Source organism: Lutra lutra, chromosome X, assembly GCF_902655055.1.
Source record: "Lutra lutra chromosome X, mLutLut1.2, whole genome shotgun sequence".
Lineage (NCBI taxonomy): Eukaryota > Metazoa > Chordata > Mammalia > Carnivora > Mustelidae > Lutra > Lutra lutra.
The window spans coordinates 15,245,316-15,389,494 of record NC_062296.1 but is presented as its reverse complement, the minus strand read 5'-3'; the positions used below and the strand labels follow the sequence as shown (position 1 = coordinate 15,389,494).

General features: G+C 45.1%; 2 protein-coding genes and 1 non-coding gene across 12 annotated transcripts; 1 reads left to right on the top strand and 2 right to left on the bottom strand.

Moving 5' to 3' along the window:
* The first annotated feature begins 3,961 nt into the window (after nt 1-3,961).
* On the top strand, nt 3,962-25,127 carry CD40LG (CD40 ligand). 2 transcript variants are annotated; one of them, XM_047716943.1, is made up of 5 exons: nt 3,962-4,041; nt 15,629-15,760; nt 19,358-19,412; nt 21,239-21,301; nt 24,021-25,127. In XM_047716943.1, the coding sequence occupies exons 1-5, from the start codon at nt 4,033-4,035 to the stop codon at nt 24,395-24,397; spliced, it is 636 nt and encodes a 211-aa protein (XP_047572899.1). In that variant the 5' UTR covers nt 3,962-4,032; the 3' UTR covers nt 24,398-25,127. The 2 variants fall into 2 exon arrangements, with proteins under 2 accessions (XP_047572899.1, XP_047572898.1); XM_047716942.1 differs by lacking the exon at nt 3,962-4,041 and adding an exon at nt 13,601-13,796.
* Nucleotides 25,128-35,679: 10,552 nt separating this feature from the next.
* On the bottom strand, nt 35,680-134,324 carry ARHGEF6 (Rac/Cdc42 guanine nucleotide exchange factor 6). 9 transcript variants are annotated; one of them, XM_047715549.1, is made up of 23 exons: nt 134,038-134,324; nt 133,409-133,834; nt 132,142-132,225; nt 101,129-101,213; nt 98,832-98,956; nt 97,468-97,669; nt 89,010-89,080; nt 74,602-74,696; nt 72,060-72,155; nt 70,511-70,633; nt 57,587-57,725; nt 54,644-54,703; nt 52,489-52,635; nt 49,408-49,494; nt 48,542-48,620; nt 47,616-47,758; nt 46,587-46,724; nt 45,074-45,094; nt 43,683-43,776; nt 42,534-42,623; nt 40,626-40,725; nt 38,924-38,978; nt 35,680-38,123 (listed from the first exon to the last, which is right to left on the bottom strand). In XM_047715549.1, exons 2-23 carry the CDS (start codon nt 133,571-133,573, stop codon nt 37,983-37,985), a joined length of 2,340 nt encoding a protein of 779 aa, XP_047571505.1. In that variant the 5' UTR covers nt 133,574-133,834; nt 134,038-134,324; the 3' UTR covers nt 35,680-37,982. The 9 variants fall into 9 exon arrangements, with proteins under 9 accessions (XP_047571505.1, XP_047571503.1, XP_047571504.1 ...); XM_047715547.1 differs by lacking the exon at nt 134,038-134,324 and having other exon boundaries at nt 46,587-46,712; nt 133,409-133,588; XM_047715548.1 differs by lacking the exons at nt 45,074-45,094; nt 134,038-134,324 and having other exon boundaries at nt 133,409-133,588.
* A 9,219-nt stretch (nt 134,325-143,543) lies between these two features.
* Nucleotides 143,544-143,650, bottom strand: LOC125092481 (U6 spliceosomal RNA). Its single transcript, XR_007124943.1, has one exon. It is a non-coding gene; the product is annotated as a U6 spliceosomal RNA (small nuclear RNA).
* Between the last annotated feature and the right edge of the window lie 529 nt (nt 143,651-144,179).

Sequence of the window (144,179 nt, the reverse complement as noted above, 5' to 3'; positions counted from 1 at the left end):
CTATCTATTTATTTTAAAGTTTTTATTTTTAAGTAATCACTACATCCAACATGGGGCTTAAAGCCACAACCCTGAGATCAAGAGTCATACACTCTACTGATTGAACCAGCCAGGTGCCCCAAGGAGCTATTTGTAAACTCATCTTGAATCAGAATATATAGATGCCCTCTTGTAGGTGACATGAGAAGTCATCCCTAGAAAGTAGCTATTCTTTGCCTGGGGGTAGGGGTGTGGGTGGAGGAGCAGACTGTGGAGGGACAGAGATTGAGAAAAAAATAGGATCCCTTCAGCAATGCTGTGGCCTTCTGCAGGGCACAGAGGCTTGGCTTGAACAAAAATGTTCCTAGTAGCAGAAAATACTTCTAGGAGGCAGCTTTCATTTGTCATATTCATTCAAGGAAAATGTACTGATCACCTACTCTATGCCAAGCACCATTCTCAGGGTTGGAGATATTAGTGTTCAGGGAACATGACAGGCAGCAAGTGCTGTCCCTATGGATCTTACATTCTAGAACCTGCTACTGAACAGGGTGTCAGGACCCTGAGTACTAGTCATAGTGCCATGAGTTGTTAGCCATGAGACCTTGGACAAGGTCTTTAACAGCTCTCTGAGCCTGAGAATTCTTACCAGTCAGAGGGGATTGAGGTTGAGTGGGTGGATGGATATGAAAGTATGCCCTGTGAGGAGTATCAAATACCATATAAATATATGATTTTGGGGCGCCTGAGTGGCTCAGTGGGTTAAAGCCTCTGCCTTCGGCTCAGGTTATGATCTCAGGGTCTTGGGATTGAGCCCCACATCGGGCTCTCTGCTCAGCGGGGAGCCTGCTTCCTCCTCTCTCTCTCTCCCTGCCTCTCTCTGTCAAATAAATAAATAAAATCTTTAAAAATATATATATATATATGATTTCACTTTTGTCTACCCTCATTTCTGTGGGGCTTTTAGGGAGTGATTCTTAACTTTGGGCCTATGAGAAATGAAGGTACCCTGGGACTATTTCTCTTAGACCGATTCTGTGAATGCACGAGAGTACTAGCAATCCAAGATAGGTAGGTGAATAAATAGATGACAGGTAGATAGAGGCACATATCTTTTACCCAAGTAATGCATATTCATTGTGGGACACTTAGAAAATACAGATAAGTTAAAGCAAGTAGATAAAAACCTTCCAGGATTTATTGCTCTGAGACGAGTCTGGTGGGACCTTCCAGGCTTGTTTCTCTCTGCATGTGCAGACCAGTGTAGAGCATAATCTGAGTGGTCACGCAGTCCTTATGCTTGAGAGTATGTCCTCTGTTGGTGAGCGTCTTTCTCTTCATGTCACGACTGGCATAGCATTTCCCAAGATGGGGTCAACTTTTTCCGTACAAGAGTTGTATTCGTTTCCAATGGCTTCCATAACCCTACAGCAAACTTGCGCACTCCACACATAAGCTACCACGAATCAGGTCGCTTAAAACAACAGATATTTATTCTCTCACATTTCCGGAGGCCAGAAGTTCAAGGGCATCAACAGGTCCCTGTTCCCTCTGAAGGCTCTAAAGGAAGAATCTTTTCTTGTCTCTTCCGGCCTCTGCTGGTTGTCAACCATCCTTGACGCTACTTGGCTAGTGGCAATGTCACTTCAGTCCCTGCCTCTGTCACATTGCCATGTTCCTTCCGTGTGTGTCTGTGATCAAATTATCCTCTTCTTATAAGGACACCAGTCATTAGATAAGGCCCAGCCTCATTCAGGATGACCTCATCTGAACTCAACTACTATCTGCAAAGTTTCTGTTTCCAAATAAGTTCACATTCACAGATTCCAGGTGGACAAGAATTTTGAGGGGGATGCTATTGGACCCAGCACAAGTGTCAACCCCATTGTTTATCTGAACATGCCTCAGATGTGGTTGGTTCTTCAGTGTCACAAGAGCAGTCTCAGGGTATCCATGACCCTGTCACAATACCCAGGGCTTCCTGCTCCTCTAAGGCAGAAAATATCTTGGTGTCAAAATCCTAGATTGGAGGGGCACCTGGCTGGCTCAGTTGGTAGAGCACACGGCTCTTGATCTCAGGGTTGTGAGTTCAAGCCCCATGTTGGGAGTAGAGATGACTTGTTAAAAATCCTTGATTGGATTAGATGCTGGATGAGACATAGATGTGCTCTGGTGGGAGCTGTTCTAAGTCTACACTTAGCAAGATGGCAACATTCACCAGGGGACATTGTGAAGGAGAAAAGTTCTCAACTCCATGTATTTGCAGGTGAACCTTGAGTCACAACCACTCTCAAAAGTGTGGTAATCGTTTCCAATTATTAACTTGTGGGCAAAAATTAACATGGGTGCAGAGAATAGAAGGGAGCATACAGCTCATTTCTTTGTTAAAATTAACATATAATGTATTACTTGTTTCAGGGGTACAGGTATGTGAATCATCAGTCTTACACAATTCACAGTGGTCGCCATAGCACATACCCTCCCCAATGTCCATCACCCAACCACCCCAACCCTCCCACCCCCCTCCACTCCAGCAACCCTCAGTTTGTTTCCTGAGATTAAGAGTCTCTTATGGTTTGTTTCCCTCTCTGGTTTCATCTTATTTCATTTTTCCTTCCCTTCCCCTATGATCCTCTGTCTTGTTTCTCAAATTCCTCATATCCGTGAGATCATATGATAATTGTCTTTCTCTGAGGATTTATTTTGCTCAGCATAATACCCTCTAGTTTCATCCATGTCATTGCAAATGGCAAGATTTAGGTTTTCTGATGGTTGCATAGTATTCCATTATGTGTGTGTGTATATATATATATACACACAATGGAATGAATATATACATATATATACATATATATGTATATATATATATATCACACATCTTCTTTATCCATTCATCTGTTAATGGACATCTGTGCTCTTTCCATAGTTTGGTTATTGTGGACATTGCTGCTATAAACATTGGGGTGCATGTGCCCCTTCAGATAGCTACATTTGTATCTTTAGAGTAAATACCCAGTACTGCAATTGCTGGGTCATAGGGTAGCCCTATTTTCAACTTTTTGAGGAACCTCCGTGCTGTTTTCCAGAGTGGCTGCATCAGCTTGCATTCCCATCAACAGTGGAGGAGTGTTCCCCTTTCTTCGCATCCTCACCAATACCTGTTGTTTCCTGACTTGTTAATTTTAGCCATTCTGACTGGTGTGAGGTGGTATCTGACTGTGGTTTTGAATTGTATTTCCCTGATGCCGAGTGATGTTAACACTTTTTCATGTGTATTGGCCATTGGATGTTTTCTTTACAGAAATGTCTATTCCTGTTTTCTGCCCATTTCTTGATTGGGTTATTTGCTCTTTGGGTGTTGAGTTTGATAAGTTCTTTGTGGACTATGGATACTAGACCTTTATCTGATAAGACATTTGTAAATATCTTCTCCCATTCTGTCAGTTGTCTTTTGGTTTTGTTGACTGTTTCCTTTGCATATAGCTCATTTTTAATTAGTACTCATAGGTGCTTTGGGAACACTCTCAACTTACATAAGTGGAACTATGGAAACAGTCTATTTTTGTCATGATATTTGCACTAACAGTGTATCACAAGGGTACTTTGAAGCCAGTAAATATAATTCTGTGCCAAAATTTGTTAAACTACTAATCCTAAACCTTTGATACAGCCTTTCTGCTCCTCACCCCACCCCCATCGTGATCCCTGACATCTTACCATTTAATTGAATCTCTTCACCTCCTTTTGCACCCCCACTCTGCCAGGAAAAAAAAATGCTTCCTGCCCTGGTATTTCCTTATTTATATGCAGATATGGTTGGATGTTCTTTGGTGGGCTGCTGAGTCAGAAGCCTGGATGGGCCAGCTGCAGTCTTAATGAACTGACTCAGGAAGGAAGTGCTAACAGAGATGGTGCACTGTGCACTCAGTGGGTGGGAGCTGATGGTGCCTAGAAGCCCTGAACCTTGTAAGGGGCAGCCTGATTCCCAATAAAGAGCATTGGCTGGAAGTGTGGAGCCCCGGGCTAGTCTGGTCTCTGCTACTAACTTGCTGCATGACTTTGGTAAGTCATCCCCTTTCTCTGAACCTCAGTTTCCCCACTTATGAAAACATGCTGCCGGCCCTAGGAGACCCTGCAGGAGAACTAGAGGTCCTCTGAGTGAGGTCCTGATAAGAAGACAGTCTCCTGTGGGGTTATGGAGGAAATGGGTTAGGAGCAGAAGCACTATTTCAGAAAGAGCCCCAGGAGTGAACCACAGTGGGGATCAGAGAGGGACTTCTCAACCCTAGGGTCAGAATTAAAGAGGACAGCCCGGAGAATAGTAGTTATAAGTTGGGGAGAGACGGAATGAGAGAGACAGGAGAGAACCTGAACCTGTGAAGTCAAGAAGAGGGGTTGGGTAGGAGTAAATAAGAGGGGCCCAAGGAAATGCTGTGGGGTGGGGTCTTGAAGCATTGGACCTAGGGGCCAGCCTGCCAGAGTTCTGTAGCTCCAGGGGAGATGCAGAAGGCTGGCTAAGTTTGGAATGAGGGAGGTTAAAAATGGGCTACAACCACAGAGATAAGCCTTAGATGTTCACTCATATCAGGCTGATCTCTGAAGGAAAATGGGTGCTGATAATATATACTCACTCATAGAGCACTTGATCCCAGAGACCCTTCACTCTGGAACAAAGGGGATTTTTTTTTACTATAAAGTCTTAATATTCTCTGTTCTACCTTAAGGGCCCATTAGAAGACACTGGGGTGCAGTGCAAAGCCCAGAGCAGGGTTTTGATCCAACATGATCCAAAATTCCCTCAGGGCTCTAACATTATCTCTTCCAGGAACCTTCTCTGACCCTTTCACACTTCACCCTCACTCCTCCTTCGTGTTCCTAAAACCCCATCTACTTGCCCTATTGTGATGCCTCCCCAGTTGACTCCTTGCCTTCCTATCTCCTAAACTATTTGTTCTTTCTTTTTCATTTTGGCTCCCCAGACCTATCAGAGAGACTAGTGCTTCCTAAGTGCTGGGCAAATATTTGCTACATGAATGTTGACTACTTGGTGTCAGCCACAAGACACCTCAAGCAGTCCTGCCATAGAAGACAATGGGAAAACCCTTGGGAATTATACCAAAAGATGTCATGGGACTTGTGTCTTTCTGCTAGACATACAGTAGGAAGGAGGTGTCAAACTCATCCAAGGGGTGCAACAGCATCCAAGAGCCCAGTTATGACTAGAAATTTCTTCTAGAATTTTCCTCAAAGCAGGCTATTCCTGTTCTTTGGGGTTGGGGAACACAGCAGGGAGTGAGGGGACAGAATCTTGCAGCTAGAATACAATTCTAGGGGTTTTAATCCTTAGATCCAGAAAAAGAGGAATCACTTACCCATTCTCTGTCATATACTAAGCTGCCGACTACCTCAAGATGAACTTCTCTCCCTTGGCCTCTTTCCAGGCTTGGCCAGACAGGTAGAGAGAACACTGATGAACATTTGGAGCAGATTGCCTTATGTAATTTTCTCATCTAATTCTCAGGACAACCCTATGAAGCAGGAACTGTTGTCACCTCTGGTTTATAGACAAGGCAACTAAGGCACAAAAAGGTTAAATAGTTCAGCTAAGAACCCACAGCAAGAACAGACTAGAATATCTGCTACCAAGTTCTGGCTATTTCCATCACCCTCATCTGCCTCTCATTAGGATTGTGACATCCAAGGACTCTTCTGTAGTCAAGTTAATGGCATTATTATTTTCAAGTAATTGTTTTAGATGATTGTGTTCTATATTTTTAAAAAGTGTTAGCAACAAAGAGGACATGTGGGTATCAAATGAGCCCAGGCAAAGATGTGCAACATCATTAACCTTTAGGGAAACACAAATCAAAATTATAATGAAATAATATTATAGACCTGTTAGAATGGCTAAGATAAATAATACAGATGATACCAAGTGCTAGTAAAGATAAGGAGCAACTGGAACTCCCCAGTCAGAACTATCTTTGGTGATAGAGAGCAGAATAGTGGTTAATCTTGTGAGAACTAGAGGTGACTGAGAGAAGACAAAAGGGGGGTTTCAGTGGTAGTGTAAAGGTCTACATCTGGGTGATGATTACAATGGGTATGTTTACTTCATAAAAATCCATTAAGCTTATGGTCTGTGCATTTTTCTGTATGTAAAGTTTTACTTCAATAAAAGTTTATTAAAAATAAATTCTTAGGGGCGCCTGGGTGGCTCAGTGGGTTAAAGCCTCTGCCTTCGGCTCAGGTCATGATCCCAGGGTCCTGGAATCAAGCCCCTAATCAGGCTCTCTGCTCCTCGGGGACCCTGCTTCCTCCTCTCTCTCTGCCTGCCTCTCTGCCTACTTGTGATCTCTGTCTGTCAAATAAATAAATAAAATCTTTAAAAAAATTCTTATTAACATAAAATATGTTTATTGTAAAAAATAATGCAAAAAGTACAGAGGTTGTAGAGCAAAGAGCAAAAGCTGCCTCCCCACCTCCCACATCTACTTCCCAGTGGTAATCAGTGTTACCTGTGTTTCTTGTCCATCTAAGCATACAGATAAATATAGCTTTATTTTTCTTACACAAATGGGGAGTGGAGGCAGAGTGCCCACAAGTCAGAAACAAAGAGTGAGCATTTGTCAACAAAATTCACTTTGGGGATCTGGGATGGAGATAGGTGACTTGTAGTTAACAGAGATTGAGGATTCTGGTCACACTAGCAAAACTAATACCTAAAACCAGGCCAATATTCCAAACATCCCTGTCACCAACATCATTCGTCTGTGCTGGAGATGATTATCCCCAACCCCCTCCTACCTCACTCCTCCTGAGCTTTTGGAGTGTCAGAGTCAATACAGTCAATGAGAAGATTACTGTAGAATGAAAAGAATTGGAAGATTCTGAACTAGAAAAGCCAAAGTAGATGGACACTGAATGTTGGAATTTGTTGGTAGAGTGCTAGAAGCCAGGATTCAATGTTATGACAAGTATCTCTTCTCCTAGGGAAACTTCCCTGATATTTTTTTTACCCCAGCCACCTGCTAGGTACTCCTTCTTAATGTTCCCACAGCAGTCTGTGTTCTTCTCTACTGTGGCACTTCTCACATTGTTTTATGTTTGTCTGCTCAGGTATTGGTTGGCTGCTCTGAACTGGGAGCTCCTGGCAAGGTAGGGACTATTGTCTTTATCTTTGTATCCCCAGCATCCAACTTAGCACCTGGCCCACAGTAGGCATTCAGTGATTGTTGATTTGAGCAAATGAACCAATTGAAAGGAATGTCTCCTGTAATTGTTTCTTATCAATCTAGCCAACAAGGACAGCATCTGGGATGGAGGCACCAGAGAGCACATCATATCATCTCTGGCTCTTTGCTGCAGTTCTACATGGAGAATCCCACATGGGGCAACAAAAATTCTCAAGGCCAGATAGGACTTTGTATTGGAAGATTTAAAATGCAATATCTGGCTTTGAAGAGGATGTATAACACAAATAATTTACTGTGCAATGATAATGGAAACTTTCATTTTCTGTTGACTAATAGAAAATAAACAATGACTTTTAAAGTATTTTCCTTTGAGTGTGATGTGTTTAGGTTAACATGTTTACTGTTCAGTGTTTTTAAAAAATGTGATTTTTTTTGCCTTCCAGATCTCATAGAAATGTCTGAAAAGCAACTTTATTTTATTTTATTTTTTTTAAAGATTTTATTTATTTATTTGACAGAGAGAGATCACAAGTAGGCAGACAGGCAGGCAGAGAGAGAGGAAGGGAAGCAGGCTTCCTGCTGAGCAGCGAGCCCGATGCGGGACTCGATCCCAGGACTCTGGGATCATGACCTGAGCCGAAGGCAGCGGCTTAACCCACTGAGCCACCCAGGTGCCCCTGAAAAGCAACTTTAAAAACAATGAATAAGTACCAAGCTTTTTGTTGCAGCATTATTACCTTTTTAAAAGATTTATTTATTTACTTGAGAGAGAGAAAGATGAAGAGAGAACAAAGGGAGAAGGGGCAGAGAGAGAGAGAGAATCTTCAAGCAGACTTCCCCCTGAGCTCAGAGTGGGACTGGGGGCTCAATCTCCCAGCCCATGAGATCATGACCCAAGTGGAAACCAAGAGTCAGATGCTCAATCAACTGAGCCACCCAGGTGCCCCTGTTGCAGCATTGTTCAATACTGTATGACTGGGAACAACCTAAATGTTTATCAATAGGGAACTAGTTAAATACATTGTGGTGTGTCATTATACAATGGAATACTATGCAGTTGTAAAAAGAGGGAGAGAGAGGGAGAGAGTGTATGTAAAGCACTTTGCTGACATGGAATAATCTCCAAAATATACTGTTAAATGAAAAAGCAAAGAGGCAGAACAGTGTATGTATACTACTGTGTGTAAAAAGGGTGAAAGAGAATATGAACTTTCTTGAATGAGCAGAAAAGCATCTCTGGGAGATACAGAAGAAACTGACACTGGTTGACCATGGAGGACTGGGAGAAAAAGGTGGAAGGACGACTTTACATTGCACAGTTTTTCATATCATTTACCTTTTTAACCATGTGACTGTATTATTTGGCCAAAAATAAATGTAAAAATAATGAAATTGCAACCATGGGGAAACAAGAAAAGGTGACATCAGTGTGAAACAAATTTTGAGTGGTACCAACAAGTAAGAAAGGCAATGAACTTGGACTAGAAGAGAAATCAGAGCAGAGAACATTGCAATTCAGAACTCAGAGGTAAGAGTGGGTTTTCCCAAGGAAACGCCAATCCCAGAGACAATGAATGCAAAGAGCAGGGGTAGGCTGAGAGGTAATCATTATGGTAACTCTTGATGAGTTGCAGTGGAAACAGCTGGGACAGGTGGGCTCTTTTCTCTCTCTCTCTCTCCCTTCCCCCAGGAACCCTTTGTCAGCAGCAGCATTTGGCCTTTGCCCTCAGGCTGAAGTGCCTGAAGAGGGCTCTAGGGAGGATGTCAAGACCTCTGCAAAAGACAGGAAAAAGAAAACAAAAGGAAAACCAGCATCAGTCAAGAGTGAAACCCTCTAAAGGGCTTCACCCCCAGAGAAAAGCCCTCCTTGCTTTATCAGTTGTGGGGGTCCCTGGCCTTCCTGCCTCTCCACCCACATAACCTAAAGGGAAGCCCGCCTGTTGACAGACTCTACCCACTGAAAGAGAACCCGCAGTCAGCCCTCCCATTCCGGAGAAAGCTTTGTGGGGGGAAACAGATCAGTACAATTGCAGAGGAAACCTATGCTATCTACCCATAAAAATAAACTTGGTTTTTCATACATAAATATGACCAGACAACAAAGGGTCATCAGACATTTGAGGAAAACCATCAACATGAAAGAGAAGGACCAAAATAAACAAAGGGAACTGATGCCAGAGGAAAGATAACTAGAAGACCAGAAGAAAACGTAAATATATTCTAATTTGTATCACAGAGGTTTGCTAGGGCTACTCCATCAGATTAGAATGTTGTACAGCTCCCCTTTTGATCTCCTTAAGAGAAAATTCAGTAAATTGGCAGAGATTTTACTAATTCCTTCCCATGTGTCAGGAAGCAAAGATTCTGCGATTTTTTTTTTAATTGTCTCTTTCCACTAGGAGCTAATGGTAGGGAAATCGAACAAGTCAATTATGAGGTAATGTGGCAAATGCTTGTCTGCTGGGAGGGGATGTCTCTTCATCAACCATAATGAATAAAGGTTGGGGGGTCGGGCACGTGCACAGGGAACAGCTTGACCAAGCACAGTACATTTAGGGGAATAAGCCTAGTTTGATATGGCTGATACTCAGGGTTGAGCAGGACCAAGTTATGAGAGATGAAGACAGAAAGGTGGACAGGGAACAGATCACGTTCTGTGCTAAGAATTGAGGTGCTGTGCTCTAGGCTATGGTTTCCCAGACACGTTCAGGGAAGAGTCTGCGCTAGGCCATTTGTAGAACAAACAAAATGGTGATATATTTAACTCTTTCGTATGTACTGGAAATAATTTTCCTAGCAGAAACTATGACTGTGTTCTAGGTTATCAATATAAAATCACAACCACAAGCATAGTCACACCAAAAACAAACCGTTGAAGTTTGATCCATTGTTTTTTGAACTTTTCCCTTGATACTTATTTGCTGCAATTCAATCACTAGCTCACAGGAAAGCGGTAGTAAAAAAAAGGGGGGGGGGGACAGAGATTTCAGAAAATTTTGCATAAGAAAAACTGAAAACTGAAACAATTCAATCCATTAACTTCCTTCTTTCTGTTAATGAAGAGAAAGATGGTCAACATTTGACTTTGGATGCAGGCATTTTTGTGCACTCCATAGATCTACAGATTTCTCGGCAACTAAAGTCAAGAATCACTTCCGGATGCCTTAAGCAGCTGAAGATTTTCAAAGGGAGCCCAACACCAGGGGCAAGGTCACTCCTTCTTGGAGGAGAGACAGGTATGGGTCATCCTGACCCAAAGCTTGTTTGTTTGAGAATCAGAAATCAGAAAATAGAGCCCAAGTTTGAAGCTGGAAAGGTAGCCAATTGTTGTAGAAGACCAGGCAGAAGAAGGACGGAAGAAAGACAAGGTTTCAAAGACAGAAGTTCAAGCTGACTATTCTGGAGCTAATCCCAATCCTGTTGAACATGCCAGGGCACTCTGTTGTTCTGTTTCCCTGCGTCTGGGGCAGAGTCTTAGGGGATCAAGTCAGATTAGATAATAAGGTCACTTACAAGATTTACCATAAGAATTATATGTTATAATAATTCTTAATTATAAGAGTTAACATTCTTCTGGTGGTATGAAGGTTGGATGGGGTAGGGCAGGAAGGGAATTAAAGAGAGAAATTAGGAGAATGCAAATCAGTAATCTAGCAGAGAGGGGATGTGGGCCTGGACTCCGATGTCGGCACGAAAAAAGTGGTGGCGTCAAGAAGCTTTGGGGAAGAAGAACCCATTGGAATTGGGGAGGAATCTGGGCAAGAGAGAGGGAGGAATCATGGACGGCTCCCAGGTCTCGGACCTGGGCGATTAGTTAGGTATAGAAGCATCGTACTCCGAGATAGGAAGAAGCTTGAGGGAGAACAGGTCTGGGATGGAAGCTGAATTAAGTGCAGGGCAAGCAAATGTGAGGTGGCTTTGGGCTATCCAAGTGGAGATGTTCAGAGGTGGCTATACTTACAAGTCTAAAGTTCAAGGTTGTAGTTACAGGTCTGGGATTTATCACAACGAAGGTGATAGTGAAAACCATGAGAGTGATGGGACTCTCCTAAGGAAAACATGTAGAATGAGGAGTGGAGGGGGCGCCTGGGTGGCTCAGTGGGTTATAAGCCACTGCCTTCGGCTCAGGTCATGATCCCAGAGTTCTGGGATCGAGCCCCGCATCGGGCTCTCTGCTCTGCAGGGAGCCTGCTTCCTCCTCTCTCTCTCTGCCTGCCTCTCTGCCTACTTGTGATCTCTGTCTGTCAAATAAATAAATAAAATATTTAAAAAAAAAAGAATGAGGAGTGGAGAGGGGGTGGGGGAGGGGAAGTGAGGATGAGGAGCAGGAGCACCAAAGTTTTTTTTTTTAAAGATTTATTTATTTATTTGATGGAGAGAGAGATCACAAATAGGCAGAGAGGCAGGCAGAGAGAGAGGAGGAAGCAGAATCCCTGCTGAGCAGAGAGCCCGATGCAGGGCTCGATTCCAGGACCCCGAGATCATGACCTGAGCCGAAGGCAGAGGCTTAACCCACTTAGCCACCCAGGCGCCTTAGGAATACCAAAGTTTTAAGGGGAACAAAGGAAAAGAGGAATCACACAAAGAAGTATTCTGAGAGGCAAGGGGAGAAAGCTTTCAGAAGGGGGACAACAGAATCATAGGGTAACAGACGAATAGAAAGATCACTAGAAATGAACCCTAAAAAGTATTCAGCCCAATCTATTGAGATAATCATGGTGGAAACCATTTTGGGGGAATGTGGAGGGCGGAAGTTAGCCTGCAGGAGGCTGGGAGGCAGGGAGAATGGATGAGAACTCTTTCTGGAAGGTGGTCACGTGAACAAGTACTGACATTGTCTGCCTCTCTGTGGTGGTCCCTTCAGCGTCCTCTGTAATTGTATGAAACAGGCTTTAGGGAAGTCCTCCAGCCCATTTTAGCTCTCGTGATCATTTTCCTTCAGTGGAACTCAGGTTACTTGTCTAAGAACTGAAGCTTCTGACCTGACTGATGAAAGTTTATCACGTGCATTGAAGCCACCTACTTGGCAGATGTAGTGAAAAGCTCCCCAGCTCTGGGCCCAGGACAGGATGCAGGCGCGTGGGAGGGGAAGAGAGCAGGTGCTAACAATACAGAGAGCGTGCCTACCAGAGCATTTTGTTACATTTCCTATTTGTCTCTCAAAACAATTTTATAGGAATCACCAAAGTGATCTTATCATGGTTTCTAGACCAGGTTGGACTGTGGGGTAGGGATTTCCACGGCTGCTTTTGTTTCAAAGGTGATCTGATAAGAGGACACAAAAGCCATTGAGAAATGCATAATCCTTCATGCCTCAATGATTCAGTTCATTGCCAAAACTTGGGGTGTTTTTGATGTTGCTGTTGTTCTTTTGTTTTTTTACGAGTATGTCAGGAGGTGGCCATTATTTGGAAAACTCATTATCTTTGGCTAAACAGATCCCCCCCAATTCAGGATAAGTCGTTGGTCTATTGCTTAACATGTGTCAAAGATCTTCCATGCACATTTTTATTTGGTCTTGGCCACAGCCTCTGGGATAGGCAAGGCGGGTGCTACTACCCCCTTCGGATATGGGGAAACAGAGACTTGGAGAGGTAAAGTGATTTGCTGGAGGTCCATAGACATTTGTTAGTAGAGCAAGGACTAGAGCCTGTTTTCTCTATTCCGAGCCATTCCATCAGCATCAGCAATTATCTGACAGATGGGAACAGTATAGACAAGCAATTTGGCCAAGTCAATTGAAGATTCCGACTTTAACCTTGATCCCGGAGTTTAGGAACCATTTCCTTCAAGACCCTACTCCTCCTGGCCCTTGAGGAATTTATTTTTTCTTGAATTACCAGTCCAGCTAAATTAAAAAAAAAAAATAACTGTCAGCACTCCTTTTTGCTTCATGCCACGTAGACTTGAAAAGCTGCTGGGATTTCATTGGGTTTGAAGATGAAAGAAGTCTCAAGAAGCAATAAGCCAGGGGTATACCAGTCATAAAATCAATCCAAACTTTTGTTGACATTCGCTTCTTTCCCCGTATGCCAGGTTCCCAGTTTGTATTAGTAAGACTGAAATTGAAATAAGTCTGTTGCTGGTGGACACATTTGTCACTTTCCTTGAAACTGGTGAACCCAGAAAGCTAGCGATAGGAAAATACTGCCATTGTCTGTTAAGAAGTCTATGACATTTCAAGGCAAGAATGAATGTATGGAAGAAGAGACTTGTTTCTTCTTTACTAACAAAAGGGAAAGCCTGGAAGTGAATGATATGGGTATAATTAAAAAAAAAAAAAAAAACCTTTACGTAACTTTTTTGCTGGGAGAGAAGACTACGAAGCACATTTTCCAGGAAGTGTGGGCTGTAACGATTGTGCGCTCTTAACTAATCCTGAGTAAGGTGGCCACTTTGACAGTGTTCTCATGCTGCCCCTGCCACCTTCTCGGTCTGAAGATATCATTTCAACTCTAACACAGCATGATCGAAACATATAGCCAAACTGCTCCCCGATCTGTGGCCACCGGACCACCCGTCAGTATGAAAATTTTTATGTATTTACTTACTGGTTTTCTCATCACCCAGATGATTGGGTCAGCACTTTTTGCTGTGTATCTTCACAGAAGATTGGACAAGGTAAGCTGAACCAGGCACCCTGGTTAACTCAAACGGGGGGTCCTTACTGATTTGTGGGTTGAATGGTTTTAGGTCTGCCCAGATGATGGACCATGGTGGGAACCCACATAGCTGAAATGGTCTCGCGGCATTATGTTTGTCATCTAGTTCGTAAGGTCTTCTCTTCTTGTCTCTGGTCGAGAGCTTGGGTTCTGGAATCAGACTGGGTGGGTTCAAATCTTGACTCTGCCCCCTCTTAGCTCTGCAATCCTGGGCAAGTTATTTTATCTTTGCCTGCCTCAGTTTCCACATCTTAGAAACGGGGAAGATAATAGTACCCACCTCGTAGATTAAATGAATTTAGCCTCGTAGCCAGCTTAGACCAGAACCAGTGAAGAGGGAGCACTAGGTGGGCATTAGCTATAATTATTTGCTAAAGTCTTGCTTAAAAAGTAAACTTGTTTTTCTGATGGAGATGCCTTTTTTTCCCCCTTTAAATTGCTAACTAGAGAAGGAAAGTAGGAATTTGATCTGAAACTTCCTAGTGTTTCAGATTAGCACAGACACGGATAAGTCTGGAATTTACAGTCTTAGAGTACGAGTTGCATGGTCTCTATACCTCTCCAAGCACTGACTGCTGCAAGCTGCTCCATTTCCCTCTGAGATGTTTTACTCGCTTAAGTGGCTGGACTTACAGGAACAAAACAGTAGAATAACTTAGGAGGTAGCTGGGTGTTGTCAGGAGAAAGTAACTGTTGGGATTCGTCCCATTTCAGTGTGTTTACCCACTTCCACTGAGCGGCATTATTGGCTGTACCAACAGAACATCATTCATACATGAAACGGAGAAATTTGACGAATTATCTGGCTGTTGCTATACATCTGGGTGAAGGGGTTGTCGATGCACAGCATCTGGAGATTGCACTTTCCCAGGGATGATTCAATGCCGTCTGTTGGGATCCCATGCTAGAATTAACACCATTATTTTCATCAGGATAAGGAGGGGCAGTGAAGGTTGAGGCAATGCACTGGGTTGCTCAGATTTGTAGTTGAGTAAAGAGCAGGATTCGGGGTCTGGTTGTTGGCTTGTGTTTGGCCTGGTGGGCTCTGTCAATCGAATGCCTGGACCCAAGCCTCTATGGGGAGAAGCAGCGACCACGTCTTCCAAAGCCTTGAGGTGTGTTCTTAGGGACAGTGGAAGCCGCTGGCTAAGTAGCTTTTGTTTTGAATCTAAAAATTTCATTTTAATACAAGAAAATGGCCCCAAATCAGTTTATTACACAAGTGAATTCCATACATTTAACTCGTTAACTTTGGGAATGAAAGATGGTTTCCTTAAAAATGCAAATGTTTTCCACAAATACTAAAGCTAAAAAGAGAGAGATGTAATTAGAACTCAAGTTAATTGACACACACTGCAAATTAACTGCTTTTTATAAAACACTGCAGCACCAGCTAAAGTGAAGTAGGCAAATGAGCTCAGTGGAAAACGAGTTTATACACTGGGTTCACAATGACTGATCCTTACAGAGCAATGAGGAGTACGATCATTCTCGAACATTGCTGCTATAATACATGGACGAAATGTACATTTCGTAATAAAATTTTGTTAGAATAGCTGTGATTTCTAGCTAGAGTTTCGGGTAATAGGACATTTTAATTGCTGGCTTTTGTTGATTTTTTTAACGGCTGATACCAAATAACAATAATCCAGTAAAATAACTTTTATTCCCCATTTATATCTGCAAAATCCTCCTTCTGTTATTGATGCCATGGAAGTGATTGTGGAGGGAGACATTATCAGCCACCTTCTCCAGAATTATGTTCTCACGTCCCTGTTATTTCACAAATAGGTAGAAGATGAAAGGAATCTTTACGAAGATTTTGTATTCATGAAAACGTTACAGAAATGCAACAAAGGAGAGGGGTCCTTGTCCTTACTGAACTGTGAGGAAATTAAAAGCCGGTTTGAAGCCTTTCTCAAGGTAAGGAGCTCAGTTGTTGATTAAAGGGTCGTTGAAACTGTTTATTGCTTTTGCTAGGTTGGGAAATAAACGCTGACAACATAGACGTTTTGTAGACATACATACATATGTGCGTACATACACACATGGGTATATGTATCCAATAAAAAAAAAGGAAAAATGAAGCCAAAATCCTACGTGAAAGGGAAAGAAAAACTGGAAGTGTGCACATTCATAAGAATGTTTTCGAGAGGAACAAAAGGAGTCTCTCTTGGGGATACTACCCTGTGAACATTTATGAAGCACACCGAGTTTGGCTCTTGGTATTTTCTTACCTTTCCATCCAAACCTTGCTGCCTTGTCACTACGGACCCATGGTCGGTCCCCATTTCCCAGGGGAGCAAGGATCACTGGATGGCCCCAGGGTCGGGACCTGCCTTTACTGAGGGCAGTAAGGATTCCTGAAGGCTGGGGAACAAACACTGCTCTCATGACAGAATTTCAAGTGCCATGAAAGTGAAATCGTTCCCTTTACTTGTGAGGAGAGCTATGGGGAAAGGGGGATGGACTTTCTCGGTGCCGCTCAAACCAGACCCCACGGAACACCACTTGCTCATGAAGTCCGTCCACTGTAGGACTGGCCAAGCCCTGAGGCAGACAGAGGCCCCAGCAAGGAGTCCCTGTAGTCGCCAGGGCCGGTAATAGGTACAGCAAACAAGCCTTAGAGGATTAACTGAGGATGCACTTACGACATGAATTCCATCATCATGTACAAGGAGTCTAGAATGTTCTTTCACCTGAAGCAGAATATCAAACAGCCTTTCTGATTGTTTCCCCTCTCAGAACACTGAGTAGAATCCCCCGGGCCCTCAGCTCACTTTGGGGTCATCAGTAAGAGGCAGCTCTCCACATTGAAGGCAGCTCGGTGCCAAGCTACAGGGGGTCGGGGGGTAATCTGGATAAACCAACAGCAGTTATTTCTCCCATATAAATAATCTATCATTTAACCCAGGAGTAAAGGACTTAAGATCTTATTTCTGAGTTTATTCTTGTCCTCCAACGGTAAAGACGCTAATAACCTCTTCCTGGGTCCCCTAATGGAAATCAGAAGGCAGCCCAAATCTGCTGTTGGCTTTCACATTCTTTACACTAATCTAGGTTTTAGATGAAGACTCCTCTTCATTGGCCAACTCATTGGAAATGAGTTAAGCTTTTCTGGTTGTCCGAGGACTCTGGCCAATACCATAGGGTACTTGGGGGGGTTACAAATTTAAATGTGAAGAAAGCCACTTTAAGAACAACAGTTAATAATTCAAATATTTATTAGATATTTAATGTGCTTAGCCTTGCAACCTCGGGCAAATGGCTTCCCCTCTCCGGGCCTGTTTACTCATCTATAAATGAGAGAACTCTGTCTTACTGACAGTCTTATCGTTCAATGGCCAATTTCTAATAGTTCTATTTCAGGTCAGATATATAAAACTTCCCAAATCAGCTACCCAGGATAGGAGCAAGGGCTCCTTGGGCTTGCCTCTCTGCTTTATGCTTGCATGAGCAAAGTGACAGCTCCCAAGTTTCATATTCTAGAAAGGCAGACCTTCTCAGACATGTCAACCAGGGTTCCTGACTTAAGGCAGAGGAAGTCCCTCACCTCTACTGCTCCCCAGGGCGGGATCCTAATGAGTGCCATGTGTCGCAGAGTCCTCCCGTGAAGACTGACTGACCCCCTTTCCAATATCCGTTCTCCCAAATTTCTCATTCTAAACCATATTTTGGGCTTTTTAAAAAAATCCAACTGGTCACCTGTAGAATAACCCCAAAGTGGATTTTAGTATTCTCAGCGAGTGTTAGCAGGCTTTCTTTCTGGGCTTCACTGTCTGACTGGGCCAGAACAACCAAAAGGTTTGAATTTGGGGGTTCCAAATCATAGGTCTTGAAGGGGTCTTAGAAGTCACCAGATCCAATGATCAACCCAGGGCCTCAGTCTTCTCTCCATGGTCCCTAGCAAGTGGTCATCAAGGTCCGTTTGCACAGCTCTAGTGACGCCATCCCACTAGACTAGTCAGTTTCAGGCTTGTCTGCCCCCTCGAGGACTGAGATGTCTTTGACAGGGGTCGACACATTTCCTTTTCAAGGTAGAGGCCAACCCGTCCATACCTGCCACGTAGACTCCCCAGTAAGAAAGAAATCACTTATCTGAGATTTTCTGAATTTCAACTTTGAAAAGTCTTTCAGTCAAGGTGGGGAGTGAAGGAAGGGAGGCAAAAAAGGGCTCTGGGGAGTGTGGCTGAGGGAAAGTTCGCAGGAAGACAGGGCTGGGCACATAAAAGACAAACTTTGCTGACTTCACGTTTTCATTTTGGCCAAACCCTGACACCAGCACAACCACGTAGCTGAAAAGTATCTCAACCTCGATCATCACACTCCATTTTTGAGGAGACACTAAATACTCATTTGTTTACTGGGTGTCTCACAAACATCTTCCTGTCGCCGCACTTTCTCAGCTCAAGTGGAAACTTGAAGACCTGTGGCCCCTGGGAGCATTTCGAGGCTCCCTGGTGGGGCTCTGAGACTTACACCCTCACATCTGGCAACGAAGCTGAGCCTCCCCCGGGGCGCTCAACAGTCCCAACACTAATTCCTTCTGGGGAAGGACAGAAAGGGAGGGCGTTGTAGAAAACTTGGAGTCCAGGAATGGGAAGGCGCGTAAGACTTTGATTATCAGAGGGGAAAGTACTACTGTGCTTGGCCCTTGTATTTAGAGTCCAAGGTGATGGCGTAAGCTAGGTCGACCTCTGAAGGTGATCTCAGAGTTCCTGCTCTTGGCTTCAGCCTCAGACTTCTTGCGTGACCGTGCGTGATCTTCAAAATGGCAGCCGAATCCCTGATTCCCTTCCTGCTTGTGCTGATGGCCGTGCCTGTGAACTTCCCCGGTTGCTAAGTGAAAAGAAACCACTTAGGAAGTGTTGCATTTGCCTTTGAACACCAGCATCATCGGGAGATTACCTGAGTTTCCTATATGCTGATTATTCTAAATATATACAGGCCACACAAGGCAGCCAACTGCAAGAGAATCTCCCTCATCCCGAGGACAGGGATAAGACAATAAAAAATGCCTGAGGGTCTGTTCATAGTCTGGAATTTCTTCCCAAGATCAAACGTACTATTACTCTTTCCTAAGAGATTTCAAACCAATTTTATTCTAATAGATACATCCCCTGCTTTATGTTTAATAATAGTCCATGTACCAGTTCCCAAGGTAGAAACATCTCCCCATTCAGCATTATCTGTCAATACCCATCAAAGGCAGGGAGGCTGGGGTCATAGGAAGGGTCAGCGTCACAGCCTCCAGTCTGGGGAGAGCCCTGCACTGCAGATAATAGGGCCCCGATCCTGCCTCCAGGCTCACCCCTTGGGCTTTCTGGGCTGTCAGCTCATCTGTCAGTGCCATGGGTTCCCAATCGCTACGATGGAATTAATGACAGGATCTAAGTCCATGTGATAATCCTCACCAGGAACAGGCACTAGAGTCATGACAGATGCCAAACGAATGATACCTCCAAAACCCCACACCAGGTTTCCTGTCAAAATGACCTTTTGCACTGATTCTCATTTTAGGACATAATGCTAAACAAAGAAGCGAAGCAAGAAAAAAGCGTTGCGATGCAAAAAGGTAGGTTGCTATTTATCCATTTTTGTGAGCACTTAACACCTAAAAGGAAGCTTTGGGCTGATCATGCTGAACAACCCCGTTGTTAGAATTAGGGAACTTGGAGCCCTGGAAATAAAACAGGACTACAATGGCAAGATTGACACCTTCTCTAGCACCTGTGATTTGGAAAGGCTTAGTATGGACCCATGTATGGGGAAGGCTGTGTTCCTTTGAGGCTGACAATACCAAGTATGAAGAAATGTCACTCTTTTCAATATCTTCATCAAAGCACCATATGGCCTAGTGCCCCCCACAGAGGATAAGATGACAAGAAAGTCATTGCTAGCATTCATTGCTCAGTGATAATAGTTTTTGGCAGAGAACCATGCCAGCGGAGGAGCTGCGATCAAGGAATGTTTCTGTGTGACAATGTTCCATTCTTTGCCCTGTTCTTGATGTCAGAACATGTCAAACATCTCAGGGTTGGAAGGGATCTTGACTGGAAGGCAAGGTTCTCAAACGCAGTGCCACCCACAGAGCACAAATCTTCACAACCATCTGGTTTCTGATCCAACATGCCGGGGCACCTCCTAGCCCATTAATCATCCTGGTCCAACTTTGAACAATTCTAGTAATTATAGTAAGATTACTAGGCTACTCAGAGAGAAGTCTTTCCTTCTCTGGAGTTGAAATTTATTCCTATAATCTCCACTCACTGGACCCAGTCCTGCTCTTCGGAGCCATACTAAGTAAAATAGAATTCTTCTAGATAGCAGCTGTCCAGATGTTGAAAACAGCAATCATGGCCGCTGAGCCTTTTCTTCTCCAGGTTAAACCTCTCCAGTGTCTTCCACTGTGCCTCCCATGACACTTTCTGGGGCTTTTTGTCTCCCTATTCCTCTTAGAATTCAGCACCCCAAACACAATAACAATGCCTGGAGTGGCAGATGAGTGTTATTCACAATGTCAATGAAAACGATGTATGGCTTGTGCAAACTAATACCCACAAAGAAATATATACATACAGAGATACAGAAATCATTTTCGGAGGCCAGGAGTGTACTCAGAGCTCGCTTTAACTGTTGCTCTGGATACAAGGGTCATCCAATCTCCAGGACATTTTCATCTTCAGATTGTAAGATATGCTGAATGGTGCCATGTTGTCTGTGACTTACAGTGAAATATGAGGAAATGGGTGCACGTGGGTGTTGCATAGCCGTCTTCAGGAAAAGGATCAACTCAACACAACTGGTTATCTAGGTCATGCGATTTGATTCAATATTTATAGGGAACCTGCCAAGTGTCTGACAGCAAGCTCATTCCTAGGGAGGGAAAAAGGAAACTTCCACACAGGCTCTGAACACAGAGTATCAGCACATCTAATTAAAGAGCAAGGCTTTTACATGAGAAACAACCCAAGCTAGGCACAGTAGTTTGGCCAGTTGCTTGACCACATCAGATGCTGTTGGCATCATACCAGTGAAGTGTGCTGACACCACCTTGGGGCCCAGTGGGACTCCCAATGGACGGGAGCTGTTTCTAATGGCAAGATTCAAAGTGTGTTTCACGAAGACCCGGAGTGTTAGCCTGTGTCAATCTAGGTAAAGTGGAGTTGGGTACTGAACGCCCATTAGAAGAATGGGGTCAGTGCAAATAGCCCATTCAGTTGTTCAGATTCTAGAAACCAGCTTTCCCCGGGGACGGGGATTTCGGACCGTTGCGCTTTTCCTGTTGCGTAACCTACTTAAGCCGGGTCTCTATGACAGAGCTGTAGAACTAGACCAGATTGTTCTGTGGGCAGTGTTGCGTTGCTTTGGCCTGACAGTTGGCTTTTGGTTTCATTCCAGGTGATCAAGATCCTCGAATTGCAGCCCACGTCATAAGTGAGGCCAGTAGTAACACAGCGTCTGGTAAGTCGAAAGCATCTGAGCTGGTCACCCAGGCAGGAAGGCTGGGATGCAGAAGCAGGGCGGCCTAATGATTAGGCTCCTCTCTTCCTCTGGGGCCCAATTTACCAACCCACCCCTACACCTCTCATATGCTGGGCTTTGTCTTCAAAGCGAGCTCAGAGGCACAGATGGGACTTGAAGGGACAAAAGGAGATGGGAAGCAATCCCGATGTTCTCATTACGTTCTTGCCCAATGGCCGATTCTAAATGATGAATTGCTGGGTGGAGGGACCATTATTCTGAGAACACAGAAGAGATGGCAGGTAGTGACCTCCTGGCTGGGAGCATTCCTCATGCTAACCCCTCTTCGCTATGTGTAAATGGGCCTCAGGGGGTACTTCCTGCCATCTGTCAATCCCTGTATGATTAACCCCAGCCTCGCGGGGGCCAACCTCAGGGAAATTAAAGGTAAAATCATTCTGCAAAGATCAATAGGCACCAGGACGTTAGATTTTCCAATGAAGTAACAACAGACAACATACTGTCATCTTTTCAACTCTGAACGAGTTTATTTCCATATACGTTCTGCCATCATTCTAGCTCTTAGATCTTTTTTCCCAAACCTGTACCTTGAGAGAGTTGGTGCCCGAGAATGCGTCGCATCTGATAAATGGATGGAAACATGCCCGCAAGCACAAAACCCCCCTCGTTAGATAAATGCAGTCTGAGGGCATCAGAGCAGTCTTGGAAAAACTTAGCACAGTGCTCCAGAAAGGAGTTCTAAACAGTGTGTGTGTGTGTGTGTGTGTGTGTGTATGAGAGTGAAACACACATAAAACGAGAGAGATAGACAGAGACAGAGACAGAGAGAAGAGGAGAGACATACCCCCTCATCTCCGAGGCAGCTTGGGCTTCTCACGGGGTGTAACACATACGTGGTTGTCACAGATGGTGATATGGAAGGAAGAGCACTGGATAGGAAGTCTTTGAACTGAGATTCTGGAACCATGAATTACCACTTGCTAGGTGACCGTGGGCAAGTCCCTTTGCTGCCATGTCACGCTTGACTTACTTCCCAGGGTGGCTCTCAGCATTCAGTCAGCTAATATGGAAGAAGGTTATGCTATCACGGGCCAGACAAATGTAAGGTGCTATTACTTAGCTTCCTTTATGGTAGTTTGGATGTCAGAAGAGTCGCAGAAAGCCCTTCGTTAATACCATATTTAATAATCCTGCCAGGTAGCCGTTCTCAGAAAATACACTTACGGGAGAACATTCCAGCTGGGGTGGTGTGGCCAGGGTGGCAGTCCGCATGACACTTGCATACGTGAATTGCATGACAGCAACAGAGACACCACTTAGAAGAGTAGTTTTCTGCTGGGGTTTGGCCACCGGCAAGGAAACCCTTGCCCTTGGGTAGATTTCATGGCGCTCAGATTCTGCCAAAAGATCCCAAGATCAATATGATCCCAGCATATTTCGGTCTGCCTCACAGGAGGTCTGAAGGGGATAAGGTGTGAAGACAAAAAGATTCCTCACCGCCCCCCCCACCCAGTCGCAAACGCCCCACTCCTGGTTGGTCACGCTGCCACAAGCTTGACCTGCATCCCACAGCAAGGACAAAGATTAGGTAAGGATATACGAAGATAACCCTAGTGGACTAAAAGAGAACTTCCCCTTGGCTTCTCAAATGGTCTGAAAATGAAATCCTCATAAGGAAGTGTCATTTCTGGAGTGGTCCGGAGGGCCAAGAAATGTTAGACGTTTCAGGATGTCTTTCCTGTTCCCAAAGAATGAGTCTCAACAGCTTGACTCTCACATTGTGCTCGATGGCCAAGTAGGAATTTTAGAAAAGGGCTCAAGGAAGCAAATGATTGATACTTTCACTTCTCCCCAACCCCCACACCCAGCAGTCTAGCTCGCTGTGGGAGCTGAGATTTGAAATCGGGTGCACACACTACCTTTGAACCCACTCAACATCTCCACCAAGAAAATGGCAGACCGTTGGTGGGTACTCAGGTTTAGCCACAAGAACACATGTACTTTCAAGTTGGTGGCGCCCACTACAATGGAAGATCAAAACACACAGTGAAATGACAGGTTCATTTTCATACTTCCTTGCCTAATTTTAGTCCTTGCTGTGGGAGGCAGGTTGGGTTTGCGACAGCATGAGCAGGTAGGAAGAAATGGGGTCTTTCCTTTTGTCAGCCGAGGCTGAGCTACACAGCCGGGCAACTCTTTGACTTTGTAAAATCCAAGGCTGGTGAGATGACAGTGTTCATATTAGCAAGGATTTTGTCCGAATGTCTTGTAGGTGTGTGTAGTTTAGGACGTGCAATTTTAAAACGCGCATCTGAAGTTCAAGGGCAAATTGGCTTTAAATGCTTTAAAAGGAAGAAGGAAACTCACTGTGCCCGGTTGCTGTCTTTAATCTTCAAAACAAGTCTCCGAGAGACGCTGTAATACTAGCCCCGTGTTACAGATGAGGAAATAAAAGCTCAGGGAGATTAAGTGTCTGGGCGTGAGCGTGACTAAAGTCTGGGTGGGAAATCAGGTCCATCCAACTGTGAAGCCCCCTCCGATCGGTCAGAGAACTGAGGGCGGGAGGGCTCCATAAGCATCCCCGGCGGCCCCCGCAGCCGCGTGTATAGGAAGCCAGGATGGAACATTGAACTCTGTTCTGGTGGAGTGGGAACCATGCACGCTTAGCCTCACCATGCGCGCTCCCTGTCTGTTGCAGTTCTGCAGTGGGCCCCGAAAGGATACTACACCCTAAGCAGCAACCTGGTAACCCTCGAAAACGGGAAACAGCTGGCCGTGAAAAGACAAGGACTCTATTACATCTACGCCCAAGTCACCTTCTGCTCCAATCGGGACACTTCGAGTCAAGCTCCGTTTGTAGCCAGCCTCTGCCTGAATTCCCCGAGCGGATCGGAGCGGGTCTTGCTCAGGGCTGCAAACACCCGCAGCTCCTCCAAGCCTTGTGGGCAGCAGTCCGTCCACTTGGGGGGCGTATTTGAATTACATCCCGGTGCTTCAGTGTTCGTCAACGTGACTGATCCAAGCCAAGTGAGCCACGGGACGGGCTTCACGTCTTTTGGCTTACTCAAACTCTGAGCAGTGGCCCCTCGCGGGCTGCCAAACAGCAAAGCAGTTAAGACCACCCCCTGATGAACTGCCTATTTATAACCCTAGGATCCTCCTCGTGGAGAACTATTTATTATATACCCCCAGGCAGGTAGGGCTGCGGTAAGGGAACGCCGGGGCCAGTGAAACCCCAGCAGGCCCGTTCCATAAGGTTTCTGTTCTGGAAGCAGCGGCCCCACGCATGCAGACACCCAGAGAGTCCCGTGAAAAGACGAGACCATTACGTACAGACTGAATTCTGAGTAAATGGCAGATCATGAGTCAAGTTTCATTTCGTTTCTTTGCATGCAGTGTCTTTCAGCGGATAATGCATTTGATTTCCCAGTGAAGATGCAGAAGGGCCATGGGGAGCCTCAGCTCGCGGTCAGTCCTCGTTGAGCCCGGGTCCCCGTGGCCCCGATGGAGGGGGCAGGCTCTAGAAAGTCTGGTGCAGCAGAGAACTGAAAAACCCTGCCCCCACCAGCCACCCCGACACTCAGGCTGTTGCTAATCCGTTATCTTATTTCAACCCTGTCCCGTCTCTACCACTGTAGGCGGGAGGAGGGAGCAGAGGCGGAGGCTCCAAGGCTGCCCACTCCTCCTGAAATGACTGTATTTAAAGGAAATCTCTCGTCTCTACCTGCAGTCTCCATTGTTTCCAGCGTGAACTTGGGATGATCTTGTTATTTATTTTTTGAATAATAAAGTGCCCTTAACGTTATTGTTGTCATCTAGCACCTAAAGCCCTGGGCCAGGTGGGGGCGGGGGGGGGGGAATCTTTCGGAGGGATCTCACCTTTGTGATGGGTTCCCAAATGTGGTTCTCAAACTTCTTGGACCACAAAATAACTTGGCGACAGTCCCCTCCCTGGCAGTTTGCCATAGGCTTTGGTGGATGATGTGAAGTTTGTTCGGTGAAAATCAACGTGGGTCTTTCTTTCCAGCCTGTTCTGGAAAGGCTGCAGGGGAGCAAAAGAGACTTTTTGTTCTTGATTCATTGCTGCTGAGCCAGGCAGGAGGGAGGGCTTCAGTGAGAAGCAGTTGCTTATCTTTTTCAGAGCTGTCTAGGTGGTTCTACCTCGGGCAAGAGGAAGTGGAGCGGGGACAAACTGGTTCCCCTGTTCTTCCACGGAAGCCAACAGAGCTATTCTTGGTCACCTCCAAGAAACCCAGAGTAATTTGTTCATCCTATCAGTAGAGTGTGTTGCTTAAAGCAAACCCCACAGGTTCAAGCAGAAAAATACCACTGTAGAAATAAGAAAGGGGAATGGGGGAGTCCGCTGTGGGAGGACCACACAACCCCTTCTGGGCTGAGTGACTTTGAACACGTTCTAGCATGAATTTCTAACACAAGGCTGAAATAATGCTAGTTGAACTCACTTGGCTGCATACCATCTTCAGTGAGAGGATTTTGGTAAGAGCAGAGCTGACACTGGGTGATTCAGGGACCCATGGATAGTTTGTCCTCAGTGCTGTCTTGTCCTCCGGAGCGAAGATTCTTCTACAGCTTTGTCCTCTGCACGGGATGCTTGAAGGAGGTGGGACAGCGGCCATGGCAGCCAGGAGACATGGGTCATGAGATTCCCATAGGTATTGGGGCTCCCTTAGGAAAGTCAGGACCCCAGGTCAGGCTGAGAAGAGGGTGTGGCCCCGCCCAGAGAGAAGGGACAATCCATGGGCTGTGACTTTCCCTCCCTCACGGTAGATGAGGGCCCACTTTGGGAGTACAGTTGGACTTGCCCAGCTCACCCTGTTGAGACACGGGGGTGGGGGTGGGCAAGAGGCATTACCCCTTTTAGGGTTCCTGCGAAGGGAATCCGTGTCGAGCCTGCACAAAACTTGTATAGTCTTCGTATACTTCCACTCTCTGATTTAAACATCGCCCTTGTACTTCGCCTTCCTTCTTCGGACATCGTATCTCCCAATTATCTCTGCCTCTGGCAACCAAGTTGCTAACAATATCTGTTATCAGAATGAATGCTAGAGATACAAAAACTGCATTTTCCAGTCTGTTGCTTCTGCTCTCATGCTTCCTACTGCTCGCTAAAAGACACCTCCCATATCTCCCACCCAGAACTTTCCCTGCATGTCAGCTTCACCTAGCCAACTGCCTTCAACCTCTCAGATTACTTCCTCATGAGGTCACCTTGCGCTTTCCAAGAACTTCAGTCCCATCCTTCACCCTCTTCTCTTCCTGTTCTACATGCTCACAGCGTGCTGTCTCCCCAACCCTGCCTGCTCATGGGTTCAACGACCACCTTCCTGCCTTTAGTCCTGACCTGCCTCCTGGAGTTTGTCCCCTCAAACCTGAAACATTCAAATGGAACTCCTAATCTTTCCCCCCAACACAATGAGGTCCACTTTCAGTGTTTCCCATTCCAGAGAGTTCTAGCCTCTTCTGCCCTACTTCCCAAAACAGAAATCTGGCCTGACTTCTCACTGTCCTCACTCTTGTGTCCAATCCTACCAGCGTAAATACATCACCCCTATTTCTTAAATAGCCCTTAATCTACTTCTTTCTATCTCTGCTGCCACTCTCCTAGTCCACACTACCATCATCTTTCTCCTGCCAGCCCCCTAGCCCGCCTGCCTCTACTCCTGCTCCCTCTCATTCAACAAAATGAAATCTTAAATAAAAGTCTGATTTGGGGTGCCTGGGTGGCTCAGTTAGTTGGGCATCTGTCTTCGGCTGAGGTCATAATCCCGGGGTCCTAGGATCAAGGCTTGAGTCAGGCTTCTTGCTCAGTGGGGAGCCTGCTCCTCCCCCTCCCTATATCTCTCCCCCCACCCCGCCATACACACACACACACACACACTCTCTCTCTCTCTCTCTCGCTTGTTCTCGCTTTATCTCAAATAAATAAAATCTTTTAAAAAAGTAAATACAAGTCTGATTTTTCCACTGCCCTGCTTCATCATCTCCTGCTAATACCTCTCTCAATGTCTTAAGTTCCAACCCTCAGTTCCGCTGAGCAAGGCTACACATGCTCTCCCCCCTTGGGCCCCAGGCGTGCTGTTTGCTTGGAACCCCCGTCCCCTGCCCCCACTGCACCCTGCACTGAGCGTCACAGCACTCGCCAAAGTTGAGGTTTTTCCTACTATGCTGTGAGCTTTTAGAGCAAGAAGACCTTGTCCTGTTCACTTGTTTGTGGTGACTCCAGTGCCTGCCACAGAGCCTGGCGTAGAATTGGTCCTTGATTCATTGTATGAAGAAAAAAATGAATGAATAAATGCCTCTGCTTGCAACTCGTTTAAGTAGTTCATGAAATAACTCCGTGCGTTGGTTAAAGCACAAGTTTGCAATACTGGAAAAATATTTTATGTCAACAACGCGTATATGATAAAACTGTACTCAAGGAATAGAGAATGACTACAAATTATACTGTAGATAAGAATACATGAGTTCTTTTCCTGGGGCACCTGGCCGGCTTGGTCAGTGGAGCATGTGACGCTTGAGCTCGGGGTCATGAGTTCGAGTCCTATGATGGGTGTGGAAGTAACTTAAAAATAAAATCTTTTAAAAAATAATCTATTTTCATTATATGGTTCATGATAGTTTGTAAAACAGTACATGAAGTTGGTCCAAACTTCACTTGAACTTAAAGTTGTTCTAGTAAGTAATGGGGACTTGAGTACTTATAATATTTTGATCGTAAGTTATCTAATTTCATCCCATTTTTATAGACATATTACTTTTACCTTCCATCTAAGGGTTTCAGGGAGGGGATGCTTGAAATGACCAATGATTTTTATTTCCAGACAGAGAAAATGAATGAAGTATGAAATATTACCGTCACTGTTACTTGGTAGGAAGCAAATGTCTAAAAAAGGCAAAGTTGTCAGTATGGGGCACCCCAGTTAAAGGAAAACAGCATATAGACACCCCCACCCAGGCTCCAGGAGGGAACCTATCTGGCACTGAATTTGACTATTTCCACCCGCCTGATACCACCGTGTTGCAGGCTACACTGTTGTCTGAAGTAACAGACGCAGAAACCCGGGACTTGAAGCTAAGTAGAATTTATTTTTCTCTGTGAAACACATCTCCAGTTAAAAAAACAAAACCAGGGGCACCTGGGTGGCTCAGTCAATTAAGCATCTGACTCTTGATCTCAGCTCGGGTCTTAATCTCAGGGTCATGAGTTCAGGTCCCATACTGGGCTCCATGCCAGACACAGAGCTGACTTTTTAGATAGATAAATAGACAGACAGACAGATAAAATGTTTTTTAAAAAAATCCCCAGAAAAGGGAGCCTGGGTGGCTCAGGTCATGATCCCAGGGTCCTCCGATAGAGCCCCACATGGGGCTCCCTGCCCTGGGGGAAGCCTGCTTCTCCCTCTCCTTCTGCCTGTCTCTCTGTCAAATAAATACATAAAATCTTTAAAAATAAATAAAACCCCCAGAAGTAGTCATTGTAGTGTAGTGGTCGCATCTGGAGTCAGACAGACACCTTCCTGACCTAGGCTCAGCCATTTTACCAACTTTAAAACCATGGCAAATCATTTCTCCTCCTCTGAGCCTCAGTGTCCTCGTCTGGAAAGCAGGGATGATAAGAATGCCTGTTTGGCAAGGTTTGTGAGGGTTTAACGAGATCGTTCACAGGAAGTCCGCAGCAGCGCCTGCTCTCTGGAACAGGAAGCCATCTTAAAATGGTTGGGACACCTGAGACCCAGGAAAACAGGACTTGCCCATTGTAGTAGACCAAAGACCACATCCAATTTGAAGAAAAGTAAAAGAAAAAAAAAGCCAGGGTAAGATCACATACCTAACATTACAGTAGATTTGTGTGGAGCAAAGACTCTTTCTTACAGTTTCATTGTCAAAAACATTGAACCATTGAAGGCTTGGGGTTGCCCGGTATTTTGGTTGTCTTGAGCAGTTCCACATTTAGCATATTTAGGAAGGTTTCTTTCTTCTTCTTATTCTCCTTTTTTTTTTTTTTTTCCATTTCAGGGGTAGAGTTCAGTGATTCATCAGCTACCTATAACCCCCAGTGCTCATTCCATCACGTGCCCTCCTTAATGCCGATCCCCCAGTGACTCCTCCCCCCTACCCACTCCCCTGCAGCAACCCTCAGTTTCCTGGAGTTCAGCATCTCTTATGGTTTGCTTCCCTCTCAGTTTTCATCTTATTTCATTTTTCCTTCCCTTTCCCTGTTGTTTTGTTTCTTAAATTCCTCATTGTTGGTGGGAATGCAAACTGGTGCAGCCACTCTGGAAAACAGCATGGAGTTTCCTCAAAAAGTTAAAAACAGATCTACCCTATGCTCCAGCAATTCCCCTACTAGGAATTTATTCAAAGGATACAAACATGGTGATCGGAAGGGGCACATGCACCCGAATGTTTATAGCAGCAATGTCCACAATAGCCAAACTATGGAATGAGCCCAGATGTCCATCAACAGATGAATGGATAAAGAAGATGTGAGATATATATATATATATATATATATATATATATATATATATATATGGTTTCTTTTAAAAAAGACTGTGATCATTGCTTCCCGATCTGAAGGACATCCGCACACAAATGTACCCCTTCCATGCTACACTCCTCTGAGTAACCCCACAGGCGACTCGGCAACTCTCACGAACACCAGTGAAACATACAGTGGGTGCCCCACTCCTGGAGTTACATTGAATTATCCTTCCCACTTTTCTGCTAATGTAACCCCACTTAAAGTCCAGTAATTTTTCTGTCACAAACTCTATTCCTAAGTTTAAAGAGGTTATAAACCTCTTTGAAGGCCAATGTGCAACCTTTAACTCAGATTTTTTCCCCTGATTTTATTTTTATTTATTTGTGAGAGAGAGAGACAGAGATAGTGGCAGAGAGAGAGCACAAGCTGGGAGGAGAGGGAGAAGCAGGCTCCTGGCTGAGCAGGCAGCCCAACTCAGGTCTCGATCCCAGGACCCTGCGATTGTGACCTGGACTGAAGGCAGATGCTTCCACAACTGAGCCACCCAAGTGCCCCTTTAACTCAGATTTTATACACATTTCTCGTTACTAGGTGTTTGTTTGTTTGTTTGTTTTTTAAATCCATCCACACACCCATCCAACACTGATGGACGTTATGCGCTCTGTGCTAAACAGGAGACAAATGCGATCCAGTCCCTCCCCTCAAGGAGCTTACAGTCTTCTGTATAACAGGGCTGCAAATGTTTGAAGCCTGGGGTCCACGCTGCAGCGGGGGTTAGGGACCCGTGTTGCACGTGTTACATGCCAAGGACACAAACTCAGACGAGCAGGGGAAGGCAGGGGTCAGGAAAGGCTTTCTGGGAGTGGTGGCACAGACTGAGGATGCTGCGGGGAGGAAAGGAGCCCCCGAGGGCGAGCACAGAACACACAAAAGCATAGGGTTCTGGGAGGGCCCCCCGGAGGGCCTTGTGTGGGAACTGGTCTTGGTGTATGGCCGGCCACACAGCTCCTGAGGAAGCCCAGTCTAGGAAGAGGCCCAGAGCTCATTTGGCAGCAAGAAACTACCCTCGGGCCTGCTTTCCCAGAGGGGCTGGCTCCACATGGCCCCTCGGGGCAAGTTGTGAGAAGGTGGCCAGGAGGCTGGGCCACAGGCCAGACCCTGCAGGCTTGGAGGCTGCAGACAGCGTGGGCCTCCAGTTGGCTTCTGCTGTAGACACTGAGGCAAGTTTTCACAGGTTTCCCATTCAAATTATTTGGAACATTTGCTCGTTCAACAAATATTCATTGAGTAGGTACGATGGGCTTGACCCTGTACTAGGCCTTGAAGTGACACAGATGACAGGAGTCAGTCCCTTAACATTTCGTGTGGGAGATGACCCAGGCAGGGTAAGCACAGTGCGATGACAGGAAAAGGGCTGTTGGAGTCTGGACTCCCTGAGGAGGCAAGACTAGAGCTCACTTTTTTTTTTTTTTTTTTTTTTAGAAATTATTTCAAAGTTAGAGAAGTTCCCAAAAAAATCATAAAAATAACAGTGTACCTTTTTTTTCCTGAACCATTTAAGGTCGTGGACTTCATGACCTCAGGGAGCATTTCCTAAGAATAAAGATATTCTTCTTTATAACCATAGCACAGATGATTCCCCAGGAACACAGGGTTTGGATTTTTTCCAATAAATAGAATAAAGTACTATAAATGTATTTGCTCTTCCTTGAGATTTTCTTAATAACATTTTCTTTCCTTTGGCTTACTTTATTGTAAGAATGCAGCATAGGACACAGAGAATGTACAAACTATATGTTGACTGTTATCAGCAAGGCTTTCAGTCAACAACAGGCCATTAATTTAGTTTGGGGGCGGGGAGGGAGTCAAAATTATAGCTGGATTTTTGACTGTTGGGGGGTCGGTGCTCTTACCCTCAGATCATTCAAAGAACAACCATACACTTATCAGCTTCCATTAATTGGACATTGATACTGAGCTACCATTTGTATCCCAATTCCATTAAGTGCTATAGTAGTATCTTTTTGATCACTTTGCCCTTCCATTATAGGATCCAGTCTGGGGAGCAGGTACCAAATCTAATTGTTAGATCTCTTTAGTTCCTTTTCATCTGGAACATTTCTACAGCCTTTCTTTGTATTTAACGACATGGACATTTTTGCCTCAAAGAATAATCTCTCCTCCTTAAAAAAAAAAAAAAGAATGTTCCTTATTTTGGGTTTGTCTGATGCTTCCTCATGGTCAAGTCCCAGTGATGCTTTCCTGGATGGCAAACCACATACATGATGTTGTGTTCTTTTCAGCGTATTGTATCTGGAGGCGTATGATGGCCATTTGCCTTTCCTCACTGATGTGGATTCCGATCACCTGGTGAAGGAAGGTGTTGTCTAGTTTTTGCACTCTATAATTACCATTCTCCCTTTTGTAACAAGTAAGCAATCTTAGGGGAAACACTTCGAGACCATGCAAATATCTTTCTCATCATCAACATTTTCCCCTTTATTTAGCATCTGAGAGTCATTTTTGCCTGCATCAGTCTTTAGTATGGCGGCTGCAAAACGAGGATTTTCCAACTCTGGGGTTCCTTCCACATTTACCACTCAACACTCAGCACAGTCATGCAAACACAAACTTACCCTTTCTCCCCTCTTATTTATTTATCAGCATGGACTCATAGATGTCTACTTTTTTCAATGTTTTCTAAATCATTACTATCCTTATTTTGGTGCTCAAATTTACCTTTATTTGGCAGGTGGAACCTCTTCAAGTTGGCCCGTGTCCTTGAGATGTGGGCCTGTCAGCTTCTTTTCTTAGCATTCTATTACTTTCTGGCACAACAAGATGTTCTAGGCTCATCTTATACCTTCCCTGCTTTAGCCATAGGATCAGCCTTTCAGTACAGAGTGTGTTTAGAAACCAAGTTCTGGGTTCTAACTGTGTTCCTGAGAACACAGTTCCTGCTCCTAGGAAATATGTATGAGAGTGTGTGTTTGTGTGTGTGTGAGAGAGAGAGAGAGAGATGTATGTATATGTATATATGTATATATATATATATGGAATATAACATATAAACATATACTAATAACTATAAATATATATATTTATACACAGACACACAAAAGCTGTCAGAGTTAGCAAATAAAAATTCTGGATACCCATTTATATTTGAATTTCAGGTAAACAGTGAAAAACTTAGTATAAATATATCCCATGCAGTATTTGGGACATGATCTGTATCAAAACAGTATTTGTTGCATTGCTAAAATTCAGCTGTTTTAGGTAAGCTCTACACCCAACATAGGATTTGAACTGGAGACCCCAAGAGCAAGAGTTGCATGTTCTACCAATAGAGCCATTCAGGCACCCCAGCTGAAATTCAAATTTAACTAAGCATCATGTATTTTATCTGGCAATCCTAACATAGAGAAACATACATAGTACATACATATAAATGTACACATAAACATGCAGAGACACACATATATACATGCATTTTAGAAATCATGAGTTCACATTGATACTTGAGCTGACTCTAAATGGAAAGGAAAGAATTTGCTCAATGGACAGGGATGGGAAAGGGATTTTAGGCAGGGCAAAAGGCATATTACAAGACTTCAGAGAAATTCATGGAGATTATATTTTACCATGTGGTGGGGAGTAGCAAGAGATTATACTTTTAAACAGATGAATGACATTGACTTCTTAGGTAAGCATGTTACTGGCACCAAAGAGGACAGACTAGAGAAGGCGACAAGAGGCAAGGAGACGCATCAGTCTGAGGGAGAGATGATAAGTGCCAAAAACAGGTGATGGTCAGGAGGATGGAGATGAATTCAGGAGATACAACAGAGTTAAAAATGGTAAGATTGGATGACCAGCCTTATAAAGCGTTAATGTATAAATTGATACAGGGTTGAGCGAGAGGATGGAGCAGAGGATAATGTCCATTTTCCTGACTGGGGCAACTAAGTGGCCAGGAGTGGAATGGGAAACACTGGAGGAGCAGATCTGGGAATGGAAAGGAGTCGTCCAGCTTTGGACATGTTGAATTTGAGCTGTGTAGGACATCTAAGCTGGACTGTCCAGGAAGTAGCCGCAACCATTGGCCTGGAGCTCAGGAGAAACATTGGGATGGAAAAATATGGATATGGGAGTCACCTTCATTTTGATCAATGAAGTTATTGGAGTAGACGAGGTTGTCCAGGAAGAGGCCATAGAAAGGAAGGGAAGAAGAAAAGTGACAGCAAATGTTCAAGGGACAGGCAAAGGAGACAGAGCCAGCAAAGAAGACAGGGGTGGTCAGAAAGGCTGAATGAATGCCAGAAACGTTGGGATCAGGAAAGCCAAGGAAGGAGAGTCTTATCAAGGAGGCGAGGGTCAAATAACAAGATAGGAACTGAAAAGTGTTCCCTGGATTTTTTCAATTGAGAGCTCATTAGTGACTTCCCAAGAGTAGGTGGCTGAGGTAGTAGCCTACTTAGCAGGTGCCAAGCACAAAGGAGAAAGCCTGGTGGAGAGTATGGATCCCGGAAGTGGACAGACAAGGGTTTCGAATCCCAGCTCCACACCTACTAGCATCTTGTTCAACATCTGTGCCTCTGTTCCTTTGTCAGATGGGGATGACCAATAGCTCACAGGGTGGTTGCAAGGGTTTCCTAAGCTCAACTATACAAACACTTGGGAGGGCCCAGCCCACAGAGGTGTGATATTACATCGACTGCTTCAGAGTAAGAAACATCAACCACGAAAGGCATCCCAAGCAGAGAGGTAATATTTGGTGTCTACAAAATCATTGGTGACAGAAGCTGAAGTCAGGGGACTAACATTGGACTCATGGCTTCAAGGCCATTGTACTGTAATTATGACCCAAATCTAGTTCAGGAAGCTTCTGCTCTCGCTCCGTCATGATCACTGCCATGACCATCTCCCACGCACAAGCTGTGAGTGGACACACTGGAAGCTAGCGTACAGAAGCCACAAACACGTCTCTGGGACGGCCCTCCAGCCGCCAAGCCCCAGGACAATGGCCTCTAGCTAATGTAAGCCTTCCAAACATCGTGCAAAGGTGTTTCATTGACAGAACTGAAAATGTATCAGAACGCACACTATATCTCCACACCCTAGCTGCAAGGGAGTCTGAGGGTTTTTTTTTTTGTTTGTTTAAAGTCTTCCAGGGAGAGACACAAAAGGGGTGGGAAGGGTGCTGAGCAGCAACAGATAATATCCAGCACATCTGTCTCAAGGTGGAGCAAATATTTTAATCTTGACGGCTGACACCAGCATTCCAACTGTGGTCAAATGTAGGCTATCGCTGGCTGACAAAATCCTGATAGTGGACGGAAAATGGTGTGCGAACAGTTCATAGGTTGGGACCAGAAGGAGAGGGGTGGAGAAGTTAAGGAAGGTTCTGTCTCATGACATGAGTTATCTCTGTGAAGTGGGGAGCAAGTGCACCTGCCAGGGGACCCGATGACAGTGGACAGCTCATGAGTACATGGGGGAGGAAGCTGCCACCCTGTGAGAAATCTTTCTGCACACCGGCTAGCAAAGAAGGAAAAGGAAAGAGAAGGGGAAGGAAAGGGAAAAGAAAGGGAAGGAAAAGGGAAGGGAAAAGGAAAGGGAAGGGAAGGGAAAGAAAAGGAAAGGGCAAGGAAAGGAAAGGGAAAGGGAAGGGGAGGGGAAAGGGAAAGGGAAGGGGAGGGGAAAGGAAAAGGGAAAAGGAAAGGAAAAGAAAAGGGAAGGGAAAGGAAAGAAAAGGGAAGGGAAAGGAAAGGGAAAGGGAAGGGAAAGGAAGGGGAAAGGGAAAGGAAAGAAGAGAAGAGAAAAAGAGAAGAGAAGAAAAACACAGGACTTGGTTTATAAAGCACTGTTATTCTTATTTATTGAAAATGTCCATTTTAAAAGTCTTCAAAATAAAAACAAGTTAGAAAATCTGAGCTTGTTTAAGAAGGGACATGACGGAAGAGGAACTAAAAAGCCTCTAAGGGCAGCGGTTTAATTACAGGGTGACAGGAACCCACTTACAGAGTATTGTAAACAACACACCTATGGAGACACTGGTCTCGGGTGAACATGGCTTCATTTCCTGTGTAGGACTGCTTAATGTGTGAGCACGGAGCTTCACTACCCACAGTACCGAGGGCCTCTCTTCCGAAGGGCCCAGTTTCAGAAACATGCATATGTACACGTCACTTTAAAATAAAGACCTTTCAATATTGTAAGCAATCCTATACCTTATCAGCTAAAGTATTTTGTAATCACGAAAATGTTCCCTATGGATATAGCTGGTGCATTTACTGCAAGCCATTCATTAACCACAGGTGGGGCAGATGCTCAGGTCTGCGTTGGTTGTTCATTTTTAGGTGGAGGACGGTGTATCTAAGCTGCTGGGCATAAAAACAGAACACCGGCCATTTCTAGAAATCTTCACTCCTCATTCTGAAGATGGCTGCGTGCGGTTGGCTGATGGCGGTCTGCCGGAACCGTCCCCTTTCTGCGGACAGTGTCATTTCTGCCGTGTGGCAAGCAGTCAATAGCCCTGTACCGTGGAGCTATGGGAACTTGAGGCCCCCCCCAGTACTAGAAAGAAAAAGAGCTTAGCGAGCTGGGGGATTCAAGCTTCAAGTCTGATTTCTAAACGCCATTGGCAAAACCCACATTTAGAGGGACCCACCAAATATATCTGGAAGGCGACCTTGACCAGTCCATTGGCCCTTTGCCTCTCTTTCCAGTGATCTGCCCCACCTGCCCGACTGCACCTGTCTTGGGGAGAGGGGGCAGTGGGTTGCACTGCTCTGTCCTGGAGCCTCGTGCCGACTTCCGTTTGTGCCAATTTGGATGTGTTCTGTTCTTCTGGGACCCTCTTCTAAACCTGGTTTACCACTGTTCTAAATTTGGAGACACTCACAAAGGGGACTGTTGGAGTCATCGAGCAATGTTAGTAGACCAGCTCCAAACACCGAGCTTCACCAGCAACCAGCACACAACCACTGCCAGGGGTAGGGGGATGGACGGGGGGGGGTCCTTTCTTTCTGGATATACAAACTCGACCAACAGCACATTTCTGCAAATAATGCTTCAAGTCCTACTCAAAGAGGTTGATGAATATTACAGCTTCGCACTGCATACCTGGCAGAGCGATAAAGTGATAAAGCAGTCTACCAGGGCACGCTATCTCCTCAATGCGTATTGTTTTGAAGGATGAGAGGTTCACAAGTTGAAATATGTCATGTAGATGAAGTGACTGCTCACGGTCTATATTTTCAAAAAGTAGGCAAAGTGCACACGTACAAGTTTACACACCGCTTTACACGGTTGGCTAAAAAGCACTGGGGAAGTAGAAAACTTACACACGAGGCAGACAGTGAGGGGCAAAAACTATCATGCACTGGGCAGGGATGGTCAACTCTGCGGCAGATGGGCAAGATTGTCTACTACAATTTGCTAATGGGTCTGGTGTTGGCAAGGGTGACCGGGGCTTCTGCCCCATAGAGTTAAAAATGTAAACCCACACAAAAGGAATAAGGATGCTGCTGTTTTCTTGGCCTTATAGACAACACAGGGCAGTAATAAAAAAAAAAAAAGTGTGCATTGAGGGTGGCACATGATAGTCGGGGCAGGATGGCTGGGTCACTGGGCAAATGACCCTACCCTTGTCATAGCTCAAGGAGCTTTGCCCTCCTTAAATTGGGTACTGAGGGGCTTCCAGATACAAGAAAGCATGAGAGAAAAAGTCAAGTTCACATTTACTAAGCCATGACCGGCCACTTTGATATGGCAGCCAGCCCCAAAAGAGTGACGAAGCGGGGTGTGGGGGCGAGTAATGGCTGGTGAAGAGGCACTATAAATTGAAGGCCATATGAAGACCACTTAAATCATTTGCCTGTCCTCGTTTTCCTTTTCTTATTGAGTGGAAAAGACTCTGGGGAGATTTCCACCACCACATCTCGCTTTTACCCCGGTCAAAAAGAAAATAACCAACCAATAACCAAATGACAACAAACACTCAAGCAAACAGAGAGAGCAAGAAAGAGAGAGAGAGAGAGAGGACTGACTCAGATACAAAATAAAAACCAAGGAAGTGAGCAAACAAATCATTCAGCTGGACATTTCTAGATGCCCCGGAGGCACGTGTGCCCAGCTGCACAGTGATGGTTACGGAAGAATGGAGGTCTTGCTACTGGACTCGGCCCGAATACACTCATCAGTCTGCTTCAACAGCCTCCGCACCAGCTTTTCTAGGTCCCTTCTTGATTTCAATTCTTCTTCCAGGCACTGCTTCATTCTTTTATTTTCCTATGATGTCAAAAGACTGGTTAATTCCCCAACCAAGGGCGCCCTTTCCAGGGCTCCTCCTGCTCATCTTCTTAGCAGTCTTCACCACTGACTGTACATCCCTTCCTCAGGCTCCTTTCCCTCAGCTTCTAAGACAGGACAGCCCCCTGCTTCTCTGACCCCTCTCAGGCCAAGCCTTCGCATTCTTCTGGCCTGCAGTGTAAGCATCCACGACGGCTCTGACACAGGCCCTCTTCCAGCTCAGCTCTCTTTTCACTTAGTGTCTCTTCTCCTTCAACTCAACTCAGAGGCCTCGCACATCTCTTTGACACTTGACCTCATCTCATCTCACAAGCACTAGGTCCATAGTCCCCCAGTATCAACTTGATATATACAAGCACCTCAAACTCATTATGTCCTAAAGTGAACTCTGTCTCTACCATCACCCTAACCTTCTCTTCCTCCTGTGGCTCCTGATCTCCATGAAGGGCACCACCCTGTCAAATCAGAGACCCATGTAAGAAGCTTCATCTTCAATCCTTATACTCCTTATACTCGATTCTCCTTATACTCACGCACTCACGAATGTCTTATCTTTGTTAACATTCTGCTTACAGATGTCAGAGCACAGGAAAGCCATCACTAAGTATGGGACCCTATTGCAAACCGCTAAATAGGTATATGAGCAATCCTGAGAAATTTGAAGCCAAGACCATGCGGTAAAATCAACAAAACCTACCTTGAAGACATAAGAAAAATCCCCACCTCACCACCTTGTTCCTGTTATATGACCCGAGAAAATGACTATTCTATTTCATTACCTGTTTCAGTTCTTTGACCTCATCCTTCAAGGCATACACAGTGTCAACCAGACTCCTACAACATAAAGTTCAGAGGTTAAGAGCTGACACTGAAATGTTGTTAAGTAAAACTCAACCATAAAAGCAGCTTTCGAGAACTACAGATCCTGAAAAGCAGTGGACTTTCTAGCTGGTCGGGAGAGAGAGAGACTGCTACGAACCCTCCTCGTGATCCCCATTTTTACGGGCAAACAACTGCCAGCACGCATGGTCATTCGAATGCCATTTCTTGGCACCTTTCCTATATTGCCCTCCTCCTTGGCCGCTTGCTTCCCAGCTTGAGGGAGTACAAAGAGAGAGAGACCAGGGCTCGTCATTAGGTTCTGATTCTTTCTTTGGGGCAGGAATGAACATCACCTAACATATTAGGGGTGTTGAGACCCTGCCTATCTTACGATATCTGTGTGATGGCACTGCTGTTCTCACCTCTATGACTCTACACGATCCTACATGACACAAAGTCGGGGGCATTATTTCTGGAAGATCCCACCTGTCTTAAAAGAGGAAGAAGTGCCCCGGCTGAGTCATGGGACATTTACTTCCCAGATGGCTCTCTCCCTGGACAAGAACTCTGGAGATCTGGGTTCCAGTTCTGATCCTACCACTTACCAGTCCTCCAGCCCTCCAACTGGGTAACCAGTTTCTTTCTCTTCCTCTCCTTGTATTACGTTCTTTGCATACAAAATGGGGATAATACCACATTTCCCGCAAGCCACACAAAGTTGCTGTGAGGATTAATATAGCTATCATAACAATGTTATTACAACCATTATCATTTATTGAGTGATGACCATAGGCCAGCCTTTATACTTATTCTTCTATTTAGCCCCACAACAAACCTTAAAGTATTACCATCATACCCATTTATGGATGCAGAAACCGAGGCATGAAGCAGTTAAGGAGGCTGGCCCCAGGTCACACAGCTAACGTGATGCAGAATTTGGACTTGAACCAGGGCTGTTCTCTTGAGCCCAAGTGCTTTACCATTTTGCCACATCACTTCATATACCAGATGGAAAAACACATTGACGATGTCGAGCACTTTGAAATATGCTGTCCTATGCAAATTTAGGCCTGACTTCAGAAATGACTCAAGTTTAAAGAAATGAATTTTTTGGCTACTTTGTGTTTATTTTATGAGCCCAAAGGTACTTAACCTGATTTTCCCCCATTAGGTCACCCTCACTAGTGTGCAAAGGTAGACTGGGAACATCGTTTCCCTGTTCCTCAACCTCAATAGAAGTGGTTAAAGTAATGCTTATCTCACTGGGTTTCTGGAGGATTCTAAATAGGTCAAGTATGTGAACGTCCAGGGTTTGACTCAGTAAATGGGAGAAGCAACGCTCTGGCCAGGAGAAGTAGTGCTGTAGCCTTCCCCAGAGCCATCTGGACCCTGGAGTGCTATTCTTGAATACTCTGAAGCACTTTACTATACAGGGGAGCTGGCCCCAGAAAGTTCCACCCACTCTGCTTCCCGTTCCTCCTTCCCCTTGTTGGGGGGCAGCCCTCCCATAGTTCCCATTGGCGTGAGAGCAAAAAGGGCTATACTCCTGGAGAAGGAGGAACTGACCTTCAGTGCGGGCTTTGCAACAGACGCACTACCCTGCCAGAACCTTCTTTCCAGCCCCCAGACAAATCAGAAAATGTAGCCCACTCTACTCACTTTTCTTCAATGATAGTCTGGCCATTGCTCCTGGTTTCTTCAATGATGAGTTTCTCCTCCTCGGGGAGTAAGACTTGTGGGAGTGAATCTTTTCGAGCACCTACGAAGACAAGGGTTGCGAGAGGGAAAAAGGGGAGAGTTACTCGAGACTACTCTAGGTGTTGGCCCTTTCTGCTATTGTCGCTGAGGGGTCTTTGTTGACGGCACGTTGGTGCCTTGTACCCACAGAGCAGTCATCCAACACTTGCTGACTAAAATCTTCCTGACATGAGAAAACAGACAAATAATTGATTCGATTTTGGCCAGGGTTGGGGGTATTTTGTGAGTGAAGTCCATTTTGGTCAAGGGTGGTGCGGGGGTTGGACGTCACCACATTGCACAAAGATGTGGGCATCTTTGTGGGTCTAGAGATGGAAGAGGTGACAGAACAGACAAGGGACCGGACCAAAAAGCTCTCCTGCACCTCCAAACTCCCCCTCGCTTTTGGAGCCTTCCTTTTGGAGCTCGAGCCCTTAACCTTCAGCCTTCGCGTTGTGTGTGCTCATTGCCTCCCCCTTGCTGAGGTGGTGGTGCCTCTGCTTTCCACAGGGTCCGGCACTCCACAGGTGCTTACCAAGTAGGCCTCAGACTGACTGACTGACTGGTTAAACGTGGCAGGAAATAACAGCAGTGAGTTCCTGGGAAATGGGACTTCCAGCTGGAGAGGGACAGAGGATGGGAGGCTGCCATGATGCTAGACATGGCCAAGTCTCAGGGGAAGGCTGGGCAGGAGGGGCAGAAATGGGACTCTTGAGACCAGAACACCTGCCTGTGCCTCCTACAGATGGGCGGATGCTGTCGACGTGAAGAGTGCGGGTTTGGGGAGCAGACGAGGGATGCTTCTTCTGGTGTCTCCCTGTCACCCTCTCTCTCCTAGTTTTCACGCCCCAAACTGCTCTCACTTTCCCTGCCTCCTCGAAACTTGTTCTCAGAGCTGGGTGTGCCTAAAGCCACAGCCAGGATCTGTCTGTGAAGCGGAACATAGGGCAGTCCTTTCCTCATGGTCAAACGTGTCAAGTATGACATCAAATGTTCTCCTCGCGCCAGCCCTGGGAGACACATTACTTCAAAGGCATCGGTCAAGGCCATCCACCCAAGCCATCCCCATCCCCACTCAAGTGATTGGTCAGTAGCTGTCCAACAGGGAGAGTTATGGAGAACTCACTTCTGCAAATCAAAACACCTCACACCAGGTCTCCTGAATGTCTATAATCACGGAAGACAAGACAGAACCGAAGCGACCTGGTTTTTCGAAAAGCTCAAGGATCAATCAGGAAACCTCATCTCGCTTTCAGCATGTAGCCTGAAAGGTGCTTGGAGGCTGGGGGGCGGTACCCTTGTACCCTTCCCTGACAGCTCCCTGTAAACTGTGGACATTCCCAACAGCCCCCCTGCTCCACACAGCTACATTTCCAGATTTTCAGAGCAAGTCTGAAACCTGAGCTGGGTGAAGCGCTGTTCTGTTCGCTTAAATATGCAACTGATCAAAGATAGTATTGTGACTTCCTTTCCAAATCTGCCTATGAGAAGAGATTAGCATCAGTTCACAGACACAGGAACTCTCTGGGTTCTTTAATTCCTAACTAGTGCTGCTGAAGGTATCTGTGTACTTCAAAGGAGAAGGACTTTTTGAAAAAAAAAAATTTTTTTTTTTTTCATTTCTATCACCTCCAACTTTTTTACTCTTGCATCTGTCTTTCTCTCTGGGTGAAAAGAAGCAGCGGGTAAACAAACCGCCTGACAGCTCAAAGCACCTTATCGGAAAGATGCAATTCTGCACCAGGTCACCTGCTTTTCTCGGTTTTTTTTTTTTTTTTTGCAAAGAGGCTCTGAGCAGTCAGAAGAGAAAGTGGGTCGGGGGGGACCTACTTGAGCCGTGGCCTGGCTGAAAGTTTGCGCTGGCGCAGTAGGCTTCAATCACCCTAAGGATCTGTGCATCTTCTTCCAGAGCGGCGGTACCTGGGGGATTTAAGGGGTAAGGACTTGGCAGAGAGAGATCCGTCTCTAGAACCTCAAAAGGATGCCACGCGCTCGGCTGCTGGGGACCGGCCCCCCCCACCCACCCAGAAAGCCTCCTCTGGTGGCTCTCTTTCCATTTTTCTCTTCCGAGGAGACCTCTTCATCATTTGGGGGCTTTTACTAGACTCCTAGGAGCCATGATGACAGCACTGGGCATGGCCCTAGCCTCCGTTCTCTCCTGACACACACCACAACCTGCCTCTCCTCCACATTGCCAGGCTTCCCTTCTCTAGGAAACTTTCCCGCACAGAAGTCGCCCATTTTTTCCAACCAGCCAGCAGAGTCATTGATTCTCCCTACCCCCCCCCCCAAATCTTCTTGAAGGGACTTGGCGGGGAGGCGTAGAACCCTGCCAGAGGGCTAATGTGCACTCCCCGGGGGCAGGCTGGGCCATGCAGAAGCTGGCGTGTGGCAAAGAGTTCTCCAGAGTGTATTTTTGGCTGAGACACCCTTTGCGATGCATCACTTACTCCTTCACGCGTGTCCCAGAGTACCTCAGTCCCCGCGATTGAGGCAAACACGCACATAGGGACCGGTCGACCGATGGCACAGTCTGCCTCAGAATCAAGCCACTTCCACACAGCAGCAGGCTGATTCCTTGGCGAACTGGGAACGTCACTGAGCATTTAACTTCCAGAAGGGTTTTGGCCTTCAGGTCTATTTAGTGTGTCTCGGCAGGGGAAAACATCTTGGGCATCAGAAAATAAGGCAGGGGGGGGAAATGTATCCATAGTAAATGGGGGCCTTTAGTGGTTCCCAACCAGGTGGGATGAAATCTCCAAGGTGAAGGTCATAGGATGGCTGTCTGGCTCAGATCAATGAAATGCAGCGGGAGGCAGCTCGTTCAGAAAGCTTAGAGGTGACCGAACCTGAGAACACGCACATTTTTCTTTGTGTAACAGGTGATACAGAGGACAAACCACTCTGATCATCTGCCCTCAACAAAATTCTTCTGCTAGCTCATCTGTAACTGACTGTCAAAAGGTATAAAACACGTACTTTTCCGAATCACGTATTCCTCCTCTGACGGCTTTCTTTCGGTCTTTCTTTTGTGAAGAAACTTCTTCATCGTTTTGGGGCTTTTACTAGACTCCTGTAAGGACGGAGGTTTCTTTATGAATTAGAATTCTCCCCCCAAAAACAAATGAAAAAGAGCAAATAAAATTAAACCAAATGGCTCTCTCTTATTTTGACGGTCTCCAGAGTGTATCTAAATTTAATAACGCACATAATAAATGGCTCCAATAAGCTCTAAAAGGTAACAAAACAGAGGCAATGACACTGTCCTCTCAATTGCCAGAGGGACAGGTGCCCATCTGTAGAGAAAGTAGTGGGTGTCAATCCTAGGGAAATAACCGTATTCTTAACTTGGTTTAGGGTCCTCACTGATACAGTTTTAAGGGAATTGAATAACAACTATAGTACACACTGCTTTTCAAAGAGCTTCAAAGTGGTATAAATACATTTTCCCTAGCAACAGTCCCCCAAAGAAGAATATTAATTTCCATTTGTCAGATGGGAAAATCAAGGCAGAGGGACTGAATACTTTCCCTGAAGTCGGAGAGAAGAGCCAAATGAGGGCTCTCTGCATAAATAACTCAGGGTTGGCAGTCACAGGTGCAGACCCAAGCTTAGATATACATATCTAAAGCCATAGGTTTTTTTAAAGATTTTTATTTATTTATTTGACAGACAGAGATCACAAGTAGGCAGAGAGGCAGGCAGAGAAAGAAAGGAGGGAGCAGGCTGCACGCTTGAGAAGAGAGCCCGATGCGGGGCCCGATCCCAGGACCCTGGGATCATGACCTGAGCCGAAGGCAGAGGCTTTAACCCACTGAGCCACCCAGGCGCCCCTAAAGTCATATTTTTAATTAGGAGATGACAGAGCCACGAATTATTGAGTTTGCCTTTGCCATCTGAATAACCAGTGCCCGTAACCAAGTAAATGGATTAGAATGGTGACCATTCTTCTCCCAATCTCCCATGCAATGCATCTATGTGATGTGTGGATAATAATTAGTACCTTAAAATATATGGAACAAAGAATTTAATTTTTTCCACTTAGCCACAGTGACCCACTTAGGCTTGAAAACAGATAGCCATGGAAAACTCGCAGGTGACAAAAATAACAGGAAAAAGAGCATTAAAACACATACACGCACACAAGGAAAACAGGCCTTTTTAGGGAGTCTAAGACGTCATTTTCAAACGTATTTCCCAAGAGCCTGCTTTTTTGAAGAAAGTACTTACATGTCAGATTTGCATCTTCATATTTTAGCCACCAATCAGAACAAGGGACAAAACAAGCATAAAGGAAAGCTTCATTCATCAAAGGTTACGGCACAGCATTATAACGTCACTGTAAGCCAAAGATATCCTTCTACCCTTACCTTTAAGATATAAGACATCCTCTAAAGTGAATATGTAAAGAAAGAGAAGATGAGCGTGAGAAGTCGATGGTATAATGACCAAATCCATTTATCAACAATTCTAAAACAATATTTGAAATGTTAGTGTCATCATCAGTTACACAGAGACTATCATCACGTTTCCCACATTAGTCTCAGATGCAAATATCACCATGCAAAAAGCCCAAGGAATACAGTTCCGTGCAGAGTAACAAATACTGAAAGTAACCGAAATACACACTACATAGTAAGGACATATTAATAACTCTCTTCTCCCAGTGGAAACGACATGATCATGCCTTAGGATTAGTTCTGGGAAGGATTAAGTCAACTTAACCCTTCAAGGCTCACCTGCACTTGAACTTAGTGACTGACAATTACAAAATAGCCATCGTTAAAAAGGGGACCCACGTAACTATGAAGTGGCCCTCCTGGTTCATGTAATCGGAGAAGAAAACGGGATGCTTGCGGGTATCATGGGCCAAATTCCAAAGCAAACCTGTGGGACTGTTTCCTGGCCCAATTCTGAACAGAGGTAGGTAATAAGGATTTAGCTTTCTCCTGTCGTGCCCAGTTGAAATGATCAAAAGATCCTCCAGTGTCCAAAGATTGTTTTATTTTTACTGCACTCAGAGTTGGAGGCAACAATTAATCAAAATAGCAGCACGGTGTTTGAGATGGAGACAAACTTAAAATTGAGCTGAATCTGTGTCACGCATCGAAACACACGTTCGATATAGAAATATATGCTGTCTTCGCCCCCTAATTCCAAGACGCACCTCATAACCCTCACAGACTTAAACCTTCACTCGGTAAGACCTGGGTAAAGAACAATTCCTAATAAACGAGGCTCTTTACTGAAAGCTGGAATGATGAGAAACAGCTTAGGGGGAAAAAGTAATAAAAAACACTGTGGATGGAAAAAGTAATAGTCCACACGTCCACAGAGGGCACTGACTGACACTTCCTGACTGCAACTTTCAGGAAAACATAGAACCTTGAAGTCCCCACACTACCCAAATATCCAATGCCCTCTAAGGTTATTGCCTAGAAGCTTCTGCTTAAAGGACATTCTTTTCAATGAATTCTTTTCCCCTCCCAACTGCAGCAAAAAGTCCAGCCCCTCATAGTTCAGACCCAGGGCCTGGTCCCGTAGGACTTTCCTGGTTTGGCTTAACAGATCAGAATAATCCCAAATGCAGAACTGGGTCTGCTTGGGTGGAAATTCAAGTCCAGTGAAGCGGCCCTTGTGTATACACGTCGGACCACGAGAGAGGTGAACCAGAGGCACTCTGGGAGGGGACCCAGGAACTCAGGCAGTGCACACAAACCCTGCGGATAGCTGATAAATAAGAAATCCCTGAGTCTGACAATTCCCAAGTGATGGACGTGTATGCCATAGCATAAATTCTAGCACATTCCCACAGAACTCTTTGTAATGAGCTAGGAAATGAGCTTGTCAGAAGCATTTTATACCATAAGTAGCAAGAATTACCTCTTTATAACCTAGTGCTGCTGACGGTCTAAGTGGAGGCGCAGGTCGCAGACAACTTAAACTCCACGGCTTTATAATCTGAGGAGGTTCCAGGGGTCCTCGGGGCTGTCCAGTAGAGCTAAAAGACTGGGAAAATGTCTGATGAGATGTTGGCAATCTGCCATCTGAACCCGACCTTGGGCCAACATGGCGAGAGAACAGCGACAGTGTCATTGGATCAGCAAAGCCAGCCACAGGAAGGAAAAGGTGGGAAAACAAAAGCGTCCCGTTTGAGAACTGGCACTTTCCAGTCCAGCTTATGGGGGTCTCTGAGCAACAGCACCCCACTGACTCAACATCCTATGATCCTGTCTTCCCTCTCTCTGCTGAAATTTCACTCAAGCCAGGGGTGGCCTTCCTTTAGAAGAGAGGAAAGCGGAGTTAACCTCGAATGGGTTCAGTCACCGAAATAGGTTATTTCACCGGAACAACTGAAGACGAACATCAGCAAAGCAAAGAAACTAGCTGGCGACTGACAAAGCCAAGATTTGAACTCAGGTCCCATGCCAAAGCCCTCGTTCTTCCCACCGCAACACGCAGTGCTCGAGACTGGAGTTTTGGCATGGCCGGTATGAGTGTTAACAGAGAACACGGCAATCTTCGCTCTCACTTAACAAGTACGGTAAAATCTCATCGATTCCAATTCCAGGAAGTCCAAATTCATGATAACTCAGAAGAAGCAATGCTGGAAGTTTACCCTTGAAGGTGACCTAGTGAATATGGTGGCATAAATGAGATTTGGAGGGGGTGGGGAGACCCTTAGGACCATCAAACAGAAGTGCACACCTCTAGGTACACCTCTGTCTTAACCTGGATGGACCCTTGTCCAAAACCAGCCATTGGAATTCATGAGGTTTTATTGTACTTCGAAACCTACAGACATAGATGAGCCGAAGTCTTAGGGCATGCTTGCTACTTCTCATAAGTCCTCTACAGGGAGGTCTGACGAGAGCCTCAACAACCCCCAGACAGCACAAGTGGGCCACTTACGGAATGGGCGCTGCAAGATGACGATGACGTTTTAGATAACGAGCTGCAGGAGGCGGGTCCCCGGATGAGTCTGCACAGCTGCTCCAGCCACTCCTGGAAGTCCTGACTGCTGTTGCAGTGGATGACAATTCTCTCTATGTTACCTGCGTCATCCGACGGGGAGCATTTGGAAACGAGAGGTGAGAAGCCTGAGCTCGCCTCCTCCATAAACAGACTCAACACAGCTAAGACTCGCACCTAGAGAATAACCCTGTGGAAACTTCTATGTCAGGAGGAACAGTTCATGAGGTCAGGAAATTAAGTATCTGTATCTGATTTCTAACACTGTCCCTGACTTCTACTGCTTACAGAATCGGAGGAAAGGAGTGTTAAACTTCAAACAAACTCACAGGGCAAAAATTGAAGGCCAGGGCCCATCTCAGCCCGCCGTGAGAATTCTGGACTGCCTCACCGAACTATTCAAAGTTGAAACGGGACCAACATCTAATCTCAGGCTCCCTCCTGGGGAAGAAGAGGGTGAGGCCTGGGGCCATTATCCCAGTGTCAGCCACTGTGCCAAGTCCATACAGAAAAAATACCACTGTCACATGGAAATCACACAGGCCTGGCAAAAAAGGCACCACTGGCCAAAAGGTCAGGCTTGGCATTTTCCTCAGTTTGTGCTTTTATGTCCGTCCATTTTGTTATTTCTGAGTTCTAACAAGCAGCTCTTCTGAAAGAAGAGATTGAAACTAATGGCAAAGCCGAGGTTTCCAAATGACCAGGAGACTGTGTTCCATCGCTGGGCCCTAATTATACTCTGCCTTGCCCAGGTAAAACTCACCCAGAGGCTTATCACAGAAAATAATGACATTAATTTACTCAAATTCCATTTCGTCCCAAAAAGGATTTCAAGTAGCTACTTGAAAAAAGAGAAAATTACCTACCTGTGATTTCAAATGTGTTGTCATTCCCTTCGATTTCATCTAATCTAGTCACCACCATTCCCGCTACTGGTATTTTTCCCTATCAAGAAAAGAACATTCCCATTAAGTCTGTGGTTATATGCATCTCTGCTTATGTCTATTAGATTTTTGTGACCCTCTCAAGAATCACTGCTGAATGACAGCTGGACAGATTTCTCTGTCCTGTCAATAGATAGTATATTTCCCTGCTTTCAGTTTTCATTAGACCAGGATGCAAGGGGGAAATGTGGGTTGTGTTTTGCTAAAACGCCCTAAACCATACGGTGGGGATTTACAAACAGCTCACTTTTTTTTCTGACACATTTGCAGGAGAATCCGTCAACAAAGTAAGATTCCAAAAAAAAAAAAAAAGTCCAATTTTATGAAAATTAGTAATTGCTACAACAGATAAAACAGGCAACCGTAATCACGGCCCTCCATATTTGGGGAGCAGGTTGAAGGAAGTTTAACTTCCTAAGGAGTTTCACGACTTGTACCTCAGAACCCCGAATCCGCTTTATAGTTTCTCAACAGTAATGATATGAGACGAGCCCATGAAACTTTGCTGCGCATTTATCTGGTTGCACACTTCAGAGTTCTTTTTAAACATGCATAGGTTATGCTCATAACCAGAGCAGTGGACATTGCAGATAAACTCATTACAGCAATATAAAGGTTTCTGATCTAAGGAACATCTGATCTTATAAGCTGTTTAATTACAACAAAGGGTCAGAACATTCTGTGTTCTCTGGCTGGACCTTTTTACGCCACAGTAGAAATATTGCATCTGGATGGAAACCTGTTTTCACTCTGGATCGTGCTATGTGTTTTATATGAGATCTACTAACCTGGTAGATAAAGCCACTCATCCGAGGACTTGCCGATAACATTATCACGACACTGGAGAATAACAGAAGGTACCGCTCCTCTTTTTCCTAAAGTGAAATGAAACGCGCTAAGCGGAGAACAGAAGTTGGACATTTTATTTGTTAAGAATTTCAGGAGTCCCTACTGTGTAACACAGAGCTTGTGGGAGGCAATGAAACACGAACGGTGACCTTTTAAAAAAGATACCCAACCTCAAGGCACCAAACTAGGTGGATTTTGGGGCGCCGGGGTGGCTCAGTGGGTTAAAGCCTCTGCCTTCAGCTCCGGTCATGATCCCAAGGTCCTGGGATCGAGCCTCACATCAAGCTCTCTGCTCAGCATGGGGCCTGCTTCCCCCCACCCACCCTCCTCTCTCTCTGCCTGCCTCTCTGCCTACTTGTGATCTCTGTCTGTCGAATAAATAAATAAAATCTTTAAAAAAAAAAAAACTAGGTGGATTTTGCTTTGAAAGGAGTACAAACCCTTGGTGTATCTCTCTTCTGCCTCTACGTAACAGTGAGATACGAAAAACCATGCTGGTTTCCCGAGTATACACACCTGAGTTGTCACGTAGTTCATGCCAAGGCACGAGGCTCTGGGGTCACAAAATGAAAACGATTTTACTTTGAAAAGGAGCAAAACAGGAGGGGCTTCCAGGTGACAGGAAGTTTCCTATGCTCTAGCACGGTCTTAAATTCTTATTCATAAAATTACTTTTAACCGGTAAGAACAAGAGAACTATCATACCCATGTAACGTGAAAAAGTAAATACTTTCTGAAAACAGTACAAAACGAAATTTCACACAGGAGGGCTTCTCCGAACCCCTTTAAACAGAGAGGCGATTAGCAGGTGCAAAAACACCAGCCGTGTTAGCGCTAATGATCCTTATGCCTCTCTCCATCTCCTTATGCCTCTCTCCATCTCCTTCCTTGCACTTGAGAAGGGCAGTCCTTCGAGGCTCACTCTTCTAGTAAGTTCTCTGCAGCCTCTCACATCTTTCTATTGCCTGGTTTCCTTCTATAGACACTTCATTTCTTCCTTCTCCTTCTAGCAGCCTCTCCTGCTTAGCTAGTTTCTTCCCTTTTGCCTTTACCATCCGCCCACCTCCCATCCTGCAGGGCTTTCACGGGCCCCCGAGGCTCCTTCTTCATCACACAGGCCCGCCTCGTGCTATTCACAGACGCTGTGGTTTTTACGACCGAGGGTCTGGGCCAACCCCGTGTGGACCAAGTCTACGGGCGCCATTTTCCCCCACAGCGTTTGCTCACTTCGTGTCTCCGTCACGTTCTGGTAATTCTTGCCACATTTTGAGCTTGTTCTGGTGATCAATGGTCAGGACACACAGAAGGCTCTGAGGATGATTAGGCCTTCTGTAGCCACAGAGTGTTTCTGATGAAGCTACAGGCTGTGTTTAGACATGACCCCGCTGCACACTTAATAAACTACAGGACGGCGTAAAGGCAACTTTCACACACACCGAGGGACTGGCACCTTGATGTGACTCACTTCCCTGAACTGCCGGCTTCGTGGCGGGGCTCTGGAAGCGGACCTCCAGCACCTCCCAGGTACGCCAGGGCCCCGTGCCTCGACATTCTCTTGCCAAATTACTTGCTGCCTTATTTTTCTCCCCATTGATTCCTCCCTGACTGGGGCCCCACTGCCCTCTCGAAGTCATCAATAACCGCCTTCTGGCAAAATCCATTGGCTTCTTCTTGGTCTCCGCACTCCTTGACCTCTGAACTCAGCAGGCTGACCGCTTTCCACCGCCCTTCCCTCCCGGGGTTTCCATGACAACACAGTCCCCCAGTCCCCTCTGGCCGGCCCTCCCTCCTCTCTTCAACCTAGAGGCTCATCCCAAAGGTGTGAAAGACTAACAGTTGGACTCCCGGTCCCATCAGCCCTCCCCAGGGGATCTGCGTCTTGAATGAGATTGCTTGTTAACCCCCAGTCATGAATCTCTGACAGAGACCTGTCAGGGGCTATAGGGACATGTTTTGGGACAGGAACGGCAATTCTAACACCCGATAAATCATACCAGGTGACACAAACAACCTTCCTCCTCTACTCTGCCCCCTTCCTAAAAGACGTAATCCATCTTCAGCCTCCCGTGCTTCTCTCTGGGTGTTTGCTTCCTAGGAAGGCGCATCTGTCAGGGACATCCAAGTCTCTGCCTCCGGCTCCGCCCGCCCACCCACCGTCCTCTGCTGCTGTAACAGCCGCCTACAAGACCACCCCCGCCGGGGGACCTATGGCTGGTTACCTGCAGGTGAACGCGTCTAAGAGGACATCTGTCATCTGCAGCCCACGGGTCACTGCTCCCTCTCCACCTGCCCTCCTAACCGGGGCCCAGATCGGCTCCCTGCAGTTTCACTTTCCCTGCCACCGCCTTCACGGGGTGGACCGGGGTCCTTCTCACTTCGCAGCCCAGCTGCTCCTTCTGTGGCTAGCCCCCTCCCCTCAGGATTAAGTATCATCGACACCCCCTTCGTGGCATTTCTATCCAACTTGACCCTCTAGCAGCCCCCCCCCGCCCCCGCGGCCCACTGGGTGGACCTGCATGGCTACTACCCGACGCCTGGGGCTCTCAAAAGCCGACTCTCATCTTGCTCCATCTCCTTCCTTCTCCCAGCACACCCCCTCTGCTGCTGACCTACCTGGGCACAAGGCCACGCTCCTGTTCTCTCCTGAGCCAAAAACAGCCTCTCCCTATGGGATCCTCGCCTTTTCTCTTCATGGCCCCCCTCCTCCGGTCCTAGCTCCGTAAGGTCTGCTCGCTCTCTCCCTCGTCTGAACGTCTGTGGAATGCACCGTGAAGACCACACGCCCTGCGCTGACCCCCTGGGTCTGGTCCCTAGCTGCAGCGCCCACCCACCTGTTTCCAAGACATTCCTTAAAGGTAGGGATCATCACACCTTCTCTCCCCCTACCAGAGTGCCGGGCAAGGAAGAACTGCTCAGTTTCTTGGAACGTTCAAGCACTTGACCTTGATGGAAGGCCAAATCAAAGGGGAAAAGAAAAAGGAAAGATGGAAGCAAGGGCACTGGGGTTTGAAATGTCTTACCTCGCATGTTCCATACTGCACCATTACTTGTGACATAAACAGCACATTTCCCAAGGTTTTAATATTCTCTCCTTCCCAGGCCTGGATAGGCTCAGAAAGTATCTGCAACTCCAGCTGTTTTCTCTTTCTTAGATCTTGGCACTGCCCCTACGGAACCAAAGGAGAACACAATGGAACAGGAATTGCCACGAAACAGACCAAAATCCAGACCAAAGTGGGAGGAAGCTTTGGACTTTCAGATTTCCACCGAGTCCCTATTCCTCAGCTGGACAGAAAGATCCACTATCCTAACTCTCTAACCAAATGTTTTGTGAGGAAGAGCTACTTTTGCCAAAAGATGAAGATAGTGTGGTAGCAGGAACCAATAAATAAATAAATTTAATAAATAAATTTATTTCGTGTACGAGCGATCTCATTTACTGTGGCACAGCCCTATACTTTAGGGACTAGCGGGAGATTGGGGCGGGGGAAACATACTAAGTTAATTTTCATTCCTAAGAGAACTGTGAAAAAGAGATACAACTGAATTTTACACATACAAACTGGAAATACAAGCCAGGAAACAATATGTGGGATATGAATACGTGTGAAGTTATTTCTTAGAGTATCATTCCAAGTTGAATATGATAATGAGCATATGGTTAGTTATGTTACTGTTTCCAAATAAATGTCATCGTTTTTTGGGGTGTGTTTTCTATAAAATCTCCGCTGTCCCTTTCAGCTACGTGGAAACTGGAAGACATCGGTTCACTCTGCACACATTTCTGAAGCATCTATACTGGGGAAATGGTCAGAAAGAAAGAGTATTCGTTCAAAAAGGAATGTTACATTCGCTTTACATAGGACAAAATAAAGGGGACACAAAGATTAGTAAATGCCAAGGGTTTCAGTGGGCTGTTCAATTCGGTTGAGTCATGTAACTGTTTTCGACCTGTGACAACAGCAATTTTTAAAAATATATTTTTAAAAGATTTTTTATTTGTTTATTTGACACAGAGAGAGAGACAGCAAGAAAGCAAACACAAGCAGGGGGAGTGGAAGAGGGAGAAGCAGGCTTCCCGCTGAGCAGGGAGCCCGATGTGGGGCTCGATCCCAGGACCCCAGGATTGTGACCTGAGCCCCCAAGGCAGACGCTTAAGAGTGAGCCCCCCAGGCATCCCGACAATAGCAATTTTAACCTAATACCTTATTCTGGTTTTCGACTTGCTGTTTACCTGTGGACACGCCAGGCACTGATCTTTCAACAGCAATAAAAATGAGGCGACGGTGAATGTCGCATCACAAGCTTATAGCAAGAATCCTAACTAACCACGGATCCCAACCACTTGGAATGCCACGGAAATGTCTAAAGCTCAACTTGGGGTGCCTGGGTGGCACAGTTGGTTAAGCATCCAGCTCTGGGTTTTGGCTCAGGTCATGATCTCGGGGTCGTGAGATCGAGTCCTGCATCTGGCTTCATGCTCAGCACAGTCTGCTTGAGGTTCTCTCTCGTCTTCCCTCTGCCCCTCCCGTCTGTGCTCGCTCACTCTCAAACAAATAAAAAGATCTTTAAAAAAATGAAGTTAAACCCAATCAATCGCCCAGTAAACTCTATCTCTTCTCCTAAAATGCCACCAAGTGGTTTTACATCAGTGGGTTCAAGGAGACATTAACCATCAGGCTCAAGATGTAAGATTACAGGTAGCTTTGATAGCAATCTCTTTAAAGCAACTGGATCTTAGTAGGTTTTCTCCTTTTAGATTTGATGCAGGATTTCTTTTTCATATGCAAAGAATAAACTCACACCTTTTGGCATAGATAGATGAATCCAGTACTGACACCGATCAGCGAATGACAAGCTACACAGACATAAGGTGAACGACATGGGGGTAAAGACAAAGAGACAAAAGGAAACCCCCCACCTACACAGTAATGCTTAATGTGGCAGAGACTTCAAATGTGAGCTCTTTATGCCCTCAGCCTGGCAACCTTTCATAGGTAAGCATGATTTTTTGGAAGACAAAATTAAATGAAGCAATCACTGCGATACTGTCGCTGAAGCTTATGGTTTCCACTCTACAGACCCTTGCATGAGGAAAGAAACGTTCCGCCCAAGTCACTTTTTTAGGAACAAAGCATACAAAATGGAGAATGAGAATGTGAGAGCATCACCTACCATGAGTGTTTTGAAGGCTATGATTGCTTTCAGAATATCCTGGTGATCCGGATGCGTGTCCTAGTAAAGGAATACATTGTAAAATCAGTATTAAAGGAGAACAGATCAGCCGTGGTCAGGGGTCAGGGGTGGCAGGAGGGTGTGGCCGCCGGGAGACAGGAAATCTGAGGGGATGATGGAACCGTCCTGTATCTCCATCGTGGCAATGGTAACAGGAATCTACACGTGTGATAAAAGCCAAAGGAAGGAAGTCCATTTTACTGGAGGCTAATTTAAATATCACTTGAGCACTTGGCATCTCAGTGCCTCCAATGACCAGGTGACCAAGAAACAAAGACAGCTGATGGCACATCATGGACTTGGCAACGACATCGTCCATGTGGTTCTGGAGACTTTAGATAATAACTAATCAGCAGTTGGGCGCAGGGGAGGCATCATCAGGCCATGTTGTTAATACATGGTAAGAGGTGGGAACCGAGTGGCGGGTAGAGAAAAATCAATCCCATCTCACTTCCTAAAATGCCGTCACTTTCCCTCAGCAGGCTCAACATGGCAGGTGGGATCAAAATGCCAGGTTCTGTACCACTGTGCTATCTATGGTCCGCAGTCCCGTGGTTCTTAACGACCCTGGCAAGTGGGCAGGTTCAAGAACGGCTTTGAGGGGACGCCTGGGTGGCTCAGTTGGTTAAGCAGCTGCCTTCGGCTCAGGTCATGATCCCAGCGTCCTGGGATCGAGTCCCACATCGGGCTCCTCGCTCATCAGGGAGCCTGCTTCTCCCTCTGCCTCTGCCTGCCATTCTGTCTGCCTGTGCTTGCTCTCTCTCCCTCTCTCTCTCTCTGACAAATAAATAAATAAATAAAATTTAAAAATAAAAAAAAAAAAAAAAAAAAAAAAGAACGGCTTTGAGGACTGCTCCTGAAGGGAAAGGGGAGATTTCTGGGGAGGCTGCAGACCCGACGTGGGGCCAGATGTCTACCTAACCTCTGGGATTCAGCTGGGATAATGGAAGGACAAAATGTGCTGCTCCACCGGCCTTCAGTAAGAAAACACAGAGCCGACAGCTCCAGGTCCGGAGAGAGCATCTCACCGGATGGCGAGCCGGTGCTGAGGCTGCGGGTTAGCTGATGGTGGGAAACAGCGGCCAAAGGCAGATGACCAGCAGCAAATGGAGGCAGGCGTGTGGACGGGCTCCAATTCAAGGAAGCCCAAGACAGAGGACCCAGGCAGTGGGCGGGGGGGTGGGGGCACCCGGGGATTCTTCGCCTCAAACTGAGGGTGCATTAGTACTCCAGCATTGAGCTGTAACAGAAACGGAGGCCACTGGTTTCTGGATTTTTGCGATAAGCAAGGAGGGGCAAACCTCAAACGGTCCGGCAAACTGGTTTAGCTTTTGGAAAGGCATCCAGAGGTCAACACCTTCCCAAGCCCTAACTGAAATTTCATTCCGGCAGGCTTTACTCACTAGGTCCCCACTGCCTCTAGCTTTCCGGCAGGTCAAATAACCTGAGAATGTGGTTTTGCTCAGAGTGCGTGCTTTCAATCCTTACAAATGCTGACAAGACCGGCAGCGTGCAACCTCTCTCTTTAAAGATAATCAAACCCTTTAAAACCTCAAAACCTTCCCCCAGACACAGGAAGAGCAACTAGGTAGGGTAAATGCAGCCTCCCTCAGAGAGCCCTCCTCTCCCACCCACACCTCAAACACCCATGCTCGATGGCGTGAGGATGATTCTAGAAGCTATCCCTGTTGCTTGGTTTTTAATGAAAGGATCTGGCCTCTTGCTGAAACAGTATTCCATGATCGGGCCTCACTGCAAATCTTAATATTTAGAAAAGATTATAGCTATGCCACAGCTGTTGCCAATCAACTCTTAAGTTGATAAACACGAATGTGAGGGAACGTTGATGCTGGTCTATGGATACACAGACAGATAAACTAATCCTGGACCCATTTATGAATCTTTAAGGAAATTCCAGAATGTTCCAGCATAATCCAGAGTCAGAAAGCTCAATGATCGAGATATTTATCCCTGTCTATAGTGAAAGTGGTATTTATATTTTCTGGTGTTTTGCTTTGTTTATCTCCCCAGATCAGGTGGTTCATATACCAGAACAGCAGACGATCTTGGTCAATTTTGACTGAACCACCATCTACAGAGGAGGAAAACCTAAGTCAACTTGAGAGAAGCAGTAGCACCGAGGCTGGGAGGGAGAATGATTGTGAACATTTAGTAGGGAAGGACAGGGACCTTTCAGTTGCAAGATGAATAAATTCTGGGGATCTAACATGCAGCACAGTGGTTCTAGTCTATAGTGCTGTATTGTACTTGAAATTCACTGATAGTATATCTGAAGTGTTCTCATCATAAAAAAAATTAATGACTCCGTAAGGTCATGGAGGTGCAAATTAACTTGCTCATGATAATTATCTCATAATCTCTACATATATTAAGCCATCCCACTGTACACTTTAAAAAACCACATTGTATGGGGCACCTGGGTGGCTCGGTGGGTTCATCCTCTGCCTTCAGCTCAGGTCATGATCCCAGGGTCCTGGGATCGAGCCCCGCATCGGGCTCTCTGCTCAACAGGGAGCCTGCTTCCCTCTCTCTCTGCCTGCCTCTCTGCCTACTTGTGATCTCTCTCTCTGTCAAATAAATAAATAAAATTAAATTTAAAAAAAAAACCACATTGTACAACCTACACATACACGGTTTTTATTTATACCCGAATAAAGGTGGAAAAAATAAAGAAGTAAAAGTAAGAAAACCTTTGGAGTTATTTCGCTGCATTAAGGGGGAAGCTAGAAGCCCAGCAGGAGGAAAGACTGGATCAAGTAAAATGGGAAACCAAGGCTTTTCCTGAATTCCTCAGTGAGGTTAGGCAGGAGGGAGACTGGCTACTTCCTTCAGAGCAGAGGCCCATAACTTGCCTTCCCTTACCTCCATGTGCCGTTCCAACTCCTGCAAGAGAGTAACGTACTTTTCCAGTCGCATGAACGGTTTGCTGAGGCTGGTCGTTAAAATGAGGATCCCTGGGCTGGATGCACCTTGACTTTCCATGAACTGTTCCAGATCATCACTAGCAAAAGAATGACCATGGTCTCGTTAACTGCTTCATGTCCCAAGTACAGAATTAGCAACCAAACACTATTTTCCTGTGTTTCGCACAATGTAAAACCAAAGAGAAATCAGTTTCATTAATCCAAATGTTGTCCGATTCACCTCAACTCCATTCAGTAAAACTTTACTCAGCCTAGCACTGGGGCTCCTGCCGTGAGCCACTCTGCTCACCCAACAATCACTTACTAACAGCTCTGAAGTAACAGGGATACCCTGGGAGGATGGAGTGCCCTGGACCTGGAGTCATAAATCAGGGCTGGTGACCCTGGATCATGTTAGTTACCTGGCGTCAGCTGACTCATCTGTAAAACAGAAATTAAACCCACTTCCCACTAAGATTCTGAAATTCACCATTGGGGTCTGTTTCAGGGTGAGGGTGAGGTTTTCCGGTGCATTTAATCCTCTTTAATATGCGCAACGGCCCTTCAACCCAGGTGTTATCCTCATTTTACAGAAGAAAAACCTGAGACTCAGGAAGAGTGAGTAATCGGAAGTAAATGGCTGAGTTGGGGTTCAAGCCCCGGTCTGAAGTCAAACCCTCCGGTCTTTCCATGACACCACATGCCCCTGTGTTAGAAAAGTATTTTGTAAACTTTAAAGTAGTTTGTAAATGCATTTGTATTACTATATTACTGTGCCAAGGCAAATACCTTGCTAAAATCACATCTTTAGAAACTACCATTAAGCTGTGATTTCCAGCTTAATGGAAACTCAATTGATGTTAAATTTCCAACCAGGAGCATAAAGTGCACAAAGAGGTTTAAAAATTCATTGCATATAAAATATAATTAGGAAAATAACTCGAATTTGGAGAGTGCATTTGAGTAGAAATGTAATTTAGAGAAAATCACTTTCCTAATTTCTTTTCAATTTGGTAAACAAGTCTTATTTTTTCTTTTCATGACTAAATCAGTCCCCCGTCCTCAATGTTCTCCTCTAATTGATAAAAGGCTCGTGACAATTAAAAGCAAATACTAACATGTACTTTGTTATTACTTTCCATGCAGCATTTTAACTTTTAGGCTTGCTGAATATTATGAAAGAGGTTTTTTTACTTAACTCAATTTAACATGAGTTCATCGGCTACTGGGAGGAAATAAACATTTTACTGTGCAACAAAAGAATAAAACTGTCTAAAAAAGCTGCTGCCCATTACAATAACTAGATCCTGCAAGACGCATTTTACTAAGCCAAATAAACTTAATCCACAAATTAATGTCATTATACATAAATGTAAGACTCAAATTTATATTGTACCAAAGAACAAGCTAAACATGGTTTTTAGTTCTATACAGCCTGTTGGAAATGTCAATGGGTTGAGGCTTGTTTTTCAAGCTTCACATGTTCTGTACGAGTGATGTGAGACAAGAGAAGCAGTTGTCAATGTATCAGTGTTGTCTTAGACTCAACAAAACCTTGATCTCACAGAACGCAGGGTGCATGGGGCTCTGGGATGCTCTGGCTTGGGCTGGAAGGCCCCAGAAAACTATCTTACCTTCTGATATCTCTACAGAGCTCATAACCATATCATATAAGAGTGTTTCTGTGGAACCTCTGCCTAGATTTCTACTCTGAATGATGAGAACAGCTGGAAAAGGATCAGATATTCCCCCCACAACACACACACACCCTCCTGCTCACCCCCCTTTCATGGAAATCACTGGAAATGGGGAAGTGAGGCCCGAGGAGCTTTTTCACTCATCTAGTCCCTGCTCCCTGCGAAGAGACTCTTTTTCATTCCCACCACTTTTTATTTGTGATTGGTCTCACTCGCTCCCTTCCCTGGTTCCTCAAAGGCACAGACAGAACCGAACCCAGTCTCAGAATGTTCCCTAGGCACCTCGTCCCCGAAGCAAGTTACATAACACAACTCTGGGTTTTTCTCGAAGTCTTCATTGCTAACAACAGGGTAAACAGAGTGACAGCTAACAAGAGGAAAAGGGCACAGTGGTGACACAGTGGTGTCTGTCATTGCAATGGAGACAGAAGTACAGTTCAGACCGTTTGAGGGCTCACTCTCCCCTCTCTCGCTCTCTCTTTCAATCCGGGTCCCTTTCCCTCATGAAAAGGAGGGGAGCCACACCAAAGCACGGGAGAGAAGTGGGTATTTTTGTAAGGGAGAGCTTATTCCCAGGAAGAAACAAGAGCTACAGTAAGAAGCCTGAAGGGGAGAGAGAGGGGAAATCCCAAAAGACCTCAGCCAGGGGATAACAAAAGACTGGGGCCGTCATTCAAATATATGTAAATATGGGGACACATCAAAGTTGGGGTCTGCTTCTATACCCATAGTCAGATAATATGTTACTGCATTTTTAACAAGGTGCCAACACACGCCATGAATTTTAAAGCCGTAGTCCTTGGCCAAATGGCAGGCGCATCGCTGGTATGATACTGCCACCTGCAGGCTGCATGGGAGAAGTTCAACTGACTGGCCTGCTCTGCCGGGAGTGATTTTCCAGTGTCTAATCACCAACAGATTCGGCCGGGAAAGAACAGAAATCCACCCATGTCCTTGTTTCAGCTGACACCTTCATCAAAAACGGGAATCTAGGGGTGCCTGGGGGGCTCAGTCGGTTAAGTGTCCGACTTGATTTCGGCTCAGGTCATGATCTCAGGGTCATGAGATGGAGGCCCACATTGGGCTTCACACTCAGCAGTGAGTGCTAAAGTTTCTGTTTCTCTCTCTCTCTCTCTCACTCCCTCTGCCCCTCACCTTTTCTCTCTCCAAGTAAATCAATCTTTTTAAAAAAAGATAATAAAACAGGACTTTAGACTGAAATTTCTGTAAATTTCATTCGACTATGCCTTGCCTCTACTAGTTGGCATGAATCACAAGACGCCTGTAACAGAGTTGAGATTATATTAGAAGCACATCTGGGGTTTACCCCCAAGCACTTCAATTTAATTTTTACCCCTTACATGCAAATTAAAGGTGAGATCAAAATTCAGTTCTATGGGACTCCAATGAGTCTTCCATCATTTCAAGGGATACTGTAAGACTCTCAAAAACCATCACTAACCAAAATATGATAAATGATACGATAATCTCCCCCCCAAAGTCAAGAACCTCTAGATTAACTTGAAATCATAACGTTTGAAGGAATCTGTACTGTTACTTATAAAATTAAATTCCTGGGACGCCTGGGTGGCTCAGTGGGTTAAGCCGCTGCCTTCGGCTCAGGTCATGACCCCAGGGTCCTGGAATCGAGTCCCGCATCAGGCTCCTTGCTCAGCAGGGAGCCTGCTTCTCTCTCTCTGCCTCTGCCTGCCTCTCTCCCTGCTTGTGTGCTGTCTCTCTCTCTCTTCCTCTCTGATAAATAAATAAAATCTTTAAAAAAAATTAAATTCCTAATGTGGGTAAATGTAGTCAGTGATGTTTTGACGCACAGAGTTACAACAGAAACTTCTCTGAACACTACACGAGTCTGCTCCTGGAGGCACACCATTTCTTTCTGGAATTGTTGTTCTCAGATTAGAAGGATAAGAGTTTATTTTTATTTTTTATTTATTTTATTTATTATTTATATTTATTTATATTGTTATTAAGAAATTTGCTTTTATACACACAGGATGTTTACGTATCCACCACAGGAAGAATGCTTCTGGATCTTTTCTGCTTTTTTACTGAAGATAAGTAGTAAAGTATGAAAAGATTCCTAGAAATGATAAAACCAAATTCAGGACTGCGGTTCCCTGTGGCACAGAAGGGAGGAGCAGGAACTAGGAGAGAGCACACACAGGTCTCCAACTCAGCAGACTTTGTTTCTTACGCTGACTGGTGACCACCTGGGTGGACTTGATTTTATCTGTTTTTTGTCTGCTGGAAATACCGCATACCTTTCTCCTAAAGAGCAACCAGGAGACAGAAGCCCATGAATAAAGGTAGAAATAAGGAGTCGTAACAACTACCTTGTGCTAGCTGCTGGTTCCTCTGTACACATTATCTCATTTAATTCCTACACCTGAAGAAGCCAATTCCTGGCCAGTGTGGCTGAGAGGTCAGAGGCTCCCTTCTCTACTCAGCACCCCAACCCCCCACACACACATAGGGAGGAGGCTCAACCCCAGGCAGTCTGGAAACACTGGGGCCCAACACTCTCACCCCCACTCACTTGTTGGGCAGAGCTTCTGTGCTACGAGAGGCAAGCAGAGAAGACCAGAGGCCAGTGGCACAAAGATTTTGCCCAGGGAGGAAGGCAGCCTATAGGACCAGAGAGTTCTGAAGCTCTCCCCCAGAGGAACTGGTTTTAGTTGAGAAAGAGTGTGGGGAGGGACACCTGGCTGGCTCCGTGGGTAGATCATGTGACTCTTGATGGGGTGGGGGGCGGGTCATGAGCTTGAGACCCACATTGGGGGTAGAGCCTATTTAAAAAAAAAAAAAAAAAGGAAAAAAGAAAAAAAATGTGGGGGAAACCCAAGCCTAAAGGCTCTTGCAAGAACAAGGAAGATTTTGGTGGTGAGCAAATGAGAGGTTGCTGGCAGCTCTTCTTAATTAAGAGCAGGAATCTAAACCCTGGGCCAGTTAGGTCGCGAGAGAGACCCAAAGAGACAGCCAAGAAGGGTCAAAACAAACATCGAAGATGGGTCTCAAAAACTACCCCTGCCCAGGGACGCCTGGGTGGCTCAGTCATTAAGCGTCTGCCTTCAGCAGGTCCTGGGATCGAGCCCCGCATCGGGCTCCCTGCTCATGGGGGAGCCTGCTTCTCCCTCTCCCACTCCCCCTGCTTGTGTTCCCTCTCTTACCGTGTCTCTCTCTGTCAAATAAATAAAATCTTAAAAAAAAAAAAAAAAACCTACCCCTGCCCGAACGTCATTGGGTCAGATGACAGATCATTTATGCCCCTCGGGAATGGTCAGAAACATGAGCGCAATCAGCTGGAAATTATTGGAGCCGGCAGTGGGAGGGTACGCGGAATTGGCGCAGACAGCTCAGCAGGAACATCGGGGAAGCGTGGGCAAAGAGAAGCCTGCTAACAAAACCACCATCCTTCCAGGGTGACTGGGTGCAGTGACCAAGGCCGGGCCCTCCGAGGAGTGACATCAGAGGTGCACACGGGGGGTAAAACAGACCTCACTGAAAGAGGCCATCAAGTCACTAAACAAGCGAACGACAAGAAAAACACACCCCCAGGAGGGGAGAAAGGAATCAGTATCCAGAGTTGCTAAACCTGAAATTGCATGAAGTTGTCTAGTTTTCAAAACAACAACAAAAATATGTCACACGCCAAGAAACAGGAGTGTATGACCCATATACAGGAGATAAGAAGAGACCAAAGAAGTTGTCTGCGAGAGTGACAAATGGTCAGATCCAACAAAGACTTCAAAGTAGTCATTATAAATGCATTTTAAGAACAAAAGGAAGGGCGCCTGGGTGGCTCAGTCAGCTAAGCCTCTGCCTTGGGCTCAGGTCATGATCTCAGGGTCCTGGGATCGAGCCCCGAATCAGGCTCTCTGCTCAGCAGGGAGTATTAGTAGAGAAATTACAGGGGAAAAAAAGAGCCAAATGGAAATTCCAGGGTTAAAAAGTACAATAACTGAAATTTTAAAATTTGCTGGAGATGCTCAAGAGTAGGTGTGAAAGTCCAGTGACTTTAATGATAGAGTCATAGAGCTAATGTAATCTGAGAAAACAGAGGGTAGGGAGAGAGATGAATAAAGAAAAATGAATCCATTTCAGACTGAAAACTTCCTAAACTTGAGGAAAATGTTAATGTACATAACCAAAAAGCTCAATGAATTCCAGGTAGGAAAGATACAAAAAGATCCATGTACAAATTATAGTAAAGATGCTGAGAGACAAAAACAAAAAGAAAATCTGAAAATGAGAATGAGAAAAACAGCTCATCGTGGGCTAGGGAACCTGAGGAAGATTATAACAGCTAATTTCTCCTCAGAGTTAATAAGGGCGCAGAGGTAGTGAAATGACATATTCAAGGTAAAGAAACAAAACTGCCCACCAAGAATTCTATATTCATCCAAACTGTCTTTCAAAAATGTAGGTGGGAAGAAAACTTTCCCCAATAAACAAAAACAGAGAATTCTTTGCTAGAAGACCCACCTTACAAGAAATATGAAAATTAGATGATAAAATCAAGTTAATCCAGATGTAAATTCAAAACCACATAGAAAACAGAGCACCAGCAAAGGTAATCATGCAATTATGAAAGACAGTACAAATACCTATTTCTCCTTTTTGTCTTAACTAATATAAAAACAAACGTATAAAGCAATATTATATACCCATATTGTGGAGCCTGTAACATATAGAAATGTGATATATTTCACAACCATAGCACAGTGGAGGTGGGTGGAAAGCTCTATTGGAGGAAAGATATGATATCAGAGAGTAACTCAAATCCTCAGGAAGAAATAAAGATAGGGGTGCCTGGGTGCCTCAGTGGGTTAAGCTTCTGCCTTCAGCTCAGGTCATGATCTCAGGGACCTGGGATAGAGCCCCCCAACGGGCTCTCTGCTCAGCAGGAAGCCTGCTTCCCCCCTCTCTGCCTGCCTCTCTGCCTACTTGTGATCTCTCTCTGTCAAATAAATAAATAAAAATCTTTAAAAAAAAAAGAAAGATAAACACATAGTAAATAAGAATGTTAACGGAACACATGTTCTAAACATGTCCTTGTTCTCCTTTCCTCTCTGTTTCATTAATACACATAAAATTACATAAAATAATATTTATAGCAACATTACTGGGTTTGTAGCATAGAGATGTAATACATATAATAGTAGCCCCAAAAAGGGAAGAGGATACAAAGCTACACTAGCAGTAACATTAAGTATATCTCACTAGAATTAAGTTAGTGTGAATATAAAGGAGAGGCTGATAAGATATATATATATATATATATCTTCCATATATTTTATATATATGTGTGTGTGTATAATTATATATATACATACACACACACATACACACATAAGCACACACACACACACACACACATACATATATGGAAAGTCTCATTGTAACTGCCAAAAAAAGAATTAAAAAAAATCATTGAAAGACTTCTGGTTTCAGCTCTAACATGTAAAGAGTTTGGAGGGCATCATTACTATTCTCACAAGAAAAAACACTGAACTATCTGAAAATCAATGACTTTTCTTAGATCCACTGGGAATTGAGATCACAGGGAAAACCATGCCCCCCCCCCAAATCTGGAAGGACCAGTAAATATTGAGAATTAAAACAGAGATCCGCTTCCTTGAAAGAGAAGCCACTGGAGCCAGTAACTAGTAGCAACACTCAAATGCTAATTTTGATGAATTTTAAGAGTTTAAGTGTGGGGCGCCTGGGTGGCTCAGTGGGTTAAAGCCTCTGCCTTCGGCTCAGGTCATGATCTCAGGGTCCTGGGATGGAGCCCCGCATCGGGCTCTCTGCTCAGTGGGAAGCCTGCTTCCTCCTCTCTCTGCCTGCCTCTCTGCCTACTTGTGATCTCTCTCTGTCAAATAAATAAATAAAATCTTTAAAAAAAAAAAAAAAGAGTTTAAGTGTGGACTAGCTAGACAGTTAAAAACTCCCAATGACCCAGTCTTGGGATCCCAATACTTTTATGGGTTTTGCATCCACAAGCCCACTCAAGTTCTCCTGGTGAAAATCGGAGAAAAATCCCCTTGCGTACTTTTCTTACACTTAAAACTTGTTTAGGAGGGTAGATCTCATGCTATTTATATTTTTTGCCACAATAAAAGTAAAAGGGAAAAATTCTTCTAAAGTGGAGGAGAGGGGCACCTGGGTGGTTCAGTGGGTTATGAGTCTGACTCTTGATCTCAGCTTGGGTCTTGATCTCAGGGTCATGAGTTGAAGCCCCACACTGGGCTTCATGCCCAGAGTGGAGCCTACTTAAAAGAAAAAAACAGCAGAGGGAGAAATAATACTTCCTCAGGCAAACAAAAACTGAGGGAAATTTTCACTAGTAGACCACCTTTGCAAAAATTGTTAAAAGAAGTTCTTCAGAGAAAAGGAAACTTAGTTCTACATAAAAAAGGAAGAGTGTCAGAGAATACTACACACAAGTGAAAGAAAACCTTTCTTTTTTCTGAGTCTTAATGGATCTAAGAGATAACTGTTCAAAGTAATAGACAATATATCGGGTTATTTTACCTTATGGATAAATTAAATGAATGAGAACAATGTTCTAAGAGGTTAGGGGGAATTGAGAATACTCTGTTATAAGGTACCTAGGCTACCTATGGAATGAAAGTGTTAACGTAAAAGTGCTGTTAGATTAGTTATAAATGGTTATTATAAACTCTAGGGAACCCACTAAAGTTTTTCCAGAAGTATAATATGCTAGGAGAGAAGATAAAATGAAATCATATAAAATATTTAACTAAAACCAGAGAAGTCAGTGAAAGGGGGGTAGTAAAGAAACAAAGAACAAGTACAGTGAAAACAAAACAGTTATAAACATGGTAAACATGAATCCAACTATATCAATAACCACTTTAAACATAAAATTAGTAAAGATACAGCTGAACCAGACAGCACTGTCAATCTCGAAATCTAATTTACATTTACAGAATACTTCATCTAACCACAGCAAAATATATATTCTTCTCAAGTTCACATGGAACATTCACCAAGATAGATCCAATTCTGAGATATAAAACAATTTAACAAATTTGTAAAGCTAGAAATCAACAAAGGGTGCTGGGACATTAGACATGTGCAAAAGAATGAAGTTGGACCCCTACCTCATACCGTATGCAAAAATTAACTCAAAAATAGATTAAAGAGCTAAATGTAAGTAAGATAACAGTATAAATTTTTAAATAGGCACAAATCCTCATGACCTGGATTAGTAACAGTTTTTTAGCTATAACATCAAAAGCACAAGCAACAGCAGAAAACAGATATATTGGACATCATCAAAATTAAACGTGAATTAAGACTTCTGTGCTTCAAAGGACACCATCAAAAAAGTGAAAAGACAGGGGTGCCTGGGTGGCTCAGTGGGTTAGGGCCTCTGCCTTCGGCTCAGGTCGTGATCCTAGAGTCCTGGGATTGAGCCCCGCGTCAGGCTCCCTGCTTGGCAGGGAGCCTGCTTCCCCCCCACCTCTCTGCCTGCCTCTCTGCCTGCTTGTGATCTCTGTCTGTCAAATAAGTAAATAAAATCTTTTTAAAAAAAAAGTGAAAAGACAACTCATAAAGTGGGAGAAAGTTTTTGCAAATCATGTGTAAGAGGAATGTAAAGAAGACTATATAAAGAAGAGTTGCAACTCAACAATGAAAAGATGAAAATCCCAACTAAACATTGGGCAAAAGATTTAAACACATATTTTCAAATAAGATTATTATAATAGCCAACAAGCACATGCAACCATGTTCAACATCATTAGCCACTGGAAAGAAGGGGAGTGACTGTTACTGCCTAGAAGGTTGCTTGGGGGAGATGAAAATGTTTTGAAACTAGATGGTGGTGATGGTTGCCCAACCTGGCCAATATATTAACCGCCACTCAATTATACACTTTAAAATGGGTGACTTTATGGGCTGCCTGGGTGGCTGAGTCAGCTCTTATTTTGGCTGAGGTCATGATCTCAGGGTCCTGGGACTGAGTCCCAAGTGGGGCTCTACACTCAGCGGGGAGTCTGCTTTAGGATTTCTCTCCCTTTTCCTCTGCCCCTCTCCCCAGCTCGTGCGTGCACCCATGTGCTCTCACCCTCTCTTTAAAGTAGATAAATAAATCTTTAAAAATGGTGAATTTGGGCGCCTGGGTGGCTCAGTGGGTTAAGCTGCTGCCTTCGGCTCAGGTCATGATCTCAGGGTCCTGGGATCGAGTCCCACATCGGGCTCTCTGCTCAGCAAGAAGCCTGCTTCCCTCTCTCTCTCTCTCTCTGCCTTCCTCTCCGTCTACTTGTGATCTCTCTCTGTCAAATAAATAAATAAAATCTTTAAAAAAAAATGGTGAATTTATGGTATGTAGATAATTTCTCAACAATAAAACAAATAATCCAATTTTAAAATAGGGGAAGGAGCCAAACAGACGTTTCCCCCAGTGAAGATGTACAAATGGCCAATAAGTCCATGAAAAACACTTACCATCACTATTCATTAGGGAATTGCAAATCAAATCACAGTGAGAGATCACTTTACACCCATAAGGATGGCTATAATCAAACGGACTGATAATAACAAATGGTGGGGATGTGGAGAAAATGGGGCCCTTGTACACTGGTGGCGGGAACACCACCTGGTGCAGCCATTTTGGAAAACAGTCTTGACAGTCACTCTGAAGGTGAAAACAGAAGAGTTATCCTATGACCTTGCCATGTCACTCCTAGGAATCCATCCAAGCGAAATGAAAACATATGTCCACACAGAGCAGCGGATTATTTACAGTCTGTATGTCTGCAAACTGGTGAATGGAAGAACGGTATGCAGAATTTAAATAATGGAATCTCCTGTGGTGATTTTTTTTAAAAGTGAGGTACTAGGAGCGCCTGAGTGGCTCAGTCGGCTAAGGATCTGCCTTTCCCTCAGGTCATGATCCCACAGTGCTGGGATCGAGCTCCGCATAGGGCTCCCTGCTCAGTGCGGCTTCTGTCTTCCTTTGCACCCCCGCCCCGCACATGCGCTCTCTCTCACTCTCTCATATAAATAAAAATTTTTAAAAAATAAAAAACGAGGTACTAGTAAGTGCTACAACATGGATGCAGCTTGGAAACATGACAAGTGAAGAGAGCCAAACACAAAAGGCCCTAATGCTGTGTGACTCCCCTTAAATGAAATGTCCGGAAGGAGCAAAGCCAGGCGACTTAAAGGTCTTCCGTGGTTGCCTTGGCCTGGCAATGGAGGGTGCCTGCTAATGAGCACGGGCTTGTTGGGGGAGTGAGGAAAATGTTCTCCAACTGATTGTGGTGATGGACACACAGCTCTGAATATACTCAAAATAATTCAACTGTGTGCCTCAAACGGGTGAATCGTGCGGTATGCGGAGTAGAATTCAATAAGGCTGGTAGATAAAAAAGGAAATGGTGATGCTTTCTTTCGCCTTTTTGGTAATGTTTTCCTTCCTAAGCTGGGTGGTGTGTGTTCATGGGTGTGCATTTTATTAATTCTTTAAATTTGCATTTAAATTATGCTTTGCAGGTAAAACAGAGATCTTAATAAAAATACTGTTTTTAGAAGGCTGACAGACCCGGATGCTAATTGTGGCTCAACCACTTAAGAGCTATGAGCTCTCTGGCAGACTACCGGACCTTCCAATGTCTTATCTGTAAAGCAGGGATGGTGGCAATAGTAATTCCCTCATAGGCTCTTAGGTCATGTGCCTGGAATGCTGTCAGTGTTATTATTAGCCAACATTAGCTCTAAGGAGTTGAGCCACTTGCCTAAGTAACTCAGAACCATGGCCTCTCTTTCCTTAAATTCCAACTCCCGTATTTGCTATTCCACAAAAATTCATGACTTCGATCAGGGGAATAAAATGGACCTTCAAGCGGGACCCACTGAATTCTACCTTTAAAATGTCCTTAACTTAATGGTTCTATAAAGTCAATAAAGCTCCTTTTTAAAAGATTTGTTTATTTATTTGAGGGAGACAGAAAGTGCATGAGCAAGGGGGAGGGGCAGAGGGAGAAGCAGACTCCCCGCTGAGCAGGGAGCCCGATGCGGGGCTCGATCCCAGGACCCTGGAATCATGACCTGAGGGAAAGGCAGATCCTTAGCCGACTGAGCCACTCAGGGGCCTAAGTCAATAAAGCTCTGAGTCTCAGCTCAGGTCATGATCCCAGGGTCCTGGGATTGAGTACCGCATCAGGCTCTCTGCTCGGCAGGGAGGCTGCTTCCTCCTCTCTCTCTCTGCCTGCCTCTCTGCCTATGTGTGATCTCTGTCTGTCAAATAAATAAATAAAATCTTTAAAAAAAAAACACCAAAATCATTTAAAAAAAAAAACTGCATCTTGAAGCCTATCACCTGGGGTTCTGGCCCAGATGAATGCATCAGTGAATGCGTCAGGGATGGGCAACCAGGCGGTAACGAAGGGTGGGAGAGATACGAACCTGTCTTGGACCCTTGCAGGGACTCTTAAAGGAGATACCGTTTTGTTGTTCCCCAAGAATCGGAAAAAATTTCCATGCACAGTTATCACAGCCCATTGCTTAAAGTGCTTGCCAGACAGTTCACACTACTAGTTTCCTTCCACCTTTCCATGTTCACGAGTATCTGCCTTTGAGCCACAGCACTGCTGGAAACTTCCCCCACCAGCCAAAGGGAAAGTGACAAAGAGATGAACCCAGGCACTCTAGCTATCTGCCAGCAACTCAGACAAACCATTCGCTGGGGCAGGGGAAGGCTAAAACACTGAATGTAAACAGAATTAGGCTTCAGGAAAGCCTTCCTTGATCCTTCCCTCGCCCCACACGAAGCTGCTACCACACTGCAAAGTCTCACGGCATCTTCTTAATTACGCTTTTGTAAAACCACATGTTTATGACATTTAATTTCATGTCCGTGTCTCTCTCAAGCTTCTGTGCTCCAGGAGGGGAGGGACTGCCTCTTCCTTATAGACTACTGTAGCCCCATCAGCTAGTACATGACCGTGCACATAGTAGATGTTCAGTAAACTACCTGTTGAGGTGATATGCAATCCGTATAATGACGGATTAATTCCTGCAGTGATGAAGGGGGATGATCAGAAGTTCCACTGGAGACCTTGGATTGCCAAACAAAGCGGTCCTAGGAAAGGATCGCACTGTGGAACCACTTCTTTGGGGAAATGGTAACAACTTACCTGTGCTGTGTAAGCACATTGACAGCTGACGGATGATTTGCACAGTAAGCCAGGTACATAGATTTAAAATGAGGCATGAGGTTCAATAGACAACCTCCGACTCTGTGTTGGTTTTCTGGAAACCTGCAGGTAAAACAGATGAAAACCCAGAATGTAAAATAAGAAACAGGGGATAAAGGAGGCTTCCAGTCAAACCTGGCAACACGCAAACCTTTTGAATTTTTTTGCCAAAGTGAAGAGAGAAACTATATCATAACACTTTTGCCATGGAATGCAAGTTCCTGACCGCTACTTTATTATTATTATTTTTTTGATGGGGTATTGGACCACCACTCCAAACTCGAGCCACCAAACGTGGTGCCCATACACAGGGGCCGGATACTTACTTGAAAGGACCAGATAGTGTTTTTTAAAGACATTTGTTCAAACTGCAATATTCAAAATTTTAGCCAGGCACACACACACGCACACACACACAAAATACTCTTGGCTAATTTATATGAAGTTCAAGTACAGACAAAAGTAATCAAACCCCAAACTGACACACCACAAAGGAGTATTATGTAGTCTCGGTGGCTTGGGGGTTGCCAGGCAGGATGGCTTCATGACTTTAATCTTTTTGAGTTACAAGCCACCTGTTTTCATTTGTAGACAAATCAGAGAAGTGCAAGAAAGAAAAATTACTCAGCATTCCACCATTCAGAGATAGCTATTAGGATAATTCTGGCATATTCCTTGGTCTTCCTTCTACATGTTTCTCGATAAAATGGAAAACAAAGATTACAAATCTAGCTTGTAATCAGTTCTTCTCACGTAGTGACTTATCTTTCCACATCAACAAGCTGGATCCCTAACAGCATTTAGGATGGTTCCTCAGGCCTTAACCATCTTCCTTCCTGGATGACCGCCTGTGTCCCAGAAAGCTCGAGAAACAGGCAGTCACCCAGATTTCCCTGGAGACAATGAAAGTTGCCAACTTCTCTGAGATACAGTGCTTGGAAAACTCATCTTGCTACAGAACTATATGGCCTGATGATCACTGCAGTCCTCAACCACCAAGCTGACCACCAACATGTACTGTGGTTCTCATCAAGATATACTTCCCTTCCCCAACTTTTTGTGTATTTCAAGTGTTAACAAGCTACCAGGTGTGATTGAAAGAGAAAAAGCAGCTTATGCAACTGAATGAATCACCTGACTAACTTTCCCAAGTAATTGGCAATGTACAAAAGGAGACATCGAATCAATGTCACAGGCATCATCCCCGGTCGATGGAGACCTGATTTGTCTCTCATATTGACCAGGAGCAGTAAACCGATAATGATTTTTAAATAAAGTCAGAAATGGTTTACTGCTTGTAGAGCCCTGATATACAACCAGGGGTTTGGCTCTCCCTGGTGCCTTTTCTCCGTACTGGGACAGTTCATCAACGCTGTAACAAGTGAGTAGATTAAAAGTATCCCTATCTAAGACAGCAGCCAGCAGGAAAAGAAAACACGCCAAAGAAACGGTGTTGCTAGCCATCCTAAGGGCAATGGGCAATACTTACTTGGAACATTCTTCCAAGGCTTGACAGAGCGTCTGCTGAAACAAGCATATTTCCTCGAAGTTCCCCAATAAAGATGTAAACTCCACAGTACTCAGACTGAAAAAAAAAAAAATACACAGTGTCAGTGGATAGAACTTCAGGAGGATTCCCGTTACCCATCGCTAGTCTGGTGAGCTGATAACCCACTAAAAAATTGACCAATGGCACGAGGGAAGCAATCCCTACATTTTAACTTTTGCTTTTTAATTTACACCGGCTCTGTGGTCTTAAACAACATTTAAAAGCGTCTTTCCTTGATTTCCTTTTTCTACAATAAGAATAATGATCTAGAGCAAACAAGTGTTTATTAAAGACATTTAGGTGTTTTACAAGCGATGAGTGGACGAGTAACAAGTGTGTAATATCTAAGTACCTCAATAGGCAAAATCCATCACGGCTGGGGATAAATGTAAACAATTTGGAGTATTCTCTTCTAGAGGAACCGGGAGAATAATTGAAAGGTATTATATAGGCTCATAGACGGCACAGGGGAAAACCACAAAATCCAGTTTCTCCTGATTTAAAATGCTCATAAATCAACAAAAGGAAATCTTCATCAGAAGAAGTAGAGGAGAAGAAAATAGTACTGGTTTGTTTGTTTGTGAAAGGGAATGGAGTAAATAAAGGCCGGCTGATAAAACCATGGTTTTATGGAGAGCCCCTGTACGATGAATTTTCTCCATTCTTCCTCTCCCAAATGGTAGGTGATAACATACCGCCAACACCACTCACCCAGCACTTAACACCCCTACAGGCGTTTCCCAAATAACTCAGTTGAACCTGACGACAAGGTCATGAGGTAGGTGCTGTTGTCTCCCATCTTACCTGGAAGGAGGCCTGGACACAGAGGGTTTAAGCAAATCACCCAACATCACAAAGCCTGGGAAGGGTGAAGCCAGGATTTAAACCACAACATTCTAGCTCCAGAGTCCATGCTCTCACACACCTTTCCTGAAGATTTAAAAGGCCAGCGGCGGCCACGTCTTCTTTCTTCTTCATGTAATAATACAAGGGGAGTGTTTCCAAGAGAGTAATTTTTGCTGACAAAGCAAAGGAAGCCCCACGTGAACATTACCAGTAACCCCTCGAGCACCAGAAGTGCCCAGTTCCTCTGCCGTCGTGCCCTTCTGAACCACAAGCTGGGAAACCCCCAGCATGGGGGACAAAAGCGAAACCTTCAGCCGGCCGGCTTCCCTGACTTCCCTCTCTCATGGCCCCAAGAAGCTGACTGGCAGGCCGATGTGAACCTGATCGCAGAGGGGGCTTTCTTGGCCTGCCCAGGATCAGACGGTGAACAGTCTGGTTTGCTCCAGTCACTCTGGGGTCCGCCAGACAGCCTGGCGGAAAGTGACCCTGACTGCGTTCTGAATTTATACGGCATCAGGGGAGTTCTGAGTCAGGCTCCTTGCCTCTTTCATTTGAAATCTTATCATCTCTCCTCCCAGGGCCACCACCTGGGTTTCCTGTTTCTGCCTGTCACCTCCACAAAATGGAAGGCGCGTTTCAGTCGGTGGCAGGAGGTGTAGCAGGTGGCGGCTGGGTCGAGTCTGGCCACTGACTGGCTGTGTGGCGGGCATGGCCAGCGGTAAACCTCTCTGGACTTCACTTTTCTCATTTGTTCAATGGGGACTAGACCCAGTGATTCACTGAGGTTCCTTCCACTCAGCTCTACGAAGTATGATTCACAGGGTTCACTTCGCGTTTTGCATAATAACACCAAAAGAGACTTTGTTGTTGATCGCATTTTGACTCTTAGAAAACTCAGCAGGGGTCGGCGGGGCGGGGGGGGGGGGGGGGGGGGGGGGGGGGATCGCAAAATATGTTAAACTTATTTAAGCCTGAAGTCCAAGAGTAAACTCTTCCTGAGGGAAAAGGGGAGGCTTTTGTCCTCTAGTATGTGTACCCGTGGCACAATTTTCTATTCGCCTTCTAGATTATAATCCCTAGTAAAGTGTAATCAATTAAAACAAAAACGCAAACAAATGCCATTAGCCAATAGTTTTTAAACAGCTCTTATCATTCTCTTTGGCCTGGGGAAACGCGAGCTCGAGTTCTAAGTGGCCTTGCAAACATTCACAAAATGCCACACTCTTTCCACTCTCAGAACATAGGAAAGAGTTTCTGCCCCGGCACGCAAAGGTCAGGGGGAGCACATAACTTTCCAATTTACACGCTTTTCTGCATAAAAACACCAGCAGGTCCCTTTTGTGCAAGGTAAAACTGCACACATCGCTTTTAAAATGTACGAGATGACAATTGTGACAGACAGACATGCAGACGTGCTCGCTCATTCCTTCCACGGCCAGAGAAGACAGAAAGCCAAGCTCTCCAGCAGCAACCTCCTGTATAATTTCCGTTGCCTTGACCATGTTCTTGGCAACCTGTGATCTGTGGAAATTCTTCTAAAGGGCAAAATCAATTATTCAGTGACAGGAGAGCAATGACTCTAGCTGCTGACGTTATCTGGCTTTATTTAGCAAGGGGCTGAAAATGTAAATCTTACTTGTTATTGGACTGCAGGGGTCTTAAGTAAGTGACAAGCAGAGACTGAAGTTCTTTAGCATAATCCTTTTCAGTGTCCAAAATGTTCTGTAACACCTGTAGAGAAACAAAGGTCAAGGTCAAGATCTTGTATTCATCAGGAGAGCCAGAGGGAACATAGAGCTTTAGATGTTTCAAGCAAATTACTAGGCTAGCACCCCAGTAGGTAAGAAGCACAAAAGCTGAATGCAAACTAATAACAAACTTCATTCCAGCCAACGAATAATTGCACGACTACTGGTGATCTTGCATAATTCCTATGAATATAGTTTCTCACAGTTACTCATAACCGGAAGGACCTGTCCATTTACACAGCACTGCTGGGAATGCTTTCATGGGCTTTAAATCATTTATCCTCAGGGAAAGTTCTCAGCTAACAAAGGATCATATTCCCATTTTACGGATGAGACATTGAGACCAGCTACCTTAAGACATACAGATTCGATGTCAGGGTAATAACAGGTCCAATACCACAAAAGATTTTTCTTTATGTTTCGATAAGAGCTTTAGGGGACAGAACCCGAGGCCACAGTGAATCATTACATAGAGTTAGAACCGGTCTTTTAGGAAAGGTAAAAAGTGCCAGTATGAACAATTCAAGGAGAAGAGGAAGCTGAAGTGGGAGGAATTTAATTATTTTAAGATTTTATTTATTTGACAGAGATCACAAGTAGGCAGAGAGGCAGGCGGGGTGGGGGGAGGAAGCAGGCTCCCCGCTAAGCAGAGAGCCCGGATGTGGGGCTCAATCCCAGGACTCTCGGAACATGACCTGAACCGAAGGCAGAGGCTTTAACCCACTGAGCCACCCAGGCGCCCCAGTGGGAGGAATTTAATAGTGGAATAATGCCTACTGGTATTCTGAAAAATAACCAAATTAAATTCCTCTAGGCAAAACCACCAACGTACAGAACGTAACGTCCCTTGCCCCACCAGTCTGGGGGTCCTGCCCCATTCCCCAGCCTCTTCTGGAAGTAGCTACAACCTACATTTCAAGCTCCTAGAGCTCGCCAAGCTAACATTTCGGTGTATTTTCTCTCCTAGCTCCTCATTCATTCGGCAGAAATGTGCTGCAGGCCCACTCCATGCCCAATGGCATGTGGCCTGCGGGGAGTTTCCACTCTGTTTGCAGAGGGGGGTGTTAAATAGAGGACCACAGGACAGTGTGAAGCATTCTCGGCTGCGAGGAGCCCCTCAGGCAACCAGGGTTCCAGAAAGAGACTCACAGGACAATGCATGATGGTCCGCTTTTGGAAAGGTGACAAAGCGAGGACAAAGCGAGCAGAGGCCTCGGTCACTGTGGGCTTTGGGGGGAACCACCAGACTTGGGGGGGGGGTCGTCCAGGCTCTGCTACTGATGGACAGGTGGCCACAGATTTAAGGCTTCACTTGCCTCACCTCAGATTGTGACATTTCACCTACCTCAGGGACCATTGTGAAGAGGGACTGAGACACTGGACAGGTAGGTGTTGAGTGAGCAGGAAACAGGCCCACCAATGGAAAGGGTTAAAAAAAGTTTCTCCAGGGCGGCGCCGACACTTCGGACCAGACAACTCTTGGCTGTGAGGGCCGCCCTGTGCATTATGGGACATTGAGTAGTGTCCGTGGCCCACTACATGCCAGCTGCACCCCCCCACCACCGTAGGGCAACCAAACACGCGTCCAGACACTGCCGAACGCCACCTGAAGGACGGTATTGCCCCAGTTGAGAATCCCTGGTTTAGGCCACAGCGTGTCTTCAAAATCAAAGGCTTAAGTCATACCCCCTCCTCCCCAGCCACTCATGTCTCCTTTCAGTTCCTCTATTCCTCAGAAACTACTCTCAAAAGGTGAAAATATCAATAAATCCCGGGGCTTGCAGGCACTAATGCTCTCTAAAACTAGTGACAGAACAGAAATGATCCCCCCCACAGAAAACTGAAGCATCACAAAGGAAATAGGCCACTGTCTTGAGATGAACAAAAAAGAAAACACATTAAAAACTCATGGGGGACGCCTGGGTGGCTCAGTTGTTAAGAGTCTGCCTTCAGCTCAGGTCATGATCCCAGGGTCCTGGAATCGAGTCCCGCATTGGGCTCCCTGCTCAACAGGGAAGCCTGCTTCTCCCTCTCCCACTTCCCCTGCTTTTGTGCACTCTCTCTTTCTCTCTGACAAGTAAATAAATAAAGTCTTTAAAAATTTTTTAAAATTAAAAAAATTTAAAAACTCCTGGGATGCAGTTAAAGCAGACAAACATATAGCTGTAAATGTCCATATCGAAAAAGAAGAAAGAGGACTTCCAGTCTCTGGTCCAGCCTTTAAGCAGCGTGGCGGTCATTACTCCATCCTAACAGTAAGTCGATAGCTGAACTAACTGGAAAAAAAACACCCGCCTGAGTTCCCTTATATCTGTCAGGGAATTGAGGCCACGGGGGGGGGGGGGGGTGCGGGCAATGCTACCCCCACGAGTGGAGAGACAGGCAGGCAGATACAGAAAATCAAACCTTGCTGGAGCAGAAACCCACGAGCAGAGGCCTCCACGGAGATCAGGAGCCGGGCAGGAAAACCTGAGCTGTAACTGAATTACTGGGGGCACAGTGTGGACGAGTCTGAGAGTTCAAACTCCCAGGGGGCCCAGTCACAGGGCAGCACACCCACCTTTTGTCGTACCTCTGGCAGCTCTCCCAGGCTGTCACAATGAAGAGAGGAGGAAAATTTCCCTCCTGCTTCAGAAGCAGGAAAGGAAGCCATTTTGAAATACACCAGAGCATTCTGTTCCATTCTAACAAGGTCTGCCCTCAAGAGAGAAATTATTTTACCAGAGCCTAACCTATCAGGTTTTTACCAGGGCCTAACTTACCTAGGGGAAGGGAAATACCCTACCTCAGCTCCCTCTAGCCTTCCTGTCCCGCGTGAAGGAGGAAAACGACGTGAGAAGCAATGGTGAAGTTCACAATCGAGAGACATAAACTCACCAAAAGACGGAGACCTAATCGTTGGATTTCAGAATCCCTCCCCTGCCCCCACACCTCACCACCATATTACTAAAGGCCTCCTTACTGCAGCTCCTTTTACTCAGTATGTCATGTATGGCCTCCAACAAAAAGTTACAAGGCATACTAAAAGGCAAAAAACACGGTCGAAAGAGAGAGAAAACACTGGAACCACAGTCAAGTATGGCACAAATGCTGGAATTATCAGACTAGGATTTTAATAGGACTATGAGTGATATGCTAAGAGCTCTGATGAAAGTAGACAACATACAAGAACGGATGGGTATTGTAAGCAGAAAGACAGAAATACTTAGAATGAAAATGAAATGGTAGCAATCCAACACACTGTAACAGAAATGAACTTGTGGGTATATCGATAGAACATTTTGAAACTGAAAAGCAAGCAGAAAGAAAAGAATTTACAGAATACCTACGAACTGTGGGATAACACGTTTAAAGAGAGTATCAGAAGGAGAAAAAGGTTGGGGCGCCTGGGTGGCTCAGTGGATTAAAGCCTCTGCCTTTGGCTCAGGTCATGATCCCAGGGTCCCAGGATCAAGCCCCACATCGGGCTCTCTGCTCGGCAGGGAGCCTGCTTCCCCCTCTCTCTCTGCCTGCCTCTCTGCCTGCTTGTGATCTCTGTCAAATAAATAAATAAAATCGTCTTTAAAAAGCCACAATGTATTCAATTATGTATATATATATATATAGATAGATATCTATCTATATACACACACACACACACACACACACATACATATATATATAATTAAGATAAGTATATATATATATATATATATATATATATATATATATATATATATAAAAAAGCTATATAGGGACGCCTGGGTGGCTCAGTTGGTTGGGAGACTGCTTTTGCTCAGGTCATGATCCTAGAGTCCCAGGATCAAGTCCAGCATCAGGCTCCCTGCTGGGCGGAGAATCTGCTTCTCCCTCTGACCTTCCCCACCTCGCGCTCTGTCTCCCTCATTCTCTCTCTCAAATAAATAAAATCTTAAAAAAGCATATAGATAGATAGATATGCTTATAGATAGGCATATATATAATGCTTATGTATAAATGAAATGAATGACAGCAAGGATATGAGGGATGGGAGGGAGGAATTACAAGTACTCTGTTATTATAAGGTACTTATGCTACCTGTAAAGCAGTATAGTGCTCCCTTTGCACTAGTTCTAAATATACATTGCAAACTCTAGGTCAACCTCTCAAAGTAAAAAGAAAATTCTATAAAGATACAAAGCTACCAAAACTGACTCACAAAAGAAACAGAAAGTCTCAACAATATAACAAGACATTGAATAAGCATTCAAAACAATCCCCCTAAGTTAAAGCCCAGGATGAGAAGACCTTACTGGTTGATTCTACAAGTTGAAAGAATATGTATCAGTCCTTCACAAACTCTTAAAATCCTGGAAAAGAACAGAGTAGAGGGTACACTTCCCAATTCCAAAACATATCACAAAGCTACAGTAACCAGACAGTTTAGTACTGGTACAGGATAGATGTATCAGTAGAGTAGAATTGACAGTCTAGAAATGAACCCACAGTCAACTGATTTTTGACAAGTGTACCAAGACATTTCAAAAGGGAAAGAACTATCTTTTCAACAAATGGTGTGAGGACGACTGGGTGTCTACATGCAAAAGAATTTGTACTCCAACTCTATAACATATACAAAAATTAATTCAACATGGACTCAAGAGTTAAAACAACCGAACCCTTAGAAGACAACCAAAGAAGAAATCTTCACGACGATGGATTTGACACCAAGCAACAAAAGAAAAAACAAGCACAAGCAACAAGAGAAAAAATAAGTAAGCTGGAATTTATAAAAATTTAAAACTTTGTGTGTCAAAGGAGATTATCGAGAAAGTGAAAAGATAAGCCACAGATTGGGAGAAATACTTACAAGTCATATATCTGGCAAGGGTCTAGTGTCCAGAATATATAAAGAACTCTAAAAACTCAACAGTAAAAATAATTACTTGAAAGTTGGCTAAAAATTTGAACAGCCATAGAGTTTCACCATATGACCCAGCAGTTCAATTCCTAGAGAAATGAAAACATACGTCCACACAAAAACCTGCACATGAACCTTCACAGAGCATTATTAATAACCACCAAAAAGTGGATACAATCCAAAGGTCCACCAACTGATGAATGGATAGACATAACCTAGTACATCTATACAATAGAATCTTAGCCATAAAAAGAAAGTACTGGTACATTCTATAACATGAATAAACGATGAAAATAACATGCTAACTGAAAGAAACCAGACACAGAGGAAAAATTATGTATGATTCAGTTTACATGACATGTCCACAATTGGCAAAATCCATAGAAACAAAAAGTAGATTAGTGGCTATCAAGGCCTGGAGGAAGTGACTGCTAATGGGTACAGGGTTTCTTCTTTTTTAAAAATTTTATTTAAATTCAATTTAGTTAACATACATTGTACTATTAGCTTTAGAGACAGACTTTAGTGATTCATCAGTTGCCTATAACACCCAGGGCTCATTCCATCAAGTGTCCTCCTTAACACCCATCGCCCAGTTACCCCATCCCCCCCCACCTCCCTTCCAGCAACCCTATTTGTTTCCTAGAGTTAAGAGTCTCTTATGGTTTGTCTAATTTTGTCTTATTTTATTTTTCCTTCCCTTACCCTATGTTCACCTGTTTTGTTTCTTAAGTTCCACATATGAGTGAAATCATATGGTATTTGTCTTTCTCTCGCTGACTTATTTTGCTTAGTGTAATACACTCTAGTTCCATCAGAGTCATTGCAAATGGCAAGAGTTCATTCTTTTTGATGGCTGAGTAGTATTCCATTGGAGGTATGATATTTTTATTCTATATATGGGAATATATAGAATATTATACATAATATATATAACATTATGTATATATAATACATATGATATCACCTCTTCTTTGTCCATCCATCTGTTGATGGACATCTGAGCTCTTTCCATAGGTTGGCTATTGTGAACATTGCTGCTATGGGTACAGGGTTTCTTATTGAGGTGATCAGGTGATGAAAATATTTTAAATGCCTACTTGTGATCTCTGTCTGTCAAATAGATAAATAAAATCTTTTTAAAAAAGGGTGGGGGGCGCCTGGGTGGCTCAGTGGGTTAAAGCCTCTGCCTTCGGCTCAGGTCATGGTCTCTGGGTCCTGGGATTGAGCCCCACATCAGTCTCTCTGCTCGGAAGGGAGCCTGCTTCCTCCTCTCTCTGCCTGCCTCTCTGCCTACTTGTGACCTCTGTCTGCCAAATAAATAAATAAAATCTTTAAAAAATATATTGTAAAACCAGACTGTGGTGTTTGTCACAAAACTCTGTTAACTTAAGAAAAATCAGTGAATTGTACAGTTTAAAATAGTGAGTTATGTGGTATGTGAATTATATGTCAGTAAAACTATTTTTTAAAAAGGCAAAGCACACATTTCTCATCCATTAATAGAAACTTCTCAGGTTTTTTTCTTAAAGATTTTATTTATTTATTTGACAGAGATCACAAGTAGGCAGAGAGACAGGGGGAGAGAGAGGAAGGGAAGCAGGCTCCCTGCTGAGCAGGGAGTCTGATGCGGGGCTCGATCCCAGGACCCAGAGACCATGACCTGAGCCGAAGGCAGAGGCTTTAACCCACTGAGCCACTCAGGCTCCCCTCCTCAGGTTTTTGTCTTGGACTCCAAGTCCTCATCCAGGAGAGCAGCCTTCCAACCTTGAATCTGTCCATCACAGGGCTCCCTGCCCAGCTGGGCCGCTACTCACTGCCATGCCTCAGCTCATCACCTACATTCATGCTCAGCACTGATATTCATTCCATAGTCTAAGAAATTGGGAGAACCGCACCAGAATGCAGTAGTATTGCCTTTTATTAAGGAGGAGGTAAAACATATGCAGACTGCTTTATTAACAGCATTATTTGCCTATAGTATCTGTATTGAGGACGGGGAAAAGGATGGTGGCCTGCCTTCCTGCTCGTGTTCAGGAAGGAATGAAGTCATCTAATCATCTCCCTTTGTTCACATTTTTCTGAAAAGACCAAGTCTGGAAACCAGCCATCCCACAAACTCACCCTCCTTCTGAGCACTGTTGCCTCTAACTGTCACCCTACCCAAATTATAATGTCTGCTGGAAACAAGGAAAACAAAGTAAAAAAAAAATCAAACTAGACCCAGTCATTCACTGCCTCAAGGGAGTTTTTAAATTAGCAAAGTCAGACATTATTTACATCATACAATGTGATTTTTAAAACAAACAACACTGTTTTTTTTTTTAAAGATTTTATTTATTTATTTGTCAGAGAGAGAGAGAGAGCGAGCACAGGCAGACAGAGGCAGAGGGAGAAGCAGGCTCCCCACAGAACAAGGAGCCCGATGTGGGACTCGATCCCAGGACGCTGGGATCATGACCTGAGCCGAAGGCAGCTGCTTAACCAACTGAGCCACCCAGGCGTCCCCAAACAACACTGCTTTAATCCGACCTCCCTCTCACCACTGTAACAGCATTCTTATGTCCATTTCCTTTAAAATGCTATGAGCCGGGGCTCCTTTAAAAGTTATCGCTAAGGGGCGCCTGGGTGGCTCAGTGGGTTAAGCCTCTGCCTTCAGCTCAGGTCATGATCTCGGGGTCCTGGGATCGAGCCCCACATCGGGCTCTCTGCTCAGTGGGGAGCCTGCTTCCTCCTCTCTCTCTGCCTGCCTTTCTGCCTACTTGTGATCTCTGTCTGTCAAATAAATAAAATAAAAATCTTTAAAAAAAAAAAAGTGATCGGGGGCGCCTGGGTGGCTCAGTGGGTTAAAGCCTCTGCCTTCGGCTCAGGTCATGATCCCAGGTCCTGGGTTCGAGCCCCACATCGGGCTCTCTGCTCAGCAGGGAGCCTGCTTCCTCCTCTCTCTCTCTCTCTGCCTGCCTCTCTGCCTGCTTGTGATCTCTGTCTGTCAGATAAATAAATAAAAAAATAAAAAATTTAAAAAAAAAGTGATCACTAAGATTTTGCAAAGAAAAGAAAAAGAACTCGGTAAGATTTTGCAAGAAGGGTATGGACTGTCCTGCTGCAGCGGGTTGGTTTGCTAGGTGAGGCAGCACGCTTTGCAGGAGTCCCGTTCTTGTTGGACCCACTAGCCCGGGACCCACGTAGGCAAAGGTGAGTTAAGCACGCAGACACCTCCTGCTGCCTGGGAGTGAGTTCAGAGAGCTAAACCGGTTAACTCACACTGCAGTGAGTTTTGAAGATGGCTGAATGCTGACCTTACAGAACTAAACTGACTTGGGGCACTTGGGTGGCTCAGTGGGTTAAGCCTCTGCCTTCGGCTCAGGTCATGATCCCAGGGTCCTGGGATCGAGCCCCGCATCGGGCTCTCTGCTCAGCAGGGAGCCTGCTTCTTCCTCTCTCTCTCTCTGCCTGCCTCTCTGCCTACTTGTGATCTCTGTCTGTCAAATAAATAAATAAAATCTTTAGAACTAAACTGACAAAGGTGGTCAATGAATCCTTCATTAAGTAACGCAAAAAAAAAAATTTGAATTTGAACGGTAACATACTAAACAGCGCTGCCTTTGCTATGATTTGATTAGTAGAAATGCTCATCTGGGTGGATGCTTGGGATTCTTTCCCAAATTCATTTAGGCCTTTATTGCTCTCCTCAATCTCAAAGGACCAACTGATGAACTTCTGACACTGGTTCTTTATTTTGTAGGCCACAGGGCATCTCCTGTAGAAGTATAAAAAGGGAAGCAGACAGAGGAGGCTGTGTGTTCCCAAACAGAAGGCCTCAGTGGTGAGTCAGAAGGCAAGGGGTTTGGCAAGCCGACCAGCTTCCGAGCAGTACGGTTTGATCGAGATGAAATCCATTCAAACTTACTAAAATAGGCTGCACCCAGACACTGCCTTTGCCTCCCTGACTCTGTCTTCCCAAGGACAACTGAGTATCCTTTTGCTCCATGAACCTCTGACCAAATTCAGAGTAAGACAGACGGTGAGAAGCCATACACAGAGGTGGAGGCCTTTTGTACCTCTATCCCAGGCTATTGATTTTCCAGTAAAATATATTTCCCACGCTTCCTGGAAAGACTTGAGAGTGAGTTCATTTTTATAACTCCTTCTTCCAAAAGGAAAGAGTCATCAAGTATGAAGGAATTCTTTTAAGAGGCGAAAATCCACAAACAAAGGCTGAAAACAGAGAAGTGTCCCACGATCAAGGGGGACTCTAGTGGCCTCAGGAAACCTTAAATCGAAGCCAAGGCATCATATTACAGGAATTCCCAGATAACTACGATGCCTGTGAAAATGAGGTCATGTTGACAAAGCCCTGTGGGACGGAAGAAGGCGCCATCTTACATGCCACTAGCGCCTCCTCGCTCACACTGGAGTGGTGTGGCTGGTTTCACACCTCCAGGTCCTGGGCTTCCCGGAACCAAGCAGCACTAGCTCCCTCTCAGCAGACTCAGCAAATCCTGTCACCACCTCTACCTCTGGCCTTCAGATGGACGATGAACAGCTGACCCTCGAGCCACACAGGTCGGAAGCTCGCAGGTCCACTTAGATGCGAATTCTTTTCAATAAATACAGTACAGTACTGTAAAGGTATTTTTTCTTCCTCATTATGATTTTCTTAATAACATTTCCTTTTCTCTAAGGGCGCCTGGGTGGCTCAGTTGTTAAGCGTCTACCATTGGCTCAGGTCATGATCCCAGGGTCCTGGGATCGAGCCCCGCATCGGGCTCCCTGTTCAGTGGGAAGCCTGGTTCTCTCTCTCCCATTCCCCCTGCCTGTGTTCCCTCTCTCGCTGTCTTTCTCTGTGAAACAAATAAATAAAATCTTAAAAAAAAAAAAAACACTTCCTTTTCTCTAGCTTACTGTACTGTGAGAGCATCGCATATAACACACGTGACATACAAAATAGGTGGTTATCAGCTGTTCGTGTTCTCGGCGAGGCTTCTGGTGACCAGCAGGCTATCAATTAAGTTCTTGGGGAGTCGAAAGCTATACATGGGTTTTCAATGGTGCGCCAGCGAAAGGGGGTCAGCGCCCCTAAGCCCTGAGTTGTTCAAGGCTCAACTGTGTACGGATGAGTAAGGCAGGAAAGGGGGTAGGTGAAAAAGTACACGGGATATGGGGGACACTCCACACCACCAGTGAACCCTAATGTGAACTATGGACATTAAAGAATAACAATTCTTCAGTTGTCGCCAATCCCTCCTCTGGTGGGAGATGCCAATAGTAGGCAAAACTGTGCATGAGTGTGGCTGGGGCAGGGGCTGGGGAGGACGGTACATGAGAAATCCCTGTACCTTCCACTCAATTTTGCTGTGAACCCCAAACTTCTCTATAAAATAAAGCCTTAAAAAAGTGGGGGCAGGTGGGTAAGCACTAGAGAAAGGGAGAGAAAATTCAGGGTGGGGACAAGTGGGCAGACAGATGAGTAAGAGAGAGAATGGAGTAAGCAACAGGTGCGTGGGGAGAGCAGAAACTGCAGGAGGTTTCGTGGGATTTTTCTGCGCTCTAACATGCCACCCACTTCCCATCTTTCCTACCGGATGCAGGTTCTTTAAGACACACCCTTCAGGCATCTGGCACAAGTTACAATGCAGTGGAAGAAAGTCAGGGGAAAAAAAATGCGGGCCATCGCTGCTGCGGTGGACTGCAGGTGTGCACACTCTCGCCCGGGGGGCTGCCCAGATGGTGCCCCCACCACCCTGCCCGAACCCCCTTCCAGCTCCTTTCTGCTTATCTAAGTCTTAGCGCGTTGGAAGCCCATCTTCCACTGAACCCTTTCCCTTTACTCGTTCTCCAAATGGCAGCTTAGTGAGCTTCAGACTCACCTGGGGTGGGGGGGGTGAGGAAGGGGCTGAAGGTGTTGTTTAAAATGCAGTTTCCTGTGATCTGGGGCCAGAGATTCTGAGGTATAGCAAGTCAGGTGTGGGGCCCAGACAGCTGCACAAGCTTCCCGGGGGACTTCGGAGGCCAGGATCCCTCAACCACATTTTGAGAAAGCCATCTTAGGACAGTTCGTAACTTTCATCGTTCTCTGCCAAGTGGCTTACACTATCACGTCTGTCCTGCCTTCCCAGCGGGGCCGTGGCTGCCAAGACCTAGGGGTTGTGTATAAAATTAAGCCTGATAATGAAGCCACTTAGACTCCTTTTTCTGGTCTCTATTTTTTCAGTTTTACTGAGGTACAACTGACGAATAAAAAGTATATATATTGGAGGTTGATAACAGTTGATAACGGAGCTAATGAGCATCCCTCCCAGGGCACCTGGGTGGCTCAGTGGGTTGAAGCCTCTGCCTTTGGCTCGGGTCATGATCCCAGGATCCTGGGATTGAGCCCCGCATCGGGCTCTCTGCTCAGCAGGGAGCCTGCTTCCTCCTCTCTCTCTCTGCCTGCTTCTCTGCCTACTTGTGATCTCTGTCAAATAAATAAATAAAATCTTTAAAAAAAATGAGCATCCCTCCCCACACACTGTTGCCATTTTCCTTTCTCGTTGCTTTATTTTTAAATACTTCCTGGCACATAACCTTAAGTTATGATGGGCAACGAAAGCTAAGGAGCACGATAAGATTATCAGAAACACAATGAATAGAAAAATGATACTGTTTTGCAATGGTGAAAAAAGTTCAACAAATGGCAGTGTATCTTGAGCACGTGGAAGGAACCAAGGTCAGGGGCAGCACGAGCTCAATACCCATTCAGAGCAGCAGGCCAGGAGTGGCCCAGCCGCAGTCGGACACACTGATGTGCCACCAGACTGCATCAAGGACTGAATGGGGCAGAAATCAACAGACGATCCCATGGAAACTTGAAAAGGGGGAGATAATATCCACAGACTTGCCAATTCAAGAAGTCTTTATCCTGCCCAAGTTCATAGGATGTATGGTTAATTTAATTTTATTTTTTTAAGATTTTTTAAATTTATTCATTTGAGAGAGAGAGAGAGAGAGAGCGTGCATGAGCAGGAGGGGGAGAGGCAGAGGGAGAAGAAGACCCCTCGTTGAGCCAGGCATCCGACATGGGGCTCGATCCCAGGACCCAGAGATCACAATCTGAGCCAAAGGCAGATGCTTAACCATAGGAGCTACCCACGTGCCCCGTAATGGTTAATTTTACATGTCACTTCACTGGATCACAAGGTACCCAACTTAAACATTATTTCTGGGTATGTCTGTGAGTGCATTTCCAGAAAAGATGAGCCTTCGAACTGGGAGAGGCAGTAAAACAGACGGCCCACCTCAGTGCGGCTGGGCATCATCCAATCTGCTGAGAGCGTGAATAGAACCAAAAGGCAGAGGAGGGGAGAATCGTTTTCTCTGCCTGACTTCTTGAGCTGAAACATCAGTCTTCTCCTACCCTTGGACTAGAACTTACACCATTATTGGCTCTCCTGGTTCTCAGGCCTTTGGACAATTTAACTTCTAGGAATCCACTCTATACATCTTGATATAGTTTGCCAAAGTCCTATGTATACAATGCTCGCTTCAGAATTGTTTCTATAGCAGTAAGGACCTAGAAGTGATGCACGTGAACTCCAACAGGAGGTGGGAGATACAGACTGCAGGACATCCAGAATTTGTACATAAGATTTACAGAAGGCCCTTTCGAATCAGAGAGGCAAGGGGCACCTGGGAGGCTCAGTCAGTTAAGCTGAATTAGTGTTCCCATATTCTTTGGGTAAATACCTAGTAGTGTGGCTGTTGAGTCATAAGGTAGTTCTATTTTTAACTTTTTGAGACACACACACACGCACACGTGCACGCACACACACAAGAGGAATATTAATCAGCCACAAAAAAGAAGGAATCTTGTCATTCACAATATGGATGGCACTAGAGAGTATTATGTTAGGTGACATAGAGAAAGGTAGATACCATACAATTCACTAAATTGTACATCTGAAACTAATAATACACTGTACGTTCACTAACTGGAATTTAAATAAAAAACTTGAAATATTAAATTGGTAGACTCAGCAGAGGCAGAGACAGCTCCAAAGCAGGGAGAAGCAGCTATGGTAATATTTTCATCTACCATATTTGACAGCATTCTTTCTTTAAAAATTAAATCATTGGGGCGGCGGGAGCTGGGGGCGGAGCTCGCAGGGCGCCTGGGTGGTTCAGGTGGTTAAGCTTCTGATTCTTGATTTCAGCTCAGGTCATGACTGCAGGGTCATGGGATGGAGCCCGCCACTGGGCTCTGTGCTCAATGGGGACTCTGCTTGTGATTCTCTCTCTGTCCCACACCCTCTGCCCCTCCCCTCTGGCTCATGCTCTCTCTCTCTTTTTCTCTCTCTCAAATAAATAAATAAAATCTTCAAAAAAAAATAAATCACTGGAGGTCACCTGGAAACTAAAAGAAATGGTCACAGAGGAAGGGAGAAGGGAGCCCGGCTCTGTTGGGTAATATAGTTTAACCTCAGAAATGTAAGAAGAAAAACAGTGATAAAACTGTCACCTACAATTATTGTCCATGTCACCTATGAAGCAAGCTCCTTCCTGGGTTTTCACACCAACTACTGCTCATGTCATCATTGTGGAGCAAACTCACTAAAGAGCGGTATTCTGTCTTTTGAAAACATATAGAGATGTTTAAAAACTATCCATGAGCAAAAGGAAAGGAGGATGCCATCCCAACGCACATCCAACACTGGGTGAAAAGTGACACTATTTCAGCCGAGCTGGCAGACGATGACAAAGCTACCAGACAGGAAAACTTAGAGGTTAGGATGGCTCGACCTTTTCATTAGTGATTAGGCCAAGTCTGGAAAGGAGACATGAAGGAAAGCAGAGAGATTAAGGAGAATAACGTGATTTTTTTTTTTTCAAATGGGAACTTATTTTGAATCCTGCCCAGGCCCTATTTATAGCTAATAGATTTTGACATATCTGTGTTCAAGCCAGAGCCATGCCATTCCTCCCTCTGTGCCAAAGGGCAGTCTTCCCTTCAGGCTGTCCTCGAACACAAGGTTGATACATTTCCGAGGACATCATAACACATTGATTGATTCTAAAATAAAATCACAGTATGTAACCACTTAAAATTTACTGCTTAGAGGAACTTGGGAATTCACCTTCTAAGTATCTGGTAAGGCTACATCTACCTTCCGAATTTCCCTGTAACGCCCCCATGTGAACCGATTTCTCTTTTGGCACTGTTTAATGGACCTTGCTCTCCATCTTTGCACTACCTTTGAATCTTACAGTACAGTGAAGGCAAAACTTCTAGCCATCTGTCTGAGGCCTATAAGCAGACATCAGACCCTTGCAATAGCTTACCCAGTCTCCCATGTCACCTCAACACATCAGTGGCTCAGCCAGTGAAAAGATTCCATAGAGACAGGCAAGAAACTCTTTGGTTATGATCTGAACACTCACCACAGTATAATAGTTCTTGGTAAGTGGAGTAGTTTCAAATCCTTTGACAGCCTTGGGGGACAGAGGTCTCTCTGCAAAAAAAGACATTTAAATTATGTTAATAACATAGAAGGCTTAAGAGGAACACTTTTACAATGTCGGTCAACTAGCCTACTATAAATATTGTCGAATGGAAGGATAAGTGGAAATGTACGTTCCTCGACAAGTAAAACTCTAACTTGACTAAACTCTAGATGGTCCAAGTTAGACCTTGTCTAGGCCCCCTCAATCCCTGAGTTGACTCCAGGAAACAACTGAGGGTTGCTGGAGGGGAGGTGGGTAATGGGTGATGGACATTGGGGAGGGCACGTGGTGTGATGAGCACTGGGTGGTATATGCAACTGATGAATCATCGATTATATCAAATACTAATGATAGCTAATGGAATTTATATCAAAAAAAAACAAAACAACCAAGCCTAGCTAATGAGTGGCAGGGCCAGGGCAAGAATTTCTCTCCACTTGGCCATGTTTATTTACTGGAGTCTGTCTCTCCACTCAACTTACTCAAAACAGATAAGCAAAGCCAACGCTAACCAAATATACATATTTACAACTTGTAAGTTATTTTTTTTAAAGATTTTTATTTATTTGAGAGAGAGAGATCACAAGTAGGCAGAGAGGCAGGCAGAGAGAGAGGGGGGAATCAGGCTCCCTGCTGAGCAGAGAGCCCCATGTGGGGCTCGATCCCAGGACCCCGAGACTATAACCTGAACCGAAGGCAGAGGCTTAACCCACTGAGCCACCCAGGAGCCCCTACAACTTGTAAGTTATTATACGAGTATAATATAATACAGAGAATAGCAACCATCCTTTGTTGGGGCTCTCTACTGTGCCAAAAATATAATAATCAGAATCTCTAACACACTGAAAACTAGCAGGAAATTCTTGATTCTTTGATGTATCATTTTAATATCATGACACTCAGTGATAAAATGCTTTCTTTTACGAAGTTACTCTTACCTTTCAAACTCATGACTAAGAGACATCTTAATACATTCTTCCTTTAAAAAAAACACTTAAGATAAATACAAGACCTATCCTATCCTATCCTCATTTTCTCCTTTGCTCACTTTGTTGTATGTTCCATTTCTATCTTCCTGTATTATATGACGCTTTAAACTTGTTCTGAAGCATGGCAGAGTATATTTAAATAACCAAACAATAAGATATCATCATGCTTGATTTTCCTTTTTGAAAAATGCTTTCTAGTTTTAAATCTATTACAGTCCCACCCTAAAAAATGCAAATTTTAGAAAAGAAAATAAAAACCAATGATTAGCCCATCACTCAGAGCTAACCATCATTAGAGTGATATTATAAAATATGCCTCCTACTCTTTTTGTATATGTATCTGTGAACACACACACACACACACACACACCCAGGAATCTTTCTTATTTTACTTACAGTTTTGTAATTCTCCTAACAACCTTTTTTTTTTAATTTTTTTTATGCGATCTCTGTTCCCAAGGTGGGTCTTGAAGTCAAGATCCCAAGATTAAGAGTTGCACATTCTACCAAATGAGCCAGCCAAGTGCTCCTCTGTAATTCGCCTAGCACAATGTTATTTCATGAATATTTTCTCATCTATCCTTGGCTTTTAATTATTATTATATTAAAAATATCCTTTATGTGATATAATGAACACTGGGTATTATATAAGATGACCTCTACCTCTGAAACCAATGATACGTTCTATGTTAATTAACTGAATACTCATTTTTAAAAATATCCTTGGGCGCCTGGGTGGCTCAGTCGTTAAGTGTCTGTCTTTAGCTCAGGTCATGGTCCCAGGGTCCTGGGATCAAGGCCCACTCAGGCTCCCTGCTCAGCAGGAAGCCTGCTTCTCCCTCTCCCACTCTCCCTGCTTGTGTTCCCTCTCTCTCTGCGTCTCTCTGTGCCAAATAAATAAATAAAATCTTTTTAAAAATCCTTTATATTTATTTGGTACTTAGTAGCTTTTAAGACATTTTATTTGATTCTCACAATAGCCCTGTCAGGCAGAGAGGATCTCATTTTGCAGAAGAGGTCACTGAGGTCAGGGAGATGAAGTCAGTTGCCCAAGGGCACATATCTTGGAATGGCAGAGCCAAGACTGAAGCCCAGGTATGTGCTTGAAGAACAGCCTGCACTCCTGACCCATATGATGTCCAGACAGAAAGCTATTGAAGGCTTCGGTTGATGGCACTGGCAGTGATTCCTATGGGACTTCAGAGCGACCATGAGTTTGAGCTGGGATGGTCAGGGAAGACTTTGCTAGGCAGGGAGCACTTTTTTAAAAGATTTTATTTATTTATCTGAGAGAGACAGAGCAAGTGAGAGAAAGAACACATGTGGGGGGAGGGAGAGAGGGAAAGTAAGAAGCAGACTCCCCGCTGAGTAGGGAGCCTGATGCAGGGCTTGATTCCAGAACACTGGGATCATGACCTGAGCCAAAGACAGATGCTTAACTGACTGAGCCACCCAGGCACCTTATGGGGGCACTTGATCTAGTCCTGGAGGGTGGTGAGAATTCAAACCAGGAGAGAAAATAGTAGAAGAGTTTTCCAGGCAGGGAAGATTCCAGAAGCACAGCTATAGAAACAGCAATGCTCAAGGAAGGACTGTTCCTGTGACAGTGAATCGTCCAGCTGGGCCATGCTGGGTAGAGTGAAAATAAGACCAAAAGGCAGCAATCTGGGCCAATTTTGTCACTTCCAAGTGATGACAAGTGGGGCATAGCCAGTTTCTGGGAGTTTTACGCTATTTCAAGATCTCAGATCTACCTGGTGGCTTCACGGGGCCTAACTGGGCAAAGCAGAGCAACGCGGAGGCACCATGCCTATATCTGAGACTGTCAGGGGCTGAGCCAGGACTTGAACCAGACACTGCACTTCCAGTCCACCATGGTGCTGTACTCTTAGACATACTCAAAAGTGACCATTACCAGGTTCTTTTGGGTTTTTTATCAAGCAAGTTTTCTCTAGTGTAGCGATAATGGTTCTACTTAGAACGCACAGAAACTTTGTGCGATGATGTAAGCCAGTCTTGATAAAAATGAGACCTTTTGGAGATACCAGCAAGATGTGGTCACCTTCCAAAAGCCAGGCTGAAAAGGAAGGTAAACAGTAATGGAGAGCCTGCCAAGAAACAGAAGAGGGAAGGAAGGGCCACGGGAATGGGTGATGGCAGTTGAAACAAAATGTTAACTATCTCAAGTAGAATGGAGAGACATGAATCGAAAGGAAGGAAGTGGCCGGTCTGGAGATTCCTGGGTGGCCGAACTTGATGTGAAGACATTGCTGGTGCTTTGGTAAGATCAGTAAAATTGTCTAACCTCTAGCAAGACTGACAGAGGGGAAAAAAAAAGAGAGAGAAGACATGAATTACCAATATCAGGAGTCAAACAGGATATCACTACAGCCCCTGGAGATATCAAAAAGATGATAAAGCCATACTCCGAGCAACTCTACACATAGACATTCGATAATTAGATGTGAAATGGACCGACTCTTCAGAAAACAAGAACTATCACGACTTACCCAATAGGAAGTGGACCATTTGAGGAGCCTTGTAACTATTAGGGAAATTGAATTTCTAAATTTAAAACTCACGAAAAAGAACTCTCCAGGCCTATATGGTTTCACCGGAGAATGCTACCAAATGTTTCTGGAAGAGGCAATACCAATTCTTCATGATGTCTTAGAGAAAATGAGAGGAGTGATAACCTTCCAACTCATTTTATAAAGTCACTCTCACACTGATCCTGAAGCCAGACAGAGAGTCTAAAAAAAGAAAACTGCAGACCAATGGCCCTCATGAATATAGATGTAGAAACCCTTAACAAAATGTTAGCAAATAAAATTCAGCAATATTTTTAAAGCACTGTAGACCACGGAACTCATCCCATGGATGCAAGGTTGGCTATATATTCAAAAATCAATCAACGTGACCCACAATATCAATACTCTAAAAAGAAACATCCCATGGTAATAATATCAATCAATGTGGAAAAAGCACTTGACAGAACTCAACACTCACTCAAGGGGAACAAAACTCCCACGTCCCCGAGTCCCCCAAAACAGGAATGAAGTGGAACACCTTCAAGTCAATAAAGAACATCTACCCCAAACCCATTGCTAGCGTTTAAGAGAAATGGCGCAAGACGGAAGGCCGAGCATTCGCCACTAAGGTCAGGAACAAGGCAAGGTGGTCTCTCTCACCGCTCTTCCTCAATCCAATCCCGTCACTGATACCACTCAGCGTAGAGAAGAATTCAAATGGGTTATCCGGCATATGAGAACTCGAACAGCAGCAAATCACACAGACAGAGCCCTAAGAAACCCTCCTAATCCTGATATAAAGATCCCTTTCCAACTAACCTCGGGTTCCTTCCCCTCCCTTGCTGGTGCACCCAATCCTACTGCCTGTGGTGGACACTGGACAAAAAGACATCTAGTGACAACTAGTTTCTCTGGATACAAAACATCCATGGGACATACCCAGGGGACTACAACAGGAAATCTAAATATAAAGCTCAATCCTAGTTTTGGTTTATAATCAGTAGGAAGAGCCATTTCTTAATCTGCCTTAATACAAATTTAATTAGAATGCTACCTAATCTCCACATTTGATATCTATATTTACCTGGTAATAAGTAGTTTTAGAAGAAGGATTTAATGACCCTTTCACTGAACCAGTGGCAGAAGACAGAATTTGCCTAAAATATCTGTTCTGATCATACTTGCTTCAATGCTTCCTTGGCATGGAAACTGCCAGGAAAATTTTAACGCCAAGTTAACAGAAAGAACCCTTAGCTCTTCCCTAAGTAACAAAAACAAAAATGAAAAAGAGAGAAAAGTCACCATGTTCCTGATGCATTGGCAGAAATTTCTCTAAGGTATAAATAACATGTTACTTTATAGGTCACGGCTGATTTTTTTTTAAAGAATTTATTTATTTATTTGACAGAGAGAGATCACAAGTAGGCAGAGAGGCAGGCAGAGAGAGGAGGAAGCAGGCTCCCTGCCAAGCAGAGACCCTGATGCGGGACTCGATCCCAGGACCCTGAGATCATGACCTGAGCTGAAGGCAGAGGTTTAACCCACTGAGCCACCTAGGCGCCCTCACCGCTGATTTTTAAGTAAAGGACTGAAAATTGTATCAGTGGCTAACTTTCTTATTTATAACGTATCTGACCCACACAGAGGAGCAAAGGCCCTTAAGAAAGCTTCTGTAGCTTATATCATGACTAATTTATTCATACATGTATTTTTCATGAAACAAAATCTTTCAGAAAAAATACTTTTGTTCACATTAGGGTTTATTCTTCTCATGTAACAAGAAATCGAGAGGTACGCAAGCAGGACTGGGAACGACGGCTTCATAACGTCACCACCGTCCAGGTTCCACCATCCTTGGTGGGAGGCTTTTACCCTCATGGTCACAAAAACCTACGCTACCTTCAGCCTCAAGCTCACGTTGAAAGGAGTTACACATGTGCGTGCGTGACATACTCAAATATGCCATTTCTGAACTTTCTACAGTAGGAGATTGGTGGCTCCACGAGACTTCTGAAACCAGCCTGGTCCTGAACAGAGGGAAGAAGCTGCCCCCAGGGCTTTGGCCATAATTACCTCCTAGACAAAAGCTACAGCGGGATCTAAAACTTAAAATGCCACTCCCCGAGGGCATTTACCAGAGCACAAAGTGCTCTTGTCAGGCGACAGGCTCAAGGGAAGGAAACTGTGCACAGCACTCCCACAGCCCAGCAATCTGCAGGGCCAGTGTTTGCCCAGAGCTAGGGTTGGTTGCTTTTGTTTTTAAGACAACACAAAGGAATGGGCAAAGTCGGCCTAAATGAGCGGGAGGTACCCAAGGCTACCATGAATGAGTCGGTCACAATTACAGTTGATTTGAGTGACCTCAGTGTTACACGTCTGACCCAATCGTAAGTAGACAGAGATCACGGGAGTCCTTTAGTTCCATGCCTGATTCAGCTTCATCGATGACCTGCAAGGTTGTGCGGCCGCCAGGTTTAAAACTCGAAATGGACAGTTTTGTTTCTAGGAGAGATGCATTTCATCTATGAATCATTTTTTTTAAAAACTCCTTAAAGACAAACCTCCTTTCCTCAGCTTATACATCAGTATGAGCTTCGTGGAAAGAAATGAAAAAATTGACTGGTATTTTCCAGACCAAGCACGAAACAGCACGGCATCGAACTTGTGTGGCCTTTGTCCCGTCCCCACCAATCACTGTGACTTGGCTTGTCCTCTCCTTTCATCTGCGCCTACCCGTAGCCTTCATGTCTTTGAGCGCTCAGCTCAAAGCCCGCCTCCTCCGTGAAGCCTCTTCGGATCTCGCCACGCACAGCGCACTCCCGGTCCACTGACGATCTGCTCCGGAGTTTCCACCTCATCATCACTTTTTGTCGGTTTCAACTCTAGCCTTTCGCTCTCCCCCGGACCCTACATCTGTAAGGACAACTACCTGCTGGAAATCATCCAAACTACGACTCTCTGGCACCTCCACTCCCCATGTCCAAAGCAAGTCTTCCTCTTCGCTGCTGACCACCCACCCAACACACACACACACACCCTCCTCATCCTCTCCTCTCTATTAATGGAGTTCAGCACAAGTCAACCATCTCCTGACAAAGATGGGTAAGACCCCATTGCCCGGCACGTCCTGTGAGTCAGGCACCCCCTCTTCAGCTCCACTCTCCACAGTGCCCTGCATTTAACGCTATCACCGAGCTTATCCTACTACATTCAAGGAGATCTCACCCCCCTACACTAGGGAGCCTGCTTCTCCCCCTCTCTCTTTGCCTGCCTCTCTGCCTACTTGTGATCTCTCTGTCTGTCTGTCAAATAAATAAATAAATAAATAAATAGGGGCGCCTGGGTGGCTCAGTGGGTTAAGCCTCTGCCTTCGGCTCAGGTCATGATCCCAGGGTCCTAGGATGGAGCCCCGCATCAGGCTCCCTGCTCAGTAGGGAGCCTGCTTCCCCTTCTCTCTCTACCTGCCTCTCTGCCTACTTGTGATCTTTCTCTCTGTCAAATAAATAAATAAAATCTTTAAAAAATAAATAAATAAATAAATAAATAAATAAATAAATAAATAAATGCTAAGAAGTCTACACATACACATGTAATTATAAATCTGTTAGTAAACATTTATTCCATTAAAAGAGATGCCCTCTCCCCGACCCCTGCCACTCTTAAATGAACACACAATACAGAAAGTATGCAAACTAAACTTTCTCTTAAATGCTTTAGGGGAAAAAAACTCCAAACAGGGGCGCCTGGGTGGCTCAGTAGTTAGGCGGCTGCCTTTGGCTCAGGTCATGATCCCAGGGTCCTGGGATGGAGCCCTGCCTCGGGCTCCGGCTCCCTGCTCAGCAGGAAGCCTGCTTCTCCTTCTCCCGCTCCCCCTGATTGTGTTGCCTCTCTCGCTGTGTCTCTCTCTGTCAAATAATAAATTCTTTAAAAAAAAAAACCAACTCCAAACAGTGGTTATCTGGGGGAGGGTGCAAAGAAGATTCAAATTATCTACATTATATATCTCTGTAATGTTTTAATTCATTTACAATGAGCCTATAATTACAGTCATTAATAGTATTAATTTTGAGGCATTAAGAAAACAATAAAGACATCTAGGAAAGAAAAAATGCACTGAGGAGCTAACCACTCAAAGGAGCCCTTGGGTGAATATTTTGGGGAAGTAAAGAGATATAATAACGTGAATAAGTGAACACTATGTTATCTGCATTGTGTATATCTTTGGTAATATAGGCAGGGCCTACTTTCTTAAATAATAAAAAAGCAAGGAGGTTACCTAAGAAAATTCTAGAAGGACTAATAAAGAATTATTAGATTGCATTCTCTGGATATTATTATGAAAAAGGATAAGCAGTTAGCAGTTCCCAACGAGTTAAGGAAAATCTTCTTCAGAATAAAAGCAGCCAGACAGCTTGCAGTCCTACTATTGTTATTTCTCGAACACATCCCGGAGGCATTTAGACTTAGGTCTGCTTAAAGAGCTTAGGGCTAAAAAAAGGAAGTTAGCACGAGGCCTCTCTTATTATTGTGTTCTACCATGGTGAGTCTTAGAGCCCCGGGAAGGACTGTGCACTGTCTTTCACAGGCTAGAATTAGTAAACAGAAGGGGACATAGTTAAGGTAGAACAGTTGTCTGAGCTTTGAATTCTTTGGCTTTTTTAGGTTTTTGCTGCCTTGATGTAATCTAAATACAACACTGTTTCAAAATATCTAATCACAGATTTTTCTCCCCCAGTTCTCTTCCACCCTTATTATTGGCACGCACGCGTAAGTACAAATAGTTTCTGGGAACCCAGTAAAACGACCAGCATCGCAGTAGGAACATAAGAAGGTACAAGAGTCACACTCAAACAGGCTTTTAAAAGATCTACTTACCACTGGATTTAATTTCTCGGACATAATTACTAGGGAACCAGCCTGTTCTGCCATTTAATGTGCCTTCCCACCAGCCTCCTTCTTCAACTCTGGTGACATAAATGATGTCCCCTTTACAAACCGACAGCTCATCTTCATTTGTCTGCTTAAAGTTGAATCTTGCCTTTACTATCAACTGATGGCTTCCATTTTCCGTCATCTCCTACAGAAACAAAAGCCACACCAGATTAAGCAGCCCCCTAAATGGGGCAGGGGCAAAAATTAAATGAATGGAGGCCAGTAAAGTGAAACCCAAGGTCTCCCTCAGTTTTGAGTTTTTAGCTGAGGAGTGGGATGGGGTGGGAGTGGCTGGGGGGGCGAGGTTAGTAAGCCCCCTCCAAAGAGCATGTAACCTTCTGCATTCGTGAGAATGTGTATTTTGAAGGGGTGTCACAGCTCTCATCTCCCTCTCCCTCGCCAATTATCTGAAGGTACTTATTTAAATGAGCCGCCTCTACCCAACACACAGACACGGTCTTACACAATTACACAGCCAAGATTAGGTACTAATCTACCCATAAAATCTGCCACCCACCTCCCCATTGCTAAGAATATCTTAAATTGGTTAAGATTTAGTCATTGGCAAACACCAAATACCCCCTCGTTACCTGAGTGGGAAGTCGTCAAGCTGTCATGGGCGCCTTCGAGAAGCTGATGAGCACAAGGGACCTTTACCCAAAACACACCCCCGGAAGTTCACAGGCAGGAGATTCTGCACACAATCTGAGAGGGTCCCAGGGCTGTGGAACCGTCGTGTTCATCGGCTCCTCAAAGGGATCGTGATCTCAAAAGGTTAAGCGCTTTGGAAGTAGTTAAAGTGCTTTGGAAGCAAGAGCTCTTCATGGCTTAGAGCAAGTGGGTGGCTTCTGACAGGGAACAGAGTCTCTAACAAGCAGAAGACAGGCGGTTCCTCCCCGATAAACGCTCCCATTAAGACCAAATGCAACGACAACGGGGTACAGCCAATGCGGGAGCTCCACACAGGCCCCCCAGGAACGCAAAGAGAAAAACTAAAATGATGATCAGGATGATGAGAGCAAGTAAGAGACGAGGAGGTAGTTCTAGTGACTTCCATTTGCAGAGCCTTCTGCAGGAAAGGATTCACTCGGCTCAAGGAAGGGGAAGAACTCCGGGGCTTCAACTCCCGAGTTTCGGACCCTCTGGCCCACAGGCCTGAACTGGCAGCCGGGTTCCAGAGTCATTCTGGGGGCAAGGCCCCCAACACAGAGGCCAGCTGTCTCACCACCGAGGCAGCTGAAACCGGGCCAGGGGATCTCATCTGACGGATCTTAGAATGGGCAAGGGGAATCGGGTTCTGCACTTACCACTGCCTTGGACTGCCTTTGCGGGCCTGGAGGTGCGCTAACCACCGCTCCCTGCGGGTTCGTCTGAGAACTATTAGCAGCACTAAGAGAAGAGGAACGTCCACATGGTCTTTCTGAGAGCTGATCTGTGAGAAGAAGAAAAGGCAAGATAAAGCGAACTGCTCCTATCCGAAACACAGCTACAGAGCACGCCGTCTTTCCTAGGACATCATCAAAGGCCCCCGGGGCCGTCCTCCTCACGGTTGCGGCTAGGGACGTGCCAAGTGCATTTCATTCCGCACCACCCGCCCCCTCCATGCTGGCGGCCAGCTTCCTCCTGCGTAACCTTACTGGCCATCGCTGTCCAGTAGAATGAAAAACAGCGACAAAGCCACATTTTCGCTTAACCCATTTCCCTACCACTGGCCCCTCTTGAACCAGTGGCAACAGTACGCCCTGTTATCCAAGGCAGAACTATATTGGGTACCAAACAGCTGTTTGTGGCTCTTATTACTTTGAAATATTTCAAACTTCTCTCTTTGTGTTTTGGCCCTTAACTGGGTGGTTCTCGTCCTGGTAGGCAGCAGTATGTATGGCGTCTGTGACCAGCCTGGGGCTGGGGGATGGGGTCGGTGGGGTGGGAGCCCAGGAGAAGGAGAATCAGAGAGAGAACGTGTATCTGGGAGAGATGCAATCCTGACAGCGAGGATCCTTCTTTAAAAAACTCAAATTCAAGAATCTTCCCTTCCTTGAAACCTCGTGAAATTCGATCAGACCAGCACTGAGCTGGATGTTTTCCGTATGCTGACAGCGTGCTAAAGAGAGTAGCTAGCTTCTTGACAAATTCAAATGAGGGTTCTTTTCCTCTCCATTTATTTTTAAAAGACATAAACTGCAAAAGTCTAGAGCCCAAACATTCCCTAGGCGACAAGCTCAGTATCCAAGTAATTTCCTTGATGTTTTAACTTTCACCTCCTTATATTTTATAAATATCTGTGGCAAGGGAAGAGACTGTAAAACCTGCTAGCAGAGTTTGGCAAAAGAACGTATAATTTGTATGGCATAATGTTAGAATTACACGATCCTCCCTGCCCAGCCCTGGGTACTTGTCGTGTGTGTTAAATATAGTTCCTTGAATTAGCTGTACTTTCTGCTACGCGCCTTGCAATGGCTCAAAAGCATTTTTTTTCCCAAATAGCAAAAGAACAACTCCAGAGAAGTATTTTTACACTTATTGCTATTATATACAGCTCTTTTCACTAAAATGGTAATTACTTGATAGCTTTGGCATTGACTACATTGTCTGCTCTTGTTCGCCAATCGTCTCACGTGGGTAAGTGGAGCCTTCCTAAATAGACATTTTCTCAAGGGCGGGGACTGTATCTTACACTTCCTTTGTGGTGCTTGGCAGTGCTGGGCACACAGCCTGTTGACTTTCCAACAGTCTGAACCCCAAGAGCCATGCTCCAGCATTAAGGGTCGGGGCTCCATCTGATGCAGGTCTGAATCCCAGCTCTTCCACTTGCTAACTGGGCAACTGCGGGCCTGATTTCCCTTATCTGTCATATGGACCTAATAATAATATCTACCCCTAGAATTGTTTCAAAGATGAGCCCACCGATGGTTCTTAGAATTGTTTTAGACCCATGGTAAGGGCTCAATGCATTTTTTTTTTGTCTCAACGCATTCTAATTCTAGTGATTTCCATCCAGCTGTAGGTAAGAAGATGCTGTCTTGCAGAAGGAGTGAAGTTATACTCCAAGATATCCACGTTTTCTTTACAGTCTTTAAGATTTATATTCAGTACCTCCGATGTGGTGGCTATTAAACGTTTAAATAACAATAAAAAAAGGATTTTTTTCATTCACTAGGAACCTGAGGTTTCATTTCCAGAGCAAGGTTACTGATGGCTTCCTTTACATGGAGAAACACATACAAAAATCTGAGAAAAACATGTCAGTAGTGGGGGGACAGGGAAGTAACAGCTACCTTCTGTGAAGTTTATGAAAAAGAACTTGTCTTTTCCTTTTCCTTTTCTGTCCTGTTACACTCAGGGGCTTATTCCACAGCTTTGAACAAAATAGCTTCTTGGTTCTTATCCTTATATGAAAGGCGTTGCAGTAACATCTGTGAGAGGCATGTTAAAATCCTACTCCATGGACAATTAAGGCATGTGACCCCCACTGGGATTTATTTGCCAGGAGAGGAGAAATGTGCCCCGATCGAACCATCCTGGCCACAGTTGGCTCCTAGGGGAATGAGAAGCCCGTGGATCCAAACATGTCTCACGCCACTCATAAATCACAAAGCCTGCTTACCTTCTGTTGCCTTGTTGACAGCTAAAAGTGTGCTCAGAACCTTGGAGAAGTTGACCCCTGAATAAAGGTCATCAGGATCGAATACCTATGAGAAAGGAAATTGAAACTGTCAGACACCATAAGTATTCATCTCAGCAAACCAAACTAGCAAACGGCCACTTCCTCTGGCTCTCGGGAGGCAAAAATGTACAAGCTGAGACCCAAACCTCTGTGCACCTTTGGGAGAAGTGAAAGCAGCAGCTGAGCCACCTAATGACATGTGGGAGGGCATCGGTGAGTCAGAGCGCAGTGGTGATGGGAAATGAGAGCCGAGCTAAGAAGCACAACCCACAGTACATGCGCTCATCCGACCTGAGCATGTCAATACTCAGCCCAGTTCCAGAAAACCCGAATGCATGGGTTACAGTTCATGCCTGTCACCTACACAGCGTACTGATGGTCCGCGAAGAAGGGGGCAGAACCTTTCTGACACATTTCCAAGTGCATGGTTTAATCACTGGATTCAGTAGGACCACTTTCCACACTGCCTGTTCCTCTGCTCCCCGTCCTCCCCGCTGCCACCCACTGGGTCCCAATGGCCTGGGATCCCAATTCCATGCCACCCAAATTTTTCCAAGGCCTACTTTTGGCTCCCAGCCTCGGTGCCTGGTTTCTGCTGTTTGACTTTGCCCCTCTCAGCCCGTCTTCATGGATTTGAACCTATGCCGGCTCTTCCTGGCCTCAGGTGACTTTTTCAGATGGGACCTCTGGCCTTCCTAACAGTACTCTACTGTCAGCAACAAAACAGGAAATAAATACAACATTTCACTTTGCCTTCATTCTGATAGGCCACTGTCCCGAGTGAAGACACCAGTCAGCTGTTGTTTTAAATACAAATTAATTGTTGATTTATAAATGTATTCAATGTATTAAAATGTATGGACAATTCTTCTAGTCTCATATACATGTATTTGAAACTAGAAGCATCCTCGAACATAGGCACAATCCATGAATTTGCGAACCAATGACGTAGATATACTTATCTATGGGAAACCCACATCCTGGATGGAAATGCACCTTCTAAAAACGTTTCATTCCAGGAGGTCTAGAAGTCTGAATCTTCTTTTCCCAGATGCAGTGATGGGAATAAAATGTACCTCTTCGTGTGGGACAAGACTGGTAATGGGCCCAATTAATTCCTAATCTGTGTGTTTTCTGGGACAACGTCAAGGCAAAATTTTCTCTTCTTTGTGTCCATATTCTTCAAGACCTAAACTCTGTCTCTAGAACAAAAATATATAGCAGCCATTTTTTTCAAATTGGGAACGAGTATCAACCTAGATACTATATGCAAATATGAGCCTAGACAAGTCTGCCTATTCCGGGATTCATGACTGAGCTATTCATTTAATCAACGAATGTTCTGCAGTCAAAACAATACGACCGAAGAGCCCAATCACATCTAAAAATGACACACTAGGGGCGCCTGGGTGGCTCAGTTGGTTAAGCAGCCGCCTCTTGATTTGGGCTCAGGTGATGATCTCAGGATCGTGCAATTTTCTCTCTCTCTCTCCCTCTGCCCCTCCCCCAACTCACATGCACGCTCGCGTGCTCTCCCTCTCTCAAATCAATTGATCGATCAATCTTTGAAAAAAAATAAAAACAAAAATGACACACTAATCTACTTTTAGTAAAGGGCTCATCAGAGCCCTTTACTCAAGAGTCAAGAGTCAAATGACACTACAGTCCAATATAAACTTCAACGTTGTCCAGGAATAATTAGGCATTCTGTTTCGGGATGCCAAAGTCTGGGTGAACAAGATATGACAGACCCTGGAGAAAGAACCTAGTATCCCAGAGGATTCCAGGTTCACTGAACTTCCCTTAGGGCCCATCGGTGGGGAAGTGTTAATGCCATGCACACCGAAATGCTAACAAAGCAAAATGTTCATTCATTTTTAGCCCGTAATTCTTAATGGGAGCACGAATATGTGTGTGCACGTGGACATGGGGAGAGTCCGAAATAAGAAGCAGAAATAAATATCAGCAGAATAAGGCAGGAGAGCGAAAGCAGTGATAAAAAACTGCCCCTTTCTTTTTCTGTTGCTCCCTCTCCAGGCTGACTGACTGCCCGTACGTGGCAACACTGGCGTTACTCACTCGCACGGGCACTTGGCTGGAATTAGGACAAATCACCTGATCAGAAAATGAAACGTACATCATCAGCAAGAGTCAGCCACTGCATCTGCTCGAGGGGCGCTGCCGCGACATACAGAGCTTCCTTTTTGGAAAAGCCCGATACACTTGAGTTTACCCAGGGACACTGTTCTTCTCGCTAAAAGCACAAGGAGCTACACCAGAAGGAGCTGGAAGAGGCCTAGGGCGGAGTACAGAAAGCAAAGCCTAAGAGTGGTGGAAAAAGCAAATATAACCGGCAACCCCGTCCACAGTACCACACCCTTCCAAACCTCAAACTGCATGGTAGTGAACATCGTATCCCAGCTGGGAAAAAGCAGAATTGTCCAACGTGGAGTGGGCATGGGGAGAACAAGGAGAAGTAGGCTGTGGGAGAGGCCATTTGCCTTGGGCGAATCCCAACCATTTATACATACAAAATGGAGAAGCAATTCCCCTTTTCTATCTGCAAAGCACTGGGGCTTGTTAAAGGAAATGCAAATTTGCATATTTACCCCGCCACTCTGTGCAAGCCTCACTAGCCTGCTTGGTATGGCATGAAGCGGAGTCCCAGATGAGCTGAACTTTCTCTCTACCATTTGGGTCCAGAAATTAGCTGGTTAGTTTCCAGTTGGATCTGCCAAGGTCAGATGAACAGCAGGATTCCCTCCCTCCATTGACCACCACTGTGATGCAGACAAGAAAGAAAGGGTTGCTTCTCAGGCTATACTGCTAGATGCTTTTAAGGTCCCGCTCCCACAATGGGATGAGGCAGGGTTCAAGGATATCAACAACAGGGCACCTGGGTGGCTCAGTGGGTTAAGCCTCTGCCTTCAGCTCGGGTCATGATCTCAGGATCCTGGAATCCAGCCCCACTTTGGGCTCTCTGCTCAGCGGGGAGTCTGCTTCCCCCTCTCTCTGCTCATGCTGTCCCTCTCTCTTTTTCTCACTCTTTCTCTCCTCCCCCAATAAATAAAATCTTTTTTAAAATAAAATTTTAAGAGATTTTATTTATTTGAGAGAGACAGAGAAAGTGTGTCCCTTGGAGGGGGGCGGGCAAAGGAAGAGGGAGAGAGAATCTCCAGTGGAGCTTTGCTCAGTGCAGAGCCCAACGCAGGGCTCAATCGCACAACCCTGGGATCACAACCCAAGCCAAAACCAAAAGTCGGGCGCCTAACTGACTCCACTACCCAGGCCCCCTGCAAGACATTTAATCTTTAAATGTTTCCGCACATTTTAACATTTCCGATCTCCACCATGCCGGAAGCAGGACAGGGCTGCGCTGAGCTGCCAGTTCCACCTGGCGAGGGGTCGGCCGCGTGGGGGTCCGGCCCGTGCTTCCAGGGCCACACTAAACCGCTCCCCGGCACCCTGCTCTCACCACCTGAGATAACCCGTGGCGGCCCCGGCCACATCCGTGTTGGGGGAAGAAGCCGCACTGCATACTCGTTCAGAACAGGGGGAACGTCTCTAATGTCATGGGGCTTTGGGACCAGTTGAGTTCCAGTTAAAATTAATTTAGGGTTTGGGGTGATCACAATAGGCTCCATCACTCAACTGTTAGCACTGGAACCCCATGGATCTAGCCTCTGCTTCGGGCCCTTTAAAAAAAAAAAAAAAACAAAAAACCCAGATTCCAAATGTTTTAAGAACATTCCACATCTCCCTTGTTCCTGCTAAATAAAATCTCAAATTCACTTAGCCCGTCTTGAGTCACATTCTCCAATTCCCCCAGCTGAGCACGCTGCCGCTGTTAACCCCTGAACTTTGGAGGAAATGTCATTACACGGGGCACCAGAGCAAGCCAATCGGAGCTGCTTAGTCACACGTCACCAGGTGGCTCTGTGACCACACCAGGGATGCTTCCACACAGCTCCCACTGACAGCAGTCACGACGTCAGCACCAAATCATGCCCGTAGCTCAGGCATGGCACTCCACGGCATGGCACTCCATGAGCCACTGGCACTCACTCCCCCTCCTAGAATTCGGTGGATGGCACTTGTACTATGCCTGGTTTTAAATGATAACTTCCTATTTGATAGGGAGCACACTTAAAAGACAGCAAATCCTGCCCTCCGGTCCTCTCTTCTTTCCTTCCTACCTGCCCATTTCGGCCATTCAGGGGACAAGATCGGACCTGGGTGTGGGGCTGTGATGAGAGCTGTCTCTGAAAAGAGCTCCAGCGTGAGGGTCAGGAGACTGTGATTCCAAGCCCAGATTTGTCACTGCTGAGCAGTTGTGAGCACCTTGGGAAAGTCACATCACTTTTTTTGCAGGTCTGTTTCCCGTCTGGAAAGTGAGAGGTGACAGATGTCTTTGGCCAGACCAGGCACGTTTGTTGTGTCCCCGAGGTCCAGAATCTGGTCTTCCATTGTCATGGCTCTTGAGAGTGGGCTCATTCTAACCAAGTTCACAAAAGGCCAACATATCAAGTAAATGGCCAATTTGCTAATTTCTGCTCCAAGAAACAGACCATTAATAAGATTGGATAGTCCTATCTTCTAGCCAACATTACTCTCTCCCAAGAGAGAAATCTGCATAGTAAGCCAAATCAGAACTAGAAATTTGTTGGATAGTATACAGTCAAAACAAAGTGAGTCTGGGGTATCACAAGCTAATGTAATTACTACCTGTTTATAAGCAGACTTCTTCAAAATGTCATTTTGAAAATGACCTACTGGGGTGCCTGGGTGGCTCAGTCGGTTAAGCGTCTGACTCTTGATTTCAGCCCAGGTCAGGATCTCAGGGTTGTGAGATCGAGCCCCTCGGGCTCTGTGCTGGGCGTGGAGCCTGCTTAAGATTCTCTCTCTCTCTCTTCAGTCCCTCCCCCCTTCCCTCTCTAAAAACAATTAAAATAATTAATTGATTAATTAGTGACCTATTTTTAAATTCTGGCTCTATCTTGCTGCCACCATCTAGTGGCACTTGGCCTGTGATTGTGGACAGCTTTAATCAGTCGATGTTCTTTGGTCCCTGGGTTTATATGCTGTCATTTTACGTAAGTAATGGAGGTTTCTAGACTGCCTGGACCTTATAGGATCCAGAGCCAGGAAGTTCAGCTCCATAGAGCTTCTGCAACAGGAATGAAGATCTGAGAGTAACGCCTCATGTCACACCTCGTCACGACATCACCAATCTCTGTCCCTGAGGGCCACTGCAGCATCACCAATGCCTCATGGCTTCCGTTCTTCCTTGCTAGCAGTCCTTGAGAAGAAAAACACTTTCTCCACAACAGGGAGTTCTCTTCAACTGATTTTTTTTTAGGATTTTATTTATTTATTTGAGAGAGAGCGAGAGATCACAAGCAGTGGGGAGGGGCAGAGGGAGAGGAAGAAGCAGGCTCCCTGCCGAGCAGGGCGCCAGGACCCTGGGATCACCACCTGAGCAGAAGGCCGATGCTTAACTGACCGAGCCACCCAGACGCCTCTATTCAATGGAGTATTATGTGTTCTGGAAAGAGCGATGAACAAGGAATGACACAGGTATCTTGGCCAGGACCGTCGCAGGATTAAAAAGAGAAAGAGACAGAATAACTGGGTTTCGATAATTTCACCAAGAAGAGAGCAGGCATGAAGGGAAAGAAAAGATGAAATCTTCCCTGTTAAAAGGGCTTGCCAAGCCCCGGACTGGAAGCAGGGCGCCTAGAAACAGCTGCTGCTCAGCCGGACACCATTGCGGCCTGCCCCCCGCCCCCACATGCCAGTCACTAGAACCTTCCAGGGAGCCACACTGGATGCCGGTTTTGACGGGTGGGGTGGATGGGTCATTCCTCAGCTGCCAGAGCATCTGGGCGCCAGGCCTGCGGGTGTGCTCCCCAAGCTCCTCACCCCTACCCCGTCAAGGAAGGGGACTTATTTCCTGGCATTCCAAACTGGAATGCAGAACCCATTTTCCCAAAGACACAGTCACGTCTGCCACTTAGTGTGTGAATTCTATAGCTCAGCCACACTTATTAACCAGACGGCTGTGGGCCAGTCGGAAATCTTAATCAGCACGTAGAACTTGGCTTCTAGGGGGAAAAGGTTTTCTGTGTTGCGAACAATAACTTACAAATCAAATTTCGGAAAAGACTCCATTTTACACTGAAGAATGCCTGGTCCCAGATTCATGTCCACATCCGTTATACTTTCTCCTTCTCCTTTCAAGTTGAAGGATGAACAATTACCCTAGCCACTCCAAGAGCTATTTTATTTTAGTTTTTTTTAAAGATTTTATTTATCTATTTGACAGACAGAGATCACAAGTAGAGAGGCAGGCAGAGAGAGAGAGGAGGAAGCAGGCTCCCTGCTGAGCAGAGAGCCTGATGCGCGGCTCAATCCCAGGCTGGGATCATGACCTGAGCCAAAGGCAGAGGCTTTAACCCTCTGAGCCACTCAGGCACCCCTCCAAGCACTATTTAATCTAGAACTGCGCAGAATTAGAGAATCAGGTGATACACAGGAAGATGGTGAGAAGAGCCTCAGAAATTTTAACAGTTGACAAGTCCCGCCTGTTTCATGGGGCCAGTTAGGAGGAGATTCCCAAGGGCAGACAGGGCTCCTGCGGCTCCGGCTTTCCCGGGGAGTCAGCCAGGGCTGGAGGCCAGGAGGCCTAGCAGAACCAACAGCTTCACTACAGAGTCCACGCACGGGGAGACTGGTGTTACATGAACCCCCCACAAAGATCAGCAAGGGAGGAGGGCCATGAAAAGAGGAACCACTGCAGGCTGCTTTCTGCAGCAGCTCCTCTAGCTTGTTAATCTGCTGCCTTCCAGAAGGTTCCGCCTTGCCTTACCCTCCGGCTTCTTTCTTCGGAACTGCCCCAGCCTCTCAGTCTGTAGAGATGCCGGACACTCAAGCCTTCAGCCACCTACCAAGGTCACGTTCTCTATTCATTCTGTGGATGTTAAGATTAGCTCTGGATTTCCAACAAGAAGGCGGACCCTTGGAAGCCCAAACTGTACCCCCCAGAGCAAGACCAATGTCCGATGTATGAGAGACTGGAGAAACAGTCATTCATTGGCTGATCAGCCAGAGGAACTTAAACACAAATCAGGCCTCAAATGCAAGGTCCATGAAGCCAGTTCTCTGAAAACTTTCTCATTTCTGGATCCTGAGTGTCTAGAAGCAGGTGCTTAATAAGTATTTGATGACTTGAGGAAAGTTTAGAAGCTCTTGCCCGCAGATGATTAATCACAACTGAAGAAAAAGTATCGCCAAAAGGACAGTAGAGTTCAAAAGAATCAGACTAAGAAAGAAACAATCAAATTTCCACATGACTTTGCAGGAAACACCAATTAAGTCACCTAACAATACGCCCAAACTCATCAGCAAAATGAAGCTGCGCGACTGTGAGATGACCAAAGGTGCTTCCAACTCCAAGGCTGTGCATTTATTTCATGGAGTTATGTGCCCAATTTGGGCCAAGTCTGCAGTTGCTGGCCATCCTGGGTCATACTGGGGCCTTTCATTCTCCTCATGAGGCGCCATGACCTCCGCACTACAGAGAAAGGAAGCAGGGCAAAAACTGTGGGATCTGCTGGAGTTGGCCATATTTTGGGAACTGTTCCATAATACATCACTTAAAGGACAAACACCGTAAAGCCAAACTCACCAAAACAGGCTCTGAGTCACAGCCAGAGCACAAGTGGGATGTGGCAAAATATGCCGAAGGAACTCACGAAGAAGCAAGAGGGGTTGAGAGGCAAATCGGAAGCCTACAACCTGCATGCCCCGAGTCCCTCGTACACCAGCTTAGCTGGGTAGGAAGGCTGTTTTGCCAAAGTTACAACCATTTCCTTTCTTTAGAGATCACTCTCAACGGTGTAACTGGCAAACACTTTGGCATTCCTTGCTTATGTGTATGGGTGAGTCACCTTTTCAAAAGTATGTCATTTTCAGAGATGCCCATCAATGCCCAACAGACATTGACCAATCAATGAATGAAGGTTCCTCCAACTGATCCCAAACAAGATTTACACGTAGGATGCAATCCAAACCTGGCAAGGTGGGTATTCGGGAGCTCACCAATCAGACACGTCAGGAAGGGAGGAATTTCCATGAACCTCCATGCCGCTCAGCCTAATGGAACACAGTCTTTAAGTGCCTACAAAATCCAATCCCCAGTCTTCAGGCTGGCATTCGGATTTCTTCTCAAGCCCATCATTTCTCACCATTGTCAACTTGTATGCCCCAGAAGCCACTTTCTTCACTGTGCCTCTCTCCAATATGCACACTTGTCCTTACGTAAGAGTGCCCTCAACCATCTGAATTGTCCTTTGGGGCCCAGATGACATCACACCCCCCCACAGGGCCTGCGCCAGACACTACACCTTGGTACGCAACAGGCTTCTTCTTCTGAACTCTGTGTTACGCTCTAGACTCTGGACCCACTAACTTGGATACCTCACCATACACTGCCGTCCACACTGTTAAACTCCACGATTTCCCATAAACCTGCTGGCTCTTCCCACAATGGCACAGGCACAGCACCCAGATGGTGAACGAGTACCTGTTGACTATGGTGCTTTCCTTTTAACCTAAAAGTTAAACAGGTAGGGCACCTGGGTGGCTCAGTTGGTTGAGCAATTCCCTTCAGCTCAGGCCATGATCCTGGAGTCCCGAATCAAGCCCTGGATCGAGCCCCAGATGCAGTCTCGCATCAGGCTCCCTGCTCGGCGGGGAGTCCACTTCTCCCTCTGACCCTCCCCCCATCTTGTGCTTTCTCTCTCTCTCAAATAAATAAATAAAATCTTTTTAAAAAGTTAAACAGGTATTTCTTCCACTAGAAACACCTGTCCTTCTGGCATGCCTTCCCTGGAAGCAAAGACAGAGGAAAGGTCATTTTTTGTTTGTTTGTTTTCTGGTAAAACTTGATCAGTCAGGGCTCATCTATTTTTCCATCACTTGGTAAAATTCTTCTTTGGAAGACTGTGATTGAGAGTCATGAAGAATGCAGATGAAGCATTTATCTCACCAAAAGGAGTGAAGGTACTGCCTGGGATCACTTGGGAGAATCCCAGTATCAGTCCTAAAGCTCAAGTGCCGTACCTTGAAAATCCAATGAAATCAAGAGAGTTTGGGTAACATAAATAAGAAGTGTGGGGCGCCTGGGTGGCTCAGTCCCATTAAGCATCTGCCGTCGACTCAGGTCATGATCCCTGGGGTCCTGGGATCCAGTCCAGCATCCGGCTCCCTGCTCAGCGGGAAGCCTGCTTCTCCCTCTGCCTGCCTGCCTCTCTCAATCTCTCTCTCTGACAAATACGTAAATAAAACCTTAAAGAAAAAAAAAGAAGTGAGCTGAGGGCTAGAAAGGCAGAGAAGGTCTTCCATATGACATGGGACCTAATTCACACACCACTAATCTTCCTTTCTTTCTTTTAATGAAACAGGTACTCTAGCTTGGCGTAAAGAAACAGTAAATACTGTAGAATTTAGTATTTAGCTTTCTTTTTATCCTTATTTTCATTCACTGAAGAGTCATTTCTATGAATGAAAGTCAACTCTTGATAATCTATGTAGACTCTTAGATATACAAGCTATCTAAAATACATTCTTAAAAATTCATCCTGGGGCCTCAGAGTGGCTCAGGCGCTAAACATCCAACTCTCGGTTTCAGCCCAGGTCATGATCTCGCAGTCATGGGATCGAGGCCCACGTCAAGGCTCTCCAGTGAGCGTGCAGCCCGCTTGAGATTCTCTCTCTCCCCTCTAGCTCCCAAACACGCTCTCAAAAACAACAACAAGAACAAAAAGATAAGAAGTCATCCAGTCATTCTTCATTTAACAAATATTTACTGAAGACCTGGCATACGCCAGGCACCAAGAGGTAAATCTGTTGGAAGATGAGAAATAAAACAGATAGTATGTAAAATCTGGCAACTAAAGGAGTCACCCACGGGCTCACCAAAACCACTCTTTTCCCACTCTGCTGTCTGTCCTGGAAGGTACTTTTGCAATCCCAAATCAAGATGTTCCCCAGTCCATAACCCACTCCCAAACACCAGCATGTCTTCAAAGAATGCAAAGTGGTCACACTACAGCAAAGATGCCCAGTCACGCTATCACAACGCATAGGCCCCCAAAGAAGTAGTTACATTTCTTTTGGTGTTAAAATACTGCATTCTCGGGTGCCTGGGTGGCTCAGTTGGTTGGGTGACTGCCTTTGGCTCAGGTCGTGATCCTGGAGTCCCCGGATCGAGTCCCACGTCGGGCTCCCTGCTCAGCGGGGAGTCTGCTTCTCCTGCTGACCTCTCTCCTCTCATGCTCTCTCTCTCTCTCTCTCTCTCTCATGCACACTCTCTCTCTTTCTCTCAAATAAATAAATAAAATTTTTTTAAAAATACTGCATTCTCGGTTTGCATACGTTTCTCACAAATTACTGGTAAACAGCCCCAGTCTGTGGAGACCTTGCCATGAAGAAGAGACAAACTGTAAGACAGACTGTTCCTTAGTGTTCAGGCCTGCTTCACAGGCTAAGCTCTTCATAAAAATGATGTGAAGACCCTGACACCTTAAAGATGCCTCTTAAAATAATGCCCATGCTTCCCAGAGTAGAGAAACCTGCCTGCTATTGTCTAGAGCGAGACAAGCCCTTAATTTAACGGTGTCACTCACCGCTCTGCAAACCACCGCCTTCCATCTAACCTTAATTTAATCCTTTCTTTTCCCTGTTGCCCGTTTCAATCCCTTAGCTGATATATCTGATCTCTGTAATAATATTCAGGTCCCCAAGAAAGTATAAAGCTGGGATTTTACTCTGTTTAAGCAGAACTTAATTAGGAAGGTAAATGTTCTGCCAGAAGTCAAGCAGAACTGATGGGTGGCTCTATGTTCCTCCGAATGAGCCATCTCTCTGAACCCAGACTCCCCTCCGTGCGGTAGGGTCCAGCCGGCCAAGGTACGATGACAAAGCCTAGAGCTAATCAGATAGGTGTCTGGTATCCTAAGTCACTCTTCCAGATGACAGCAGAGGAAGTGGCAATTCACTCCTGAAATACAGAGGTGGAACACCTTCGGAATGGGGGGACATATATCCCCTCTAAAATGTTGGCAAGCAAAGGCCCTATGAAACTGACAGGTGCCCTCCCCCTTCTTCACTTGCAGTTCCAAGGCCAGACCTTGCACTTCCTTTTGGTACTAGCCCCAAAGTCATTGCCAATGGTAGGGCACACCTTCTGCTGTGCCAGCAACAACTGGTCCTTGGGGGCTGCCTCGAACGGTAACGTATGACCGGATTAGAATGGGGCTGGAGTAGGGGAGAGCTGGCCAAGACTGTGTGCTCTGGGGCTCCCAGCAACAGTCTGGATTAGAATCAACATGAAAACCCAATTAGAGGGAATGAGATTTAAAACAAGATAAGGGAGACTCCGCTGATCCAATTTTCTAACAAAATGCATGCCTTTTGTTATTATTAATATACATTCAACCCAACCCAGAAATGACATGTTTCCTTTTTAAGTATTATATACCATGTTTTTTTTTGTACAGAGGCAACTGACTTTGATTTTCTCCCTCCACTATGCCCAATTTGACAGACTTACTACTTATTTCCCAGGGGGCAAGGGGAGATGTTTTTTGTCGGTCGTCACCAAAATAGAAAACCATTTGTTGAATTGTGTAATTTAACTAAAACAACAAGCATCTTGCTCTGGGGGGTATTTTTAAGTTTCAAGCTATTGTAATTATAAAACGAATGTGTTTGCTTTAAAAGGCACAAAAATTAAAAATAAAACAAATAGAAGACACAAAAATTAAACTACCTCACCCAGGTAGTAAACGTGAGAAACTGAAAACATTCTGTCACCTTCTAGTTTCTGCATAGACCAGAAAAGAGCAAAAAGCATTCCTGATTTTTTTGATTCCAAGAGGAACCCATCCAAACTGTTTCTATTATTAGCACACAAAATGGTAGCTAAAGAAGTTACTGTGGCTAACAACTGAATAATTCATCGTCTCTGAAGAATTCGGTTGCTCTGTCTTCTCCAGAACTGGAGCCCCACACATCTCTAGTCTTGAGCTCTTATAAAGGAAACCATATACAAATTGCTTTCAGCAGTTAAAAATTGGCCACGCAAAGCATTGAGAACAACAGCAAGACAACCAGCTGGAGACCTTAACATGAACTTTCATATCTGGTTCATAAAACTCTTGAGATTATATGTAAATTGAGAGAAATTATAATTAAAGGTTCTAGTCTCTGTTCTGTGGATCTCACTGAGCTACGATATCACTGAAATTTAAACAGTCTTTAGGGACTCCAAATAAAATACTTAAACAAATTAAATAGGACATATAAATAATTTTAAACACATTTCAGTACACTCTAATCTAAATTCAAGTTATTTTCTATGATGTGAGGCACTGAGAATTTCAAGTACAAAAAAAAGAAAAGAGCTTCAATTAGTGAGCGAAAGATGGTAATAATTTTGAAAGGCCTGATGCGTGCTGGTCAACACGAGAACAGAGGCCAAGGCCGCCACCACGATTCATCCAAAGTTCCCAGAAAACACTCAGCTTGGTTCTGCCTTCAGAAGAGGGGTGTCACATTGAGATACCACCTTACACCAGTTAGAATGGCCAAAATTAGCAAGACAGGAAACAACATGTGTTGGAGAGGATGTGGAGAAAGGGGAACCCTCTTACACTGTTGGTGGGAATGCAAGTTGGTGCAGCCACTTTGGAGAACAATTGTGGAGATTCCTTAAGAAATTAAAAATAGAGCTTCCCTATGACGCTGCAATTGCACTACTGGGGATTTACCCCAAAGATACAGATGTAGTGAAAAGAAGGGCCATCTGGACCCCAGTGTTTATAGCAGCAATGGCCACGGTCGCCAAACTGTGGAAAGAACCAAGATGCCCTTCAACGGACGAATAGATAAGGAAGATGTGGTCCATATACACTATGGAGTATGATGCCTCCATCAGAAAGGATGAATACCCAAGTTTTGTAGCAACATGGACGGGACTGGAAGAGATTATGCTGAGTGAAATAAGTCAAGCAGAGAGAGTCAGTTATCATATGGTTTCACTTATTTGTGGAGCATAACAAATAGCATGGAGGACAAGGGGAGATGGAGAGGGGAAGGGAGTTGAGGGAAATTGGAAGGGGAGGTGAACCATGAGAGACTATGGACTCTGAAAAACAATCTGAGGGTTTTGAAGGGGTGGGGGGTGGGAGGTTGGGGGAACCAGGTGGTGGGTATTGGAGAGGGCACGGATTGCATGGAGCACTGGGTGTGGTGCAAAAACAATGAATACTGTTACGCTGAAAAGAAATAAAAAATTTAAAAAAAAAGAAGAGGGGTGTCAAGTATTAGAAAATATGTGGGCATTTTACCTTCAACTTTACTTTAAAAAAATGGATTTTTTTCCCACAAACAAGAAGCTTCTGTCCAATAAAGCATGGAACTAAGAAACAAGATGGCCAGATTTTGTTTTCCTGTTTTAAGGTTCCTCCCTGTTTAAATTCTCCAAGTAACTGGTATAAAAGCCCAGAAACCTGGAAGAAGCCATGATCCCACAGAGGCCACAGTTTGCTCCGCCCTGCATCCAAGTTTTTTGTTTGTTTGTTTCAGTAGGCTCCACACCCAGCATGGAGCCAAAGGTGGGGCGTGAACTCACAACCCTGAGATCAAGACCTGAGCTGAGATCAAGAGTCAGACACTTAACCAACTGAGGCATCTGGCAAGTTGTTTTCAGTGTTAGGATTTCTTTTTTTTTTTTTTTTAATTTTATTTTATTTCTTTTCAGTGTTCCAAGATTCATTGTTTATGCACCACACCCAGTGCTCCATGCAATACACGCCCTCCTTAATACCCACCACTAGGCTCACCCATCCCCCCACACCCTTCTCCTCCAAAACCCTCAGTTGGTTTCCCAGAGTCCACAGTCTCTCATGGTTCATCTCCCCCTTCAATTTCCCCCAACTCCCTTCTCTCCATATCCCCATGTCCTCCAAGTTATTTCTTATGCTCCACAAATAAGTGAAACCATATGACAATTGACTCTCTCTGCTTGACTTATTTCACTCAGCATAATCTCCTCCAGTCCAGTCCATGTTGATACAAAAGTTGGGTATTCATCCTTTCTGATGGAGACATAAGACCACCAAGCCGGCACTATAAGAAATATAAAAGGGGGGGGTTCTATAAAAGAAGAAAGAACCCAAGAGTGACACAGAACAGAAATTTACAGAGACAATCAATAGAAACAAGGACTTCACAGGCAACATGGTGTCAATATAAACATATCTTTCAATAATCACTCTCAACGTGAACAGCCTAAATGTTCCCATAAAACCACACAGGGTTACAGATTGGAGAAAACGACAGAGCCTGTCCATATGCTGTCTACAAGAGACCCATTTTGAACCTAAGAATACATCCAGATTGAAAATGAAGGGATGGAGAAGCATCTTTCATGCCAATGAGCCTCAAAAGAAAGCTGGGATAGCAATTCTCGTATCAGATAAATTAGATTTTAAACTAAAGACTATTGCGCCTGGGGGGCTCAGTTGGTTGAACCAAAGACTGTAGTCAGAGATACAGAAGGACACTACATCATTCTTAAAGGGACTATCCACCAAGAAGATCTAACAATTATAAATATTTATGCCCCCAATATGGGAACAGCCAACTATATAAACAACTGTTAATCAACATAAAGAGTCATATTGATATGAATACATTAATAGTAGGAGATCTTAACATACCACTCTCAGTAATAGACAGATCATCGAAGCAGAAAATCAATAAACAAGAGCACTGAATGACACGTTGGACCAGATGGACCTCATAGATATATACAGAACATTCCACCCTAAAACAACAGAATACTCATGCTTCTCGAGTGCACATGGAACTTTCTCCAGAAGAGACCACATACTAGGTCACAAATCAAGGCTCAACTGATACCAAAACACTTAGATTATCCCCTGCATATTCTCAGATCACGATGCTTTGAAACTAGAACTCAACCACAAGAAAAAGTTCAGAAGGAACTCAAAACACCTGGAAGCTAAAGACCACCTTGCTTAAGAATGCTTGGATCAGGGGCGCCTGGGTGGCTCAGTGGATTAAGCCTCTGCCTTCGGCTCGGGTCATGGTCTCAGGGTCCTGGGATTGAGCCCCGCATCGGGCTCTCTGCTCGGCAGGGAGCCTGCTCCCCTCCCCCCCGTCTCTGCCTGCTGCTCTGCCTGCTTGTGATCTCGCTCTCTCTGTCAAATGAATAAATAAAATCTTAAAAAAAAAAAAAAAGAATGCTTGGATCAACCAGGAGATCAGAGAAGAATGTAAAAAATTCATGGAAACCAATGAGAATGAAGACACTTTGGTCCAAAACCTATGGGATACAGCAAAGGCAGTCCTAAGGGGGAAATACATAGCCATCCAAGCCTCCCTCAAATAAATCGAAAAATCCAGAATACACCAGCTCTCTTTACACCTTAAAGTGTTAGGATTTCAAAAGATCTCTCTCTCTAAAGCATGAGTCACTTCTTAGAGTTTGCTTAATATAACTAAAGACTTAAGTGAACTTTTTTTGATAACTCAATGTTATCATGCGTGAACACTGGGATATATTAAAATTTCAGTTACAATCTAGCTTTCATTGAGTCTGCTCAGTGCCAGGCACTGTGCCAAGTGCTTTCTCTGCTTTCTCTCATTTACAGCTAAGGGGTAGTGTATACCTGATACAGCGAAGTAGCACATTCCTAGTATTACCTACCACTACTGCCACCGAAGTTAATGCACATGTAAGAAGTGGCCAACCCAGGTCAGTTCAAGTCCAAAGCTCAGGTTCTTGGGCAGTGCCCTGCTATGCGACTTCTCAAGAACACAGGTTTCCCTGACCAGGATTCAAACCCAGACCAAGGGAGGGAAAGTCACAAATTCGAGCCACTGAACCACAGAGCATGTGCTGAGCTGCCTGACCTTGAACCAGAAGGCCCGAGATGGTTATGTATTCGGGAGTCTGCTTTTCAGAGTCTCCCGGTCTCCTTTCCGGGCGTGCTATTGATTTCATTTCTTCCATGTTGTACATGGATACATACTCTTTCTACCACTGCCAGCACATTGAGGCCCTCACGGCCCCCCTTCTCCTTTTATCACGACCTTCTATCTCCATGCTGTTCTCCAATTTGCAAAGTGCTTCCACATACCTTATCTCATCTAATCTAATTTTCTGTTTCTAATCCGTTTGGGGATGAGCAACCAGATTACCCATAATTCCAACATGCTTAGATAAGTAAAAGTCACTAGGCTTCAAGTGAGATCCTGAGGCAGTCTCCCGGGAATGAAGTGCCAAAGCCTTGGTGCAAAGATTGTGGGGCGGGGCGGGGGGCTCTCTTCTACAGTCCAGACCTTCCCTCACCACTCACTCGTGCTATTGGTCATTTAGCCACTAAACATTTACTGAGTACCTACTAGGGGCACATGTTATATTGAATGCTGGCATTTTAAGAATGATCAAACTCAGCTTCCTGCCTTTGAGAAGTGCCAAGACTAGGAGAGAGATAAATGTGTCCACAGATCCCTATCAGGAGTGGCCCGCCAGCATTAAGAAAGCCTGGCACACAGGATTATGGGAATGAAGACGATAACTGTCCGATCCAGCAGAGAAGATTTTCTAGAAGATCTGAGATTCTGGAGGAAGCTTGGTATCTCTTTCTTTACGGTTCTTAATCAGGTGGCAGACACTGGAGGTTGCTAGATGGCTGAATTCTAGATAAACCATGGACGTGGTTCTCACATCTGGCTGCACATTAGGATCACTTGGGGACCTTCCAAGAAACAAACTAATTACAAGACACGGTGACTCTGGGAAACTGCTGGGCAGAACCTGCTGAAGCCGAACACAGACATACCCCGTGACCCAGCAGTTCCATTCCCATGTACAAACCCAGCACCAGAAGCCGGGCATGAGACACGCACGGTGCACAGCGGCCCTGTTCACAGCAGCCCAAGGCTGGCAACAACTCAGATGGCCACCAGCAGGTGGATGGATAAACAAAAGATGGTACAGCCACAGGATGGGATATGACCAGCGATAAAGAGAATGAACCGTCTGGACCCATGACATGGGTGACTTGTACAAATGTTACCCTGAGTAAAAGAAACCTTTACAAATGAGTACCTACTATATGATTCCACTCATATAATATGCCGAAACAGAAAAAAATGACTCTATTGTCTTAGAAGTCAGGGCAGTGGGGTCCACTGGTGAGGGGTGTGACTGGGAAGGGGCAGGAAGGTGGCTTCCAGGGGATGATAATGTTGTGTTTCTTTTTTTTTTAAAGATTTTATTTATTTATTTGACAGAGACAGAGATCACAAGTAGGCAGAGAGGCAGGCAGAGAGAGGAAGGAAAGCAGGCTCCCCGCTGAGCAGAGAGCCCGATGTGGGGCTCGATCCCAGGACCTTGAGATCACGACCTGAGCTGAAAGCAGAGGCCTCAACCCACTGAGCCACCCAGGGGCCCCGATAATGCTGTGTTTCTTAATTGGTGTGCTGATTATATGGATATGTTCAATTTGTAAAGGTTCAATCAAACCATATACTTAGAATTTGTGCAATTTCTGAATTCACATTATATTTCAATATGAAGTTTATTTAAACACTAAAAAAAAAAGAATACCAGGGCCCCTAGATGGCTCAGTTGGTTAAGTAGCTGACTCTTGATTTTTGTTTTGTTTTGTTTTGTTTCTTTAAAGATTTTATTTATTTATGGGACACCTGGGTGGCTCAGTTGGTTGAACGGCTACCTTCAGCTCAGGTCATGATCCCAGCATCCTGGGATCAAGTCCCACATCGGGGGACTGCTTCTCCCTCTGCCTGCCACTCTGTAAAAGATTTTATTTATTTATTTGTCAGAGAGAGAGAGCACAAGCAGGGGAAGCTGCAGAGAGAGAGGGAGAAGCAGGCTTCCCACTGAGCAGAGAGCCTGACATGGGGCTCGATCCCAGGACCCTAGGATCATGACCTGAGCCAAAGGCAGATGATTAACTGACTGAGCCACCCAGGTGGCCCTGACTCTTGATTTTGGCTCAGGTCATGATCTTGGGGTTGGGAGATCGAGTCCCATGTCAGCCTCCGTGCTCAGCGGGGAGTCTGCTTCATATTCTCTCCCCCTCTTACTCTGCCCTCCCATGCACTCTCTCTCTCTCTCAAATATATAAGTAAATCTTAAAAAAGGGGGGGCACCTGGGTGGCTCAGTGGGTTAAAGCCTCTGCCTTCAACTCTGGTCATGATCCCAGGGTCCTGGGATCGTGCCCTACATCGGGCTCTCTGCTCGGCAGGGAGTCTGCTTCCTCCTCTCTCTCTGCCTGCTTCTCTGTGATCTCTGTCTGTCAAATAAATAAAAATAAATCTTTAAAAAAAAAAGATTATTGTAGCACCTGGGTGGCTCAGTGGGCTAAAGCCTCTGCCTTGGGCTCCGGTCATGATCCCATGGGATCGAGCCCCGCATTGGGCTCTCTGCTCAGCAGGGAGCCTGCTTCCCCCTCTCTCTCTGCCTACTTGTGATTTCTGTCAAGTAAATAAATAAAATCTTTTTAAAAAAGGATTCTCTCTTTCCCTCTCCCTCTTTCTACCCCTTTCCCTCTCTAAAAAAAAAAGAAAAAAGAAAAAAGAAAAGAAAGGAAATACCTAGGCTTGGGCTCCACTTACAGACCAATTAGGCTCAGTGGAGGGGGGGATCCTCACATTTGTATTTTATAGAAACTCCCCAGATGGCTCTGATGTACAGCCATATCTGAAAACCAAGGGGCTTAGTGTTCCTGTATTTATCAATAGCTCCTTTGGGGGACAGTCTGGCACATGGTAAAGGGAATGAGTTCTGGAGTCAGACCCATCAGCAGTAATGTTCTGATTTGCACTGACATTTGTCTGGATGATCCCCAAACCTCAGTTTCCTCCACTGTATGATGGGCACAACACCACCTCCCTCCCAGGATTGCTGGCAGGATGAAATAAGGTAATATACGTAAAGCACCTAGCACAGTACCTAGAATATAGCAGTAGGTGCTTAAGAAGTGGTGGCCAAGTGGTAGCTATTCCACTCCTTTTCCTCCTTTGCATCTGAGCACAAGGATGAGCAGATAGCTGCAAACGCACAAAACCCACACTCTCCAATTTCTCCTCCTGAATGAGTTTCTTTGTAAAGACTGGAGTAATATTATACCTGGACTAATGATATCAAACCTGCTATTCCTGAAGATGAATGGAGAGGACACAGACTGTCCGTAAATACAAACAACAGACCCTCCTTTGAAAGGCTTTTCTCCTGCCCTCATCCTTAAGAACAGCACCAGCCCTGTGCGAGCAAAGACAAGGCCAAGATGTGAGTTGGCAAAAAGAACAGAAAAACGAGTAGCTTGGAAGACATACCATCCGTAAAATGTGCCAAATGAAACGCTGTTGTATAAAATGTCATAGTTTAGTAAAAACAAACCAAACAAAAAAGTGCTGAGCTGAGAGCAGAAGACCTAGGTTGGAGTTTTGATGCTGTGACCGGTAAGCTGTATATGACTGGTTAACTAACTTTTCAGTTTCCTACATGCTTTGCAAGGGCCCTGCGAGTTTCAGATAAGGTACGTAGAAGGCATTCGGAAAAAAAATTGAGCAGCAAAGAAATGCAAGACGACGATACAAGCTGCAAATTTACTCTGTTCCAAACTCCAATCTCCAACCACCACCACCCCCGGGGAGACTGAGAACTCTCTGATATTAACCGCTCCAAGCACACCCAGCCTGAAGCTCACTTATGTAAGAAGGGACTGCAGCACTGCCTGGCATGTAGCGTAATACTCTGCTTAAGAGAAATCCTTGGAAATGCCTCAGCTGAAGTCCAAGGGCAGGCCCAGGCCTTAACGTTTTGGAGAGAGGTGCTCTCAGTCACAGAACACTAGAACTGTGGCTGGAGCAAATGATGTCATCCAAGCTCCTCTTACCATGGTCAATGTCAAAATTAAGATAGGAAGTTCAAGGACAAATTGTGGGCTTTCCAGGCAAATAGAAGTTAGAAAAGCAGTTTGGACCTTAGAATCTTGCCGTTAAAATTGTTAATACTTTACAGAACATCAACTGAAATTTATCCTATTGTGTGATTTTTTTTCAGGGGTTACATGACGCTTTTATTCACAAAACGGTAAGTAGTTGCATAGGCGAATATATTCCCTTATTCCATTTGTATTCCCACTACACATTAAGAAAAGGGAAGAAAAAAATCCTGTGAGTCACCCATACAGCCCCGAACAATAACAAAGCAAAAATAAAAATAAGATTTTTGAAAAGACAGAGATAAACTTAAGGGCTCTCCACTCTAGAACTAAGAAACGAAATAGCTCAAATACCTGTTGGGTTCCTAAATGACTGGAAAATGAAAACTCGAAATTAACTACAGGCACGTTGGTACACCTTGCAGAGTACAAGTCTTTCCCCATCCACAAACCATTCCTGCGACCCGTGTGCTCAATGCTGAAAATCTCCCCAAACGTGTGATGCCAGGGACTGAGGGCGTGGGGGGGGGCAGGCATCAAATTAGTATCCAAAACAGTACTGTCGACTACTGCCCTGGTTCCCGGGGAAAGAAGGAACCCTGTCCGCTGCAAAGCCGGCGGCCGGAGCCGGACAACTCGCCCCTAAGTTTGGCGCGTCCTCACTCCGCGCCCTCGGCCCCCGCCCCCCTCCCCCTCCAGGCCCCCGGGATCCCAGGGCACTGCCAGGCCCGGGCGAGAGCCGACCCCTCGGCTGGGGCTGCGAGCCACGGCAGGGGGAGGAAGGGCGTCTCCTCTGCACGCGGGTCCCTCGGCCCCACCCCGGCCCTCGCGTCCTCCCCTTCCCTTGACCCCGTCGCCCCCAGACAGGTCACCTGGCTCGGCCACTGCCCGCTGCTCCTCCCGCTGCTCGCTCTCTCGCTCCGGCCGCGCCGCGCACCCGCCGCTGCTGACTCCTGGAAGCGGCTCGCCCTCGCGAGTCACGGGGCCGGCGAGCGGGCGGGCAAGCCCGCCAGTGCCAAGGCTGCGGGAACCGTGCACCGAGCCAGAGAGGGGACCCTGCCCTGAGCGCGGCTGCCACCCGAGCGAAACTGGAGAGCTGGGCTCAGCTCGCCCAGGCGGGGAGGGGCGGCTGCAACTTTGCTCCCGAACGCGGGCGAGGAGGGGGCGCCCGTCTCCAAACTCCGTGCCGCGCCCGCCACCTCTCCAGCCTAAGGATTTGCTTTATGCCCCCCCCTCCTTTTTTTTTTTAATCTAAAGGGAAGCCAGATTCCTGCCCTCAAGTTCTTGCTTCCAGGGCCGTGTGGCTCGGCAGGCGGAGGAGAACGGCGCCGAGCGGGCTGCGGGAGACGCGCCCGCGGGGTGCACTGGCGGCGAGCCGGGCCAGGGCGCGCGGGGCGGCAGCGGCGGGAGGGCGGGAGCGGCGGCCCGGGGACCCCGCTGGGCTGCGCGCGCTGGCCCCTCCGGGCCCGGAGCCAGAGCCCGGCAGGGAGGGCGGCCTGGAGGGACCGGGCCAGCGGCGGGGAAGCGGTGACCCGGACCTGGATTGCCGAAGTAGGAACTGGAAGTGACAGCGGCAGAGCAGCCGTCGCCGCCCGGGTAGCCGTGGCAGCCGCAGAAGCCGCGGTGGAACGGCGACGGCCACACTGCGCATGCTGCCGCCGCCAGCTCCAGTCAAGCCCCGGGCCGCGGGCGCCTGGCCTGCCGCCGGCCACTGCCGGGGCCTCGGGAGGGAATCCCGGCCTGGCGGACGAGCCCTTCCTGGCGGCCCGCTTCCTGCCGCCGATCCCCGACGCCAGCTGGACCCCCCAGCTCTGTGCCCAGCCGCCGAGAGGGCGAGAAAGGAACCGCTCTCCGGCGGCCCTCAACAGCCATCCCTTCCCCAACTACCCTGGATGCTCTTCCTGCGCTCTCTGGTAACAGGACCCAGGTCAAAGGGGCCTGTTAGGAGCATAATAAGGTTCACGACAGATGTGGAATATTTACTGCCTTACTTGAAGTCCAGTTTTTACAGAAATATGATGCAGTCGGTAAAAGATTAGGACGGCCAGAGCCCTGGAACTCAGGGAAATTCCATTAGGAGTGTCAGATTTGCTCAACCGGAAAAACAAAAAACTTCCGATAGCCTCTTTACTCTTCCCACTAGCACAAACTGAGCGGCTAAATACACAAAGCTCTGCCCAGCAGAAACTTTTGGAATTGAGCCAGTTAAAAACAGAGTGTCCAACAGTTAGACATTACCAATCCCTACTCTAGTCTCCTCTTTCACAGATGAATCAACTGAGGCCTAGGGAAGGGGTGGGGGGGGTGTCTCTGACTTCACACAGGTGGCAGACTTGGCCTTGAAGGAGGGTCTGACTGATACCCATTACAGCTACTGGTTAGTTACCTGGCCTCAGGCCTCACTCCTCCAAGATGGTTCTGCTCTCCTAGAGCTAGAGCTCTCTTATGGGAGATTTAGCCGTGACTCTTGGTCATTAGTAGATCTGCCTCCCTTCCAGAACGGCCTTCATGCAGAGCAGCCCCTGGGGAATGGCAGATCGTCCATCCCACAGGCCCCACTTTGGGGATGGCACCCATGCTGTTCCAGTGACAAGGCAGATGGAGTGACTCAGGGAGACAGGAGGCAGTGAGGGGGCGGGGACAAAGAAAAGCCATACTGATACCAGCTGGTTCTGAAAAGAGAAGGAGAGAGAAAAGAAAAGAAGGGAGGGAGGGAGAAAGAGATAGAGAGAAGCATTCATGGAGCCTCATAGACATTCAATAAGCAAAACCTCTTTATAAAAGTAGGTTTGGCCCAGGAGCAAAACAGGAGATAGTAGTGGGCTGGCAGCAGAGGTGGCAGGGGACGGAGCAGGAGTATCCGCTGGAGGTGAAGCCAGGAGGCGAGCATGGGGGCTATAGCCAGACCAGTGTAGTCAAAGAGGTAGCACCCAGGCCACTCTCCACTGATCAGAAGAACTGTATCTGTCCCTCCTCCTCCCAAGTTCAAAGGCAGAATGAAAACAAAACTACCAGGGCACCTAGGTGGCTCAGTGGGTTAGGGCCTCTGCCTTCGGCTCGGGTCATGGTCCCAGGGTCCTGGGATCGAGCCCCACATCGGGCTCTCCGCTCAGTGGGGAGCCTGCTTCCTCCTCTCTCTCTCTGCCTGCCTCTTTGCCTACTTGTGATCTCTTCCTGTCAAATAAATAAATAAAATCTCAAAAAAAAAAGAAAACAAAACTAACACTGCTAGAATAGTGCTGTCAGAGGACTTCCTGGTCACATTAGTGACACTCTACCTAGACATGAGGGTTTTTCCATATGTTCTAGAAGATTTTCTCTTGAGGCCTGAGTGTCCTTCCTGCCTTCTCCATTCTGGAAACACATAAAAAATATAGAGCTGGTTCACAGAAAAGGAAATGTAAGTGGACTATAAAGGGGTCAGAAGATACCCAAACTCACTAGGATCATGAACCTCAAATTATAGCAGTAAACGAAATATCATTTTCACCCAACATTTTAGCAAACATGAAAGATAAATAATATCCAGTCCTGCCAGGGACATCAGGAAGAAGGCACTTCCTACTCACCCTACTCACCTGGTGGGAGTAGAGCTTCATATAGCATTTTTGAAGGGGATCTGAGAATATCTATCAAATTTTGACACAGTAATTCCATTTCTATGAAAAAAAAAAGCTTCAAGAATAATCACAGATATATACAAATCCATCTCTATGTGCACATACAACCCCATGACCTGCTGGGATTTATCCCAGCATTACAAGATTGATCTAACATATGACAATTAATCAAAGTAATACAACGTATCAAGATCATAAAGGATAGGGGCGCCTGGGTGGCTCAGTGGGTTAAGCCGCTGCCTTCGGCTCAGGTCATGATCCCAGGTCCTGGGTTCGAGCCCCACATCGGGCTTTCTGCTCAGCAGGGAGCCTGCTTCCTCCTCTCTCTCTGCCTGCCTCTCTGCCTACTTGTGATTTCTCTCTGTCAAATAAATAAATAAATAAATCTTTAAAAAAAAAAAAAAGATCATAAAGGATGAAAACCAACGGTCATCTTAACAGATACAGAGAAAGCATTTGACAAAATCCAGCACCCTTTCAGGACAAGAAAATAACTCAAAAAAAAACAACAACCAGGAATAGAAGGGAATCCTTCAGTCCGATAAAGGGTATCTATGAAAAACCCACAGCTAACATTCTACTTAATGGTGAAAGACTGAAAGCTTTCCCGTAAGATTAAGAGCAACAACAGGATGTCTACTTTAATCACTTCTATGCAACACTGACCTGAAGGTTCTAGCCAGGGAATTAGGCAAGAAAATGAAAGAAAAGGCATCTAGATTGGAAGGAAGAAGTAAAACTATCTCTATGCACAGATGACATGATCTTGTATAAGAAATCCACAAGGATGGGCGCCTGGGTGGCTCAGTGGGTTAAGCCGCTGCCTTCGGCTCAGGTCATGATCTCAGGGTCCTGGGATCGAGTCCCGCATCGGGCTCTCTGCTCAGCAGAGAGCCTGCTTCCCTCTCTCTCTCTCTGCCTGCCTCTCTGTCTACTTGTGATCTCTATCAAATAAATAAATAAAATCTTTAAAAAAAAAAAAGAAATCCACAAGGAATCCAAAAAACCATTCGAACTGATGAGTTAAGTTCAGCAAAGTTGAAGGATACAAGAGCAATATGCAAACATCGATTATATATTTATACACATGCACTGAACAATCCAAATACGAAATTAAGAAAATAATTCCATTTACAATAGCATCAAAAGGAACCAAGGAGGTGTAAGATACACACACTAGAAACTATAAAACACTGTTGAATGAAATTTTAAAAGACGCAAATAAGTAGAAAGCCATCCTGTGTTCACGGATCAGAAGACTCAATATCGTTAGGATGGCAATAGTCCCCAATGCCATCTACAGGTTGAACACAATCCCTATCAAAATGCCAGCTGAGTTTTTTGTGTTTTTTTGTTTTTGTTTTTTGTTGTTTTTTTTGTTTGTTTTTTTGTTTTTGTGGAAATGGACAGGCTGATCCTAAAATCCATATGGGCACACAAGGGATCCAGAATAGCCAAAATGATTTTGAAAATGAAGAACAAATTTGGAAGACTCATGCTTTCTGATTTGAAAACTTATTACACTGCTACATTAATTGATTGAGTGGGGAAAAGAATAGTCTTTTCAAAAAGAGTGTTTAAAATGAATGAATTTAGGAGGTGCCTGGGTGGCTCAGCTGGTTAAGCATCTGACTTTGGCTCAGGTCGTGATCTCAGGGTCCTAGGATGGACCCCCACATCAGGCTCTGAGCTCAGCGGGGAGTCTGCTCCCCCCTCTGCCCCTCCTCCCACTTGTGCTCTCTCACTCAAATAAATTAAAAAATCTTTAAAAAAGAGAGAATGAATTTGGATTCCTACCTCACACCATATACAAAAATTAACACAAAATGATTCAAAGACCTAAATGTAAGAACTAAAACTCTAACACTCTTACAGGAAAACATTACGTATAACTCTTCATGACCTAGCATTAGACAATGGGGTTTTTTTTTTTAGACATGATACCCCAAACACGAACAACAGCAAAAACAGATCAATTTGACTTCATCACATTTAAAAAAACTTCTATTGAGGGGGGCGCCTGGGTGGTTCAGCGGGTTAAAGCCTCTGCTTACGGCTCAGGTCATGATCCCAGGGTCCTGGGATGGATCGAGGCCTGCATCGGGCTCCTCTGCTCAGCAGGGAGCCTGCTTCCCTTCCTCTCTCTCTCTCTGCCCGCTTCTCTGCCTACTTGTGATCTCTGTCTGTCAAATAAATAAATAAATAAAATCTTAAAAAATAAATAAAAATAATGAAAATAAAAAACTTCTATGTTTCAAAAGATACTATCAACGTTGGGAAAGTGCTTTAGAGAGGGCTTTGCTTCTTAGATGTCTCAGCAGACCTCCCTGATCCAGCGTGACCTTCTAGAGGCCCTAGGACACTACAGCCATCTGCGAGCACAAGGATAGAGGTCCCCTGGAGAGACCCACCGGCCACCCAGAGGTTCAGAAGGCAGCAGCTCTTTTTTTTTTTTTTTTTTTTTTAAAGATTTTATTTATTTACTTGACAGAGAGAGATCACAAGCAGGCAGAGAGGCAGGCAGAGAGAGAGAGAGAGAGAGAGGGAAGCAGGCTCCCCGCCAAGCAGAGAGCCCGATGCGGGACTCGATCCCAGGACCCTGAGATCATGACCTGAGCCGAAGGCAGCGGCCTAACCCACTGAGCCACCCAGGCGCCCAGCAGCAGCTCTTTAATGGGGTCGCTGTGCCCCACAGCCAGTACTCAAGATATCACTATGCTGCCCCAGCTCTGGTTTCCACATTTTTCTACATTTCCCAACTAACCCTTTCAAGCCAGAACTCTTTCTTTAGCTAAGTAATAGTGTGTTCTTGGGGTCCCTGAGTTGCTCAGTCAGTTAAGCCTCTGACTCTTTTTTTTTTTTTAAGATTTTATTTATTTATTTGACAGAGAGAGACCACAGGTAGACAGAGAAGCAGGCAGAGAGAGAGAGAGGGAAGCAGGCTCCCCGCTGAGCAGAGAGCCCGATGCGGGACTCGATCCCAGGACCCTGAGATCATGACCTGAGCCGAAGGCAGCGGCTTAACCCACTGAGCCACCCAGGCGCCCTAAGCCTCTGACTCTTGATTTCAGCTCATGTCACGACCTCAGGGTCTTGAGATCGAACCCCCAACTAGGGAATCCATGCTCAGCGGGGAGTCTGCTTGAGATTCTCTCTCTCCCTCTCCCGCTGCCCCTACCCCCACTTGCGTTCTCTCTCAGCCACACTCTCTAACTCTTTCTCAAGTAAGTAAATAAAACCTTAAAAAAGTCAAACTCATGGGGCACCTGGGTTGCTCGGTTGCTAAGCGTCTGCTTTTGGCTCATGTCATGATCCCAGGGTCCTGGGATTGAGCCCACATCAGGATCTCTCCTCAACAGGAAGACTGCTTCTCCCTCTCCCACTCCTCCTGCTTGTGCTCTGTGTCTGTGTCTTTCTCTCTGTCAAATAAATAAATAAAATCTTTTAAAAAAATTTTTTTTAATAGTTAAACTCAGAAAAAAAAAACAGTGAAATGGTAGTTACCATGGGATGGGGAGATAAACACTGATATTGCTTAAGGACTAAGTAAGCCACAGTGGTCTAACGCCTGGCGTAATATTGAATATAGACAACAATATCGTACTAGTACTATGTGATATGATAAGTATATCTGTGACAGAATCATATTACAATATATAGATACAGCAATGTAACATGCTGTACACCTTAAGGTTATAGGTCACATGTCAAATATAGTCAACTGAAAAAAATAATTGAAAAAACTTTGTAATAGGGGCGCCTGGGTGGCTCAGTGGGTTAAAGCCTCTGCCTTCGGCTCGGGTCATGATCTCAGGGTCCTGGGATTGAGACCTGCATCAGGCTCTCTGCTCAGCGGGGAGCCTACTTCCTCCTCTCTCTCTCTCTGGCTGCCTCTCTGCCTACTTGTGATCTCTGTCTGTCAAATAAATAAATAAAATCTTAAAAAAAAAAACTTTGTATTTATGTGTGTCTCGGTCTGTCTCCTAGCTCCCTGGGAGCTTGAGACTGGGTGGTGCATATTCCTGGCTGTGGGGTCCCCCCAGCTTCACTTTCAGTCTCATGCCTTGGGTGTGTTATCTCATTTGATCCTTAAAACGATCCTACGCAGTACATGTTGTTAATGTCTCCATTATACAGATGAGGAAACTGAAACAGAGAGAGGCCAAGTAACTTTGCCTGGAGTCCACAGTCAGTAATTGACCGAGCCAAGACTCCAACCCCAGTCTGCCAAACTAGAGAAAGTTATGTGCTTTACCCGCGTGCCAGATACCGCCCTATTCCAATACCCCTGCGATGTTCAGGCCAGCATCAATGATCAAAGAGAGACAAAAATACGCCCAGTGCCTTCCATTCAAGAAATGAAAATTAGCATGCATTTTTCAGAAAGATTCATCTCCAAAGTGGGTGAAAATATTTTAAGCACTGGTACTTAAACGAGTAAGCATTAGCTATCAGAAAAATCCACTTCTGTGAAACGACTCGTTCTCCCACAGTGCTAGACCCAGGAGGTGTTTCTGTAGCATCTAGTTTTCTCAGAGAACTGCAAAGAAGCTCAGGACACCTTCTGGCAGCTTCATAGCGCAGAAATCATTGGCAACCTCACCATGTTTTTATTTGTCAAATAAAATGGAAAATACCATGATCTGTTCAATAGTAGATGTTATTCTAGAAGATATATAGAAAAGTCTCAGGCTACACCTACCTCGAAAGCCACACAAACACACACACACACATACACACACACACATACACGAGCCAATGTAGACACACACAGCTCACAGTGGGCAACAGGGACACCTGGATAAAATATTCTGGGACAACTATAGCCTGATGCTGTAGCTAACTTTAGAAAAAATTCTGAAGCAAGCCAAGTTTATCTGGGGCAAAGCAACTTGTATTACTACTACTAATAATAGCTAACACTTGGAGAAATGCTTACTATGTGCCACACACTCTTCTGGGGACATGAATGCATTGACATCTTATACTGATCCTACGAGATAGGTGCTGTTATTATTCCCATTTTATAGGTGGGGAGACTGAGGCACAGTCAAGGAACACGCCCAAGGTCACAAAGCTGAGAGAGAACTGAGATTCTGAACCCAAACAATTTAGGTCAGAGTCCATGATCAACCCACTATGAACACTTCTCCACAAATACTACTGCCACAACGTGTCTCCACTCTTAATGTCCCTGTTTCCCTGCTGAGCTCTCTACATACATTATCATCTCATAGATCTTTTTTGGGTCCAAGCTCTTAGCTCGAAATTATTATGTAGTATCTCATTTGATCCGTAAAACAACCCCATGAGGTAGCAATTAATGTGTCCATCTTACAGGTCAAAACACTGAGGCAAATACCTGAAGAAAACAAAAACACGAATTTAAAAAGATACACACCCACACACTTATCAAAGCATTATTTGCAACAGCTAAGATACGGAAACCAGCCAAGGGTCCATCAACAGATGAATGGACACAGATGTGGAATACATGCACTTGACCAACTCAACAGAAAGAAGGAAATCTTGCCATTGGTGACACCATGGATGGACCCAGAGGGTATCATGAGAAGTGAAATAAGTCAGACAAAGAAAGACCATTATCATAGGATTTCCCTCATGCATGGAATCTAAAAACCAAAACCAAACAAAGCAGAAACCAACTCATAAATACAGGAATAAGCTGGTGGTCACCAGAGGGGAGGGGACTGAGGGGACAGAGAGAAGAGATGAAGGGGACAAAGAGGCACAGACTTCCAGTTATAAAGTAAGGCAGGCCCGGGGATGACAAACACAGCATAGGGAACATAGTCAATAACTCGTAGGGGCGCCTGGGGGGCTCAGTCAGTTAGGCGGCCAATTCTTGATTCCAGCTCAGGTCATTATCTCAGGGCCCTGGCATCAAGTCCCATGTCAAGCCCATGGCCAAGCTCCCCCCACCCCACCTGCCCACCAGGCTCTACGCTCAGCAGGGAGTCTACTTCAGGATTCTCTCTCTCCCTCTGACCACCCCCCACTAAATAAATAAATCTTTTTTTTTTTTAATTTATTTGACAGACAGAAATCACAAGTAGGCAGAGAGGCAGGCAGAGAGAGAGGAGGAAGCAGGCTCCCTGCTGAGCAGAAAGCCCGATGCGGGGCTCGAACCCAGGACCTGGGATCATGACCTGAGCCGAAAGCAGAGGCTTTAACCCACTGAGCCACCCAGGTGCCCCAATAAATAAATCTTTTTAAAAATATTTTATTTATTTATTTGAGAGAGGGAGACAGTGAGAGAGAGCATGAGCGAGGAGAAGGTCAGAGGGAGAAGCAGACTCCCCGTGGAGCTGGGAGCCCGATGCGGGACTCGATCCCAGGACTCCAGGATCATGACCCGAGCTGAAGGCAGTCGCTTAACCAACTGAGCCACCCAGGCGCCCCTAAATAAATAAATCTTTAAAAAACTAATATTATGTGGTGACAAACAATAGCTATATTCAGCGTGGTGAGCATTGTGTAATGTATAGAATTTTCCAATCACTATGTCGTACATCTGAAACTAACATAATATATGTCAACTAAACTTCAAGTTAAAAAACCTACCATCTTTTCTAAATGAATGTGTAAGACTTCAGCATCATTTGAATGTACTATAATTTATTTGACTTTTCCCCTATTGCTAGATACTGATATTGTTTCCATGGTTTTTGCTTCTGCAAATAAAGATGTGATACACACACACACACACACACACACACACACACTGAGGAGCAGAGAAGTACTTTGACACTCAGACAAAAGTATCACCTCCTTTCCAGCAAGACCCCCATACGTACTCTACAGATCCATATACTATAAAACAAGGCAATGTAATTTAATACACAATTTCTACCACAGGGCCAGGTTCTCTGGGCTTTTCAAGGCCTCTATTCTAAAGGGTTAGTGGGGGAAAAGGGACAATATACTTTCCTCTTTTCCCAGCTCAGAGGCATTACAGTGAGGCGCCCCCCCCCAACTCCGCCCCCTTGCAGAGCAGCCAGTTCCCCCAGCGGGGAAGCTCCACACACAACCTCTGTCACCGGAAGCCTGCTTTCAGGGCTCGGATGCTGTATTCAAAGATATCCTATTCTGAGTTTTGATTTGGTTTGGTTTGGTTTGGTTTTGGCACTGGTTTTCAGTGCTAGACAAACTAGCAAGCCACCCCTGGAGACCACCAGTCTTAACCATGGTTTCCATAATATGCTACCCCTGTTTGATGGTCAAAATCAACCCAGGGCTTACCTCCACCTGAAGGGTCGCACATCCTTTCAGGAAGTCACCAATGTTGTTGAGGCAGTCAGCTTCGGTTTGGGGCTCGGAGCAGTACTAGATAAACAGAGTTACATGTCACTCGGACACTGTGGTCCCATGCCAAGCACACCCTAGCCCTCAGGTTCTGATAACTAGATAAGTAGGCTTTTTAAGACAGGGGGCCACACTGCTATCAATCCAGGAAGAGAAATAACCACTGGAGGAAGTGATGTAACAGTCTAAACGGTCTGTCTGTTTCAAATGTCACCAAACTTCCAGTCCCAAACCATCTATCTCTACTGACAATCCTTTTCTTTGCCTTCTACTGAGGTGTGGGGGTAGCGAATTGGATCCAGACTGTTTTTTGAACTTGGTTCTTGCTTTTAATCTATTACCTGGCTCCCTCCTCCCCATGATAATTTATTAAAATCCTGTTCTCCTGTTTGCTACATTTGGTTACAGTTCTGTATGCTGTTTCTTTCAAGTTTAAGGAAACTTACAAGGAAATCAATTTGCTCAATAAAAACACAAACCGGTTCAAGAAGGCAAAAGAACTCATGTTATGCTCACAGTCACGTCCCCGTTAACCACAGAAAATAGCTGTAGGATCTGACCTTTAAACTTACTTAAAGTGCCTACTTTAGAAATTGCCCATCCTCACAACCTTAGCTTCCCAACAATAAAACTTTAGGCTTTTGAAAAGAGACTGAGGCTAATTTCACTTTGAACACATGTTGCATTCAACACATGTATCTGCTTTCTGTTGTTTAAACAAACCTTTCTGACACTTGGGATTATTTCTCCTGGTTGCCTCTGTTTCAAAGGCTATTTTCTTTCTTTGAGAAGAAAATCGACATTGATTTGAGCCAAACTGTCAATAAACACCATCAATATCTGTCATAAATCATCCCATTATTACAAAGACTCATATATACCCCAAGTTCAAAATATGCCCTTGGTACACGGGGAGGTAGAACATGTCGCTCTATGACAGAGCAAATGATATGGGTATTTTCTCCTTGTCCCCTAGCACCAACAGTGCATCACGGTTTTGCTATATTTGGGGGCCAACTGCTAGAGGATAACCTTTCATTTTCTGTGTTTTCTGAACTACAGAAACAAGACAGAATGCCAAATTCTCAGGAAAAGATTCAAGTGGGAGCGTCCCGAGGCCCCGTGCAACAGAACGTCTCAAGGGTTACATTATTACTGCTCTCTGGTGGTAAGCCATCGCAAAGAGACTGCCTATCTCCCTTACCTTTTCTAGAGAGCCAGGCCTAAGTCTGTTGATCAATTTGCACAGCACTACCCCATTCTTCAGAGAGGACTTCAAGAACTCCTCCGGATCACAGATGGTCTTTTTGGGGGAATCTAAAACTCCCAAGGATATAAGCCATGTCACGATTCGCTCTTCTGGGTTCATCTCTAAGGACGGTATGCTCTGCACAGCTCCGTGGGGCAGCTGCAACGACTAAGCCACATCCGTAATTGCATCTGCTACTGCCTTCCGTTTTTATAAGTTCTCTTCTGGGGCTTGCAGAGCAAAGCCTCTTGACAACTTTTCTTAGATAACCGTGGAACCCACTCGAATGACGGGATCTTAAAGCCACAGAGATTGCACTTAAAAGATGCAGACATAGAAGAAGAAAAATCCTTGGATAATGCTGGGTTTCTTTGTCCAAACCTGCAAAACAAATTCATTAGGGTTTTAAAAAAAAAGAAGAAGAAGAAGAAACACACACAAACACCACCCCCCCCCCAAAAAAAAACCCCAACAGTGCAAGAAGCTGTAAAGGAAGGAAATGAGGAGGAGGCTGGGGAGGGAGGAGAGAGAAGGAAGCAAGTGCTCTTGGAAAACAGAGGGGACCTTGGAAATGAGACACTCACAGGCCAGTCTGGGAAAACACTGTCAATAAATAGTCTAGCCCCAGTGAAAATCTGGCTTCTGTCAGGAGAAAGATGCCAACTGGCTCTTAGGTCAGACAGATCTGAGCCTCGTGGAGAAGGTAGGCCGAGAAAATTCATCCAAGAAGTGGCCGGATGTCCACATCCTGTCTCACAGAGACAGTGTCTCGGGATCATTCCTTGTAGAACACCTTGAATTGTACGGTGATAACGTGACCAGTGAATGAAGACCGTGCCTGCCGTCAGCCATCCCGGCGTGGAAGCAGAAGCTAGAAGAATGGTATTTTACTTTGCAGCCAAAAAAGCTATGTTTAGGGAAACAGGCTAAGGATAACATCTGACATCCTGTTTACTTGCATTCTTTAGCAATTCTTTTTCTGGACCTGGTTCCACTACACACTCCAGCTGTGGTACCCCTAGCAAAGGCGCAGACACAGTCCCATGAGTGGGTACAAAACACTTAAAAACAGAACTTTTGAGAACAAAAGAGTACTTGTCCTCTTTCTATACTAGTCTGGAAAGTTGATGCTTCCCCGACAAGAAACACTTTGCATTGAAAATGCTGCTCTGAAAAAAAAAAAAAAAAAAAACAATCCTAGTCTAAAACAAGAGATCTTGTTATCCTCAAACATTTTCACAACCAGTTGAAAGAGACATACTGTTGGGAAAGGTATGGGGAACGGCATGGCCTTAAACTGGCTAAGCTTCCGAATCCTTCTCAACACAGCTTTAAACATCTACTACCAAATAATCAGCTTAGATGATCCTGCTAAATGTTTTCAAAGCTTCCCCTTCTTGCCCTGTTCCTAACACTTATCACACTTCACTTGTTGGTATGTCTCCTCTACCAGAATGTAACCTCCCTAGAGCAGAGGGCTTGTCCGTCTTGTTTAACACTGTTCCCAGAAGCTCCAGGTACACAGTAGATGTTTTAAAATGCTGAATGAGGGACACCCGGGTGGCTCAGTCAGTTGAGTGTTTGCCTTTGGCTCGGGTCATCTTTCTGGGGTCCTGGGAATGGAGCCCAGGGTCCCTGCTCAGCGAAGAGTCTGCTTCTCCCTCTCCTTCTGCCCCTCCCCTCTCCCCATCCCCTCCTCTCCCCTCTTCCTTCCACCCCCTCTCCCTGTTCATGGTCTCTCTCTTGCTCTCAAATAAATAAATAAAATCTTTTTTTAAAAACACTGAACAAGGTGACTGGGTGGCTCAGTGGGTTAAAGTCTCTGCCTTCAGCTCAGGTCACGATCCCAGGGTCCTGAGATCGAGCCCCACATCGGGCTCCCTGCTCAGCAGGAAGCCTGCTCCCCTCTCTCTCTCTGCCTGCTTCTCTATTTGTGATCTCTGTCTGTTAAATAAATAAATAAAATCTTAAAAAAAAAAAACACTGAACAAATGCATGAATGAATGAATGAACTCCTAGGACTTAAAACAAAACTTCTTTCCTTACTAATGATTTTTACTTTTTTTACAAAGATTTTACTTATTTATTTGACAGACAGAGATCACAAGTAGGCAGAGAGGCAGGCCAAGAGGGAGGAAGGGAAGCAGGCTCCCTACTGAGCAGAGAGCGGGATGCAGGGCTCCATCCCAGGATCCTGAGATCATGACCTGAGCCAAAGGCAGAGGCTTTTACCCACTGAGCCACCCAGGCGCCCCATGATTTTTACTTACAGAGAGAAAATTGGCATATAATAAATTGCACATATTTAAGATGTCCAATTTAATGAATTTTGACATACGTATACAGCTGTGATACAATCTCACACACAATCCAGGTAAAACTTTCCATCGTCCCCAAAAAATGTCCTTGTGCCCTTTCAAACCCTTTTTCACCTCCCTTCCCTTCCAATTCGCTTTCACTCCCTGTAGATTAGTCTGCATTTTCTAGAATCCTATATAATTGAACGCATACAGTATGGTACTTCCCTTTCTCCAGTTTCTTCTGCCCAGCATCACCATTTGACTTTCATTCACATTGTCTGGTCGATCACTAGTGCTCTAACAAGGATTTGACCTCCAATGTTTGGTTTGATGTAATTATACTCAGAAGCAAAATAAGTATAGTCAATCAAGTTTTACTTGACTTTTGACCATAGTCAAGGCTATCTCATAGAAAGAAATACAAAATCCATTCGTGGGTAAATTAAATTCCCAAGTCAGACCTACTTGAACACATTTTTCTACGTCCCTTGGACACGTTTTCCCAATTGCTCATCAAAACTGCACAGATGGGGCGCTAGGGTGGCTCAGTGGGTTAAGCCGCTGCCTTCAGCTCAGGTCATGATCTCAGGGTCCTGGGATCGAGTCCCGCATCGGGCTCTCTGCTCAGCAGGGAGCCTGCTTCCCTCTCTCTCTCTGCCTGCCTCTCTGCCTACTTGTGATCTCTGTCTGTCAAATAAATAAATAAAATCTTAAAAAAAAAAACTGCACAGACAAACAAATCTGACAGAATTATTGAAGTATCGCTTATATTTTCTGATCAAGAATAAAGCCCAAGTGATTTCAGGAATCCAGCCTAGCCCAAAACAGGCTTGAGCCCACGGAGGTCACCCGGGTGAAAATTTGCCTCATTTTAGACAATGGCTACAGCAAATTAAGTACTAAAGAAAAACCAAGAAAGCAAGGCCACCTCCTCAAGGCAGTTCTATTAGTATGAGGACCTGAAGCTACTGTCGGTATGGAGAGTACATGTCAGGAGAGCGAGGGATCCCAGGACCGTAGCAAGCACGGGGCTGAATGACTAGCTATGGAACCGAGGCTGGAACCGAGGCTGGTTAGGGAAGCAAGTGCCGACACAGAGGAGCTGATGAACTGGGGGCGCAGGGGCAGCCGCTGGAAGACTGGTGGTCACAGGCTAGTCACAGGAAGCAACAGGCTTCACAGGACAGCACGAGTAAAAAGAGCAAAGGTTTCTCACTCAGACCCCCAAGCCTTAGGAGTGTGTACCCTGAGCCCCTGAGCCAGCCTCCTCACTCCCTGGCTTTCCCACCTGCATCCTCTCATCCTAATGGACTCTCTGGCAGAACACAGTCTGGTTCATTTTCCAGAAACAACTCTTTGATCGTGTAATACTCGTGCTCAAAAACCCTCAAAGGCTCTCCATCACCTAAAGCCATGATTTACAAACAACAGTGCCCAAAAATAGTCATCTCTTGTGAGGGCAGGCGGAGAAAAGAATGAAGAGTTGGGAGGACTAGTCCCCAGTACCCTACTTCACCATGGGGCAAAGGAACCTGTATTACTAAATATCCCACTTGATTCTGACACAGACAGACCAAGGTCACACTTGGAGAAACAAGTTGGTTTATAATCTTCCACTCCACCCCAATTTCTTTTTTTTTTCTTAAGATTTTATTTATTTGAGAGGGAGAGCATGAACAGCGGGAGGGGCAGAGGGAGAGGCAGACTCCCCACTGAGCAGCAAGCAAGATGTGGGGCTCGATCCAGGACTCTGGGATCTTGACCTGAGCCGAAGGCTTAACTGACTGAGCCACCCAGGCGCCCCAATTTCTGCCACCATCTGGGTCATGACCACTCAGTTCCTTGACTTCCCTATTTGTGACTGATGGATTACCTCCGGCCCCTCTTTATGCCTGCTCTGTGAACATGGACGTGGGACTTTAAATCATTTTTACCTTGCCAGCTGGCAAGATATGAAGTTTTATCCGTAGCAGGTGGTAGAGACATTGCGGGAAGAAGGGGTTTTACTTCCTGTTTCCTGTGTGCTCACTCCACAGGCTCCTGCCAAGCCCCCGGCTTTCTTAGTGCTCCCCTTCCGCGACACTGGCTTCCACCAGGGCACAGTGGGCAGCAGCTAGCTTCCCCTGCCACCACCTTTGGGGGGGCCGTTCCATACCAAAGTATCTCTGGTGAGACACCTCCCCCGTGAATGGGAAACAAACACCCTCCCAGGGCACATTTTCAGCAAGTTCTAGAGGGCGGATGTCCAGCAAGTTCCACTGACTCAGCCCCATGACAACTTCTAGAATTAGGCGTGGATCTCGGCTACCAGTGGAGAGGGGAGGTTCTCACAGCTCTAGGGGAGTGACTAGTATGTATTATTTCACACTGTATCTGCCATCCTTATACTCTTTTTAGAGTTCTCTTTACTTCTAACTAGTCAATCCCTCATTACTGCAGTCCCCTGTCACTGGTGACAATTACGTTCAACTTCTCCTATTCAAATCCCTCTGTGGTTTCCCTGTCCTGATTGGACCCAGACTGACACGCCTCGTTATCCTCAGTGAACACTCCTCCGCTTTAGCCAACTGCTTGCGAGGTCACAGCTTGTACTTTTTGTCATCACACAAATCTCTCTGCTTCCTAAATCATGAATTCAAACATTACATTTTCTAACCACAACCTACCATCTTTCTAGCTGGCTTGTTCAGTTTCTCCCATGACAAGTAGCCCTTAACCTTGTAGGGATCTTCAAAGCACTGTTTTCCAAACTGATTATAGAATTTTACTTTCCTACAATCAGGCTCTAATCTCCCATTGCTCCACATCATAGCTAATACACCTTCCAGACTTCTAATTTTATTTTTATTTTCATGGGTGTAGAATTTACTTTTCTATGATTACTAATAAGGTTAAAGCATTTTTTTTTAATTCTTTTTTAGAGGGGGAAAGAGAGAGGGCAGGGGGAGGGGCAGAGGGAAAGAGAGAATCCTTTTTTTAAAGAATTTATTTATTTATTTGACAGACAGAGATCACAAGTAGGCACAGAGGCAGGCAGAGAGAGAGGAGGAAGCAGGCTCCCCGCTGAGCAGAGAGCCTGATGTGGGGCTCGATCCCAGGACTCTGGGATCATGACCTGAGCCGAAGGCAGAGGCTTTGACCCACTGAGCGACCCAGACACCCCGGAAAGAGAGAATCTTAAGCAGGCTCCACGCACAGCACAGAGCCCAACCAGGGCTCGATCACACAACCCTGAGACCATGACCTGAGCAGAAATCAAGAGCCTGATGCTTAACCGACTGAGCCACCCAGCTGCCCCTAAAGCATTTTTTCATATGTCAATTGGCCATACATATTTTCTCTTCTGGGAAATACTTGCTCATTTCCATTGCCTACGTTCCCACTGGTTGTTTGTCTTTTTGCTATTGATCTGTAGAAGTTTGTAATACATTAGGGATACTAAACCAATGTGTTTGTGACTATCCTCTTGTACTCTTGTTTTTCATCATGGTGTAAAATGTGGTGTGTTTTAGGAAATAGAAGTTCTTGATTTTCAAAAATAAGATACTTTATTTCACTCTCATGTAAAAATAAATCCAGAATCTGGCAGTCCAAGACTAGCATGCAGCTTCATAGTCATTAGAAACCCAGGATTCGGGGCGCCTGGGTGGCTCAGTCGGCTAAGTGTCTGCCTTCGGCTCAGGTCATGATCCCAGGGTCCTGGGATCGAGCCCAGCATCAGGCTCCCGGATCAGCGGGAGCCTGCTTCTCCCTCTCCCTCTGCCTGCCATCCTGCCTACTTGTGGAATCACTTGAACTCTCTCTCTCTCAAATAAATAAAATCTTTAAAAAAAAAAAAAGAAAGAAAGAAACCCAGGACTCTACTCTCCTGCTACTTAACCATCTTTAGCTTCCCACCTCATGGTTCAAAATGACTGTTAATGTGAACTTGGACTAGCCAATAATGGTTTCTTATTATTCTTAGATATCAGACCATGGCCACAAGCAACAACAACAAAAGAACAGATAAATTGGTTTTCATTAAAATTAAAAATTTTGTGCTTCAAAGGACACCATCAAGACAGTGAAAAGACGACCCCAGAATGAGAGAGAGTATTTGCAAGTCATATCTCTAATTACGGACTAGTATCCAGAATATAAAGAACTCTTATAATTCAATAATAAAAGGACAAATAACTAAAAATGGGCAAATTATGTGAATAGACATTTCTCCAAAGAAGATATACAAATAGCTAATAAACTCAGGGAAAGATCCTCAGCATCATTAGTCATCAGGGAAATGCAAATCAAAACCACAATGAGATTCCACTTTACACCCATTAGGACGGCCATAATCAAAAAGACAGATACTGAGGGACCTGGCTGGCTCAGTCAGAAGAGCGTGCCATTCTTTTTTTTTTTTTTTAAGAGAGAGAGAGAGCATAGTGGGGGTTGAAGCAGAGAGGGACAGGCAGAGAATCTGAAGCAGATTCCGCGCTGAGCATGGAGCCCAACAGGGGCCTCCATCTCACTATAAGACCTCTACCTGAGCTGAAACCGAGAGTCAGATGCCCGACCCAGGTGCACCAAGAACATGTGATTCTTGATCTCAGGGTCATAAGTTCGAGTCCCACGTTGGGTTTAGAGATTACTAAAAAAAAAAAAAATTTTTAACTAAAAAAAAAAAAACCAAAAAGATAAGAACTAGTGCTGTTAAGTGGAGAAATTGGAACTCTCCTACATTGTTGGTGGGAATGTCAAATAGTGCAGCTGCTATAAAAAAAGTTTTGCGGTGCCTCAAAATGTTAACATAGTCACAGTATGGTCCAGCAATTCCTCTCCAAGAGAAATAAAAACACGTGTCCACATAAAAACCTGTACACAAATATCCATAGCAGTATTAGTCATAATAACCAAAGAGTTAAAACAATCCAATGTTCATCATCTGATGAATGGATAAATAAAGTGTTACAATCAAATATTACTCAGTCATAAAAACGAATGAAGTGCTGATACAGGCCACATCATGGATAAACACTGAAAGAAACGAGACACAAAAGATTGTACATTGTATGATTCCACTTATATGAAATGTTCAGAATAGGCAAATCCATACAAACAGAAAGTAGAACAGCAGTTGCCCAGGACTGGGGTGGGGGTTGAAGGGAAACTGGAAGTGACTGCTAATGGCCATGGGGACTTCTTTTGTGGGGAGGTGAAGAAAATGTCCTAAAAATGATTTGGTGATGGTTGCACAATTCTGAATATACTGGAAGCCATTGAATGATACACTTTAAAGATTTTATTTATTTATTTGTCAGAGAGAGGGAGAGAGAGCAAGCACAGGCAGACAGAATGGCAGGCAGAGGCAGAGGGAGAAGCAGGCTCCCTGATGAGCAAGGAGCCCGATGTGGGACTCGATCCCAGGACGCTGGGATCATGACCTGAGCCGAAGGCAGCTGCTTAACCAACTGAGCCACCCAGGCGTCCCGAATGATACACTTTAAGTAGGTGAATCTATACTATCTGAATTATGTCTCTGTAAAGCTGTTATTTTTTAAAAGGCAGTTGTGAGTTAAAAAGAAAAAGGCTGCTTGAGCTCCAGCCATCAAGTCTTCATTCCAGCCATCAGGAAAAAGGAAGGGGAGGAAATAAAACAACAGTCCTCTCCACACACACAGTTTACTAAGAAAAATTTATAACATATTGAAAAAAATTGAAAGAATAGTATGATGGTCTCCTTCATACCCATCATCCAGATTTAATAATTAGTAACATTCTGGGGCGCCTGGGTGGCTCAGTGGGTTAAGCCTCTGCCTTCAGCTCAGGTCATGATCTCAGGGTCCTTAAAAAAAAAATAATTAGTAACATTCTGCTATATTTCACTTGCCTACATAGGTGCAGTGGCTATATATTTTTTAAAGATTTTATTTATTTATTTATTTATTTATTTTTTAAGATTTTATTTTATTTATTTGACAGACAGAGAACACAAGTAGGCAGAGGCGCAGGCAGGGAGAGAGAGGTGGGGAAGCAGGCTCCCAGCCAAGTAGGGAGCCCGATGCAGGGCTCGATCCCAGAACGCTGGGACCATGTCCTGAGCTGAAGGCAGAGGCCCCAACCCACTGAGGCACCCAGGTTTGACAGAGAGAGAGAGATCACAAGTAGGCAGAGAGAGGCAGGCAGAGAGAGAGGGGGAAGCAGGCTCCCTGCTGAGCAGAGAGCCTGATGTGGGGCTCAATCCCAGGACTCCAGGATCATGACCTGAGTTGAAGGCAGAGGCTTAACCCACTGAGCCACCCAGGCGCCCCCAGTGGCTATATTTTTTAAAATAAAATGGGGTACCTGGTTGGTTCAGTCAGTAGAACATCTGACTCTCGATCTCAGAGTCATTGAGTTCAAGCCCCATGTTGGGTATAGAGATTACTTTAAAAAATTATAAATAAACTATTCATATTACTTAACCCTAAATACTTCAACACACCTCTCCTAAAATTAAGGACATTTTCAACATAACCAAAGATTTATATCACAACTAAGAAAATTAACAATAATTCACTAATGCCATCTAATTTTCAGTCCATAATAAGATTTATCTAATTGTCCCTAAAAATGTCTTTTAGAGACTTTTTTTTTCAAAGCAGCATCCAATCAAGTTGCCCTTCCTTATGGTCATAGTACTGACTTTGTTTTGATGCAAAAAAAAATCTGAGTGACTGTAGGGTTCTTCATCATGTCTCCCTTCTCTTGGGGATCAACGTCCTGCACTGCTTGTTGACTCAGTGTCTGGAAAGAGTTGGTTCATATACTTTGTCCAGTTTTCTAGTTGTTTCTATTAGGAGAAAAAGTCCGCACCACATAATCTTTCATGGGTAGAAGCAGAAGTTGGCTTAGTTTACTTTTAATTATTCTTCCATATCATGCAACAAATGAGACCTAAGATAGTTCATTGTTGTGATAAGGGCTCTTTCGATATTCAGGATATTAACCTTTCGGTATATATGTTTTAAATTCTTTCCTAGCTAGTGTTTGTCTTTTGTATATTTCTTAACAGCTACTATACAGAAGTTTAAAATTTTGTAGATAATTAAATATACCAATCTTTCCCTCTTATATGCTTAAAGTCTTTCCTCAAAGAAACTTATCTTAGGGAAATATTGACAAGCTCAGAAGATATATGTTGATGACAACAAAATCACAATCTGGGGCACCTGGGTGGCTCAGTTGGTAAAGTGTCTGCCTTTCACTCAGGTCATGATCCTGGGGTCCTGGGATCAAGCCCCACATCAGGCTCCCTGCTCAAGGGGATGTCTTGTTGTCCCTCTCCCTCTGCAGATCCCCCTGCTCATGCTCTCTCTCTCTCTCTCTCACTCTCCCTCAAATAAATAAATAAATAAATAAATAAATAAATAAATAAATAAACTCACTCTTTAAATAAATAGAGGAGCCTGCGTGGCTCAGTCAGTTAAGCGTCTGCCTTTGGCTTGCGTCATGGTCCCAGGGACCTGGGATGAAGTCCTGCATCAGGCTTCCTGCTTAGCGGGGAGTCTGCTTCTCCTTTCTCTCTATCCCTCCCCCCATTCATGCTCTCTCTCATGTTCTCTCTTTAACTAAAATCTTTTTTTTTAATTTTTTTTAGGTTTTTATGGGAGTTTTTAATATAAAACAAGTAATTACTAATAGTGATTTGAAAAAGTGTAAGAACATATGAATAAAGCTTAGTAATTTAGAATTTACTTTTGTAAAAGCAAGTTGACAAATATTAAAATGTTATACCTACATTATGAACATTGTAATATAACACACAACACAAAAATATGGAACGCTTCACGAATTTGCGTGTCATCCTTGCGCAGAGGCCATGCTAATCTTCTCTGTATCGTTCCAATTTTAGTATATGTGCTGCCGAAGCGAGCACTAAAATCTTTTTTTTAAAGATTTTATTTATTTATTTGCCAGAGAGAGGAGGCATAGCAAGAGAGGGAACACAAGCAGAGGGAGTGGGAGTGGGAGAAGTGGGCTCCCCACTGAGCAAGGAGCCCAATGCGGGACTTGATCCCAGGACCCCGGGATCATGACCTGAGCCAAAGGCGGATGCTTAACAACAACTGAGCCACCCAGGCATCCTCTAACTAAAATTTTTTTAAAAATCAATCAATCAATAAAATCCCAATCCAGAGAATAACAAAAAATATTAATGAATCTAACCTCATCAAGATTAAAAACATTTGATCTGTGGAATCTCACTTGAAGAGGAGGAAAAAGCAAGCTATAAACAGGGAGAAAACAGCACAAACCACCTATCTGATAAAGGCCTACTCTCCGAAGTACATTTTAAAACTGTGAAAACTCAATAGTTTAAAAAAAAAAAAAAAAAAGGAATCCAGTAGAAAATGGGCAAAAGACATAAAGAGGTATCTCATGGAACAGAATCAGTGGATGGTAAA

Bases quoted from the DNA above. Each gene is read 5' to 3' on its own strand.
- CD40LG (XM_047716942.1), top strand. From the start codon at position 13,641: ATGATCGAAACATATAGCCAAACTGCTCCCCGATCTGTGGCCACCGGA. The intron at 15,761-19,357 runs GTAAGGAGCTCA...TTCTCATTTTAG, and splicing joins GGTTTGAAGCCTTTCTCAAG to GACATAATGCTAAACAAAGA. The intron at 21,302-24,020 runs GTAAGTCGAAAG...TGTCTGTTGCAG, and splicing joins CAGTAGTAACACAGCGTCTG to TTCTGCAGTGGGCCCCGAAA.
- ARHGEF6 (XM_047715549.1), bottom strand. From the start codon at position 133,573: ATGAACCCAGAAGAGCGAATCGTGACATGGCTTATATCCTTGGGAGTT. The intron at 48,621-49,407 runs GTTAGTAGATCT...TTTTCTTGATAG, and splicing joins TGAGTGGCTTTATCTACCAG to GGAAAAATACCAGTAGCGGG. The intron at 43,777-45,073 runs GTAAGGGTAGAA...CCGTCCTTACAG, and splicing joins GGATGTCTTATATCTTAAAG to GAGTCTAGTAAAAGCCCCAA.